This window comes from Micropterus salmoides, unplaced genomic scaffold, assembly GCF_014851395.1.
Source record: "Micropterus salmoides isolate LMB-PRFRI ecotype aquatic unplaced genomic scaffold, ASM1485139v1 Ms_hic_scaffold_15, whole genome shotgun sequence".
Lineage (NCBI taxonomy): Eukaryota > Metazoa > Chordata > Actinopteri > Centrarchiformes > Centrarchidae > Micropterus > Micropterus salmoides.
Window position 1 is genome coordinate 8,604,067 of NW_024040596.1, and position 144,179 is coordinate 8,748,245.

The 144,179-nt window shown below is 39.7% G+C and overlaps 5 protein-coding genes across 5 annotated transcripts; 4 read left to right on the top strand and 1 right to left on the bottom strand.

Moving 5' to 3' along the window:
• The first annotated feature begins 7,226 nt into the window (after positions 1 to 7,226).
• LOC119903907 (C-X-C chemokine receptor type 4-like) lies at positions 7,227 to 9,494 on the top strand. Its single transcript, XM_038720207.1, has 2 exons — positions 7,227 to 7,375; positions 7,852 to 9,494. The coding sequence occupies exons 1-2, from the start codon at positions 7,370 to 7,372 to the stop codon at positions 8,974 to 8,976; spliced, it is 1,131 nt and encodes a 376-aa protein (XP_038576135.1). The 5' UTR covers positions 7,227 to 7,369; the 3' UTR covers positions 8,977 to 9,494.
• A 2,916-nt stretch (positions 9,495 to 12,410) lies between these two features.
• On the top strand, positions 12,411 to 44,206 carry dars1 (aspartyl-tRNA synthetase 1). The gene is made up of 18 exons (XM_038720209.1): positions 12,411 to 12,566; positions 15,140 to 15,242; positions 18,596 to 18,625; positions 18,987 to 19,044; positions 20,743 to 20,835; positions 21,982 to 22,084; positions 27,049 to 27,151; positions 28,418 to 28,498; positions 31,185 to 31,244; positions 36,512 to 36,623; positions 38,128 to 38,262; positions 39,793 to 39,940; positions 41,361 to 41,507; positions 41,823 to 41,865; positions 42,428 to 42,508; positions 43,084 to 43,195; positions 43,375 to 43,446; positions 43,604 to 44,206. Exons 1-18 carry the CDS (start codon positions 12,544 to 12,546, stop codon positions 43,693 to 43,695), a joined length of 1,596 nt encoding a protein of 531 aa, XP_038576137.1. The 5' UTR covers positions 12,411 to 12,543; the 3' UTR covers positions 43,696 to 44,206.
• On the bottom strand, positions 43,884 to 49,283 carry LOC119903909 (protein lifeguard 3-like). Its single transcript, XM_038720210.1, has 11 exons — positions 48,991 to 49,283; positions 48,812 to 48,879; positions 48,583 to 48,647; positions 48,414 to 48,467; positions 48,210 to 48,260; positions 48,039 to 48,078; positions 47,790 to 47,827; positions 47,574 to 47,661; positions 47,115 to 47,210; positions 46,927 to 46,980; positions 43,884 to 44,888 (listed from the first exon to the last, which is right to left on the bottom strand). Exons 1-11 carry the CDS (start codon positions 49,262 to 49,264, stop codon positions 44,739 to 44,741), a joined length of 978 nt encoding a protein of 325 aa, XP_038576138.1. The 5' UTR covers positions 49,265 to 49,283; the 3' UTR covers positions 43,884 to 44,738.
• Positions 49,284 to 50,734: 1,451 nt separating this feature from the next.
• pnkd (PNKD metallo-beta-lactamase domain containing) lies at positions 50,735 to 56,965 on the top strand. Its single transcript, XM_038720212.1, has 9 exons — positions 50,735 to 50,919; positions 51,410 to 51,525; positions 51,851 to 51,963; positions 52,415 to 52,473; positions 52,744 to 52,836; positions 53,083 to 53,246; positions 53,548 to 53,634; positions 53,830 to 53,945; positions 55,460 to 56,965. The coding sequence occupies exons 1-9, from the start codon at positions 50,759 to 50,761 to the stop codon at positions 55,631 to 55,633; spliced, it is 1,083 nt and encodes a 360-aa protein (XP_038576140.1). The 5' UTR covers positions 50,735 to 50,758; the 3' UTR covers positions 55,634 to 56,965.
• An 897-nt stretch (positions 56,966 to 57,862) lies between these two features.
• gmppaa (GDP-mannose pyrophosphorylase Aa) lies at positions 57,863 to 67,484 on the top strand. Its single transcript, XM_038720211.1, is given in 13 exon segments — positions 57,863 to 58,018; positions 58,547 to 58,644; positions 59,345 to 59,448; positions 59,841 to 60,033; positions 60,147 to 60,206; positions 60,306 to 60,436; positions 63,206 to 63,340; positions 63,562 to 63,593; positions 63,596 to 63,658; positions 63,741 to 63,787; positions 63,942 to 64,034; positions 64,714 to 64,882; positions 65,309 to 67,484. Coding segments are annotated over 13 exon segments (1,266 nt in total). The 5' UTR covers positions 57,863 to 57,978; the 3' UTR covers positions 65,410 to 67,484.
• Positions 67,485 to 144,179: the final 76,695 nt, after the last annotated feature.

The window sequence follows — 144,179 nt, forward strand, 5'->3', positions numbered from 1 at the left end:
TCATCAACTGAGAGTTGTGTTGAGAGCAGAAAAACACACTTTTTGTGTGTGTGTAAAAAGACAGCGATGGTGTTTACTACCCACTGCCCTTTCCTGTGGGAAGAGCAAGAAAGAAAATATTTGTTTTCTGTTTGCTCCAGGCAGTCAATGTAGACGGTGTCATCTTTCAGACAAGGAGGCACCACAGGGGCGGTAAAGCGTCCCTTTGGCCTGGGCTGATAGATGTTCCTCCACTGGTGCTTTGTTCTGGTCTGGTGCTGGACACTTGCCTGGCTCACTCCAGACCAGAGCTTCATGTCACTCATCACAGGAAGCACCGTCCATCGACAGGGATGCTCATATACACAAATCCAGCTTGTCAGCTTTCCATCACAGTGTTTAAATAAGGAATGAAGCTTGTCCTCTTGTGCTGAGTGTTGCCATAAATCAGCGCTAAAAGCAAAGAGCCAAAGGACATTTTTACGCACAGCGCCTCTCTGGAAAGGTTAAATTGTTAGATTTACTTAATATATAATCTGACACTGAGAGGTAATGCTCAAATGTTGCTGGTTATCCTGGTGGTCCTCAGAAAAAGATGCTGAGTAACAGAATAAAATGAGCTTCTTTACCCCTTTCTGCCAAAGTATCCTTTGCAACAGTCTCTGATATCATGATGCAGGATTTCTAACTTTTAAAGACAAGCCACCACTTTCGCAGAATATAAAGTAAATTAAAGTACATTATTAAGACTCTCATCTCAATGGATTCCTGCAAGTGCAACCAATCATACATGTGGCTGATTTCCAATAATATTGCTGATGTTCAACAAAAAGTGTAAGAAAACTCTTGAGTGTAGAAGTAATGAGGCGGTCTGGCCCGGCAGCAGGTTTATTTCCTTTCTCCCTTCTTTTGGTCACTCGACTCTGGAAAGCTTATCTGCTGTCATCTGGCCTATTGTCCCTGTTATCTGAGGAGATCAGGGCTGAGCTGAACCTCTGTTCGCATTTGAGTCTCCTCCACCATCCATGCAGGCCAGATGGAGGACCTCCACCTGCAGAGAACCTGAAAGAACACTGGCTGTGATCATCTGTCGTATACAAATGCGGCAGAGGGATATCCCAGTGTCTGGAGAAAATAGTAACTCAGGGAACTCATTAAGAGAGTGAATTTCGTACTACTGTACTCTGATCTGAAAGCGATGACAGTAATATAATCTTGTTTCTTTGAGAAAACCCTGACAAGAACAGATTCTTAATTGAACTAATACAAATTAATATTCAAATCGTCTAAGTAGCCCAGTTTGCATTGCGTTTCGATAATTCAGACATGATAGATAAACCTCCATGAGGAGCTGGAGGCGGTTTTGTGTTTTAATACTGTTGCAAGGCAAAACCACAGTGGAGACGTTGGTGAAAAAGGAAAGGGAACCCCGGTTGCATTTATCATGGACTCATATAGAAAACACCCTTCCTATGCAACAACAAGCTGCATTTCTCAACCGGCCTAGTGGCTTTGCTTTGGATCTGTGCCACATGCGGATCTATATTTCTCCCCTAATTGCTCCAGGGCAGTGTCACCCATTTCAGTTTTTTATTGGTTCATGCCCTGTTGTCTAATTCTGCAGGGACTCCGTGTCAGGACAGGCAGCAGCAGGATTCAGGGTAATCAGCGTGACAATGTTCTGGAGTTTAAAAAACCCCCAAAATAGTCTCCTTCCAGTTGTTGCCCACCAACGTTGTCAGACTAATGTCTGAGGAGTAACCCTGCTAGTGTTCCAGTAAGAAAAAAAAGGGAAATAAATCACTTGTGCTATCCTGCTATGACCCCAAAATAACTTTGGCACTACCGTATTTCAGAATGATTAATATATTTTAAACTGACTCTGGACCCTCAGAAACAATGCCTCCATTAAAATCCACTAAGGTGGGTATTCCAGACTATTTCTTTAATTGAGTGGGAATAAATGTTTGTTCAGGTGATTTGAGGTGTCATTTTTTTAGTGCACAAAATGATTAAAAAGACTTTGTTCAGTGTAGCGTGCCAGGTTATTACTCTTTACAGACAAATTAGAAGTCAAATTCTCTCCAGAGAAGTAAACTCATGCAGCCAATATGTTATTACAATTCTAAATAAAGATATATATTTGTCATGGATAAAAAAAACACTGGAAAGCTAAATGATTATTGATTCAGACTATTATGTAAAGTAATATCAACGTAATTTCAGTTGAGCATGCAGGCTGCTCCTGCACACACCCCTCGCATTTCACATTGAATTCACTGGGGTAATGTGACCTTGACTGAGGGCAAGACAAGAGTATTTTAAAAGGGCCAGTAGCACATGCAGCAACACCACAGCAAAGTAGGAAGTTTAAGAGGGTGCCTTCCAAAGATAAGGAGCGAGCTTTGTCTTGAAAGTAGGTCTATTGTTCAAATTCAAGCTCTCTCTTCAAACACAAACATTTAAGCAAGCAGGCAAGCAAGCCGGATGCTTGTACAAATATTTTTTTCTTTCTGTGTGGAAATATAATCATTGATATTTGTCTGTGCCAAAGTTGGCCTTTGCACGTCACTCAGATCAGGACTCTCTCTGAGGTTATGGCCACTTCTTCTAAAGTCTTGTGATGCTGCATATTAGATTTTTCCAGTGTCATGTTTTGCTCACGTGAGGCTTGATGCATCTTGTCTTGACAGAAGACAAAACCTGAACAAAGGAATGAGGGATGAATCATGTCTCCTCGCCAGCCTTCTTCCCTGCACAGACTTCACACACCAGCCATGGAGAGATGGAAAAACAAAAGCACCTTGATGGAGCCCCAGACTGATAGATAGATAAAGAAGTTATGCGTTCCAGTGTGAAAAATGAACATAACTCACTGCACAAACATGCAGGGACATTCATATCATCTTAAGTTATTGAAAAACAACTAAAGTCACACTTCAGCTACCAACATTACGGAGGTCATAGCTCGTCATTATAATGCAAAACATTTCACAACATATGCCACAAACTGAATATGATAGTTACTACATATTGTTTATTTGACTCTGACAGTGTGAAAACATTGTGGGAGTTGCAGTATGAGATGGAATAAACAGTATTTTAAGTGGAGGATGTTTTTAGTCAAATCTAACAGCTAATGAAAAGGAGCACTACAAATATCGCAACAACGACAAAAAAACTTTTGTCCTACTGTTACACTCCTGTCTACAATGCTTTGGCAAACACACACAGTTCTTCTGTGCATGTATTGAGATGAAGTACATAACCCACACATTTCAGCACTCAGACAAGAGATTAAAAGTATTTGAGTTACCCAAAAAACCTTTTGTGCCTTTATGGGCGTCACCCAAAGTCAGCTTCAACAGAAAAGGCTGGAGCTGTTATTTTCCATGTGGTGATTTAAAGATGGGAAAAAACGAAGTGAAGGTGATATTTGAACAGAGGTATCATTATGAAAAATGATCTCGTGCCGACTTGCTGAGGGGGCCGGGATGAGTTGCAACTGGAGGGCTGGTGTTGACGGAACAGCGCTGCTCATTCTTCTCTTTATCTCACTGGCATTCTTCTGCCTCATTTCAATAGCCATTCTTCACTGAAGAGCCCCCTTTGCTGCCGTTCACACTTCTTGTAATTTGTATTCTAAGTAGCTCACAGAGCTTTTGTATTCCGTGCCGATAGCCATCTGAATCCTCACTCTGACAGTGGAGGCAGCAGATATCCTCCATGTACACACACAGACCCCTCAGATGATGAAAGGTAAATTGCAAAAGCAGAGTGATTGCAGTGCACTCATTATTCCCAATAAAAAGCTACAAGACCGGGTGCAAATGTTGCACTGAACTTTATTGGGGCAAACTGTGTTTGTTTTTAACTTTTAAAAAAATGCCAAGAAAACGTAGCTGACTTTGTGTCCCCCATCAATGTGTCTGCACTAAAGTTCCTGCATTTTAATGAGTCTTTGGCTTTGCAGCATTTCCCCAAAATCTCCACACATTCACTGAGTTTTGATAAATGCACTCATAGGACCTTCTTTAAATAATTTAGTAGATATTAAAATCACAACATTGCATAGTAGTATTTTCTGATTTAAGTGTTATGTGTATAGTGTAATTGTTATGTTTATGAATGCTGTATTGTTGGTGGCATTTGTTGTTGAGCTGACTTGTTTTGTAAACACGTGAAGCAAATGCCACATGGAAAAGTGACCCAGTACTATGCTACCAGATCATTTCAAAGGCTTCACAATTCCAAAAACATAACACTGAATTCAAAAAAACTACCTTGGGAAATTTGAGCAAAATGTGGAGCTCAACATGTGAACTCTTCAGAAGAAATCCTTCTGAAAAATCTCAAAAACAAATGTCAGTGGAATTCCCCAGTGTACCAAAAAGTGAAATGGGGAATGTAAAAAAACGAAACACCTTATGTAATTCAGCTCACAGATGAAATTCACGAGTTCTGCTTGCAGACAGATAACAAAGCAACTGTCTGCGTCTGAATAGCGTTGATAAGAGCATCGTACCAATATAGTGGCCATTCTATGAGCTGCAGAGTCCCCCTGTTCCTCTCCTCAGGACTCCAACTGCAGGGGGATCTGACGGGGACAAGCACAGGATTAGTCTAGAATCACTTTGATGAGCTCCAACATATGCTTATTACTTTCATTTAAATCCAGTGAAGTGTTTTTTGTGATTATTAGATTATTAATTAATTAATTAGTTAATTAATGTTCTGGTTTTATAGTTAGTAATAACTAAGCTTTGTTTTCTACTAAGCACTGATTGATGTGGTGTTTCAGCACCACATTTTCAACAGATTACTTATAAATCAAACTGTGGAAGTGTTTCCTTGGTTTTCTGCCGATGCTTCACTGTCCTTATTCTAAACGAAAGTGAAAAGGAAAATGCATAGTTTCTGTCACACCAGGGGATTTTAGTCTAGTCAGATTACAAGTGTTTGGAAAGCCTTCATGAAGTGGTTCACTGTACACAGAAATAGGCATTCATACAGTTAATAAAAAGGGAAAAATATATATATGTATGTGTACTTAAACTGTGGGAATAATAACTTACAGGTGGATGTTTGACAGGCTTATTACACAAGGATTGTTTCTGACACTGTGTGTCTGGTGTTAACTGTTAATTAGAGTGATGGCCTGTGGGTAGAAACTGTTCCTGTGTCTGCTTGTTTTGGCGTACAGTGCTCTGTAGCGTCTACATGTCGTGAGGGGAGAAGGTGGAACAGGCTGTGTGCCATTTCCTAACCCTGGACCTGTATAAGTCCTGAATCAAAGGCAGGTTGGCACCAATCATTTACGCTTGTAGTCTGTTCCAGTCCTGTTTGGTGGCCGATTCTAACCAGACAGTGATAGAGCTGCAGAGAACAGACTGGATTCTGCATTGGAGGTCATGTTTTTGGGCAACATAATGCTAGTCATTATATTTTCTGTGCTACGTGTAAGTCATATCGTACAGCCACAACACAAACAGCAGAAGGTTTCATGCCGTCTTTTAATAGTAGTAGGAGTTTTTTATGATTCAGCCAGGACTACAATCTTTTGCCAAACTTCCTCATTTTGATGAACACCCACATGTATACATTTTCGTAACAGCTCACTGGTGATGAACTCAACTATGAACTGTGGTGAGTTTGGGAATTTTTTTCAGACTATAATGTTTAAGACATTTACTGTACCTTTGAGACTGTGTTAGTTAACCTCAATCACACCTTAAAGAACTTCTGAAATTTTAGGAATATAAATGTTTTCAGTTTCATGTGCACATTGTGTGTGTTCTGTCTGTTAAATCCAAGAAAGAAAAACATTATCTGTCTCTCATATCATCAAGTGCTAATGCAAAATAGATGCATATAAAGGCAATTTAGAGAGGAGACAACATGCTGTTTTTGTTCTATGAAAAATGGGCTGATGTCCTGATGCTATTAAAATGTTTTGAGGTCATGCAGCTCTAAGAAGTCCCTCTTCAACACAAGGAGGAGACATCAAGGGAATCAGTGATGCAGATCGACTCATTGAATCAATGCTGCTGTCATATATCAAAGACGTGAAGTAGTATTTGCATGCCACAGGATATTCAGTTTCAAACAACTGTCAGCTACGTCTGAGTAGGAGGGCGGGGAGTTTCATGTGGCCTGGTCCTATATACCCTAACTGAAATTAGAGAGGGTTGGCAAAACTGTGAGAGAATGAATGCTCTGCACACTGAGACTCGGGAGCCGTTTGACAAAAATGCCACATTACAGGGCGTGTGTGTCTTTTCAAATCTACCGGGGGTCATTTAGCACTTGGGAGCGTAGACTTAACAGCACTTGAGAAGTGACAGGGCGTGCAGAAAGGTGAGGACAGATTTAGACCCCCGCTGATGAAAACTGTCATCAGACACAGTTAAAAAAGTGATTTCTAGAGACAAATATGAGACCGGGGAGAAGACCCCGAACGACCAATCTAGATGTCAGGTGATTCTTGCTTCATGCAGAATGAGCGGGGGGGGGGTGAACCGCGAGGCTGCTGAGCTGATGACATTTTATCAGGAAAGCATGTGTAACCCGAAAATTCCTCTAATTTTCCAATAACTTACCTCGACTGACATCTGTGGCACTTAATATAGCATGTTGGTTAGTGGTCTCATTGAACTGCAACATCATTCCTGTATTTCTGTAATAATGGGTTATATTTTTGGATTATAATATCACACTGATATAAATTGGATCTCTCATTATACTCCAATAAAATTCTGGTGTGATACTCAGCATGCTGTTTACATTTTCTTTGTCGGGTTGTTGTGTTCACTGACCACTGTATATTCATGAACGGTTTATGTATCAGGCTGTTCTTCCCCAAAAGGATAAGTGCAGTTCTTGTTTGTAAGGGCTTTACTTCCTATTGCACAGACAAAGCGTGGGGTAGTATACAGGAAGTATTATTTGATACAGAGGAGAGCAAAAATCACCAGAAATCTTTTAAAAATCTGTCTTCAGGATCATCTCAGCTTGATGTTATTAAATAATTGTCACCATGGCCAGAATAATGACATAGTCTACTGTCAACCAACCGTCCTCCTCCACTTTGTCCCTAGAGACTTGGTTCAACGTTTTTTTTTTCCTTTTTTTTAAACGTTACGTTTTTTAAACGACTCGGGGGCAAAAAAGTTTCACAAACTGACGCCCTTACCACAGGCAGAGTAGTTTGTTTTATACTCAACCCGTTTTTGGAGACAAGTGCGTCCTGCTGCTGCTCCTCCTCGGGGGAGGGGTCACCAGGACCGGCGGTATTTATTAAGTTAAGTTGCCCACGCTGAACTACTGATCCCCTCTGCTACACAGAAACACGCACTGCTCCTGACGCGAATTCTACCTACGAGTGGTAAACATGTCGGTGAGTTTGTTTATTTCTGTTTTTCAGTCTGTGCCAGTTAGGTCTGTTTTTGCTTGAGGCTGTTTAATGGCAATTCATGTAGATAATTTTAATTATTTTCCACCCGTGTTTACAGTATTAAGCTATAATTCTCTCTTAACTTACTAACTGAATTTCAAATAAACGCACTCAAAGGCAACATCAGCAACTTAGAGAAATGTAGGATTTAAACTTTTAGACAAAGACTAATTTTGCCGCACCACGGTGACTCACCTGTCAGCGTGCCTGAAGTAAGAGCTGCGACATAATCGCAGCGGTACGGGTTCGACTCCGACTCCGTGTCTTGTGCTGCATGTCAGCCCCTGTCTCATGTCTTTTTCTGCAGAGGTTATTATCCTATAATTAGAAAGAATTTTTTTTTGAGTGATGTGGTTGTTAAGAAAATTACTACCCAGCTCTCAACTGTTTCCTAACTTTTCAATTCCTTTATCCATCAGTACTACACTGATACCTGGGAATATGAGGACAACAGTACCTACAACATCTCAGAGGAATCTGGAGACTTTGAACCAGGAGATGGGCCATGTGAGAGTGCGCTCAGCAGTGACTTCAATAAGATCTTCATACCAACAGTTTATGGAATAATATTCATTCTGGGAATCGTTGGCAATGGATTAGTCGTTATTGTCATGGGCTACCAGAAAAAGGTCAAAACCATGACGGACAAGTACCGGGTCCATCTCTCCGTGGCCGACCTCCTGTTCGTCCTCACGCTGCCCTTCTGGGCTGTGGATGCGACCAGCACCTGGTACTTTGGAGGTTTTGTCTGTGTGTCTGTGCACATGATCTACACAGTCAACCTGTACAGCAGCGTATTGATCCTGGCCTTCATCAGTCTGGACAGATACTTGGCAGTTGTGCGGGCTACAAACAGCCAAGCCATGAGGAAGAAGCTTGCAAGTAGAGTGATCTATTTGGGTGTGTGGCTGCCTTCAGCTGTGCTGACTGTACCGGACCTGGTCTTTGCCAGGGTGCAAAGCATAAGTTCTTCAAACTACCTCTTCCTAGACGAAAGCATGGAGGCCGAAGACTCCAGGGCCATCTGCCAGCGCATCTACCCCCGCAACACCAGCGACATTTGGACTGTGGTTTTCCGCTTCCAGCACATCCTGGTGGGCTTCATACTGCCCGGTCTGGTCATCCTTGTCTGCTACTGCATCATCATCAACAAGCTGTCGCAGGGCTCCAAGGGCCAGGCACTGAAGAAGAAAGCTCTGAAGACCACGGTCATCCTCATCCTGTGTTTTTTCACCTGTTGGCTGCCCTACTGTGTTGGCATCTTCTTGGACAACCTCATAATGCTCAATGTGGTCTCTCGCTCTTGTGAATTGCAACAAGCTGTGGAGAAGTGGATTTCTATCACAGAGGCGCTGGCCTATTTTCACTGCTGCCTAAACCCCATCCTCTATGCTTTCCTGGGAGTTAAGTTTAAGAAATCAGCCAGGAGTGCACTGACAGCCGGCAGCAGATCAAGTCAGAAAGTGACTCTTATGACAAAAAAGCGAGGGCCAATTTCATCTGTGTCAACCGAGTCTGAGTCCTCAAGTGTTTTGTCAAGTTAACAAACAGTCAACCCCAGAGTCTGTGACTTGATCCTCTCAGGAGAGAAAAACTAAGCTTCAATTTCAAAGAACTTACTACATTTTGTACAGATGTTAAAAAAGAGTTTTTATACACTTTAATTTGTTTGCCTTGTTTACTGCAATTGTGTGTCCTGTGAGGGTATTTACTGCAATTTTTCATTTTTTATGTTCCTCAAAGCAGATTGTGTCCTTGGCAGTGCCTCATTTCCATTCATTAATCAAGGTCTATTTTCCCTGTTTTCCTCTTGTTGCTGTATCAGAGTTCACGCCTATAGTGTCCTCTTCTGTTTTCAGGAATGGTAGCTGTTATTGGAAATTGTACATAGTTTGTAGCATTTGTGTGTTCGCACTTAAGTTGTGTGATTATCTGAAAGCTATTATTTATTGCTGTCATTCACACTGGAAGTTTTGTAAAAGAAAAACTGCATGCTGCTTTTTTTTACCATGTGACGTGTGTTTTTTGATGTAAAAATAAAAAATTCAGTGCTTTCCCATCATGACTGTGTGGTGTGCATTTTGACCTAAAACCAGCTTCTCCTCCCCTCAGGGTGTGGGGGATGAGGTGTGTGTGTGTGTGTGTTGGAGGGAGGGGGCGGGGGGCTTCCTAACACAAATGTCTCCACCTGATCTGGCTAAAAAGCAGAAGGAGGACTGAGCAGACAGGCCCTGTAATTGCAAGAACATCTGTGCACTTTTACATCTTAAGCAGCCATGACACAAAAGCTACAATTCTCTGTTATAATTAGCAACCATATGGCTCTTTAACAAAGAAAATAGCATGTTAAGTTCTCCTATGACTTCTTTTCATTCTTTTCAGTTAGCAAGATATACTACCTCAATTATGTTTGGCTTGTAAACAAGTGTTATCCTCTCACTCACTTCACTGAGTCGGTCACTGGGTCAACTTGGCTATTTCCAAACACACAAAATAAAAAGTAATAGTATTCAGAAGTCAGGTTATATATTGTGAAGATGCAAATAGGCAGAGCACTTTATATCACTGGCAATAAATCTGTTGGAGTAATATAGTGACAATATCAGACATAAAAATGACAAGTTTGAAACACACATCAATCTTTCTGTGGGGTCTTATAACTGCAATACAGACAGAGTGATGTTCAAGTTGGAGACCAAAGGAACCTGGCAACAATAGATGTCAATGGGAATTAGGTCATCAAATGGCCGCTGTGCAATGCAGTGCTGGCATCCATTCAAGACTCCAGTGGAGATACATTTCCATTTCTTTACATGTAAAAAAAGGTGTGAAGTGCCCCCATCTCAGCCACAAGGTTAATGGGTATTTTGGGGCTCTGGCCTCTCACAGTGAAACAGGATGAAACAAAAGGTGCTTTTTTCAGTTGGAAATGTTCCCAGATGATTTTGAATTAGCATAAGAGCCGTGCTGCCGCAGCCTGTGCGGGGACCGACCTGTGATTAACACTTCAGTGTTCTTTTACCGGCAACAGAAAAGGGGCTAAACCTAAACACCACCCTAAATACATTTTAACAAGAAAATGGTTAAAATGCACAGATATAAAGACATCAACAAAATCTAAACTGTTGGCCTACAACATTGTTTGAACACTGTGACATCATTTGCTCAAAACTGATGAAGACAAAGATAAAGAAATTGGTTCACAAATGAGATGAAACATCATATGACAGTTCCTGAGAGTTCACCACATTTGTCTAATGGATTTTATTGATTTTTTTTGGCTGCCATGGATGTATTTTATACAATTTTCAAAATACTTCATCACCAAAATACTTCATCACCGTAACATAAATGGACAAGGCTTTTATCCAAATTGTCCACTTGAGTGCACAAACAGTACTTATGGCACCCTTGGGAATTAACCCTTAGGTGCAAGAAGGCGCCCTTTCATTCATAATTAAAGCTTATGGTCGATGTGTGTGATGAGAAAATATTCACTGTTCATCAAAACAGACCTCTAAATCCATAAACTGCCTCTTCTGTACTATCAACTTAAAGCTGTGTTTATTTTAGATAGACAAGGCCTTTCAAATATGGTAACAATCTCATGATACTAAAGTCACTATCTCTTGTGAAACATCAACATCACTTTCCTGTGCAATGTTTCAAAAATCCAACCTTCAATATATTAGTTAAAACAAACATGGAGTGTGTGTGCGTGTGTGTGTGTGTGTTGCAGTAATGAAGGGTTTCTTTATAGTTCCTTATAGGTTAAAGGCCAAAGCTGTTGAAATGCACAGGAAATTGTTTCCACTGGTGATTTGTTACCAGTGTGCATCCAAGTTTTAAACTGCAACTTGACACTATTGTCCACTCTGTGAAGGGACTCATTTGGGTTTCACTGTGGAGATATGTTAAACATATGGGTGACAGTATAAGTACCAAGTACCAGCAAGTGCACAGATTATTACAGAGGGCTACTACAAAAACTACGGATGAAAGGAAAACATATACCACAGGTTCCTTTTGGGCAGAGACCTGCTCCGCTAATGGTTACATTGTTTTGGTTGGAAAGTGAGCAGCAGGAAGGCTGTTTCCTGCATCAGGAGCTCTTGTGGTCAACAGCCTGAGAAAAGCTTTGATGACCCCCCGCTGTATTCAAACTGCCATCCCTCGCTGTGCATGGCCATTCCTGCAAAGGTCACTGGATACCTGGATGCACTTAGTGCACTCGACCAAAGGCGTGAAAGTAATTTCACGCAGAGCGTCACTTTTAATGTTCACATGAATACGTAAAAAGCCCACACATGGTGGTCATGTTGTAGTATCAGTGTTATTATCACTTTTTCATGTGGTTGTGTGCATGTAGTGATACATCAAGTATTTTAGAATGTATGTTTTCTTCATCATTTATTCCCCCAGTAATATTGTCATGCCTATAGTATAACATTTTAAAAAGTTTTAAGCATTCAGGGACCTTCAAATCAATATACTTTAGACTACATACTACAAAAAATGATTATGTACTAATATCATTTCTCATTTTGGTAAATGCGGTATGTATCTCTGTATTTTGTTATTAGAGAATCAGAAATACCCACAAAGACACAAATACACAGCCATAAGCTGCACGTCAGTCATTTATTATCTCTTATTATCACTGATAACAGTTTTCACCTTTGCTCTGATTCACATGCAGTTTGGACGCATGATTTGCTCTTTCTGGAAGCCATGTCCATTTTCTCATGTAGTTCACAAACTTCACTTGTCACACGTTTCAAACATGTAATTTAACGTTGATTGCTAAGCTATTTTGTAGCAGTATGTATAATCACGATCAAGCTAACCGTGAGTTAAAGCAATTTTCATTTAGTTGTTTATGTTATTTTGTCTAGATACCCCTTTGCAGGAAAGACAAACAAAAGTCAGCCGGAACTCCATTTCAGTCCTTCGTTTCTAGCCGGAACCCACAGCTTCCGGTGTTTGGTGCTCCGTCAAAACAGGTCCTTCTTTCCTTTACCCTTCCATGCAGTGAACAGCTGATGTGGTGCTTCTCTCTGTCAGACTGTCGTGAAACATTTTGTTGTCATTCTTCAAGAATATAGCTCGACATGATTAAAGAGGAACTCCAAGGGTAAGAAAGGAGTGAACGCTGTGCACGTGGGAGCTCACGTCTCACAGCACTTTAACCAGCGTATGCTAGCAGTAGGACGGATGGCAGCTAGCTAGTAGCATTACTTGAACATGCAGCAGATTGCATCATCTCACAGTTTAAGAAAGTACACCATCAAGGTTTACCCGTGTGAACAAAATGTTTACAGCAATGTGAATCTAAACACAAGATCAGCCCGCATGCTGGCTAACTTTTCTGCTGTCGTGATTTGAGCTCTTTCAGCACTAACGTTACGTTTCATGAAAGAGTCGCTCAGTTTACGATGGCACTTGCTTAATATGCGATTTGCATTTTGTAACTGTTAATATAAAGAAATATCAGCCCAAATTGCCAAGTATGATCAGCCCAAAGCTGGAATACGAATGAAATAATGCCAAATGCTGCGAAGCAGATTCACATCGATACAGAGTTGAAATCTGGCTCCTGACAGGTTGTGTTCATGCACCTTCCACTGCTGTCCTCCTGTCAGTGTCCCAAGTTATTGTAGAAAACACACTTAGTGAATAGAATAATAGAAATCCTGTTTGAGGGAATGCAATGCAATATACCAGCCCTGCACTAAATACTTAAAAGGTTTGGTTTAATTTTATTTAGTTATTTGTGTGTCACCTTAATTTTATAGTACTGGACAGCATTATATTAAATGTTGTTTCTAATATTCTGTCCACCGTGTTTAGAAACACGTTACAATATAATGCAATCTTATCAACATCACACGTAGTAGCTTTAGCAACAATTACCAGCGAACTGAATCAAACCCTATCAACAATTCCTTGTTTCACAAATGTAAGATTGCAGGGCTTCTGCATTCGATTGCATTTTCGTCCAAAGAGCTTCAGCTGTCATGGAAATTTGGTGTACTCTGGATGATCAGTATATGTTTTTATGTGCTACTGTTCTGTCCATTTATTTTCCTTATATGAATACACCTGTTGGGCAGGTGTCATTATGACGTCTGTTTTTCATTAAAGGTAGTGCACTGATCGGTTTCAGTTGCCAAATGTGATAAGCGGTTGGATGTTTAAGTGTTCATATAATCATTTGTCAGTGAGGAATTAAATTTGCAGTGTAAAGACTGGCAACCACAATGTTTGTTTACTGATTTGAGAACAGACTGCAGGTGTTTTGTGGACAGCTGTTCCAGACAGTCAGACTGATCTCACTTGCCTGAGGGGAAAAAACATTGCTGATCCAGTTTAACAAATTCAACTGGTTAGTGGAAGATAAATAAACAAACCAGCACTAGTTCATCTTTTATTAATCTATTCCACACTCTCTGTCTCGGTGTAGTCAAGGTTCATAACACAAGGTAGTAGTGGGCTACGCATATGTATGTTTTGGGTTGGTATGCCCAAATTTAATTCGGGTGTCATTCCGAAGTATGGGACCTTAGTGTAGCCTAAGATTCATGATGAAATCCTAAAAGTTTTTGTGCAGTGTTAGTTTCAAATTTCGCCTCAAGGGAATTGTAAAACCTGATCTGAAGTCCTCTCCTGGAAGACAAGGACATGGTTTTTGTTTAGGCTTTATTTCTATTTCTAGTAGGCCTTTGGTCTTTGTTATTTCCTGTGACTAAATAGGAGCAGCTCCCATATTGCCCCTAGGCTTCCTCCAGGTCTAGTAGACACCTGGTCCTTTGGATAAACCAAACAACACTCGCTCACCCACCTGCGCTCTTAGCACACTTTTATAACAGTGAATGCAAGTCTGGTTTGGAGAAGGACAAAGTTCAAAATTTCACAATTTCGTTATAAACAACATGTTGGCAAATTACTTCCTCAATAAGCCAAACACTGCCCTTATGTTGACCTGATTTAGGCCCGCATTAATCACTTTTAGTTAATTTTAAGTTAGGTTTAATTCACAAAGTATTAAAGTTGAGTTCTTATTATTGTCAAAATGAAATACAAAATATGAACTTGTGCTCTCACTGCCAACTGTTTATGGCCATGTATGACCGTTATCTAAGGTTTGTATTTGTTGGAACGTAGTTACATTCATAAATAAGTGTGATGTTTGTTCCTGCTGCCTTGTATGTTTTGGGACCTAATTGTAACATCTAGATAAGAATACAGTGCTGTCCTGTTGCTTCCACAAAACAAACATACTTTTATAGGCTCGCTGTCACACACTTCAGCACTGACACTGTGTTGTGCTGTGTAGTGTGGCAGTAACATTTAGCAAATAAAGACGCCTCTACTTTCAGATAAGACTAAATGTTATCATAATCTGATAATCTGTATTCTTCACAAATTCTATAATGGATTAGAAAGTGCTGCGGCGGCTTCTGTCTTCTTAAAGCCGTAGTGTTTATCTAACTAATCTTACTTTCTGACAAACTCCCATTCATAGAGGCTACAGTAGTTTTTGTTCGAAATAACAATGGGGTTAAAGGTAACTTAAAGCAGCACTAAAAGCTGGATGGCTCTGAATTAATTTTCCCAGGCAGCCAATAACTTCCTCATGGGATGCAGAGGACATAGGAGGTGGAAGTAAACTTAAATGTTTATGTTGTGTGTCTCTTCCTGTTTCAGGGCGACGGAGGAGGAGCAGCAGGCTCAGTCAAAGAAAGGCCTGAAGAAACAGCAGAAGGAAGCGGAGAAAGCTGCAAAGAAGGCTGAGAAGCAGGCCAAGCTGGTCAGTGTTTTGCTTTTTTCATGTTTGTTGTTTCACATCCGTCACCCCCCTCTTACAGCTGGTAAGGCTGTGACGTGCGGTCTTGCTGGGCATTGTGGGTCCAGGAGGGTTGGTTAGCCGCAGGGGGGGCAAGAGCGTCCATTGTTTAAGTATTCCTGTCATTTTGGCTTTGTTTACATCCACCCAAGCCAAGTGCTATTTTTTTCTACACCGAGTGCATGACGTACGTATAGCTCTTAATGTGTAGCTTGTGTAACCGCAAGTTAAGAGGGGCTTTAAACATTTTACAGAATAAAGGGCACACTCAATGCAGTGTTCTTGCACTTCAGAATGTCATGTTGACAGGTGTGACAAAAATCGTCAGACCTTTTTATGGGCAAAGTTTTACCAGATTTTTGGAAAGTTGTTAACAAAGTGATCAACATGGTGCAGGATGCAGAGAAAATGTCTCAAAACCTTTATCTTTAACAGACTCGATAGAGTAACCCCAACGATGTTTGCAAACTGAGTACTATGTTTCTTTATATCTAACAAAACCTGTGGATCAGTTGCCAGTACTAAAGTACTGCTCAGGGTACCCGCAGGGTCTTAAAATTATTAAAAAAGTTAAATTTCATATTCTAAAAATAAGGCCTTAAAAGTATTAAATTCCATTTACAAAGTGTTAAATTTCGTTTACAAAGGTCTTAAATTGTTTCTTGTCCTTTCATAGGATTAAATAAATGCCATGCATAAACAAATAACTTTTTGTCTGTGTGACTTTACAATTTACTCCGTTTGGTGTGACTTGGATGTTATAAAGCAGAACAGGTAATGGTCCGTGTTTGCTTTGCGCTCTGGACTGTGGAGTGATTGCGGTGCACGAGCTCTGGCAAGAAAACAAAACGTCTCTGAAGCTACTAACAAGCTAACATTAGTTAGTCGACTCAGAATGGGCAAGTGTCTGAGGTTCAGAAGGCCAGAGATACGGACAAGTTGAAGGCATAGAAGGCAGTGGCGCTGAGGTTAGAACAGCAAGCAGACCCACTGCAGGTTACTGATCAGTTAATATTACAACAGCAATGGAGAGACAGTTGTGTATGAGACGAGCACCGTGTCTGTGTGTCGTTGTTGCGCCACTGTTGTAGGGTAACGTTATGTGAATGGAAACATCCAACATGCTAACGCACTTTAAACTTAAACCACCCAGATGCGCCGATCACCGGGAAAAAACAAACTGCAGCCCAACTTCTTGTCCCTGCTGCTTTCAAGCCAGTACTAATCAATACTATATTTCAAGCAGCCTTTAGATGCAAAAACAGAACAGGATGAATAATCACTGAAGCAATTGGCATCTACATTGGCATATTATGTTGCATTACATTACCTTATCTAGCCAGGGTGTAACTAATTGTAAGAACTCAAACTGCACAATTTATTTTCTATTTTTGGTTTCACACCATAAGAGTTATTAATGTGACAAATAAAGTATTCATTTCACCCATAGGTTTCATTTACACTGGGGACGCTGGGGACTTGTTTCCATCACTTCTTTTTAAAGCATTTGTTAAATATGTTCTGAAAAATGGCTTGCAACAAATGAAATTCTTTGAGAAAGGTGTATTAAACAATGAGTGCAATGTAAATATAGAACATATGTGCATTGTCCAAAAAAAAGTAACTTAAGCTAAAAAAAAAAAAAGCTGCTGATTACTACATTATATTCTGTTTGAATTGTCACCTGAATTTTATGTCCCACTTTATGTAAATAAAGACTATTCTACCATAAATTGGTGCAGAAAATGTCTCCATAATGCAGGAAATTTAAGTATTTAATGCTCAAAATTTTCTAGGGGAAGACCCCCAAAAGCCCCATTTATATATTTCAGCATTGAATGTTTCATCAAAATAGTGTTAAAATATCTTCTTGTCTTGTTCTCGTGAACCCAATATTGGGAATCGTGCATGTGAGCTAAGTGTGTCATCACACCCCTAATCTGAACCCCACCACTTTTCAAGACAAAATGATGTCCTTGATTCATTTTATGTTATTGGAGTACAAACACATCCCAAAAAGCTATACTGTATTAATATGAATGTGAGTATTACAATAAAATGTTTTATTAAATTCAGGTAACTTCGTAAATAGCATTTTTCTCAGGCTTAAAATTCATACAGATTTTCCTTCATACGGCAGTGAAGTTGGCATTAAATTTCATCCTAGCTGGTATTAAAAAGTCTTAAATTTAACTTTGAGAGTACCCTGACTTCTGTACCTCCGCAGCAAAAATGCCACAAATGCAGTGCCACATGTTTTTTGTGTCTGACAAACATATCTGAAGTGACAGCAGGGAACTGGTTTTGGATATTTATGAGCTTTTATAAACTGCACAGATCAGATTTTTTTCTGTCCCAATACGGATGCCAATACCCCAACTCCTTCGGGTAATCCCTTTTAAAGCAAAATCTACTGCATATAAATGAGATCTGGATGCATTGATAGAAAATGTGTCATCTAGCTCGGCACTGGCTTATCCAAGACTAATTACAACGATGTGTGTCATGACTCAAGTGGCCTTTATAAGTGAAAGCAACGAAGTATCCCATCTTCCAGCTGAATTCACCCAGTCAGCATGTTTCATGAAAGAAGCAGGTGTTTAATACATTGGCTATAGCTGCCTGTAAGAGTGTTGCGAATGTTCACTGAGTGAGCGTTAGCTGTGTTATTTGCCCTAGTGCACTTTTTTTTTTGTGCCTGACACCTATCGCGCTAAGTGGCTCCGGTGTGGGTCAGTTGCTTCACAGCTGTAGCAGGTTCCACGTTCAGTTAATGATGAGCTGCAGTATCATCCATCATGTGACTGGATCACCATGTCAAGGATGGGCAATTCCAATTCACTCCACCGCCACCAGCCATTTCCACACACCAATATCAATTTGCATAGGAAATGGAATTGTAAGTTTGCCAAGTCTCGATCTCATTGCACTCGGGAGTCATTTGCCTAGAAGTCAGTGCAGAGATAAAGAATCCATCCACTTAGGCTGTTTCTATTACAAAGCAATATCTCCTGCTGCCATTACTCATTGTCTATGATGCTTTAGAGCAATGTGTAAAAGAGCTGCGTGTGCTGGGGATCTGAGGCCTGGCTCCACAACAGAGCTATGATTTATTAATTTTATTCCCATCTCTTGATAGCTCACGATGAAAACACAATTTATATGACTGTTGTAGCAAAACGTTTTAAGTTGCTCCATTTGAAGTGGAATGTTTTTGAAAATGTTTTATGTTTGAATTTAATAGATAGTCCTCTTGTTTTTATTTCCTGGCTATTTGCAATGCCCTTTAAACCCCCGTCGTACTCTTTGTGTTTCAGGCAGCCGAACAACAAAGCACAGAGGAAGATGTAAGTATCCCCTACGGATCTCAATACTCTAAGACCAGCTGCCTGCCTTTTCTGTCTGACTTTAATCTACCTCTGCTTTCACACCTTTGCAACAGTTTGTATGCAAATGCCTGCGTGCTGATGTCTGTTCTCTGTTCCGACAGTTATTCCTCCTTAGATCGTGATAAGCCTCATTATCTCTTCTGTCGGTCTGTTATCTCAGATGCAGTAGACAGACTGACGCTTATGAAGTCCAAGTGTTCGAGTTTTCTTTGAGAACAATAGGGAGTTGACGTGCATGCACTAAAAGAAGCGTGGCATTTTCTGTTACGATGAAATGACTGAACTTGACTTCTAAGATGTTGTGTTTGTATTGTTCCAGGACTTCGCCAAGGACCGATATGGTGTGTCGGCTATGGTCCAGTCCCAACAAAAACTGGGTTAGTATGAAAGCTACTATCTTCTATGATCAGCCAGCCAGGCCGCCAACCAAACTCACTGTCATTGCTGAAAACACAGAGACATAATAGAGAGAGATTTCTGCATCTTGAAGATTTGCAATGGAACACATTTCAAAGGGATAGAACTTTAATTTGACTATAAGTTTAATGACCATCTAGACACTGTCACTTTCTGAATATAGTGTAAATTTGTAGAATTAACTGTCTCAATTCATCACATTGGACTGATCACCCTCTTTTAGATGTTTTTTAGTATATTTGATTATTTGCCTGCTGTTGCTGCTCTCTTGCGTCTGCATTGTTGTCACAAAGAGTGAAAAACAGACACACGGAAGAAGATAACACGGCGTAGGCATTAAACACAAAGACTTCCTTTGGTTTGAGCAAACGTCTTGTTTTAATACAATTTCAAGGTACCAGGGTTGTGTGTTTTTGTTTTTTTCTTCTTTTCTGTCTGCTGCATTCTTCTCAATTTCCTGTCAATCATCTGACACTTACAAAGCCTGGAAGTCTACCCCAGAAAATAATCTCTTAAAAACTTGGCGCTTTACAAATGGCTGTGTCTTTTTGTTTGTTTAAAATAAATAAATAAGGCTGTTGTAAACTTGGCTAGAGTAGCAAGGTCGGTTCAAAATCAGGGTCGGGTGGCTGACCTGCACTCCTTCCTTCATCTTGTGTTAAAGACTCAACGACATTGTTGCCATCCTTTTAAGTAATTGACATAAAGGTCACACATGGGTCAGCCCCGTGTGGAGAAACGCAGGTTTAACGTGGATACTTTGGTGCAAAGGGTTAAAAGGCACATTTCACACTAACATCCACTTTCAAAGTGAGGAAATTAATGTGATGGAAAAAAAATGGCGTCCTGAAATGGAGAGCGTGCTGCAACTGTCAGATGATATGTTTTGATACAAGAGGACATCCTGATCCACGACGTCTCAGATTACCTTAGTCTGGCACTCAAAAGATACAGATAACGCGATTACAGCTGATAAACATCAAGAAAAATGCTTTTGGTCTGTTCTATCGTCACGTTTGCAGCAGCGATAATTGCAGTAACTAATACGGTGCGATAACTCCCTGATGAACCAGGTAGCATGCGGACCTGTCGAGGTCGTCCATCTGTCTGGATGCTCTTTCAGCTCCAGTGGCAGCAAACAAAGTGGGGGCCTCCCTCACCTGCATGTCAAGCCGAGCCATTGGGACAGAGGGTTGTGTGACTGGCTTTCATGTGGGTTGACGCAGAGTTCTCAGCCAAAAGGGCGGCTCTGTTTTCTCTGGTGCAGCCTCAGTGTCTGCTTCTTTGGCGCTTATAATAAAGAGACAGCATGCCTCTGAGTGACACAGGTGAAACTAGAGTCAATTTGTCATGTAGCTCACAGAGAATGGGCGAGTTGGACACCTTTTCAGCAGGCCTCCTAGTGTGTCTTATTTATTAGGCACGTCTGTAATTTGAGCATTTTATTTTGTGTACGTCTACACAAACACTGACACGCGAATGCATGCTTATTCACATTTCTGCCTTTGGGACTGTGCCTAGGGGGTGGATGGGGCGGGAACGGGTAGTCTTCTCTGCAGAGAGGTGGGGAAATAAAGACAGAGAGACAAGTCCTTTTGAAGTAATACATTTGTGTGTGTGTGTGTGTGTGTGTCTGTGTCTATGTCTGTGTGAGCCAGACAGGGCTTTGGTGCGGGTCCAAGACCTTACTCCTGAGAAAGCTGACCAGCTGATCTGGCTGCGTGCCCGAGTCCACACCAGCAGAGCCAAAGGTGAGATCACCCCCATCTTTGTTCACCCTTTTCAGCTTAGAGCGACTTTCCTTTGTGCGAAAGACACAAACAGCCAAGATTTAGACGACTTCTGCGCTAATCCTTGGTGTACCATCATGAAATGTCTAAAACTTCCACCCTTGGGCCAGTTCTCCACGTCTCTCCCTTCTCTTCAAGACCAAACTGACCACATGCTGGTTGACTTTGACTTCCCATGACCTAGATGACTGACATCACTGGGCAGCTTTTATCATACCCCTGTGTAAAGTGAGAATGTCCCCCATTTTCTACTGTATATGCCTCAGACACTTACAGAGCAGTCTTTTCCATCCCTTCCATGTTAAGCAGAGTGACAACCTGAGGGCGTTTTTGATACCATTGTCAGACTAGCATGTCACTGCCAACTGGGAGCTCAGATAACCTCTATTTGTTGGGTTCCAGCTACTTGGCAGCCACAAAGTTGCTCTGTTTGAATACAATGAACCTACTCAGCGTTCCCAGGTTATTACCCCTCTGTTTGAAACATCCCACCCATTTGCTGCTGTGCTAAACGTGCGATATTAAGGATATATCTTGTAGCCATTTCCTTTCACGATAACTTGTAGAGTGAAAGAGCCACTTCCCCTCCGCTCATGTCTACATTCTCTCTGCTCGCTGTAAGGATGTCCGCGTGAGCAGAATAACATCCTGATTTGGTCTGGGATATGGTGCATCTGTTGGTGGGATTTTGGCTTTTGCTATTATCCCCACCACCTACCCGCCTCTCTCACAGGCAGCAAACATCAAAGTTCTTGGGTGGTCTGACTGTCTACTGCCCTGAGATTTTGTTGGCTTACTTGTTTACACTCTTCCTTAGGTGTGTGTGTTTGTTAGGAAGGTAGCAATCACTCTTTTTCCACACAGTGCTCTTCAAAGAGAAGGTTGCGTTCACAAATATTTGACACTTTACCTGTAGATGACAAGGACGACCCTTACAGCTGTGGTGGGGGGTACCTTCTTCACCCGGAGTCACACGTAGACTTTGGACTAAAAGAACATCTGTTGCGTCAGAGAGCCCCAAGCATTTATTGTGAAAAGCATTTTAAGCTTGCATGAAAGAGATCTTAACAGACCGGCACTATCTGTTGTTGTTTGTTTTGTTTTTAGGGAAGCAATGCTTCTTGGTCCTGCGTCAACAGCAGTTCAACGTGCAGGCACTGGTCGCAGTGGGAGACCGTGCCAGCAAGCAGATGGTCAAGTTTGCCGCAAAGTGAGTACCGAGACTGCTCTTCCTGTCAGATTGAGCACAAACAATGGTGGGAAAATCCTGCGGGCCCTAATCATCCGCCAATCCATTTTCACACATTCTGAGCGAGGTGGAGGGTGGGGGAATCAATCATTTTTCACTTGACAACAAAAGCTGGCTGTTAACGGGGTGGGGATACAGCAGTGTTTTAATGGAGCGGTTCCTGTAGAGATGGCAGATACAGCAGCATGGATCAGAGGAGGAAGAAATACTTAAGAGCCAAGCATCATTAGTCATGTTTGCAGCCAAGATGTAGCCCATTACGTGTAGTCTATGAATGAACACGACTATGCGCAGACATGCACTTTAAGCTGAAATTTGATGCTCACAAGGGACCCTTTTTTGAGCGGGAGTTCTAAATTTGGATATTTATGACATAATTCATGTAATGTACTAAAAGATACATTCGTCAGGTTGTTGGAAGCATCTGTTTTTCAGTCCTATCATTGTTTGATGAATTCACTATGTTTGTAAATGGGGAAGACTCTAATTATCATGTATTACTTAACTGGAACCACCTCAGATATTGCTAAATTAGGCCAAGGACGACACCCACAACTGTAATCTGCCGCACCAAAACGGCAGTTAGTTATGACATTGGATAATAAAGAACTTAAGCAATGCAGAGATTGCAGCTTTAAAATAAGCCTCCTGTTAAGCAGCAGCTATCACAGCCTTACAAAGAGCTGCCACCGAGACTGAAGACCAGACAAACGTATGCTGTCTTACAAATCGTTTGAAAAAAGTCAGTTTTGTTAACACACACACAGCACGTCACAGAGAAAGCAGCGTCAAACATCCTTGGCATGTGTGTCAGGCTTCCTTACTTTGACCTCGCACTCAGCATTGAGGCCACTGAGGGTGGACCATAAGGCCAAACGGCAACCTAAATAATTCTGTAATGTTAAGAGGAAACATACACACATTCGATGCAGCCAGATCAATGTAAAAAACTGATGGAGTTTATGTACACACCTGCCTGAGTCGCATGTAAACAAGTCAGGGAGTAAATTTGCATTGAATGCCTACATGTGCATGAATCACCATTTTCCAAACATTGATTTTACTCATGTTTCATAAATGAGACCTTCGGAGTATGTTTATTTAGCTTTTCTAATGAGGCCGAGGTCACCGCTCTGACCCGAGTCTTGATCTGCTGACTGAACACACTGACGCCGCTGTTAGAAGTGGAAAATCCCCTGGCCCCGTGCCATAGTTCGTCCCAGCAGTCATTGAGATTCTGCTTCAACTTTCTGTTATTCAGCACTGCTTTGGAGCTTTAGATATTCCACTGAACATAGGCATAGAAAGGACTTGTGATTTCAAACTGCATGTCGTTTTAATATTGGAGAAACGTCCGCTGTATGCCACAGGATATTGTTTCTAGGACATCGCTCACATTTGAATATATTTTTGTCAACTGTCAGATGATTCCTTTTATGTGCATCAGTTTCTCAATCTGGTTCTGCAATGTTGTGGTTGGGCAGTTAGGTTGTTGCGTAATGCATTGCCACCTAACAACAGAGCAAGTGAAAGTAATGACACGGTTGCCAAGACAACACGGTCTTGCATCAAAACTCAAAAAAATGGCAAAGTCAAGCTGCACTGTAACGATTCACCAAGAGGGTTTCTGATCGTTGTTGCTGGGATCAAAATGTTAAGTGCTTTTTTAAAATATTTAAATCTTTAAGAGCAGGTGGCACCATCGGCTCCTGTGGCTTTGTGGCCCTCGTCTAGTTTCACACACTTTGGTGCGATGATTGACAAGCCGAGTAAGACCCTGGATTACAAGTAAATCCTCTCATCATCATGCGCGAGGGCAGTGATGACATTGCTAGGAGGGTCTCTTTTGACATATTGTATGTCTAAGTTGTCCTCCTCTGCACTCACAAAATTTAATTAAGTGATCTTCAGGCTCTGTGACTTAACACTTGACTCAAGTACCTTTGGAGTGCTGAGGGTAAAGCAAAAGGGAACTGTGGCTCATTTCGCTTCAGAAACTGGAAGAACAATAATCACGTCTGATTGTTTGTGTGTGTGTGTGAAGTTTGTAGGTTTAATTCGGTCCTGAGTCACCTGGTTCAGTTCAGGGCGTGTTAATGAATCACTGATTTGGATGTCACGTAGCATGCCCTGTGGTGTGTGTGTGAGACCCTGACTAGTCAGTGAGAGGTGCTGTACCACTGCATAAAAGATCAGCTGTATGTAGTTTAAAGCAGCTCTTCTCAAAGTGGGGTCCTTGGTGGGGTTCAAGGGGGTAAAAAGGATGGGGGATCTATAAGTAACATAATGTATGACTGTATTGGTCGTGGGTTTCATACACCTTCTGCAATAACACCTCTAAAGGCAAAAATCCTATCTGGTGGGGCGCCTTTCTAGTCTTTTCGTACACTCAAAGCGCTTTTATGCTACATCTACATTCACCATTCACACACATTCTGAGCCTAAGTGCTCAAAGAGAGACTGACATCAACAACAACAGCCACCAGGGGCAATTCGGGATTCAGTATCTTGCCCAAGGACATTTCGACACGCAGCCTGGAGGAGCCAGGGATTGAACGCCGACCTTCCAATTAACGGGCAACCCGCTCTACCTCCTGAACCACAGTCGCCCCAAAGCCAACAGCTTATTGATTTTACTCTGGCATCGAATTGGTACTCACCATTGGCCGATACTCAAAACCCAGCTATCGGGACTGAAAAAGTCGAAATGGTGCATCCCTAGAAATGACATGAACAGCAAAATCTCTTTGCGGAAACAGTGGCTCCCCGTACACTGGATGCAACAGGGACATCAAACGGTAGCAGGTGTCCTGCATGAGACAGGAAGGCCACAGTGGTCACCTCCAGTTTGTTCTGTAAAGAGCATGTTTCTGCAGCCTTGGTTACATCAGGACCTTTATTTTTGTCTGTTTTTGTTTGTTTGTTTGCCTCAGCAATAAACTGGTCAAATGTCTTGCAGGTTAATGCGAGTTTGTGTGAGACCTCTGAGGGTAATGTTTGGTAGTTGTTTGCAGTCTTAAAGGACTGAAAGCAGCACGATTGTTAAAAACAAACATGCGTGGGATCTTTTTACCGTTTCGAAATTGGAAAGCCTTGTCTAATCGGTTCCGTTTTCCAGTGATGCATTAGCAGTTGAAAGAATGGCCATATGTGCCAGAATCAAAAGATGCATTGCTGTGGTGTGCAGTCGTAATGCAACGGAAGAGAATATTGTGTACATAAATATTATTATTATTATTATTATCGATACATAAAAATTGACAATATAAAAATATAGAACAACAATTAACTATTGACAATAAATATGTGCACTGTGCCAGGTTTGCGCATGATATGAAATGAAATAATAAGATATGGCCAGATATTGTGGCCAGAGTTCAACTCTGTTTTTGGCCTAGATGACCTCTGTAACGTTGTTAGACACCGAACACACACTACATTTAACCCAGTTTGTAAGCATGGTCACAGAGCCGGTCAACGTGATGACCCATAATCGCAAAGAGCAAACTTTGTATTCCTGGGACATTGATTCAGTGCGAAATCAGTCTCTCTCCCTTTCTCATCTCCGTGTGAAATTGTCAACTCTCTGTCTTGAGTTAATCAGTTGTTTTCCCTCAGTGTGTGCTGAATGTGTTGTTGCCAGCCTCTGGGCCATGCAGTGGAGGTTATTAATGGGGGGGGGTTATTTATCTAACTGATCTCCTGCTAGAGGGGAAGGGCTATGGTGGCAGCTGTCGTAGGGCTGAAGGAACGGCAGTACCCCAGTGTTCAGTCCCTCATTACTTCTTTTTAATGAAGAGGAGTGAAGGCTTACAGCGGGGTTCCCATCTGGCCTTGCGCTGCATGACGATCAGTGTTGTTTCTCTATGATGTTGCTCTGGGTTTCAGTGAGGTACCTGTGTAGGAAGATGGCGCATTGTTTTGACAATCCATAGCGACAAAATTAAAAATGGGTTCCCTTTCACATGGCTGTAGTTTACTTTCAGTTGAGTGTGTCACGGGGGATTTCTTTCCCCTGCTCTCAGTATCAAACTGTTCACACAGTAGAGCTAGGTACTTCCCAGGAGCTCGCAAAAACGGTGTGAGCTGCGAACTTTGTGCAACATGTTTTCTCAAAGCTCAGCAATCTCTCTCTAACATGCCTGCTCTGCTTATTAACTCCTCCTCCATTGTGGCAGATATCAACATTTGAAAGGAATTGGAACTATGTGATTATGCACATTACAATAATGTATCCTGTCTCCTGCTGGTGCTGGTTTAATAGCGCACATGCCATTTGATAGACAGTTCGGTCAAGAAGGGCCGTTACGCTGCTCAAAATCACAGTTTGATGCCACCACAGGCAGAGATTTTCCAAAAGTGAAATGAGCTCCTGATAATGTGGTGACAGGAATCATTGTAGAGTCCCAGAATGTATTTTGCAGTGAGTAAAACTGTGGTGTAATAGTGTATTTTTGGGGCTATTACGTAACAGACAGCCACATTTGTCTAAAATAGGATGTGTGGAAACCGTGAAACATTTTCCACCCTGCAGGAACCTGTGGAGCCAAACGAAAGTCTGCATGTGTTTAGTAGAGAAAGGGGGGATAGCGGTTTTGTTATGAAGCCACAAGTTCTTCTCTCAATTTGCACCTTCCCCTCAAGTTAGATAATGTCATAGCCGCAGTCGTATTTTAGGATGTGTAGTGATTTGGAGAAGGGAGGAGAAAAAAAGAATCTTGTAGTCACCCCTACCACATAACTCAAAATCACTCAGCCATATCCCACACTTTGCACATCAAACTGTGAAAAATGGAAATGTTTGTATGCAAGCATCAGTCATAATGGAAATATTGTTCTCACGCAGTTAGCCTCCCACACAGATGAGTTTGTTTTCTAAGTGCTATCTGTTGTTTACACTCCACTCTCCCTACTGTCCCCACCAGTATCACCAAGGAGAGCATAGTAGACGTGGAGGCGTTGGTGAGGAAAGTGGAGCAGAAGATCGAGAGCTGTTCCCAGCAGGATGTGGAGCTGCACATCGAGAGGGTGGGCATAGTTTTCACTTTCAAACAAACACATAAGTAGACGTCTCCTCACGCAGGAAGTACACAGGTGTCATGCAAGTATGTAAAAACCCACACACAGTAATGCACTCAGCATTTAACACTTCATTGCAACTCTTTATTCAACACCGAGCATGATCATTAGTTACTCTAAAACCTCACGTGTGTTTGTGCTGTACTAGTTGCACTTGTAGTGGAGACACAAAACTTGAGGGGCGGGGACAAAATAGCAGGCGCAAAATCCAATATAATGCAGTCCAATGCAACACCACATGCTCTTTAAACACAACTTGAACATCAAGCCCAGAAGCTTGGACCTCCGAGTGGTCCAGCATACATAAATCCGATACATGACAATGACTACGTAGAGTATATTGTGTATGGAAGTAGCTAACGAGTGAGCCATCACGCTTCCTTCTCGACTCTGTTGAGAGATGAACATGCGCTGTACTAGCTTTTCAAAACATCAGGCTATTGACAGTCACAAGAAGGGAAGTGCTCTACTGGAAATATGTCTCAGTCAACCCTGGAACGTATATTTGACAGTGGAAGCCATCAGTTTAACCCTGCCGGGACTGGGAAGTACTTGGTATAGATGGCGGGAACATACTTTTATTTGTATGAGTGCGGTTACGATAGTTAAAGAACATAGTATTCGGACGCACCACATTGAGAAACACCCAACTTTCTGGACAAACTTTCCTGTGGGATTACAGGAGAGGGACGCTAAGGTTGTTGCATCTTACATTTGGAGCCATATTACCCTGGTGCGGTCAGGTTGTATATTTTAAATGTAAAACTGTAAATATTTCTGTTTGTAACTTCATTCATTTGCATTTCGTTAAAATGTATCTTTACCAAAAGCTAATAAAAGGTTTTAAATTGGCTGTCGAAAATGTCTGGCCCATCTAAATTTTCTGATTTTAAAATCCAGCCCTGGTAATTCTGATAATTTAATAGCCCTGTTGTACAGTAATGCAGGACTGTATTAGACTCTACAGGTTTTATGTTTGCATCCACCGCCTATACATGATTGTTTGCAGCACAGAAACCCAGTTGTTTTAACAAGTAGTCTATCACTCACATATAGATGAGGTTTTAACAGATGGGGCTTTCAGGGTCTTTCACTTTAACTTCTTAAGTCTGTATGTGGACTGCAGGTACTTTCCATTGTCTGAACATCTAATGGAAACATTGGTGATTTGTCACCCTTTGAATTTTAATGCTCTTTGTTTCTTTCCCCTCTCAGATTTTTGTCATCAGCCAGGCAGAGCCCCGTCTCCCCCTGCAGTTGGAAGATGCTGTCAGGCCTGATGGAGAGGGGGAAGAGGTGAGGAAAATGTAGGGATGGTTGAGAGGGTGTGGATAAGCACATTTCCACTGTGCCCACTAATGTGAAGTATCGCCTGACCTCATTTATTCTTTATGAAGCAATGTGCTGCATTTTAGTGGCATTAGGTAGGTGCTGAAGAATCTACTATGTGTTGTGTGAAAAAGAGAAAATCTAACCACCAGCAATTTAGGGGACTTCAGGGATGGATTAGCATGAACCTCTAAGTGTGGCACATTCTTAAAATGAAACTCTTTACTGTCAGGTGAAAAGAATCAGCATGTAATGCCGGTAAGACAGCTCTGTCTCAGTCAGAAAAAGAAAACAGCTGTAGACTGTGCTCCAGACCATGCTGTAATTTAAGAAATTCTTACATCAACTTGCCATTGTGAAACAGGAACTGGCTGTCGGTGTGCGTGAGAGTTTACTATCTAAGACTCATAACGTGCATGGATGGTTTTGGTCTGACTATACAACGGCAACAACATAATAAACTATTGAGCCTTAATTTATCTGTATAATTTATATTAAAAGTAAAAATGTAGTATAAATACTCACTGCATTGCATTTATTCATTTAGCTGATGCTTTTATCCAAAGCAACTTACAATTGCTATGTATGTCAGAGGTCACACGCCTCTGGAGCTACTAGGAGTTAAGTGTCTTGCTCAGGGACACACTTGGATGTGTCACAGTGGGAATTGAACCCAGGTCTCTCACACCAAAGGCATGTGTCTTATCCACTGCTTCATCGCCACCCCTCACTAATATACCCATGCGCAAACCAACTTTATCCTTCACACAGAGAGGTCGTCAGTAAGGAGAATAGTGTTTTTTGGCAGACTCAAAGATTGGGTAATTAAACCTGGTTGAATTAAACAAGATTAAGAACAGAATGACTCACGCTGACATCACATTCAGTGAGTAACATCACCTCATTTGACTCTTCATTTCGTGTGTGTGTGTGTGTGTGTGTGTGTGTGTGTGAGAGAGAGAGAGAGAGCCGGCAGCCATGGTTTAGGTACCCCTCTGAATTCCAATTAAGGAAATTTGTGCATCGGTGCTGAATCATTGTAGAAAATCGGGATGCATTTAAGAAGTAATTATTTTTCCCAACCACAGTTTAGGTGTTCATTATTGGTTATTAAACTCTGAGGCTGCTTTTTTGGGGGTGTGAATTGCTGGCTTAACAGCAAGCCAGATTATTACAGGTGTGATTGGTGTGTGATTGAATTCAAATTTGTTTTTTTTTCTTCAGAATTCAGCTTTGTGTATTTGGAACCAGTATGTATCATTGAAAATTGTATAACCATTCAATAACTATAAATCTGTGCAAATAGCTACTGCAGTAGGCTTTGTGTCTTGTGAAACAAGCAGACAACACTTACAGGTTTGGAGAACTAGCTGCAGCCTCTGATGTTGCCAGTGGAAGTATTGCGTCCCTTTTTAAACAGGTGGTTGGATGGTTTAGTAGCGTCCCTGCAGTTCTTGAGTGCAGCTTTATAAAGTTCAGTTTATCAGTCTGTCAATTTTTCTTTAGGAAAATTAAATGGCGCCATAATTCAGACTTACAATGGGACAACCATTGAAAATGTGTGGTCACTCTCCTTGGGTGACATGCTGAACTGATGTAATGTTAAATATTACTATAATACATTGAGAAGAAAATGACCTGATGAGAGAGCTTTTAAGCTGCATTTCAGAAAAAATACATATTTCTGTAAAGAATCTCTATTTGGTCACTTTCAAAGCTTTCCAGTAAGAGATTAAAGCTGGTGAATCAACATAATGTGTAATGAACAGCAATGAGATCGATCATATCCGGTATAAAATGTATAAATATATAATGTATCAACATATAATTGTATATCTGTATCATAAGCAAATCAATATATGGGTCTCGCCATACCAGAGACACCTAAGAGCCCGTCCATGTTCATCCAGTAAGGCAATCTCTGCAGCTGCAGCAGCATCCCAGGTGTTTTCTGTGGGGATTCACCATGTCAGTCACACACTAGTAGCAGCACCTGCCCTCCCAAGAGATACGGGCCTTAACAGCCCCGTCTATCTGACTGTCTGCCCGTCTAACCTTTTGTCCCTCTGCATGGGGCTATTTGGAGCAGGATGTGGCTACACAGGCTATTAGCTCAAACCTCAGCGGGTCCGTGGAGGAAGCCTGACATCCATGACCCTGGAAGCGGTGGTTCCTCCCGTGATGAAACATTTACCATTTCATTTTTTTTTTTTTTTCTTCTCTATTTTCTTTTTTATTGCCCTGTTGTCCGCTATTGCAGATGCCTTTTGTCACTGTTGACCCTGTAATGCTTGATTCAAGTAACAAAGCAGCAGTATTCTTTTACTTCTTGGTGTTAAAGGTGTGTGAGCGCAGTCATTGTAGAGTGCTCAGTGCTTTAGTTTCTTAAGGAAAAATAAATTATAGTTTATGCAGGCTAATTGCTTTGTTTTTAGAACTGTAAATAGCTGATTTGTGAAGAGATTTGTATACAAAAAATGACTAGAATTGTGTGTTTCCTTATGTTTTGTTCTTTGTGAGGTTCGAAGAGCCTCTAAAAAGCATTACCAGCAACAAATACTCACGTGAAAACAGAACGGCAGCTGAGCAGTCATGATGTTGAATATTTCAGAGGGTTTTTGTTGATGTGTTGATGTTTGTTGTTTGCCCTCAGGAAGGCAGAGCCACAGTCAACCAGGACACCAAGCTGGACAACAGGGTGATTGATCTCAGGGTAAGTTGTTTCCAAAGCTGAGGAAGAAAAACACTGAATGTGTGACAAAGCCTGCAGACTGTTTGTCTTTGTCTTTGAGGCTTGTGTAGTTGTCTGGCACAATGAAAAAATCTGTTTGTTTAGATGTTTGAGCACCCTGTTGAAGTTGGTCTTTTGTTGGCTAGTTGTTCACCTATTAATATTGGTAATTTTATTAATCCCTTCAAATTTACAAATCAATACAAAACAATTAGCAAAATCTTAACTCTTACAAAGCATTTGCTTTGCATGAAAGGGAAAACAGACCTTATAAACCACTGAGTATTTCAAAATGCAAAGCAAGCCACCACACCTCTAAAGTGAAAATGAGAGTCTGAGATTTAGTGGGACGATGCTATGAATCTTTCGCAGCGTGGGAGTAGTGCTAAACCTGTGCGAGGAGCAGTAGAGGCCGAGCCACAAAGTGTCTCATTGTTTTGATCTGTGCTTCCCACGTGTATGATGCAGCAGGCAGGAAGGCACTACCACCACAGCACAGAGCCGTGAAGCTCACAAGCTTCACAACAACACCTGTTTCTGTAACACTGTGTACTTTGAGCTCATGGACTCGTGTCTGTCATCAGATTTGCACTTTAGAGCCAGGCAAAACTATAAAGTGGTTCCCACACCAGCAGACAGACACTCCAAAACCCGCTCCAATGATAACTTAGTTCCTATGGAACTCCCCTTGTAACGTGACCATCCTTCCAACATAAGGTGCTTCACACTAAAACACAATGGCAACATTTACTTGCATTCATTTTAAATTTAAGTTTGTATAAGACAGCTGGACTCAGATAGAAGATTTGGATATCCTGATGAGTTAGTTGCCGTTGAGTAGGGCCTATGCAAAACCTGTATCTCAGCGTAAAACAAGGGTGTCACTTTGTGTTGAAAAGGGACATTAGGGCTCAGATTAGGGGCGTGAAGATACATTTGGATCATGAGACGTGATGATGCATGAGAACAAGACAAGAAGATTTTTTGCACCATTTAGATTCAATATTTGATGAAATACAGGTGAAACTCGAAAAATTAGCATATCTTGCAAAAGTTCATTTATTTCAGTAATTCAATTTAAAAGGCGAAACTAATATATAGACTCATTACATGCAAAGTGATATTAAATAAGATATTTCAAGCCTTTATTTGATATAATTTTGATGGTTATTGCATACAGCTTATGAAAACCCCAAATTCAAAATCTCAGAAAATTAGAATATTTCATGAAATCGATTTAAAAAAAAAAAAAAAAAGATTTTAAAATGGCAGCCCTCTGAAAAGTATAATCATGCATATGTACTCAGTACTTGGTTTGGGCCCCTTTTGCATGAATTACTGCCTCAATGCGGCGTGGCATGGATGCTATCAGCCTGTGGCACTGCTGAGGTGTTATGGAAGACCAGGATGCTTCAATAGCGGCCTTCATCTCTTCTGCATTGTTCGGTCTTTCATCTTTCTCTTGGCAATGCCCCATAGATTCTCTATGGGGTTCAGGTCAGGCCATTTTTCTGGCCAATCACAGTAATCCCATGGTCATTGAACCAGGTTTTGGTACTTTTGGCAGTGTGGGCAGGTGCCAAGTCCTGCTGGAAAATGAAGTCAGCATCTCCATAAAGCTCGTCTGCTGAAGGAAGCATAAAGTGCTCTAAAATGTCCTGGTAGACGGTGACTCTGGACTTGATAAAGCACAGTGGACCAACACCAGCAGATGACATGGCTCCCCAAACCAACACATACTGTGCAAACTTCAAGCATCAAGCAGGTGTTTTGGATTAATTAGCTGAGTGTGACACTTTGAGCTTACAATACTGAACCTTTTCACAATATTCAAATTTTCTGATATTTTGAATTTGGGGTTTTCATAAGCTGTAAGCCATAATCATCGAAATTATATCAAATAAAGGCTTGAAATATCTCACTTTGCATGTAAGTCTATATAATATATTAGTTTCACCTTTTAAGTTGAATTACTGAAATAAATGAACTTTTGCAAGATATGCTAATTTTTCGAGTTTCACCTGTATGTATGCGGGGGTCTAGGGGTCCTCCCCCAGAAGATTTTGAGCATTAAATTGGTAATTTCCTGCATTCTGGAGACATTTTCTGCTCCAATTTACAGTGGAAATATCTTTTTTTATATGAGGGAAAACTATATTGCATAGCATGTTTTCTTATAGTGCAAATCACCCTTTCTCAAAGCATTTTCATTTGTTAGTTAAGATTTCTTGGTGAAAGCTGTTTTTCAGAACATTTTTAACAAATGGTTTCAAAATGTGTTGGGGACAAAATCGGCCATTTCAAAATGTGGTAGGGAAATGTCCTTAGTATCCCCAGTGTAAATGACACTGTATGGCGTAATAGTACGTATGTAGCAGCATATAAGAAATATTGTACTACTTACAGTGTAAGTATCAGTCCAAGCTCAAATGTACCATACAGGTACATCTCATAAAATTAGAATATCGTGGGAAAGTCTCATTTCCTGGACACGTCTGTGCCAGGTGGCTCTTGATGCACCGACTCCAGCTCCCCCAAGTTGTTGATTTGCCTTGATTAAGACAGCGCTCCGCAAGTAAACGGCAGGCGCCCTATGGAGAGTAACCATGGCAACGGCTTCTGTGCACTACACAGCTGCAGCATATTTAACTTAAGTTAAAATTATAGGCTACATAACTTTACCTGATAGGCCTTCATCTAGTTTTGCGGGGATGCTCTGCCATGCGAAACAGTAATAGATTCTGGAAATTCACAGACAGCGAGGATCAGTCTTTCTTCCAATGATTTGTGCTCCGCGTCGCGTACACAAAGTTCAAGACAATTCCACATCGGCGGCGGGCGTGTGCATGAGGCGACCACTTCATCTCACTCTAACAGGACACTTGCTACTGAACATACACTGTTACTGCTGCTCCTTGATAAAAGAAGAGTTTCTGCTGATACCTGTTCAGAAAAAAAACAAGAAAACAGATTTATATACTATGTTAACCTGTTGCTCAGAAAGTGCCTGGCAGTGGAAAATAGCTTTGGTTTTATATTTTATTTGATGACATTAATGTTTAAGTTGAGATTTACAAGAAATATTTTATTGCTACTGTGTAAAGGGAATACTGCTGGTAAAAAGCACCTTATTTGTTTAAAGTGTTTTCAAACCACATGTTATTGTGTATATGTATATTAATCGCAATTTAAAAATTGTAATCCTTGCCCAGCACTGTTATAAATATATTGTTTGTGGATGGTGGAGTCAAAGATATTCAGTTTACCATCATCTAAGACAAAGATAAGCAATTAGTCACATTGCCAGAAAGTACAACTTAAACAGTGAATGAAATATAAAAATAGTTGCGGTTTAATGTTCTATCAAGTTGAAGCCTAGTTCACACTACACGATATTAAGCTCGATTTGTTGGTTGGCGAGCTCGTTGACCGTCAGGCTGTGACCGGGGGTTAATCAGTGATCGATCGGCGGTCACCAGTCGTTTTGTGTGAACTAGTCAAGACGCATCAAAACGGCTCCCCAACATATTTCTGACACATCGCTGACGCCAGCCAGATATCTGGCAAGCCAAATATCTGGAAGAGTCGGCCGACTCGACATCCACATCCAGCCAATAAGAACAGGCAGCTACTTTTTCACTGCAAAACACTTTTTACTCACCTCCAGCTCTCTCTGTAGCTCAGACGATCCCTGCTACATGCGTGCGCTAATCCATTCTTTCATTCTGTCTTTATAATTGGTATCTTTATAATAACAAACAACAGCTGTTTGGTGTGTAGGTTCGCATCATTTCCCGTTTCACATTTCCATTTTCTTGACAAAACGCGGTTTGGAGACCAGCGTCGGGTGACCGAGTCGTTGTCAGCTCGTGTAGTGCGTGACCCCTGTCACCGATCAGTCACGTAGCGTGAACACCACAAGGACTTAAAGATGGTAAGTTGTGTAGTGTGAACGGCCATCGATCTGCCGACGCTGAAAGTCTTGTAGTCTGCACGAGCCTTTAGATGCATGGTTTCAGCTCTAGTTAATTTTGTTGTCACACAAGGTGTGTGAAGTTCTCCCTTCAACACCTCCACGTGTTACTGACTTAACTTCAGACAAATGCAGAGAAGCTTGACCTGCAACACTCAAATATAATATAAGAAATGCCAAGGACATTGAATCAGCTGACTGAATTACTGAAAAGAATAAAGGTGATCACAGGAGGGAACCCAAGCTTATATGTAAGTTTTGAAACTTGTCTTGTGGTGGATTGTCACCACAGCCAGGTTTCAAGCTCGTGCTCTGTGCCACTGAGAGGTAAGTTGGGGTAATTTTATGAGGCCCCACACTTTAAGGACACCATCAGAAGAAGTGCCAGTTTGAAAACACACTAACCGCTACCTACCCATCCGCCTTCACACATGCTGGAAACACGAGGTGCTTTCTAACATTTGAATGTGGTCCCACACAGACTGGCTTCCTGGGTACACAGGGCACAGCCCAATGTGTAACACATGACACAGTCGTAGCATGGTTAATTTGATGCACTGCTACTGTATTTGTTAAACGTTTTGGTGTTTTTAAATATTTTAAGTGCTTTTGAAGCAGGAAAGTTTTTCTCCACTGCTTCTTTTTCTTTTTTCAATTTTTTGCAAAGTATCCAGATTGGAACTGAAGTAAACGTTTCGACCAGACAGCCCTGAAGCATTGTCTGCAGATTAATGAGCTTGCAAGTATTTAGACATTATCACCTTTCCATTTCTCCCTCCAGAAAAGTCCTATTCAGGACTTGACAGGTACTAGAGATGGGGGGGGGGAGAAATGAAACCTTTTAATGAATGCAGACCTGTGTCCTGTATTGGAAGGACCAGGGTCTGTCTTCATGAAGATGTATAATTTAGTGGAGTTGAAAGCCTGTAAAGCTCAATTGTAGAAATCTTGTGGTCATTTGACATGAGTCAGTCATTTTCAGGGAGTGTTCGTCTAACTGTTGCACTTTTCGAGTGAGGTTTGGTCTTAGGGCTTTTACAGTAATCTCCTGATTTAGTGTGAGCAGTCAATCTCCCCGCCCTGGTTTCAGTATTTACATTTATAATGATGTGCTTTAAAGTTCCGTGCCGAGTTTGAATGTATGTCCTTGCCCTTGCAGGAAAAGTTGCATGAACAGAAATTGGCAGTCTTGTTTTCACACATCGGTTTTATATTGAGTAATGACTCCCAATGAATCACGCTGAGTGTTGTGGTAATGCCTCTCTCCTCCCCAAAGACGACCACCAGCCAGGCCATCTTTCGCCTGCAGTCGGGAGTGTGCCAGCTCTTCAGAGACACCCTCACGAAAAAGGGCTTTGTGGAGATTCAGACCCCTAAAATCATATCAGGTAAAAACACACACTCTGGCCCGTTGATCCTGCCCCTTGGGAAAACTGAGACTAACATGCGTTGAATCGTTTTTGATGAGATGTTTCTGTAGAGGCAACTCTTGTTTCCAAAACACCGCCCACAGGTGTCCTCTGAGTCACCGTGTGACAGTTGTAAGGCTCACTTGATGACTTCCTTTATGCGCTGTCCATTTTTTGCTTTTTTCCAAATCAGGGACCAAACTTCAAAGTTTAGTCAAAGCTCACGAAACGGTTTGAGTCAATGACGCAAAACCCAAAACACAGTCAGGGACATCTATGTTCAAGCAAACAGCAAACAAGAAGGTGTTTGTGGTGAGTTTTATTGTTTTGGACCTATCAGGCCTTTTAACCTTGCCCATTAGGAGTTATGAGGCATCAACAAGCTCTCTTATCAGCTCCTCAACTCTTACATTTCTGCACAACGCCCTTCCAATTTGACAGGGGAAGCCTACCTTAAGCTTGCTCCCAAAAGGCTTTAACCCACTTCACTGAAACACTAGGAAAAAAAATTGTGTGCTTGTCTCTCTGGTCCTGGTATCTTTTTATTCCCTCAACATCAGCTGTGAGAGATGACTTGGTAGTCTACATGTATACAATTTACCTTGTGAAAAACTTTTCCACTCTTCAGCCTAAATAAAATCTTCTTTTAAAGCCTAGAGAAAATGCTCAGTAAGGTGTGCACTGTTTATAATAAAAGCTGTACATAATTAAACAGACACCTGATCAATTTGTATGAAGTTTGAGTCTGAATAGATGAACAAAGATTTTCTGTTTCTAAGTCTTGTACACAAATCTCCAGTCCTCAGCCTCCCACGTGCCTCTCAGATTTGAAATGAACTGTGGCGAAACTTTTAACACTCTCACTTCCTCTTTTCTTCAAGAGCCAATGATATCAATTTAGCCTGGCACTACTGTGTTCAAAACTGCCGCTCTTTTATTTTGGCGGCACCTGTAAATCAACACTGTGTACTTTTTTCAGAAACCGCATCTTCCTGCCTGCCAACACCCACAGTACATGCAGTGAACAGTTTGTGCCTCGCGAAACCCCCCCACCCTACTATTGACGACATGAGATAATGCCTTCTTGACGTCTGTGTAAATTGGGAACAGCAGATGTGTTATAGTCTCGCCTATCTTATATAACTTGGAGGCCTGTTTTTTTTTTTTTTTTTTTAAAACATGCCAGGCACCTTTTTAGTAAAGGAATTTTAAAAATGAATTACGTTTGTCATAGAAATATTCTTATTTTCTTATTTCTATAGGCTGGCTATTTAGAGTTCTACTAAAAGGTCTACTGAACAGATAATCTATAGCATCATTAGGTGGGGGTCTGAGTTTGTGAAGTGAGAAACGCCACTGAGTCACGCTCATTTGTCAAAAACAACCCCCCCCCCCCCCCGTGCAGTAAATGGTCATTTTTGTGCTGTGGGACAGTAAAAAAAAGCTCATGTCCTAACTGAAAGTTGTCTTTGTCCACCTCCAGCTGCCAGTGAAGGTGGAGCAAATGTCTTCACGGTGTCTTACTTTAAGACCAGCGCCTACCTGGCCCAGTCTCCCCAGCTCTACAAGCAGATGTGCATCTGTGCCGACTTTGACAAGGTCTTCTGTGTGGGTCCAGGTAAGAGTGCCTCCCATCTGTCCCCTCACGCATCTTTCGGTCACTTATGTCGAACGGCAAAACGAGCAGCCAGAGTGTCGTGAGAACTGTAGACCCTATTAACAGAGATGACATGTTTTAAAATGGCTCCAAATGCATTTAGATTGTTAAACGTTTACAGCCCTCCCTCTGTTGCTTTCACTCTGGGCAGAGCTGCTGTAGGGCTTAGTGGGTTAGCGACACAATGGGACTTATAAAAGACTTTATGGCGCTGTACTGACTTTAAGAGACCCCCCCCCAGCTCTTTAGGTTACCAAACACTGCCCCCGCCTGATGGAATACACACAGTTGGTAACAAAACAACATGCATAAATACAAAACATCCTATACACAGACCTTTTATAATTTTCTACTTGCATCTGATTTCATCTGACGTGATACACGATTCTCCTCCAAGATAAAAACAAAAAAAAAAAAAAAAAAAACATTTTGGAGAAGGATGCACATTCAGTATTCTACTTACTGGGCCGCCGAGGTCTTTGTTTACTTCTCTGTAGCTCCACCAGAGAAATCAAAGGGCTTAAGGTCATCACTGCTTCTGAGGAAACAATATACTCACCACTGTTGCCTTAGTTACGGTCGCACCAATTCAGCAAGTAAGGAGAACCAAGATCAACTCGCCTCTAAATCCCAGTGGCCAGAATTACTGTGTTTAAATGGAGCTTCCTCCGCCTGATATCGCTGCAGAGGTCCATCGGGCAGCCAATGCATGTAAACACAAGGCTGCTCCTAAGCACAGAGGAGCAGGTGTTGTGTTACTTTTGTTCGGAGTTTGTCTTGCTAGTTTGGGTAAATGTATGCAGTGGTCAGATGCATAAAAGTGTAGCTTCTAGACTAAAACTCTGTGTGCATACAAAGGCAGACATACGCCGATACAGATTCATGAAGCCCAAAGTACGCATTGGTTGTGTTTTTATAAATCTTAATCTCTGTGAAGTTGTGTGCATGTGCTCGTTCCTGGCCTCCACTCTGTTTAGCCACAAGTGGATGTAGAGATCCTCTGTATGTGTAAAGACCGCGCCGCCTGTTGCATAGAAAGAACAGAAAGACAGAATGAAAGAGGCAGCTCAGCTTTTCTCATTAGTAGAACTTTCCAACACTGACGGAGCAGCCACTCTCATATACAACCATAATGCATAGCGCTGGCTAAATACATGTAGCACTCATGTCATTCAGTCATCACACAAGTACAAGCTCCCCATAGGCATGCCTTAGAAAGGAAATACTTTTCAATGAAGCACAAAGTTGCTTATCAATACGTTGTTCAGAATTCAGGACATTTCATGAGACAATGCTGAATTTAGTGGCCAGATTGCTTACTTGACCCTTTTTATTGTACTTCTGGCCTTTGACCTGACCCAGTGCACTTTTTCTGTTTCAGCACTCTCTGGGTCAGATGACCATTTCACCACAATGTGTTGAAACCTCAACTTTTCCCTCTACTTCCATTTGCTCTGTTTAGATGTTGCTATTAAAACTATATCATTTCAGTTTTTAGGGCGGAGGACTCCAACACCCACCGTCACTTGACTGAGTTTGTGGGTCTGGATATTGAGATGGCTTTCAACTACCATTACCACGAAGTGATTGACTCCATCACTGACACCATGGTGCAGATCTTCAAGGGCCTCAGAGACAAGTAGGATCAGGATTTATACAGTAAAGCTCAAAGGAATAGGTCGAGTTAAAGCTCAAGCGTTGTTTTCCTACTCAACACAATAAGCACATTTTGACAGGATCAGTTCCTGAGGTGGAAATTCAGTGGATGGCCAAAAAAGGGTCAAAATATTTCAGCTGTTGAATCCTTATTAAGTGTTGTCATCCACTGCTGTCAGCTCTGTTGAAAGTGAGTGATTTCCACCCACTCCAACAAGAAACTGTTATGGTGTGGTTTTATCGCCTCCCGGTGGTGGAATCGGTCCTTCATATGTATAGAGCTGTTCAAGCAGAATGAATGGATTAAAAAAAAAAAGAAGAAAAAACTTGTACAACTATCCCTGTACAACAGTAGTTTTTGGCATTCACAGTTTGGTATGCCCGTAGTTGTTTTTGTTTTTATCTCACCATCGTGGCTGCACTGCTGAAGAACAGCACTGACTAAAAAATGACACCAACCAGGAGGTACAGTCTTAGCTGCTGCGCAAATCATGGATTTTAAAAACTAAGTCTTAGTGTCAGTTTATTCTAAAAGCTTGATTGCTGACCTCAAGCAGTACAGGGATGAGGCCTACTCCCTTTTGGTACAGCCAAGGTTGTAAAAGCCCTCTGTAGCCCTCCTACAATATATCCTCTTGTCAGTTTCGTCATTAAATATATACTATGATATAAAAGCTTCAGTGCTCAAACACCTTTAATTAATTTTTGCTCACATGATTCTGTAGTCACACCTGTAGATTCAACAACATTTCTAAAAATTAGAAAATGGGGCATTGGACAGACAAGGGAACAGCTGAATTTCTTTACCTCTTCATAAAAAAATAAACTTTGAATATTGAAATAAGTAAATGTCTTTGGGACGCACTGTTCCAGAGATGAGTCATACTTGGTTTCATGCCAAACTAGCTGCAGTATGTAGCCCTTGTAAACATCTTCATGGTTGGTCACTTTCAACTTGTGACCGCTGTTCCTCTTTCTTAGGCAGGTTGACTGGTTGGCTTTTGTTCTCATGACTTTCCAGACAGTTCCTCCTTGACGTAATAAATAATTTTGCATGTGCCATTCTTTGACTGATTTTTCCAGCACTTCAAGCAACAATAACTTGAGCTTGTGTGGAGCTCTTGTTGTCTAATGTTGCTTTGAAAACATATCAAAATACCTTTTACTACCTCCACTAGCTCTGCTTTACTTTGTTAAGAGAGCATTTATGGTAGCTAGCAAGGACAGTGTTTAAAATTCATGGCAGAAAAGTGTTAGAATGCTGAAATTTTATCTCACAAAGTTGCTGACCAGTGTGGGCTGTGACCCTTCTCAGGCTAACTACTAAAGGCAAATTTGTCTGGCAGTTGGCTCTGTGTGGGAAGGAATTCTGAAGTTAGCGTGTGCGTGTCTCTCTGAATCAGCTTCCAGACAGAGATCCAGACGGTGAACAAGCAGTTCCCCAGCGAGCCTTTCAAATTCCTGGAGCCCACTCTGAGGCTGGAGTACACTGAGGCCTTGGCCATGTTGCGTGAGGCCGGGGTGGAGATGGGTGACGAGGAGGATCTCAGGTCAGAATACATCACACTGTGTTTCCACATCCCACTCATTTTGTCAGATGATTTATTTTGATGAAAGCAGAAGTAGATATTTGACGTGAGTTTAAAGTGAGGAAGTGAAACAAATAACTCAGCAATATTTTAAGATTCAGGTAATTCTTGTCAGTGCTGTTCTATTGAACTGTTTACAGCACATGCATAGAAATGCATGTAAACCATTGTTGTCATGGTATTGTGCTATTCACATTTTGGCAAGCTACAGGTGAACAATGTGACACCATAAGATGTAGTTATGAGTTTTAAAGTGAATTCCTTTTTGTTTTGTAGTACACCCAATGAAAAGCTGCTTGGCCGTCTTGTCAAGGAGAAGGTATGTTTAAATGTTTCATTAATCTAACGTCAGAGTGTAAAAAATATGAATATTGCTTTATTGGACCCTTGACTGTAGAAAATTGTTAGCAGGTCAGAAAAAAACTCCCATGTGGATGTAAAGTATTAAAAAGCTATTATTTGATAGGTTGCAGCATTGAAATTAGCACTTATCAGCTGTCTGCCTTCATCATAATGCCCCCAAAAATGGTGGTCTAATTATCATAACACATGAGTCGCAGTCAGTATTTCCAGAATTTTCCTCTCAGAGTTTCTCAAGGTGGAGTTCAAAAATAATTTAGAGGACAGTTCATGTACAACTTCACATCATAGTTACAACAAATGAGTATTATTGAGTTAGTTGTGTAGAGCAGGACATGGTTGCAACCTACAACTATAACAAAAAGGTTGATTTTAAGTAATTCGTAATGTAACCCCTTTGTCACATTATATAATAAGAAGGGCAGATGTCTTTTCTGGATTCATCCACAGGCGTCTGGTGTATCCACAAAGTGTCTGTAAAAACAGCTACTGACTGTTTGCGTCGGCTCTTTTCTCCGCAGTATGATACTGACTTCTATGTGCTGGATAAGTACCCACTGGCTGTTAGGCCATTCTACACGATGCCTGATCCAAACAACCCTGTAAGTCTGTCACTTACTCATACACACATACAGTAATACACAGTTATTGGCAAAATAGTAAGAAATTTGCAATAACAAATGTTGTGTAAATTCTTGCCAACGGGTTTTGTGGTTGACCTGTGGTTAAACTTGCACTGAGCCAGAGAGCAGCTTTCTCAACACCAGACAAGCCAAAGACTCGTCAGCCTTCTGTCCTTTGCTGGACATACTGGGCTCCCTGCAGCGCAGTCATGAAGAATTTATTCAAGTACTAAACAATTTTTAGTATAAGTAACCTGCTAACAGTGTCACAGAAAAGCTGCTAATTGCTGTTTTTGTTGTTGAGTGTCTTGTACGTCAACCAGTTTAGGCAGACATATTCAGCTTTGTTTAATTGCTTTGCCATGTTTTCTGCTTTTTCTTTTTGAGTTACAGTACCACTGTAGTCCCGAGTTGATCCAGACTGCTACAGCACTGTCAACTTACAGTCCTTCTTTGAACTTTCCAAGTCTTTATGTTTTTGTATGTCTGGGCCCGTTCCCCTCCTTTCCTTAAGTGATTCTTGACGTCCTTGGTTTGCTTTTGTTTTTGTTCAGAAATACTCCAACTCATATGACATGTTCATGAGGGGAGAGGAGATCCTGTCTGGAGCTCAGAGAGTCCACGACGCTCAGCTGCTCACTGAAAGGGCCATCCATCACCAGATTGGTAAGAGTGGTTTACATCACACCTCTGTCTCCCTCTATTGGCAACCAGTTTGAATTACAACACCAGGAATTTTTTTGGATAGATTTTTAATTTGTTTTGTAAATGTTGGTGAAAGCAACAAAATTTGGCTAAAATTCATTTTCACAACTGAAGCTCTTTATTTTTTTATGATTCTACAGATCTGGAGAAGATCAAGGCATACATCGACTCCTTCCGGTACGGAGCTCCACCACATGGAGGTGGAGGCATTGGTAAGGAATATCTTTTTTAAGGGAACCCACAGAAGCATTTTTCTGTTTTTGTAAACACAGATGACCTGTTTTATGAATCTGAATATCCAGGTGTCTCATAGGTGTTTAATGGCATAAATAAACATTTGATGAGTGACTGAGCTGTCGTCTCTCCCAGGCTTGGAGAGAGTCTGCATGCTGTACCTGGGTCTCCACAACGTGCGTCAGACCTCCATGTTCCCACGTGACCCTAAGCGCCTGACGCCTTGAACCTTCAACCATACGGACAAAACCAAGTCATCACTGGAATAACAGACACATATCCTGGTGCTGGGAAGCAATACTAATCCACAATCCAGAAAGTGAGAGGGTATAGGAGCTAGTGCCACTCTATGACTCTAACGTGCCACTATGACTAACCATTGAAGCAGTTGCAACAGTATAGTATACTTTATTGATTGGGGTACAAAGTTGTCTTACAACATCAAATAGCAGTTACATAAAAGAGAGAGAGGAGTTGGCCAGTGATTTAAGGAAGTTGTCATAAAGCTGCACACAGTTAATCCATTTTTAATCAAGGAGTCGGTGTTTGTCCTTGTACTTTTCTACAGAGATGTTAAAAAACTACTTTAATACAGATCTGAGTCCCTCTTACGACCAGCACAGACTAAGGACTAATGATTGTGGTCTCCAGCAGTATGCTTGTAACTACAGGTGTTTTGTATGTAATTAGAGGACAAAACACAAATAATAAATAATAAAAAAACGTCTAAAACAAAAACGTGTGTGTGTGTGTGTGTGTGTGTGTGTGTGTGTGTGTGTGTGTTGCTTCTGAATTCAATAATGATGACTACTGATACAAGTAATACTTCACAGACTAATATGTTGTTTAAGCATGCACATTTTATATCCCTTCCAGTATAGTGTCGATGTTCTCTCCCATGGCTGCATATGAAGCACTTGTGATCTATTAAAACACGACTTGTTGAAACACAAAAGCAAGACAAAATATTAAATGACAACCATACAGAAGGCAAGGCTTCAGTTTCTCCCCTCATTCCCAGCTGGGTAAGTGAAAGACGTAATTCACTGCCGTGCTACATACAGTGCAAGAGTAGATCGATCAATAAGTAGGCCTACTCAAGTGTTACTGATATAAAAAAATAAACTTGTATATACTTACATTAATAGATAGGAATTTCACCATTGATAACTGGTAATGCAACTTCCTAAGTGACACACTTGTGTACATGTAGCATTATGTTTAAAACACAACATCCTGGTAGACAGCAAGCTGTGCTCTAACCATGGGCTTATTCAGTAGCAGCTCCACTGACTTGAAGGATGAAGAGGAAGATGTGAACGATGTCGATGTAGAGAGAGAGCGCTCCGTAGATGTACTCCTCTGGGCTGATGGCCAACTCTCGATTTCCAATAAGAAGCTGGGTATTGTATACTAAAAACTAACGCAGGGAAAGAGAAGACAGGACACGGTTCAGTCATCAAAAAAAAAAGGAACATGGGTCTGTCTGCTTCTGTTGTGAGTGCAGTATGGAGATGCAAACCTCTGTGAGTCTGTATTTGCAGTTTATTATATTTCCCATGCTGGCATATTAATATTTACTAATTAGTGCTACACACAAAGTACAGGTCTGATGGGAAGCACAAAGAACAGAGTCTGATGGCATTGTCATTAGTTTTAAAGGTATTTGGTCATAAACCAAAGAACTGGGTAAATTAAAATTTGACTGTGATGATGGCGCTAGATTTAAAGTCAGAATCACCAGAGTTATTACAAATCATCCTGAGCGGGACATAGATGTGTCGAAATTTCATGTCGAAATTTCATAGCAAAAGCTGTTAAGACATTTCACTCAGAACCACCACAAATGTGCACCTCTTGGTGAGGCTAAAAGTAATAGTCAAGGGACCAACAAGGACATTAAGAAACACCTCCTGGGAACCTTGAATGTCTGTTTAATTCAATTCAAATGAGCGTTATTGCCATAGCAAGTGTAAAACAGAAACATGTATAAACAGGAGAATTGTGATTTTGCTTTATACACAACATAATTATGAAAGCAACACTTTTGTTTTTGCCCCCATTCATTCATCATGAGCTGTATTCAAAGATCTAAGACTTTCTCTATGTACAAAAAGGCCTATTTCTCTCAAATATTGTTCACAAATCTGTCAAAATCTGTGTTAGAGAGCGCTTCTCCTTTGCCGAGATAATCCATCCACCTCATATCAAGATGCTGATCAGACAGCATGGGTATTGCACATTTGTGCCTTAGGCTGGCCACAATAAAAGGCCACTCGAAAATGTAAAGTTCCAACATACGGCGCAAAGCCACAGATATCGCAAGTTTTGAGGGAGCATGCAATTGGCATGATGACTGCAGGAATGCCCACCAAAGCTGTTGCCCGTGAATTGAATGATCACGTCTCTACCATAAACCATCTCCAAAAGCGTTTCAGAGAATTTGGCAGTACATCCAACCGGCCTCACAACCGCAGACCACGTGTAACCACAACAGCCCAGGACCTCCACGTCCAGCATCTTCACCTCCAAGATCGTCTGAAACCAGCCACCCGGACAGCTGCTGCAACAATCAGTTTGCATAACCAAAGAATTTCTGCACAGTAAACTGTCAGGAACCATCTCAGGGAAGCTCATCTGCATGCTCGTCGTATTCCTCAGGGTATCGACCTGATTGCAACTTTGCACATTGAATAGGAGTTGACCAACATTCCACAGGCCACAATCAACAACCTGATCAACTCTATGCGAAGAAGGATCAGCATCTTGATATGCCACACCTGTGAGGTGGATGGATTATCTCGGCAAAGGAGAAGTGCTCACTAACACAGATTTTGACAGATTTTTGAACAATATTTGAGAGAAATAGGCCTTTTTTGTAAATAGAGAAAGTTTTAGATCTTTGAGTTCAGCTCATGGTGAATGGGTGCAAAAACAACAACAATGATTAGTTGTGCCAATTCCTCTGTTGGATGTTGAGAGAATTTTAAATTTGACTGAAAACTGTTGGTGTCCCTTAATGGAAAAGTCATGAGATCACTAAAGAATAAAAAAGAAAGAAAGAAAATGAATGGGAAAATTGTCATGAAATTAACTGACAATCCCATTCAACACTTTCAATTTTGGGTATGGTCTTTCCATTTGCATCACTGTAAGACTAAAATATCAATTTACAAAAGATTATACTGCATAAATTGATAGGCAGATTGCTATAACATTTCCTGAGCACATTCATGGTCATATAATAGGGTTTTCATTTTTCTGATCTCATGGCCTTTCCTCTTGCACCAACATCAAGACACACCTGATGGGTCTGGGGCTCTAGAAATAGCAAATTCCCAGCTTGGTGTTAGGTCTAGGGAGCAATTGTGTATGACCATTATGCATCTTGTTATTCAGCAATAACCTTGCAATACCAGGATGAAATGCTCTCCTTAAATTTGTGAGCGCAGACTCACCAGAGTGTAAACAATGGCTCCAATTGCAGCGTAGAGCATATGCAGCCAAGGGACCTGTTGAGTGACATAAGAAAGGCCCCTGAATGTGAAATCAGCCACACAGATGCACCCTACTGAGCTGCTACTCCTCACACTGAGAAACAAGAGTAAAGAGAATGCATTAAAGAACTTGACCAAAGAGCCCTCACGTATTGGAAGGAGAGGACGACAGCTGTAACAATCCCAATGATCATAAGCAAAACGGCAGAAATAGAGAGAAGTCCCCCGCAGGAGGTGAAGTCCACCTGTGATGAGAAACAAGTCATTAACAGGATGAAAGTGAAGTTCATACACTTCAAGCCACATGAAAGAGAAATCAATTTGAAAGAGAATCAGAAGAGGGTAAAAAATAATATATATATATGTATAAATATGGGTTGGATGTGTCATGTTTCAGCCAAAAAAAATGTAGCTTATTCATCTTAAGTTGCATCAGACAGAGAAGTTGGATTCACATCTTATTGCAAAACGTTATAAATATTTAAAGGAACTCAGTGCCCCATTGTAATGCGAGACAAAGGCATTCTTTTACACTGACAACAAAGACATCCTCTGACAAGCCACAGGCTACCGAGCTACAGAGAGACACAGTTTACATCTCCATCTACCTTGGTTTGGAAGCAGAAGATTGTGACAGCTACACAAACTACTGCTGTTATTCCCATGGCGAGAAACACCGCTTTTGTTTCATAATAGCTGCGAAAGATACGCATAGTGATTAAAACAAAAACACATTAAACATCACAGGATTTAACACACCATTATCAAAATGTAATGTGTTTGTGTGTTGTGGTGTATTGCCCGAGCTGGAGGCAAACACTAACCTCGAAATTGTTCCGGCCATGAAAGACAAGGCAAGAGTCTGCAGGATTAAACATGAGAACAATGTGCCATGAACAACACAGGGGGATTAAACCTTTTCTGTTTATTTTTCTTTGTTTTGTTTTACTTTTACAGTCTTCAACTCAAGATATTATTTCACTATTCACAATATGTTCTCACTTATGCCATATGTATCTGCTGGACCATAACCAACATTGGCTTCTCACCTGCAACTAACAAACAATACTTACAAATATTCCCAGCAGCACCAGATTCCATGGGAAACGCCTCCTAAACACAAATTGCAATGAACATTTTAAAATCTATACAAACAGATGTTTCATTACTGGTTATGAATATTTTTTTAAAAAGCACATTAGCAGTATGCTATTTTTTAACTTCTTCAGACAGGCATTGCTTACCTCGGCTCTTTGCAGCAGATGAGAATGCAGTAAACTATAATATAAACCACACTATGGAGACATGAATCACTGTTGTTACTATATATAACAGCATGGCATGATTATAATAGCAGTGATGGTATTAGATAGTTGCACATTCTATTTATGTTTTTATTTAACTGCACTGAATGCATGTTTTTGTTTTGTTCCTAGAGTGTCACTCACAACGATGCCCAGTAGATGCCAGGGTATCTGATGACAAACAGCCTCACTGGGTCTCTATGAAAGCACAGGCATAAGGGATCATTCAGAAGTAGAGTGTTCCTCACCCTCCACATAGATATAGTAAGCAGTGAGACGGAATATTAGATTGGGATGAACAGGGGGCACTTACACAAATGTAAAGACAGCAACAACTGAAAAGGTGACGGCAAGCTGTGCTGTTAAAATTAAGTAAACCTGCCCACAAACACAAAACCAAGCAGTTCTGTTGAGCACACAAGAAAACATTTCAGTGGCTGTAGATGAGATAGGTCATTAGTCAGGATTGTCATTGGCACTCTGAACAACAAGAAACACACAGTAAAAGTCTGTGTGATGTGATCGATGGTGAAAATTCTTACCTTCCTAATGAAGGCATGCCGAATAGATGTGCTCTCCCACTGGGTTCTCAGAAAATCATCCATGTCTCCTGCAGAATTGGGAATAGTGAAGTGGTAATTTATACTTATTACACTCTGGGGCTAATCTAAATATAATGCAGGATGTGATTAACTAAAGTCCTGTTAAATTTCCTCAGAACCTTGGTCGGACGTGAGCACTCCAGCAGACAGAGTTGGTATTGTGGTGGGCACCCCGGATGGAGAGAAGCCAGGGGCTGCCCACATCCCGGCCTGCGGGTAGACACCCTCCTGGCCCCAGTAGCCAGGCGGCCCAGGGCACATGCCAGGTCCGGGACTGTAAGATGGAGGTGGTGGAAGAGGGGTGCCATTCTGTGGCTGGTATGGGTAGTTTCCATTCTTAGGATGGTGCAGTGCGTCCTCATAGGGTGGAGGATTATCAAGTTTAGACGTCATGATCTTGCCAGACCACCTTGAATAGAGCACCTTGTTGATCAGCTACAAGTGTAAAAAAATATCCCCACCCTCTAACTGCTTAGTTTGGTCAGTATGTTATTAAGAATTATTCAATTCATTATTATACACAATTAAAACCACCTTGTCACAAAGCAACGATCCAAAGTTCTGTTATTGTCTGCTGAGCTATGTCTGTGTAGGCTACTTGTAACAAACTTGTAAAACAAGAGAACAATGACAAAAATGATAGCCTAACCTGACTTTCAACATAACAAATTAACCTAGACAAAGAAAGAAAGAAAGAAATGTTAATTACCTTGTGGCTTTAGTTTAAGATGGGAACACTGTGCCCTTCAGTCCTTCTCTCCAGGGAGGTTTGCAGACTTGCACCACGGGAGGATGTCATCTTTGTAATAGGATATGTTCACTGAAACTCACACTGGTACTGATGTGTCTCAGAAAGCATGGAGACTCTGGTTGCTCATGATCCTATTCAAAATAATAAAAAACAGAATGTTGGGTGTATCTGTGTCCTGCAAACATTTATGGATGTTACTCCCAACGTTGAGTTGCTTTTTAAGCAGTTGTCCTGATAAAATATGTTTCCACAAGCATATTATATTTTTCTTCTAAGTTGACCAACATTTAATTAAAAAGGCCCACTATAAAAGCTACTGTATTTTGTCTCATTTTGAGGAGCTGTTAATGAATGTCCCACAAGGAACGTTAGGTGTCGCTAAATTATTTAGAAGTCGACTGAAACCTGGCTCGATTCCATTTTGACGCCATAGCTACGCAATTACTTAATCAAGGTGGAACGAATTTATAGCTATGGCACCGTCCCATGTGTATAGAAGTGTTATTGTATTTTATTTGTTACAATATTTTAATATAGGCCTGCATTTAATTAGGCTACATGTTAATTTCCGTGTGTAGCATGACTACATTGGCCTACTTTCCTTTCGTTATACAACCTTGTGTTGTACAATGATAGCCTAAATAAATTACCTTTATACCTCAATGAATGTGTTCATTTCTTAAATTAACGTTTAATGGAAATACGTTTAACCTAAAAATAATGTGTAAACCTAAGTTATACTTTCAATCATAGAAAAGCAATTTTCTTGACACAACGTCAAAAAATGTTTCTGGGACGAAATAAAAACAACGTTAGGTTATGTTAATGACTTTATTTTTCCCCACACGTTTCATGAAGCACAATCACAGCGGACTGGGATATGATGATATGAGAAAAACACACAACACATTTTAAATTTATTTATTTATATTTTCACAATTAACGCCACTTCTGATACAAACATTTTACGACTTCTCTCCTCCTCACAATCGTGATTGTGTTTGCTCAGTCCTAAACTCTCCTTTTCTTTGAAGTTACTGTTTGTTAAATTTGTATTCTGCAATAATAAAAAACTTTCACTTCTCTTCCGTGGTAGGCGTGTCCCTTAAGACGTCATTACGTTCCGCACAGAGGCTATGGCGCTTCTTCCTGACTGGATGATAACGCTGGTTGCCACCGTATCCTTCTTCTGTATATTCTGCATATGTGTTCGCTACAGACGCACAGGACAAGTGTTTTGGAGGAAAGTGTTGACCAAAATAATGGCCCGCACGGAGAAGCCGTTGTTCCGAATCGCGTAAGTGTTGTATAACCTTCCTTAAGAAAACAAGATTTTGTTATCGTGATTCTCGTTGGCGTAGCTTAGCAACATCTAGTTTGATGGGACGAGGCCGTCCAACCAAACTCTATTCAAATATGATCCAATTTTAAGATGCTTTGCTAGTAGACTTAAATTCTACCATTGAAATTTCAGTATAAAGCCTTTGCTAAACTGTTAATAGCCACTGTTTTATTCGGCATGCCTACGCGCCACAGATGACCAGTTTGGCAAATTGTTGTAAGAGGAGACGTTGTTGGAGGAGACGTAACGTTAGTATGTGACGTTATGTAGCTAGTTAACGCTAGTAAATTAATTCGGCCACCCTAAAATTGCAGATACGACTCATATACGCCTACTAGGCGTGACCACCCTCCCTGTCTTTTGAAAGATGTAACTACATGGTGTAGCAGTATCAACCCCAGCCACCAGGCACACTGTTTTCCTAACCTTCTGAAATGTTTCCCAGGTACACACTCTACACCAGGACCAGATTGGGCTACATGTACTACAAGAGGCAAATGAGGAAAGCCCGAGAACATTACCCAGCTGGACATTCCACAGCTCATCCCATGGAGTTCAATGGTATGCAGCAGTCTACATTTTACAGTTCACTACATTCATACAGTGTCGCTCATATGTTCCACGGTTATTGTGGGGAGATCCTGGCTGAGTGCCATCCACAAAAACAGAAAGCCCCGTTGATTGGGTCATAACATAATGCACAGTGCCACATGTTGTACAGGATATAGAGGTGTCATTACCATCAGGGCAGAGGTGCTATCATTTCAAGACACACTATGCACAATATACAGTATGTATATATTTTAGTACTACATGCCTGCTTCTACCATATTAAATGAAAATGTTTAATATTGTACTTAATTTGTAATTATCTGTCTGCCCACAGGTATCAAAATAATTCCCATCTCGGTACTGTCTGACAACTACAGCTATCTTGTAATTGACACGGCTTCCAGTGTTGCAGTTGCTGTAGACCCTGCAGACCCTCAAACAGTTCAGGTGAATGCCTCTTCTGTCAGTAAAAGATCTTTTCAGGGGCTTTTCATGCAGATGATGACAGAATTACTGTGCAATTAGCTTTTTCTGTCACAAGAAGAGATAGCTATTAGTAATTCTAGTGACATAATTCTTGACAGCAAGCCACTTTCATCAAGCCCACAAATCCAAAGTGGCTGTGTGACAATTGTGCCTTTCTCTTACTTAGTCAGGTATTGTAAATTGACTCCTCTGGTGTTTGATTGTTACTGCAGCCTTACAAGCAAATGTATTTCACTGCAGCTATTGATTGTCAACAGCTTTAGCTCAGCAGCATCACAAGTCCAATTACTAATGCCATACTGTGTCAAGAATCTGAAATGTTTTGCAGCTCAAAGGGCTTTTGAGTAAAAGGCTGCTGAAGTGTTGTTTTATATGCTGATTTAAGGTTTAAACAGCACTTGTAATTTTTCAGGCAGTCCTCGAGGAAGAAGGAGTGACGTTAGAAGCAATTCTCTGTACACACAAGCATTGGTGAGTTTTATAGTTTTAATCCATACATATTATTTTAATGTGTGGTTTATGTTTTAGATTTTATATAGGCTATAAAACATGAGGAAATGGGACTGAACATACCAAGTGTGACAAAAGATAACAAAAAACTGAACACTGTGTCAAGTGAACACTGTTTTCTCATGCACATTATTGCTGGTGTTCATATAACGTGTTTAATATCTAATCTTAAGGAAGCTCATACACTAATGTGAAATACACTTAAAAATCTGCTTTCTGTTCCATTTACAGGGATCACAGTGGGGGAAACAAAGGGTTGAAAAGGCTTCACAGTTCATGCAGAGTTTATGGAAATGCAGCTGACAACATTCCTGGCCTCACGCAGTAAGTCCCTGCTCGCACAGTATAGCACTGCTTCCCACAGAATCCGTGTGACTGTACTCTTGTCCTGTCTTCCTTCCTCTGTCAGCACTCGTAGCAGCTGACTTCACAGTAAATTATCATGGTATGATAAACATGGGGGGCGAGGGGGTCGTCTTAAGCTAGACGACATCAGACTAATGGAATTCAGTGTATTTTCTAAAATGATGATGAAATACATTTTATATTTATCTTCGTTTGTCTTCTCAGCCCTCTCTCACACAAGGACTCGGTAACAGTTGGCCATATGCATTTTAAGGCCCTCTTCACTCCTGGACACACAGTGGGCCACATGATCTACCTCTTAGATGGCCGGGGGGTTGGCGCCCCTTCCAGCCTCTTCTCTGGTGACCTGGTGTTCCTCTCAGGATGTGGTGAGTTGCAAGAGAACGGGATCCACAGAAATAATCAGATAGAACCAGAACACACTAAGGAATAGAAAGAAGAAAAGAATACAGAGCAACAGAGACCTCTGATGTGGAATCATTCTACACATAATGCAGGTCTTTGTACTCCCTAATGGGCCACTGAAAGACTGCAGTTGACCAATTAAAAAATTTAAGGTAGCAATGAAAAGGTCTAAAGTGTGAAGTCTGGACATCTAAATGTCGAGCCGATACCCTCTAAAATTTGCAGATACCCTGTGAAACCTGTTGTTGTTGTTGGTGGTTTCAGGGAGGATGTTTGAAGGCAGTGCCACAACAATGCTGTCATCTCTGGATACAGTCGCCTCCTTGAGTGATGATACTTTATTATGGCCAGGTACGAAAATCTTCACAGTTGTCAGTGACTCTGTGGCAGTGTTTGTGTGATGTGGATGTGGTGGCCAACAAATGCATTTGTTTACAGTCTTATTATGGGTTGTATGGGGGACTTACATAAAGTGTAAGCTTTTAAGTGTGCTTTAGTTTGGTTTGAGCATGACTTTTGTTTCTGTGTCCACTGGGTATCCCTCAGGTCATGAGTATGCAGAGGACAACCTGCTGTTTGCTGCTGAGGTTGAGCCACGCAACGCTGCCAGGGAAAACAAATATCAGTGGGTGCTGCACCAGCGAGGCCAGAAGCTGTGCACGGTGAGAATAATATATGGCCATTGTTATGCCGCTCTAGCACGCCATCCCAGAAAGTATTCATGTTGTCTAGCACCTGGGAGCAAGGGCTTATCACCTGGCCTACAGCGTACGTGTTGTCAGTGCCCCGGCGCTCACTCTCCGCTCACTCCCTCCTTTTCCAGCCTCTCACAGTTCGGTCTCATCTATGATATAGTCTGCAGCAGCGCAAAGGTTCTCTGTTGAGTGACGTGCCTCTCCAGAATTTAGATTATTTTTTTATCTGCCATCTACACAGCTTGTCACTACAGGCATTATAACACTCTTGTACCTCCCACTGAACTTCAAAACTCATTGACTATGTAGTTGTCTTTGCATTATGTGCATGTTTGCTAAATGAAATATGGCTCGTCTGATTCCTCTGAAATAATTTTTTGATCTTTTGGGTTGTCTTTTAAGATGAACATGATGTGCAGATCAGAGGTAAAGTTATCATGCAGAAAAACAAACTATTGTGAGAAAGTTGTATAAACTGATGTTTAATGTAATGGTGCAGCCGTCTTGTCGAATTTTTGGCCGTTTAGCAACAATACTAAAATGTCACCAGGGGATTTTGAATATTAGTGAGAGAAGCAAATTCAACATCTCATGGTGCACGTGCAGCTTGGATTGTCTTCAGAACCACTTAAACAAGGCCAGACTAAATGCTGTTGATATTTGAAGGCACCTTGAGTCTGCTGTTTGGTAATAAGCCTTTTTAACAGCAGGCATTTCGAGTTATAAGAGCAGGGAAGGCACAGGTGTTGCTAATACAATTGGCTCTTGGCTATTTAAGTGTCCCAGCAAGCCATGACAGCATGACAGTGAGCCAGCACACAATACCAGGACCCTGAAACTGAAGCAGCTAAATGGAAGTCAGCCATCATTAATTTTATTATTTACTCCGGTGATTACAGTGACATGTGTCATCCGCGAACAAGGCCTGTATTTTTTGATTGTTACCATGCTAAAATTAGATGAATTCTTGACAAATGATCAACTATAGTGGCTTATCTGGCTGGCTGTGATACTACCTCATATGTGGCTTTTTAACAGTGCTGCTTTTGCTCGATATCCATTAGCTACGTATTAGAATTTGCTTTCTGAAAGACGTGTTGCTCAAAGCGGTTTACATTGAACAGTATGATAGAAGAAATTCTTCTTGTATTAGCTGCTTTTAACTTCAGTGATCCAGGGTTTTATCATCTGGATTGACAATCAGTGTGGATTATGCTCAACTAAATGGTAAAAGCTAAGTTACTGGTTTACACTCGCGTGTCATGTGACCAGAGCGTAATCGCAGCCTTTATGATTAGAAAATCTTGTTTTATCATATCGCGATAATATCGCAAATGCAATTAATCGTTCAGCCCTACTTGTTACCCACAATTCTGTTCTGCAAATGAATGGCCGATATGTGAGTCATTGTGATCGCCAGAGAGGGACAACACTCATCAGTTGTGACGAGAGCTGCTCTTTGACGCTCACTTCCTTTTCAGAGTCCCTCCACTATCGGAGACGAGAGGCAGTACAATCCTTTCCTGCGCAGCCACTCTGCGGATCTTCATCTGGCCCTGGGCCTCCAGCAGTACCAGGACGAGGACTGGACTCAGTTCAGGGCTCGGGTGCTGGAGGAGCTGCGAAAACGCAAAGACCACTACAACAGGAGATAGAAGTGGTAACACTAAGACCAGAAGTTGGCTGAACACCGACGAACAGAGGAGGGTGCTCACCTGAACTGGAAGTGGTACTAAAACAGCAAACTGCAGTTGTAAAGTAACGATGAGCGCAGCTCTGAGGTACTGTATTAAAGGCCACGGCTGTTCAAAGAAACCAGTTTTGTAAATTTAAAGGGGCATTGAATAATTTATGACTTTTATCAACATGTATCAGAACCACTAGTCACAACTTCATTACTGCATGATATTAATCACAAAGCCTCTGACCTCTTCATATACTGTATATTATGCAAAAAAAAGTTTTGTTTATAAACAGAACAATGTGGCCTCTTTAACAGAGAGACATAAACTGTAAAATTTACTAGTAGGTGCAACCAGATTTCTGATTCTGGTGTGTGAAACACAGGTTGCTGACTAGTGTGCACACTACATGGGTTAATTTAGCATGTTAGGTACTGTGTTTTTTTTATTGCACAACCTGGTTTATTTTTAAGGCAAGTGATAGGCTGCATTGTTTTAGAAGCCATGAAGATCTTTGGTACGTTGGCTCTTATTTGGTATGCTGGTTTCACATTTACCGTGCTGCTGAAGAGTCATTAACCTCGCTGTGGAAGTTGAGATTTTTGGACTTGAGTATTTGATTGTGAAAGATAGATTTTGTTATTATTTTCAACTGTAATGGTACCATTCATTTACAAAATTACACACACACACTCTTTCTGTTGTTACTTTGTGTTAAAGTCAGCACAATGTATGGAAAAAATATTTTCACATAAATCTTTGTTTGCTGAATCCAACACCCAATTCAGTTTTACCTTAAAAGATGCATGTGATTGTACAGTGCCCCCCCCCCCAGTTTTAGTGGTTACTCTACACGAACATGAACAGCAACGTATGTGAAAGACTGGACTAGTAGTAGTACTTTGGAACCTATGAAACGTGACTGAAATTCTGTTGAGGAGATTCTTTCCTATGGTAGCCTATACAATTACCCATAACTGCCAACAGTTATAATGAAGATTATTAAACACACAGGGTGGGGTTGAACCAAGTAATATGTAGGCATACACTATGATTTGCAATCACTTTGACTTTAGTTTAAAATGTGTATTGTGAAAGATCTTTAATTTTCTTTCTATGTTTCTATTGTATGAGAATATAATGTGACGTTGACTGTGGCATCATAGTCTGCAAGGAATGTTTTTATAGCCAATTTAAAGCAAATTTGTACATATTTTTTTAATATATTGGAAGATTTGTTATACTGTGACAAGTCAATGGATGAACGTTATTCCAGTATAATAAAAACAGTCTTCTTCCCATGCACATTTGAATATGCTTTTCATAAAGGAAGCCTGAAATGGCGAGAATGCAAACGAATGAACCTTTTAACCTTTTGAGGCGATACAGCTCTCTTCAATTCCTCTGTTGCTCTTGCAGAAGGACTTAAACCAAAGCACCTTGTCCCCTGGTGCTTGTTGACTAAAATTTTATTCTGTTTGTTTGATGCTGTTTCGCATCATATTTGCATATGTTTGAGTTATGAATACCGCCACATGGGAGACTGTTTTACTGCAGGTTACGTTTTAATGAGGAAATATGAAAGCAAACTCCTTCATTAGAGCGGTGTACGTGTTATTTGTTGTCTTTATGAGTGTTCAAAACTGAGAGCAGAGTTATTTCTCCCCACTTCTGTAACTTCCCTCAACTCAAAAAAAGAGCAAAACCTACTTTGTGCACATGTAAAAGATACTCTATAAAAGCAAAGTGTTATTATGAACACCTGTGCTTTTCTTACCATAACATTTCAAAATGTCTGCTATGAAAAAAAAAAACTATTACAGATAAGTTTTTGTAAATAAAGCAACATAATAACCATGAATAATTATACAGGGATAGGACAAACATATGACTTGACAAGGTAACAAAATACTAAGTGCTCATTTTAAGTGATTTATTTCATTGTAGTCTTAAATTTAAAAAAAACAAAAAAAACATGTGATATGTATTTGCTTTATATTTTTGGATTTTATCACATATAATACACTTTCAGAGCATTTTCGTATGAGACCACATTCAGTAGCTATTGCATGTATATTTTCACATCTGCATTTGTAGAATCCTCTGATCTGCCAAGTGCACAACAGAGTCACCACTGAAACTACGCACACTGTTGATGGGATGAGTAGATGGACTCCGCTCCGCGTTTTCACTCTGACTTCCGCAAACGTCACGTGTAAGGAAGTGGATGCGGAAATATTCGTCGAACAGCAGGTAGTTTACAGCAGGTAGTTTTCAGCAGGACCCTGGCTGTTACAAATCACAGCTTGTCGGTCAAGATGTTGAAGGCTGTTATTTTAATTGGAGGCCCCCAGAAAGGTGAGAATAAATCTCTTTTCCCGTGTTCAGAGTCAGCTCTGCCTGGTTAAAGCGAAGCTGGGTGGCTAACGCTAACAAGCCCTCCGAGGCTGAACTTGTTTATATCACTGACGTGGCAGAATGAGAGGGCGCCACACAAACAAAACAAAACAAAACAAAACAGGAACATTTAGGACTTCATAGCTCAATATTTTTAACACTGACTGCCAACATGTAAATAAGTGTAAATCAGTTCGGTAGATATTCAGCCCGTCATGTAACGTTAGTAAACAGATATTAACTCAACTAAGTGGAGATTTCACAGGGATTATGTGCTGCCTTGTGTTTTAATTTGCTTCAATCCTATGTTGAAGTTATTTGTCTGTAAAGAAGGACATTTAAAATGCAACCTTTCTGAAAGAGGACAGGACATCACTTATAATAATAATATATTTAAATGTTCTGTTTCGATGCACACACTAGAAACGTGAGAAAACGTGTCCTGCAATGTAATCAGATTTGCATGTAATCCCCCATATTGCTTTGCAGGTACAAGGTTCAGGCCGCTCTCATTTGAAGTCCCCAAACCCTTGTTTCCAGTAGCTGGTGTGCCCATGCTGCAACATCACATTGAAGCATGTGCCAAGGTGAGTGACACTGCAGTGCTGGAGTCACTGAGCAGTGGATTATTAGCAAATGTAGTTGCGATTGTGGAAGCTAAAGTAGATTGTTTAAAGGTAACATCGTGAATATGTTATATATTCAAGTGGGCCTGGGCAACCAGATGGTTAATTGTGGTTTTAAACTATTCTTTATGGTCACATGACAGACACTTGCCAAACAGTTATAAATATAAGGTAGAACATTCAAAACAATTTTATCTCTTATAATCTTTTTTCAACAAATATGCATGAGTAAAATTAAGTAAGATCTTTTTCAGTCTGTTTTCCCTCAACAAAATTAACATCTTATAGAAAAATTAAGTGCTAATTTGTTCATGATTCAAATGAATTGAATCAAACGTTTATGGAACATTTGTAATATTTATCGAGGATAATTATATTGCTATAATTATTGTTATCATTTTATTGCCCAGCCCTATATTCAACTTACAGATTGTATCTAGTTAGTAAGAAGTTTTTTTGTGAACTTATGTTTTAAGTTTGGCCCCTTCATAGCATCACGTGAATCCTGAAGTTGAATCAGTCTGTATTAGCCTAACTGGGTGCTAAATAGTAAAGAGCTTGTTCTCCCAGTTGCCCACCTGGTTGGTGGTAGGTGGCTTGTGATTCAGAGAATAGCCTTTAATGAAATCAATCCAATAATGAACATCTTTTGTCTTTCAAGGTACCAAATATGAAGGAGATTTTGCTCATCGGCTTTTATCAACCAAATGAAGAACTGACCAGATTCCTGTTTAATGCACAGCAGGAGTTCAAAATTTCCATCAGGTAAACAACAGAGCTCAAAAACAGGTAAAACAACAGAGCTCCTAGGTACCTTACTAAACAAGTGCAGACATATCTATTACTTGCATATTGAACTGTATATATGTTATATGTACTGTTGAGGTATCACATTTCGTAAAAACATTTTTTACAGTACAAGGCCTTCTTTCTTCTCTTAATTACACATCATTGTGTAAAGAATAGACACCAGTTAAATATTCTCAGATGCTCTGAACTGTGATTTATTGTTTTTTGTTGAATGCGTTATTAACAGAAATACTAATATATTGCTTCTCTCAAGTTAGTGTTTTCTGTACAAGTGGCAGTACTTTTCCTGTTGTGGTGTACTACCACTGCTGAATCACTGCATTGTTCTTCCTGGCTCTGCGCCGCAGGTACTTGCAGGAGTATGCAGCCCTGGGCACTGGAGGGGGCATCTATCACTTTAGAGATCAGATTGTCTCTGGCAGTCCAGAGGCTTTTTTTGTTCTGAATGCTGACGTCTGCTCAGCTTTTCCTCTCGGAGAGATGCTCAACTTCCAGAAGGAACATGGAGAACCAAACAGCTTTGTTATCCTTGGGACAACGGTGAGATTTCATTAGTGACAGTTGTAGAACTTAGTCAAAGTAAAACTCCAAAAAGCTTTTCTTTCGATATCTAGCGTGTTTAATTTTTGCTTCTGCCATTTTTCTCTTATCAGTCAAACAGAAAGCAATCCATGAATTATGGCTGTATTGTTGAAAACGAGGAAACAAACGAGGTATTAAACCTTCCTACCATATTTCCCTAAATAGTCAATCATTACTATTTCATCTTGAAATCAAAGCTACTTGTCTTTTTTTTAAATATTTTTATTCAGGTCTTGCATTATGTGGAAAAGCCGAGCACATTTGTGAGCGACATCATAAACTGCGGTATATACCTCTTTAACCCAGACATCTTCCAACATATCGGCGCCGTCTTTCAGAAGAATCAGCAGGACATGTTGTTGTGAGTTGAAGCTCCCGTGAGGGATCTCTGTGTGGGAATGCATGTGAATACCATTTATTCCATTTCTTTTCATTTGTCTTTTTTCCTTCCATTCTCTTCCCTTCCATGATTTCTGTTTCCTCACACAATCATCAGATATCCATATGATGGGTAAGTTGGTACATTTAGGCTGCACGGTGCAGTAATAGGGTACTTAGTGTATGGTTTGAGCTGTAGATAGATAACTCATAATAAGGCTGAATGACATAGGGGGCTTTGTGAATGTTGCCTGTGCCCTCATTCGTTAGCTTTTTATTTACATTTACTGTTGATTTTTATTTGTTTATCTTTTTGCAATTTTTGTCCTTCAAACAGGCACTAATGGGGAACTCCAAGCTCTTTGCTTGTCAGAGATTAAAGGAATAGTTTTACATTTAAGGAAATATGCCTTTTCACAGGTTAAGTGTGTAAGTTGTAGTGGCATCTAGTGGTGAGGGTTGCAAGTTGCAAACATTGGCATAGTCACCACTCACCTCTATTTTCAAGTGCGTAGGAGAAGCCAACATGCTCTGTCGTCTCTTGTGCTAAACAACATTTGTTGATCTTCCATTTGTCCAAATTTGACTTCTCTTCTTACTTTCTTCTACCTTCTATTCCTACTACTTCTTCTTCTCCTTCATCTTCATACATATTCAACGTAGTTACAAAACTTGCATACAAACATAGTCATGTATTTTATATGCATTTCTGTCAGTAGATCCTCCTAAATGGTACACACTGGACCTTTAATGTCAGAGTGTTAGATGGAACGACTGATGCCACACTCATCCGTTTGGTATAATAGCCAGCAGGCAGTTAGCTTAGCTTAGCACAAACACTGGAAACAGGGGGAAATGGCTAGCCTTCATCTGTCCAGAAGTAACAAAATCCATCTACCAGGACCTCAATAGGTTTCTAATTAACCAAACAATTCATTGTTTTACATATGGGACTATTTCTTGGATGTCTGGCAACTGCTCAAATCCAAGAAACATCCAGCACTAACCTGTTCTCAGTTGTCACACACTTAGGTTTCTGTACACATTAAACAAATGAGGTATAAGATTAATTTGAGGTGCTGCTTGGCAGGTTGTTACCTTTGAGCAGAGACGGGCTAGCTGTTCCCCCTGTTTCCAGTCGTTGTACTACATTAAGCCTCCTGGCAGCTGGCTTTAGCTTCATATTTAAAGGACAAATGTGAGAGACGTATCAATCTTCTCATCCAACTCTCTGCTAGAAAGCAAATTTCCCAAAATGTGGAACTTTCCAGCATTCTCTTGAGATATCCATATCCGGGGGTTAAAAAAAGATCTCTGATGTTAAGTTTACTCTCTGTCCAGAAAAATGGATCCTATTGTAGCTTGCTCTCCCGAGTGTCAACACTGCATCCTGCATTTTGTAATGCTCTTTTCATCTTCTTAAGGGCAAGTAGAACTTAACTGGCCTCCTCATGTCTTTTTATATTCACTTTTATGTTGTCCCTGTTGGTTGTTTAGGTTAGCTAGCAAGAACTAATTGGATAGCTTGCAGTTGGTGAAACTTTGTGTTACATCGTATGAATTCTTGCTCTATTTGTTAGTTGCTATACTCTCAGCTTCGCTTTTCTTGGAAGTTAGACAAAGCTTCCTGTCTGATCACAGCCTAAATGTGCATGTGGGCAGACTGCACCCTGGTCACTCACAGAAGCCATAATAACACATGGGATCAAGTTATGGATTTGTCTCTATTTTTTGTTTTCACTTTTAGTGTTCTCAAATGTTCACTGTGGTATAAAATCTGGCACCCCGGGAGTCACATGAAATATATTACCAAAGGTCAAACCACACTATGCATAAACCTGCTAACATCATTAGCACATAAATCAAGCTGGGCACTGAATCAGCAAAATTTGTTGAGCACATCAGAGATACTTGATAGCAACGAGAAGGGTTATATTGCAAAGTCTCTCGGGGAAAAGTTTCCCTCTAACCACATCCCCTCCTTTTTGGTAAAACTTCGATTATGGGTGCAGTTCTTTTAAAATATTAATTTCATCAATATTTAGCACTCTGTTTCATCTTGGGGCTCTCACAATACACTACTGCCAGAGACCCTGATTAATATGGAACATGTAGACTCTTCTACTTAATTTTTTTTGATCACTACTAGGTAATCAGCTTTGGTTTCTACCCGGCACTGACACCATCAAAGTTAGTATCAGTGATGATGCTCTCATTTTATTCTAGGGGTGAGACTGTAGGGCAATAAATTCATGTTTTTCATTGGCTTTAATAAATACTTTGGAGGTAATGGTGCCACTGGGTGGATTTTGCGCATAACTGGATATTTTAGAAATATCAAAGACTATTTACGTACAAGCAGGGTAAAGAGACAGCAATGGGAACTCCTCCTCACTTCTTAACGTCTTGTCTTCTTTACTGGCACAGTTTCTAGTGCAAGATAATGATAGTACAGCATGTTCTGTACTTTTAAATTACTTATTAGTAAAAAGTTAAAGTTGATCACAAAAGACTTTAAAATGAGTATGCTTGGGCTAGCCTGCAACACAAGCCTCCGGATCCTGTCAGAATGCATTGCTATAGAGAGTGAACCCTAAATAAATTTTCAGTTTATAGTATGTTTTTCTGTTTAAATCCCAACTTTGACGTGATTTCATTCTAACTTTGTGCACAAGATTGTATTTTAAAGAAATGAGACCCCTGGCCCTGGTTTGTAACTTGATGCCATAAACTGATCATTTGTCTCTTGCAGAGAGGAGCCGACCAACGGCTGGCACCGCGCAGAGGCCATCAGGCTGGAGCAAGACATTTTCACTGCCCTGGCAGGACAGGGCAAACTCTACGTATATAAAACCCTCCGCTTCTGGAGCCAGATTAAATCCGCAGGGTGAGTGCATATGTCATAAACGCTGTCACATCCAAAAGGACATAAATTTGTCTTTGAGACAAGGCTGTAGCCAGTAAAAATGTTGGAGGAGAAAAGAAACATTGGACTGTCATAGATACAGACTAGCTTAAATAGTATTGTGCTTTGAACACCAAAACAGTGTGATGTTGATATCATTGATATTGGTGTCATCAGAAATGACCTTTGTAATCTTTTCCCAGGTCTGCTATTTATGCCAGTCGGTTGTACCTCAACCATATCACACAACTCATCCTGAAAGACTGGCTTCAAATAAGGAGGGAGGGCCCAAAATAAGTGGTAAGATTCATTAATCTTTTGTAGCTTTGTTCATTCCTTATATTGTAGACACGTTTATTCATACTTCCTCTCATTTCCCTAGGTAATGTCTATATCCATCCTACAGCCAATATTGACCCCACTGCTATGGTAAGTATTATTGTTATGCACTTAACACCGTAAGTGTATACAAGTGCACATGTGCCATTAACAGAATGCGCTGTTATGAAAAATCTGCAGCTGTTATTGGGGGGGAAGTCAAATACAGGTGTATCTAACTTTTCTTTTTCCAATCTCAACCAAGTTGGGTCCCAATGTTTCGATTGGCACTGGTGTGACTATTGGTGCTGGGGTCAGAGTTCGAGAATCCATCATCCTCCATGGTGCAACTCTACAGGTGAGCCCCTATGTTTCCATGCCATTTTTGACTGCCACATAAATAGGTGAACTAACTCTTAGATTTAAGGCTTTTGTTAAATCTGAGAAGCCGTTACCAAAAAGCTATTAACTTTACTGACAGTATAACCATCAAGTCTGGAATGAAGCTAGAACTCGGACTGAGGGAGTTGAAGGCAAATTTATCTGCCCATTTTACTGCAGGTGACATCTTAACATTTCATTAGGCATTATCCACATTTCAACTGTCTAGCATTTCAAATTCTCCTGAAGTTATCTTTAAGCTCTTCTGTCACACCAGAAATGTTGTTGCCTTTGCTTTTCACAAAGATGTCATTTTTAACAATTTGGAGGGTGCCATAATTGAATCCCATGTCTCCAGTGATGACTGCTTTCCTCCAAAATGAATTTAGACTGCGGGTGACTTATTGGCTTTCATTGCATATTGCCTGCAAGGAAAATTTGTTAGGTGAGCTATACTTCAAAATAAACACTGCCTGATTTTTAAAGTACTCTGATTTGACCATGCTCACTGAGTTTTTTTTGAATGCAGGAAAAATATTTAATATAGCCTATGTGGATACCTTAAACCCGTACAATTACAGTATCTGCTGATGAATGCATGAATATTTAAAAACTTTTAACTTAAGAGGTTTTCTTTCATGTTGTTATTCCTGTAGGATCACTGCTGTGTTTTGAACAGCATTGTGGGATGGGACAGCACCATTGGCAAGTGGGCAAGAGTAGAAGGGACCCCGAGTGACCCAAACCCCAATGATCCCTACGCAAAGATTGACAGCGAGACCCTGTTCAGAGATGGAAAACTCACGCCCTCAATTACTATTCTCGGTAAGCATGCTCTGACTGTAATTGAAACTTTCATTCCTCTGATTATTTTTGAATATTCTTTATGTGCAGCCTTACTGAATTATTCATCTGTCATCGTCTCTATCTGAAGCACTGAGTGCTCATTGTTTTGAAGTGTTTACACAGCACATCCCAGATATCACCTGTCAAAATAATACATTTGATACTAGAGGATCATTGTTATTTGATTTTCTATGACATTCAGTGATGTTTTTCTTTGCCTGTTCAGCTGTGGTGGAAATTGATGTTTAGGCTTTACGTTAGCTACATTTAGTTTTTTTTTGTAAAGTAAAATACATCACATCTGATATGTCAGGAATACGAGTTACAACTGAAATTTAATGTCTTGCGTCCTCTGTACTGTACTACACTGCACAGACTAAATGCAGCCTTGCTTTTTCTTCTCAGGTTGTAACGTGAACATCCCCTCCGAGGTGATTATACTCAACTCGATTGTCCTCCCACACAAAGACCTCAACCGCAGCTTCAAGAACCAAATTATTCTCTAGTTAATCTTCCTCACGCTTCTGTGCACTTACTGTCACCGGTGAGGGATGCAGCTGGACACATGCCGGCACTGCCTCTGAGTGTCAAAAATGAAGATATGGGACATTCATTAAATAGTTTTTAAAAGATTTAGAAGATAAATTTTATATATTTGTCCTCTAGCCTTTATGCATCATTTGGTGTCAGCAGCATTAGAGAGAGTCTAATCACGCATGTTGATTCACCTTGAAAAATGCTGTCATGCCGAAGGTTTATATTTGTTTTTTATTAACTTTACCGAACTGTAAAATTAGTGCAGACACCAGTATAATATATTTGGTTGGATATAATATAATGTAAAAAAAAAAAAAAAAAAGGTTTATAGACGACCACGCTCTGTTTGTCAAGGTCACCCATGACAAACTTGAGACTTGTTACTTCAGTGTGAGAAGAAGAATTATTAGAAAATAAAAATCATTGGCTACTGACTGTGGTTAATTTCTAGAGGTGATTACTTGTGTGTAGCCCTGATTAAAACTTTTTAGCATACTCATTGTTGATCTCAGAAATTGACTACAACCATAATAAATCAGCGTGCTTGAGATTTACATCGCAATCAGATAATGTTGCCTTTTAAAATGTGAACTTAGCAGGGGACCTTGAGATTCTGCCATATAAGCAGCAACAGTAGATACTTAAATTAGGCATTTGCAATCACTGGAGGAACTGTTCCAACTTATGGATACAGCACATTAACATTTACTTATTAAGCCCTCAAGCATTTGTGATCACTTGAGCACTTTTGTTCTAATTATTGCAAAGAGAATGTCTATTAAAGAAAGGTGTAAATTGTGAGACTGGAACTGCAGCATAATATGTTTTAAACAAGTCTCTTCACAAAGTACCCTCCAATGAGTGAATGCACATTTTCATCCATGGTAAGTTCATTTCAGATTTCATATGTAGACGCTTGTGCTTTTTGCTTGTTGTTGATTGAGGTGCCTTACTGCTCCAAAACCTCATGCCAGTCTAGGGCCCCCTCATTACAGTGTTTTTATCCTCTTTGTGGGATGTTCATCAGTTGCACTACAACCTTCATGCTCCGCACATGAAATGTGATCCTTAAAATCATTAGATCAAACAGGCTTCGTGCTCCCGTTATAGTGAAACTTAACATTTTTTATGCAGAGAACAGTAGGGCTTGTAGACCACTTGCTGACATGTCGATATCTTGTTTTTCTTCTGCCTCTCAGTGGGAAGCGTAGTCCGTGCTTGGGTCTGAGCAGGTCAGCGGAGGAAGCACAGGAAATAGGATTGGAATGTTAAAATAAGAAAATATCTAGGGCAGAGTGGCAAAAAAATAAAAATAAACATCAGAAGGGGAAAGGACAGCAAAGGTGACATGTGACAAAAGCTAGATTCAAATCCCTCCCATCCAGTCTTCATGAAAGGCAATTTAGCTTTAGGTGAGCTAGAAGACATGTCAGCTGTCAGAAAGTCTGTGTACTCAACTTTTTCAGTCAACTTCAAAAGCAGAGGTTTTAGCTTCCCTGCTCCTTCAGTTTTCGTGATGGCTTTTCTTTTCTTTGTGTTTTTTGGGAAGGTTGTTTTCATCAATGTCTTAATTGTAGGTTGGCTGTATGTTACATTCGTTGTTATCACCTGACAACATTTACAGGTCCACTGATACCATTATTAATTGATATTATAATGTGAAAATAGTACATATGAAAAACATTTTTTTATAGTAATCTGATGTTACGGGAATGGAAATGTCACACCTACTGTACACTGTGTCTCTAAAATAAACTTGTATGTGATGTCAGGTGGAAAAGGAGTCTAGGATGTCAAAGCATTGTCTGAATCCAGAGTGGACCACATAGGAGTTCAAACCCCCCATTTGTGCTGTTTTTCTTGACATTGCTGTTTCTTCTTTTAGTGTGTGTTTTTGTATGTGTGTGTACTGTGTTTGAAGATGGTTGCTAAGCATCTGCACAAAAAACACTGCCAGTTCTTTTCAGGCAAGGACAACACAATCAACTCTATAAAACGCTTTGGGGACGTTGGAGCAAAATTCAAATAAAAAACAAAATGCAGATTGTAGGGCCCCCTGTGATACCTGCACAACAGAACATACTCAGTCATCTCTTGCCTCTGATTTGCAGACTGGTTATTTGCACTCTACTCTGAGGGGTAAAATTGGACAGAACTAGTCAGTTTCACTGATGCTGAAAATGACATGTTGGATTAAATATCTTCTCTCACTAGATGAATTATATGTCTAACAAGGAAAATCACAGAGAACCAAGCCATCCTACAGGCAACTAAAGCAGGCAAATGTGATGAGTCTGTCTGGTCTGTGTGACAATGTGGATTCTTTGTGACCACAAAATTGTACACACATACACGTGAACGTTTTACACACAGACAAGTCATTGTTGTGCCAGGGGATGTGTTTAACACAGGGCAGTCAGTGCAGTACAACAGGTATTCTGAAATTGAAGCGTGAGGAAAGTCAAAGTGTCTCTCTTAGCCTTTGGAAAGCCTCCAGGGGCAGGGTGCATTGTGTTTTTAACAGGAATCTCTGTCGAGGACACATGTTAGAGCTTTGAGTTGACCAAAGGGCAATAGGATGTGACAGTACAACATTGTGTAACTAGAAGGGATTATGAGGGCACAAAGGTGCTTGTAAATTTTCACATTAGTGCCAGTTTAGTAAACTAGAGCTGCTGGCGGTGTCAGGGTGAAGTCCCACAGTGATGGAGAAACACACATCTGCATGGGAAAGTCAAAGCAAGCACACACATATCAGGTGAAACACTTCCATTTGGAGGTCACTACACTTTCATGCTGAATTTCCTAACTGTCATTTGGGCAAAATTATCTTTCCCAAATGTATGCTTTATACTGTAGAGAGTAGTATGTTGTAGCATATGTACGATCTTTAGATATTATCTTAATACACAGGTCTCTCATGCTTTGGCCTTCAGCTCTTCTAGTCTACATCACTTTGCCCCACTTTAGCTCTATCCCTCTTCTATTTGGCATTTTTCTAAAATGGCTCCAACCTCTGAAAAGATTGTGGTCTAAATTCCAGACTCTTTGAAAAAAAGTATCTTGTATGTAAATGTATTTGTAACACTAATCACTGTCACTGGGTGTGATTCTTCATGTGATGCAATAACTAATAGGGAATAACGTGTTTCTTTGTTTTTTCAACATCTGTATTCTTTTTGCTTCTGCGTCTTAAGACGTGCAAATCATTTCCAAGATAAGCCTAAATACCTGAGGCTTCCATTAAGTGGCTGTGGAGTTAGACTGTGATGAGAGCCTCCTTTAGTTCCTCTAAAGCAGGGGTTTTCAAAGTCTGAGAATGTGGGCCTCTCCTCAGACAAAGCTTAGAAAAAGGTGTCCCCTCACCCCCGCTTAGTTTACTTGCTTAGTTTTGCTCAGTTCCTGAATGCCTATAGGATCATGTTTGTTATTTGATCCCATAGAGACACCAAGATAGCCTAAGGCATGTATTAGATTCTGACAGATCCCTGATAAAGTGGGGGAAAAACAGTAAAATTCCCCAAAACAACTACCAAATCATACACATTTGGGCTATTCTATGTGATCTCCTCTTGATAAATAATCTAATATTTTTTCAGTTCCATTCACTGAAACTGTCTAAGCCCCCAAGAGGAAGCCTGTCCACTTCGAAAACCTCTGCTCTAAAGCAAGGCCACAGAAAACGGAAGTCCACTTTGCTTAGCATATACAATACAAGTCTCCTTCCCTTTGAGGTTCTTTTTGAAGTCTTTCCTCAAATATGAAGGAAAGGAGGCAAGGGACAAGAAGGAGAAGAGAAGGAGATCAAAGACTGTAATATTTCTCATACAAGGTAGGTATTCACACTCCCACTCTTCTGGACAGTATCTTTAAATATAACCGCTTCAGGATTCACACATAGCTGGTTTAACATGTACAATTATAGGGGAACCACCAATTCTACACATTAAAGTCTGTTTTCAAGTCTTGTGGGCTACCTGCTGTACATTTGAAGAAGTTGTATAAAGCCTTTTGTGGCTCCAGAGGGAGCTGCGTGAATTCTGTCTGGGGCTGAAGACTATAAGTTTGAAAGTTTAAATTATCTGTGGGTGTGGAGTTATATAAAGAAGTGAGTTTGCAAGACTCCTGTAGCCAGCTCCTCATCTCTGCTTGAGGCTAATGGCTCAGGGCAACATTAACTACTACTTGCATAACACACCCCAATGTCCGGCCAAGTTGCATAATGAGTAATGTAGCCACCAGGTTTTGACAAGGAAGAAGGATGCACGTAATAAAAAATAAAAAAACAGTCCGTTGTGAGTCAGACAGCATTATAGGAACGCAATGCAAAAACAGCCAGACAAACCGATGTCAGGGGTCCACATTTTTTCTACCTTGTAAGTTTAAATGCAGAGACGTTGATAATGAAGCATTTCCAGCTTTGCACAACCAACTGAAAGGTTAAAAACTCCAGTGGACAAATCAACGTCTGCTCATATTAAAGAAATAAAATAAAAACAGCTTCAGTGGTCATTGTTTCCTCCCAGCAAGTGTGTGTGTGTGTGTGTTATATGCAGGCCAGACTGACTATGGGCGAAAGTCCAGGGATGTTTCCGCCTGAGAGGACAGGTGGAGGGTTTGCGTGTCTGCACACTGAAAGGATGTTGCCTACCAGAAGTCTAAAGGACTGACAAATGAGCTGTCAAATACAAACTGACAACTCACACTGTTCAAATTCATACGGTAAAGAAAAATAGCATTTGGCTGTCATGCATCACCAGTGAATACTAATGTTTTGCTAAACCATGCTCTGAAACATCAAAGAGCGCCAGTTCCCAGGAGATGTAAAACACTGGCGTTTTTGTTCCTCACTCAGCAGATGTGCTGTGTTCCAGAAATATTAAGTCAGACTTTTTTGACTTTTGACTTTGATAAATGTGGTGTAATGCCTCTTAAAACAGAAACGTCAACCAGAAGACAAACTTGTCTCAGCCCTTGTGGTTTCAAGTTGCATTTGCACATTCTGTCCCGATATGTACATGTGTACATATGTATGTATGTGTAATCCTTAAAATACAAGATGACTTTCGCTATTGAACGGCATGACAAAAACCAAGTGTCAGTTACTGTATATGGTCTGTCTGCAAGTGTCTGGGGTTGGAAGGGCATTATTTTAGAGTGAGAACTTGCCATGGTCTTTCAATACAGTAAAACAAAGAAAGCAAAGTAATTCTCATATTTTTTATTTACTAGATGATGTATCTTTAAGTGTCTGATGTAAAACTGTCCTTGAACATGTCTGAATCAACAACTTAACACCCATCTGCTCATTTCAGCCACTGCAGGGCACACTGAGTCAAGGTTTGGCAAGATAAATACAGCACTGACACTTTTTTCTCAAATGTTGCCTTTTTGCAGTGATTCATACCTTCATAGCACTAAATACCAGCTTTAAAAAAAATAACCTATGACTATTTTCATCTGACTCTGAATGTAGCATTAATTAAAGCTCTTGAAACATAAAGTCATGAAGTTGCCATGCCGTATGATTAAAACCCACATTTTCCCATTTTGTACCTCGATTTGGGGTTTTGTGCCTTTCACTGTATGCTTTGGCAAGTTTAATGCTCAGGGGCTAAGCCAAATCAGAATCCCCACATTGAAAACAGTCTTAGTTCCACTTCTCAGCAGACTAAACTTTCATAAACTCAGCTGCTCTCTCTCTGGTCAAATAGCTCTTAGCACAGGATTTAACACAAACAATGTCTGAGAAACTAAGAGAATCGTTAAATATGGAGCAGCACAACTGCAAGAACATGAAATTGTGTAAACCTTTTTTTTTACCGCAATGCAAAATACTGTGACAAACTTGTATTGTAAGGCACAATGCACTGCAGTTTGTCACCTCTGCTCATTTGGAAACTTGTTTGGGGTGCTTAGAAATTTCATCCAGGGATTCATAAAAGAACAAACTAATCTAAGGTTCGATACTCCCTTCTACGAAAGGCCTGTACAGTAAATCAGAAAATCTAATAATGTAAATCAAATATTGGGTCATTCATCAGGACTTCAAGACATTTTTACACACACACACACACACATTTTAACGTGTCGGATTATACTAATTTCTTACAGTTACTACTGACATTGTTGTGTTATAAATGTCTGACTATGAAGGGCTTTGTAAGATGATGGTAATTTGTGCAAAATGGATAACCTTTGGTGAGATGTTTTATTTTCAACAATGCAATGGTGGTGTTTTAGGTTCTACCCAATCAGGGGCTGTAATTGCTGTGATTACAATATACTTATTAGGATTACGATCCCCTACATTGCTCATTTGTTACCGGATTACATAATCCAGAGTGATTTAGGGTCCATACTCTGGCAAATTCCAAGTCTTCATCTACTATGTCAATAGTAGTTTAATAATTTAAAACTCAATCACTAAAATTCAATCAGATGTGTTTCTGAAAATCCACACATCAGTCTGCAGTGGATTTCAGACACTTTTATGGGGTGGTCTGGCACAGTAGATAAGACATGTGCCTTTTGTGTGAAAGACCTGGGTTCAATTCCCACTGTGACATCACTAATGTGTCCCTGAGTGAGACACTTAATCCCTAGTTGCTCCAGAGTGTGACCTCTTACATATATAGCATATTGTAAGTCACTTAGGATAAAAAGCGACAGCTAAATGAGTAAATATTTCATTGTTGCCGTTTAATACCCATGTAGTTGAGTCCCACCCTCCCCTGATGTAAAACATTCGTAGCTGCTGAAACACGTTCGTGCAAGCAGTGTGTATGCCTGTCCAATTTCAAACAGTGGAGAATAAGACTAAACCAGTGGCTGATGAAGAGAGTCCAACATTTAGGAGCCCATGAAGCAGACTTTCCTGAGGAGGTGGTGGATAAAAGAGCCAAAATAGCAGTTATACCAGGACAAATTTTTCACAGAGATACCACTTAAATGCAGTGCTGGAAGACACATTGTACTCAAGTACTCACTGGTACGCAGTACCAGGACTTCAACATTTTACTCTTTGGCGTACCATGACTTTTTCTTGCGCACCGGCAATTCTCTGCCGGTATTCTTTTCTGCCCTCTCTATATCAGGTTCCCTGAATGATTCATAATGATCTGAAATAAACTGCATTACCCAGGGGGGCAATACATTACACTTACCTGTTCCTGTTCTCGCCTGCCTGTTTTTCTCTGTAGGCAGCGTTACATAAACCTTAGAAAGCCTGGATCTAAACGGGTGCAAAGAGTACACGAACACAGTAGTGTTGTAGTACTCGAGACTGGTCTTGGTCTCGTCTCGGACTTGACCGCATTTGTACTCAGTCTTGTCTCGGTCTCGGACATTGAGTACTCCGTATTTTATTTCAAGACCAGTCAAGACCATAACTTTGGGAATATCAATAAATTTCTTTTACATTGTCTGATTTATTTGTTAACATCCTAACTTTTATTGGATGTAAAATGTACTGCCTCAACTACAACCAATAACCCTAATTAAAATGTTGTTGTTTAATTGTTACCGTTAATGACTGTCACCCCTCCTTGCGATGCTTACGTTGATTTCAGCTCTTAGTGTTTGTATGTGGGTGTTTTAATGGGAATGTGGATCTTTCAGATCAATTTGAGAAGTACCTGTGATCTCGTTCCACATTTTATTGTGTGTCATGTAATGTGGGGTACTGGTCTTGGACTTGGTCTTGACTCGGTCTCGCCCTCCCTCGGTCTTGGCCTCGACTTGGTCTCAGCCCCTAAAAGTCTTGGTCTCGATAAACTTAGGTCGTGGTCTTGACTTGGTCTCGGTTCGGGCGGTCTTGACTACAAGACTAGAACAGAGTCACATAATGACACAACAGAGCTTCGATCCCACCCTACCAGGTGCTGATCGATTGTGTGACATACTAAAAGTACAGAGAAGAGAAGGTATCTAGGGAATTGCTAGAAATACAAGGAACTAAGGGCAACCTTATCGTGTGCCTTTTGTTGTTATGTTTTGTTTCTTTTTGCTGTACATGTAACATGTTGTCACTCTGGACTCTTCTCAAATATGGCATTATTGCACACCTATTAACTTTATCTACAATGTGTGTGGCATAATCCTGCTTATTCTCTCTTCCCTGGGCTCAGATGTGGGAGATTTCATCACAGATGTGTCCAGGTCCAATTTAAGTATTAGGCAGAAGTGAAACCTTCCTTGCGTAGATTCATCTAGTTGATGCCCCATGTCATCTTGCTGTCTTTACAGTATCAATGTCTATGCTACAATTTAAACAGATTTCTTTAATCAAGCTATGTCTTCATCTGTTCTAGAGTGTAAAAATAACTATTAAATGACTGACAACCTGTTGAAAAATAAACATTTCAGTAATTAATCACAAAGGACATTTCATATTAGGGTTTTTTTTGCAAGAGGGCAATGTATCTATTACAGTTTACTGCTTTTGTGCAGAGGTCCCCTGTGGTCCAAATTAGTCATTGGAGACTTCCCATCATGCAGACATGCAGGGCAGGCTATTTGCTGTCATGGACCAGAAACCACACGGCTGCATTTAGAGCTGGAAAACCAACAGGGTTCCAAAGTCTGCGCCTGCAATCAGGTTAAAAATACTCAAGTCGCCCACTTGAACTTGAATGATGTGAGCGTTCAACTATAGAGTAGCACACATCAAGCAGCAATGCAGTAAAAAAATAAGATAAAATGACACAACACACCAGAAGATGACAGCTTAATAAGTGGCTTACCCTAGAGACAAAAAGTCAATTTTTACATATCTAAGCTTTTCACTTCTTATCATTCTCTTCTTTTAATAAATAATTGTAAATCCAATGTTGTAGCCCTGCAGAAATGTAATTTAAGGGCATAGAGTATGGGTGGAAACCACTGATATGCAGCTTTGCTATCTCACAGCCTCGCCATAATAGGCTGGCTGCCTCAGTTTTGAAGTACGTCTTTAATATCCACATCCACCTGGTTGTGGGCACGTTTCAGTTTCAGATCTACAACGGCTTTGGCCATGACTGATTTCATCAGCAGCTCTTTGAATTGCTCGAGCTCCAGCTCAGCATGAAGCTTTTGCGTTGCCTCAAAGTCTTAAACCACTTCTGCTAACTCAGAGATGGGCAGAAGGAAAAAGTCACAGTGAACAGCCATCTCCTATTCTTTCTATCTCTAGTATAGGGAATGAGATTATAGTTAAATGTGTGTCTTCTCTTTTTATTAGCGTTGTCATCTGTTATTTCAGCATCTATCTGGCCTGACCCTAGAGAGATGACTTCTGGAAGAAAAAAAACTAAAAGTTCAGTTCAACAGTGTTTTCCGAAGTTTAAGAATACATATGGTCAGGAACAAAACAACTTAATAAGAAGGAAGCACATGGAAACAAAGAAGTAGTCCTAAGATGTCAAGGTTGACTACAAAACAGAACAGCTTTTGCAGATATGAGTCAAGGTCAGATAAAAAGGTTCAGGGTGTGATGAGAATGGAGAGAGGAACAGAGAGGAATATTTCACTTAACGACCTCTTTCTAATAAAAAAGAAGTCACAAACATTAGGCAGTTAATTGAAGTGATCTAAAGCTGAGAATATACTGTGTAGCCTATGTATCTTACAATTGATGCATTCCTAAGTAACTTAGCAGTGAAAGACAAAGACAATGCTGCCTTACAAGCAAACTGACAATAAGTTCTCATCTCATTTGGTTATGTGTGTTACGAACAAACTACTAGGGATTTGTATATATTTTTTAAACTTTTAGTTTTGATAAAGTTTGGTTAAATAGTATGTTTTTTTAAATCCAAAGCCTCATACAGCATTCATCCATGTGGAAACAATCCAAAGATTATAAGGCACGTACATCAACTTCATCAAATATGCTCAACTACTTCAAGTACCAGCTACATCCAGGCAAATAAATAAATAAATAACCTAACACAGCAGACAGAGCACAGTCAAGCAGAGAACGGCTTATTTAAATAAGTAAATGTACTCCTAGGCTAATTCTAGCAGTCTTTGAAGAAGGTTGCCCCCAGAAGTCAGAATAACACACTGCACACACTGAATTTCAAACATACTTCACCTAAGTGAAAGGTGAAGTTTGTGATTTTTATTTTTAATTTTTTTTTTTTTAAACACACACACCCACACACATTTACTGTTTTGTTTATTTATTTTCTTTTTAATATATTTTTTAAACACACACACACGCTTACTGTTTTGTTTATTTATTTTATTTTTAATATATTTTTAAATACACACACGCTTACTGTTTTATTTATTTATTTTAATTTAATTTTTAATATTTAAAAAAAAGTGTGGTGTGGATTGTTGTAGTATGTATGATGCTTTGGCAATATTGTTGTTAGACATTCATGCCAATAAAGCTAATTTGAATTGAATTGAATTGATTTTTCCCTTGTCACATTAACCCATCAATAGCCTACCCCTAATGTTTTTAGTTACACCTGTGCTTTTCCTGCCCTGACAAGTCAAATATTACTAAGGCCTATGACACACAGGTAAATAGTTTTAATATATTTTATACAGTAACACACCTGTCTGTGTGTCCTGCAAAAATAATTAAGCTTTTAACCAATTCATTATGGTTTAAGTAAGAAATAGCATTAGGCAGAAAAAGGGTAATACATAATAAGTTACTATTATAGAGAACATACTTGCATGCCAACATCTGGAGCTAATTGGCTAGCTTACTTATGTAGCCTACTTTAAATGATTTGCTATATGTATTGACATTCCAGCAGAAGTGTCTTATTCGCTGCTGTTCATTTTTGTCTGGCATGGCACTGTTTGTCTGGGACATCTGCAGTTTAAGGATTTGTTGCTCATTTAGTCATTATGGTGAAAATCCATACTGCATTCATGGAAAAGTTGATAAGGTAGTGGGGTCTTCTTCTGAAAATAATTTTTTTAACTCTCAGGAAGTGATGTCCAGACCATATATACATAGCTATTCTGCTCAGTCATTAACTTACTCCTATGTTCTTGATTTAAGTAAATGCAAACATAAACAGACTACATACTGAACATTATGTAGTGTGGCGTAGACCCCAATCCATAGAAAGAGTAGACTATCATGGAGGTACAGTCACACAGATGGTTATGAGTAACCACTGACAGTTGCTGGAGAGCAGAAGGGCCAAGCAGCCAAGCAGCCAAGTGAAGCCTTGATAATGTGGGGCTGGAAAGCTTCTTGATTTATGCAGTGGTGTCGATGGTCCAAATGTATCCTCCTGCAATATTTATTAGACATGCACAGCATCACTCTGAATTCTGAATGCAATTGTGGTGGGTGGACAGAACACTATGCATTGCATTGCATAATGCAGGGCTGTCATATACAAATAATGGAGGATGGCGGTGTGATTATTTGCATAATTTCCATAAGGTCATAATTTTGCACATTCTGTACATTTAAGATTAAAGCGTCTGATGAACACCCTGTCCTGGGGTGGGAATGGGTGGGGGGCTTTGCTTCTGCTGTGCTGGCAGCACCGTCAGACAGCTCCTGCATTAAAATAGACTTATGTATATTGATGTCTTGTCAAAGTATAGTTATGTTCACTAACACATCAGCTTCCCTTCTCTGAGTGAGCTGGTTTCTCAACTAGAATGGACTGCACATCGTTCAGTCAGAATAACATGTCCTGTGCCATTGCCTACCTACTATGTGTTACTACATATTTTGTTGGCTATACCATTATGTTAAAGTTTACAGCAAAAGATCTAAATACCAGTGTTTTCAACTACTTGCCATAGTTATTAAAATAGAAACTAAATCTCAACTAAAGTATACGGTGACTGTAAAACTGTTTCACCAGTCAGACTGACTTTTTGCAATAGATGAGGGTTGGTTTGCTACAGATTAGAGCAGGCAAATGTTACCACACTGTAACTTCCCAATAATTAGCTCAGGCTGAAGTTAATTTCCCAACATTGTCTCCTGTAAGCGACTCACGCAAATAGACACTCACTAGTTAGTAATGGGGCTTGTTTGTTAGCCATGTGTATCCAACTGTATATTTTCCAAGACTCCACATACTGTTACAACATTTCCTACTTTCTGAAGGTAAACTCAATTGAGATTGCTAAGTATCTATACAACCAATTAAATTATCTTGTTTTTAAATTTTTTTATCCCAAATTTGTAGATTTTCACCATTTAGTCAAGTTCTATACCAATATCTTGTTGGCTGTGGCTAAGGAACAGGGAGGGGCAATTACAGGTAGGAAGAAAATTTCATTTTTTATTGATGTGAACACCTGTTTCCTAAACTGGGACTCCTGTTCAGCATTACTATTGTCAAAGATGCAGTTTAAAGGATGCATTTCTCTGTCTCCAGTAGAGGGCACTGTGGGTATTCATTATGGACCGACATGTCATGTGTGTCTGCGTGTGCCTCCCCCCTACTGATTACAATGTTTGAGCAAAGCTGTTGTGTTTGGTTGACTTTGTGGCACAGTAAATAAGCTACAGGGTAGCATTAGAGGGTTTTTTCTCTCTTTACTTACTTCTACTGTTCCCTCTGCACCTGTAAGGACAGCAAAACTCAACAAAATTAAAATACATGACATTTCTTATTGATCTAACAAACCTTTCCTGCAGATTAGAAGCTTGGGATCCCACTGCTAGATGCAGATGCATGTCTAAGCCTAAAAGCAGGTGTTTATTTATTCCTTGATATATTCATGGGGACATTGAGTCTTATCACTGGAGTATTGATTCAGACATATAAACTTAAATATCTCATGACTCATGCTACTGCATTTTTCAGAGGATATGCAGCAATGTGCCCGCAAGCGTAGATACAAACAGCAGTATAGACCAAATGTGCAAAATTCTGTTTTGAATTGATACATCAGAGAACACGGATTATTTGAAATCTTGCAGGTGAGTCTCCACTCTACTACCACTTTCATCATCCCGTCTCTATAATGCTGTCTGTCTGAATGCGAGACGGGCAGAGTTATATTAATGGATCCTCCTTTGGATCCTTTGTGTATAGTCATTTCTGATTTATCTTTCTCTTTACCCACCTTTTTTCTTTCTACCTACACCCTCCCACCCCTTACTCTTCTCCTATTGCACATGAATACACACACACACTCTTATTTGTTATAATTGGTGTCCCTTCTAGTCTCCTTATCTGTCTTTTCCTATGTGTATAATCCTACCTGTGATTATAGAAATAGAGTTTTGCTCTCTAAATTAAATGCTTTTGCAGAGGCTTGTTGATAAAAAACTAAACAACAACAGCAAAACAAAAATAAAAATGTAATTCTGATGGGGATAGTCGTGCAGAATCTGTTCTGCTCCTGGCTGTACAACATTGCTTATTAAACACTCAAAATTATCGGCAGGCAGAAATAAGACATTGGATTTACTTGGCAACGTTCATTTAAATGAAATGGTTTATCTATGTGAGACCTTATTTGTGGGTAAACTGACATCACTGTTAAATCTTGAGAGAAAAATATTAATAAACATTAATATTTAATTATTTTTACATTAGGGCAGCCTCCTTAAATTGGTGGCAATATTACTTAGTTACGGTGTTTTATACAGACAATATTAAATAGTGTCACATATTACATTATACTGCCTTTTAATTTCTCACTGATTCACAATATGCAAATGTTTGAGTGCCTTAATTGCATTGCATGCCTTTTGGCCCCTGAGCCAGTATAGTTAATTGTGAGTACCTTTTTTTTTAATTATTCAAATCATTTCTCAGGAAAAAAAATATTTGCAGAGCTATAGATGACTCTGATGGCCCAGCTTTTTACGATGCTAGACATTTAAGACATCTGTCTTCACTTAAGTCAGCCTTATTGAACTCTCAAAGGGGAATCACAATGGCAAATTTACAAGAATAAGATATCTTTAAGATTGGTGTACTGATAGTTGTATTCGTTCACCACAGTACTCTGTGACACATGGCCTTGTAAGCTGCTGTGAGCTTCAGAAGCACTTTCCTCTCTCCATTCCCCTTGCAAGTGCCCCCACCAATCCAGTAGGAGTTTCTTGGCTAGTGCAGGATGTAAGCTCAGCGATGGGCTTGACCAGTTGTATGACCAGTGTATGTTGACACTCACAAGAAAGCCAGAGCTTAATGGTGGGTGCACCCTCCACCGAGAGATTCACACTTAGAAGATCTTAGCATCAGATAAATTCTTAGAAATTATCTTTTTAAAAGCTAATTGCTTATGCTGGCAGCCTTGTAATAACCCATACATTTTAACTGATTCATTGAAAGGGGTTTTAAATCTATCAGAAGCAAAACTGTATCGAGTAATTGTCACCAAGTGTAAAGACAAGATATGGCAACACTGACTAATATTTGTGTACATGAAAAACAGATTACAGCTGCAGTTATTATGATAAAAATACTTTTCAGTCTACTAGCCGTCAGGTGACTCATGCTTTTACCTGAAAACATTTTCAATAAATTCTTTACCAACGCATTCTGCAGTTGACAGTTAATGGCAGCCTACACTTGTTTAGTGTTTGACATAATTTCACTAGACAAAAAGGCCTTTGGGAGTCTGTCTCTTCAAGAAACAGAATTAATTGATTCAGCTGCACTTACATGTAGGGATGGGACAATTACCGATATAACTGTGTATATACATAAGCTACTGTATATAATGGGTCTTTCTCGGCACCTTTCTAGTGTTCTGACCACTCCCAAGTGCGTGTTACACCCCACTCACACACATTTATACACTGAGGCCATGCATGGTGCCAACTGCTCATCAGAAACAGAAACTAACATTCACACACCGTCACACACCGTCATCGGGGTTCAATGTCTTACTCAAGGACACTCTGACATGCAGACTGGAGGAGCCGGGGATCGAGCAACTGACCTTCTGATTACCTCCTGAGCCACAGATGCCCTTAGATTACTGCTTTATGTTTGATTATCTGTTGATTCATTTATCCAGTATTTATTTCTTATATTTCAGCAGTAACATTAACACAAGCTAGCTGCAACAAAAGGACAGAGCAGAGACATAAATAAAAGCTCATCTATTGTGACACTGATAGAATGACTGCAGACAAATAGTGATCAATAAAGCAACGTTATGCACAAGACATTACTGTGCTGCTGAAAATTCCACAATGGTGGATTGCCGCAACTGAACGAATGTAGCAAAAACTCTCTTTTTTTCTGTAAACATTTGACCTTGAGAATTTGAGGGGCAGCCTTGTAGCTTGTCTGCTTTTGTCTCCCATTGTTATTAATTTAAAGCGCAACAATAACAATAAAAACCCAACAGAATTCTTTCCTATAAGGCTTTGCTATAAGCAACTACTTGAGTTATAAAATATTTAATAATGATATATTGGACAATCTAAATTTTTTACATAAACATTTTTGATGAAATGACCTTACATTTCAGGGCTCATCAATAACGGTGGCTCGATGGCCCAGGGCGAGTAAAAAGTAACTAGCAATTCACCAAGTGCAAAAACATTAGTATTTAAAAAAACAACATCCTGCAGTTGCTTTGCACCTCATAGCGTGCAGCGTTGTCCAGTCCAGATTTGTAGTTATGCTGGTTGCAAAAAGAAGTCCTGTTCCATTAGAAATAATGGTAAAATGTTGCTACTTCTCAGCTGAATTATTACCTCAGTTAACACTTTCATAATGACTTTATGGTCTCAGTCGCTAGTTTCAAGTATTCTTCAACACAACATGATGTTCATTTAGTAAATTATGATCCTAGTTAAGGGGAAATAGACAGTCATGCAGCTTATGCTTTTGGGTGGGACTACCTTGTGATTGGCAGGTCGCTATCATGACGACCTGTCAATCAGGATGGAGGTGACTTGTATGCACTGCTCTGTGCACTTTTTTTTATTAAATGGCTGTTTTTTATTAAATGCAGGAGAGAGAGCATGTTTGATGTTTTGTTTTGTTTTAAAAGTAAATTAACCTTTTTATTTTTATAATTTTAACTGTGATTACATTTTAGTTTAGTTTTTTATATCCAGGATGTATTTAATAACTGATTAAACATTAACAGTATAACATAACTTAAGTCTTTGGTTTTGTTGTAACACTGATAAATAACTTTTGGAAGGAGGGCCAGTAAAAATTTTCTTCAGGCCAGTAAGTTTCAAACTGACTGGTGGGGCCAGTTGCAAAAAAGTTTACGTTGAGCCCTGCATTTTATTATTTGACTAAGATATGAACTCAGCGGGACAATTTACAGTTGACAGTGCTCTTTGATGTTCAAACTATGGTGATGTGTTTGGGTATGGGTAATGTTTTTTTAACTACCTCAAACATATCTTTTGTCTTTTCTGAAATTAAATTCCTTGTTATTTATCGGCTGACATATACACCAGTATATGAAATATTTTTCCGTATACAAAAGTGCTCACAGTGTTCTTTAAACAATGAAAATAGTAAACAGTGATGTCTTTAGCATTCAAAGGTTGCTTGTTCCTTGTAGGTGCGAAACATTTCTCTTAGTTTGTGAGCACTGCTCCAGTATATACTGTGAACTAAAAGTTGCTTCTTGTCATGTCATCTCCCCTGCTAAATTGAATTTATCTAATTCTGATCTAATTTAGAGTGATACCAGGCCATCAGCCACATTTACAGTATATATGGCCCCAGATCATGGGTGCTGTTTCATTGTGTGAAATATCAGACATCAGTCTTGATGGGATAAAATAAATGGACGGGCCTCTCCCCAGTAACCCTAGGACTCTGTAGTGAAGCCTGTATAGAATGGTAGGTAGAGGTGATAGGCAGACTCAGACATCTGAAATTCCCAGAGGTGAAGATTGATTTACAGTGCTCTGCAGTACACGTAAAACTAAGGCAACTTAACAAAAAAAGACTTAGGAAAATGACTCATGTAACATGTTTTTAGAAGCACAAAAAAAAATTGCACTCACGTCTAGACTGCGTAAGCCAGTACCATACCAAAGCAAGTTGAGCTGCACATTAACCTTAATACAAGAAAATCAGTTAACATTCTTCATTCTTCATCCTTGATTTACAAGGTCATTTTCCTCACAAAGTGACTCTAGAAAATGTCAGAGGTCCTAACACATTACTTAGGAAAGCATAAAAACAAACATTCCTACAAAAAGGAAAACTCTTCTCTTGGCTTGGCCCAGTGATGTCGTTCATGACCTCCCCAGTACCATAAAACAGGAAATGCTGGATGGGCCTCTCCCCAAACAATAGTCCTGCATGGTGGAAATGAATAAAGGTCAAAGATCAAAAAGGGTAAGTATTAACACAGAAAGAAACTAGTGATGGGCGGTCAAAGCCTCCTGAAGTTTTTGAAGCTTCTTTCTGATTGCATCAAAGAAAAACGCGGCACAGTGACATCTAGTGGTTTGCATAAATTATAGCAGCCATGAACCCGACACTGCAGAGAAACAATGCATACAACGCCTCGTTTATTTCAGTTTTAATACAATATGTATATTAAAAGCATAAGAATGTTGTGTGTTCATTTTGATCTTTGCATACTCATTAAAGTGCTGCAAAAAATATGTAGCCTACATGTTGCTACCTGCCAAAATGTGCAAATGATGTTTTAAAAAAAAGTTGTCATCTGCCATGACAGCAAACGGTATGAAGGCAGTCTAAGATACAATCGATACTTGTGATGACCAGTGGCATCATGCCCATTAACTTAGGGTGGGCACGACAGAATCAATGCCAAAACTTTGAATGAGTTAAATCTTTTACGCTTTAATTACTTGTTTAATGAAATGTAGGGGGTTGATTGATGTAGTTTTTATGATGCTTTGGCAATATTGTTGTTACACATTCATGCCAATAAAGGTAACTTGAACTGAATTGAATTAAATCCTTCCCGGTGTCTCAGTCATGTACAAAGACTGGGGCTTCATCAGTCACGTGGAAATGGCAATTTGATACAAGCTTCAACACACTGTTTCAAACCAGTGTGCTTTGTGAAAGTGAAATGAGCTTTTGCACCTCGATATCACACATCCCATCCCTCACTCATGGCTGTGTGTTTACTTTCACTTACTCATATTCTTCAATGTGAACTGAAACATAATGTTAACACAAACAACCCGGGAGTGATGCAATGTTGAAAAAGCAATGGTAAATTATAAAAGACATAAAATAATATGGTGGAATGTGTAAGATGAACCTGTAAGGGACAAATGGTGCGCAAAGGAAAGTTCTCACCCATTTTGTCACAGACTTTACAGTTAAAATACCGCAGTTAACTTCTTACTTAATACATTTTTTCAGACAGAAAAAAAGGTGGGATAAAGTCCCAGGGTTCTGAGCTAAAACTGACTTAAAATGTCACACTGAGAAATGCAACTCAGTGAGCATTTAAGACTAGTTCTGCAATAGCATGAGTCACATAAAACTAGGACCAGAGGCTTTGTTGAATCAACCTTTGTTGAATCAAGTACTGTTCAGCAATAGTGCTATCAGCTTCACAGCTTTAAAAAGTCTTCAGCTGGACAGAGAACATTGACAAAAACCCTGCACTTTGCCAAGAGCAGATATTCACTTAGTAGAGTACTGTACTAAACACTACAAGCATTACAATCATTGATTTGTGTGTGTGTGTGTGTGTGTGTGTGTGTGTGTGTGTGTGTGTGTGTGTGTGTGTGCGTGTGCGCGGGTGCATGCATGCGTGTTAAATTTCTTTGCTGCGCTATTATGAAGGCAGTGTGTTATAAGCAGAGGAGGTGAAAGCGTGGCACTCCAGAATCCTCTGGGAGCCATTAATGGCATCGCTGATGCAGTAAATAGATTCAATGTAGAAAATGATACCCTTGAATAATTAATTAGATGAGTTTTAAATCAACAGCAAACACTGACTAAACAAAGGGAGCAGGTAAAAGTCCTAGTGTTCTTTGAGAATGCTGTTAGAAGTTTGTGAAACTTAAAGATAATTGATGATAAGCTGAGGGTATGTGGTTAAACTTAATGAAACACCTTTAAAATCTATAATTTGTGTTTCTACTGCATTTGTTTCACATTAAAGGCCATAGCCATTTACCAAACTAAGCTCCATGTGCATTGAAAGTTACGTTTTGGAGTTATAAGAAATAAGCAAATTAAACATTGCTGAAAATCTAATCATTATCTAAACATTGTACATTGTAGTTTCCCAGACAACAAGAAAGGTTCAATCTTCCATTGCATATAACAGTCAAGTTAATATCCATAATATCCATCAAACATATCCACTGACATCATTTTCTGTGATACTGTTGAAAATATTGTTTAAACACATGGGTAAAGGAGCCCTCTTTTACAGAATCCTAAAGGAATACTGGTGTTTAAAAATCACCTCCCTCTTTCTTCCTTAACCTTTTCTAACATGCATCTTTAAGTTAGCTTGCATGTTAATCACTTGTCTTGCGCAATTAATCAACATCCCCCCCAAAAAAGGGTGAGTAAAAAAACAAACAGCTGGCTTCACTAAACCTAACTTTGGTCCATAGTCCCAGATAACCGAGAAAACAACTCTGGCTATCAGCTCATCTGGGTAAATCCCAAGTATTTCCATTCCATTGTGGGTGACTTTGCATTAAGCCGCCAAGTGTTTAAATGAATTGCCAATCTCATATACAGCATCAGACAGACAGACGAGAGGGGTGCATTTAAGAGAGATGAAACTATTGCTTTAAACAGGGAATTTCTGTATGCTTCAGTGGGGTAAAGAGTAAGCACAAAACTTGTAACAAGTGTGTTGGTTCAGTTCTCATAAGAACTTAAAAATCTGTAAAAACCACGGCCATATAGTCACTGTTAACACATTGTACTTTGTAGTGTTTATTGACTCCGTCCTGAGTTACACCTTGACTCAATGTCAGAATAGGCCTTTTCACAGCAGACATTTTGAGTTGTTATAGTAGGAAAAACACAGGTGTTACAAATAACATTAACAATGGCTAATGATGTCCCAGTAAGCCGTGACAGTAAGCCAACATGCACAATACCAGGACCCTGAAACTAAAGCAGCTAAATGTAATTCAGCCATGTTTATTTTATTATTTACACCTGTGATTTTCCTACTGTGATATGTAAAAATGTCCTCCTTATTGAATACCTATACAGTGTCTAATGAAGGTTTCTCTTCTGTGGCTAAGAGAGCTCAACGTGCTGTCACGGAAAACATTCACCAATTTGATCACACATACGTGACATAAAGAAATGTGCTGCGAATCCAGAAATCATAAGCAAATAAAGGAGCCCTAACTGTACAGAAAAAAACAATCCAAGTAGACAGCAAAGATACTCACAAGTCTTTGTCCAAGTCAAGTCTCAAGTCTTTGAGCAAGAGTCCAAGTCAAGTCTCAAGTCTTTGAGCAAGAGTCCAAGTCAAGTCTCAAGTCACTCGTGGTTATAGTGAGTGTTGTGTCACCTGCTGCGTTCAAACCAGGCTGCTTATAAAACAGAATAGCTAAAAGGAATTCTGTAACTGTAACCCACTTTTGTTAGGATTTGGTTTTGTGCTGTTGTTGTTCCTGTGTTTATTTGATATTGTCATTTTCTTAGTAACTGTCTTGTCTCTCATCTTAGTTCTTAGTCCTGTGCTTTAGTTCATGCTTAGTGTTTTCCTGATCTGTGTACTTCTGTGTTTTATCATTATGGTCTGTCTTAGTCCTTAGTCTTGTATCTGAATGTTTTAGTGTAGTCTTGTCTCCTGTTTGGTCCTGTCTCTGTCCGTGTCCTGATTTTGCTGTCTTTCCATGTTTTGTGTTTTACTTTGGTAGATCTGTCCTTGTGTGTTCCTGTGAACTTTACTTCTTGTTTTATTTTGGTAATCTTCTGTACCTGGTGTCCTTGTCTAGCTTTGTTTGATTACCTGATGTATCTCAGCTGTGCTTCCCTCCCTGCTTGTTTACCAGTGTGTGTTTGTATATATTGTCCTCAGTTGTCACGTCCTTGCATCGTCTGTGTCATCTATGTTGAGTGTTTTCCCATGCTCTGTGTTTTTGGATCTTTGGATGGTTCTTTGTTCCTTGTTTTTGGATTATGTTTCTATTGGAGTTACCTTTGTTTGGACTCTTGCCGCGAGCTCCCGTGGAAGCCTGTTTGAGTTAAGTTTTGAGTTAATAAATAACTTTGAACTGCATCCTGCTCTCGCCTCGCCTGAATCTGCATTTGGGTCCACACCTCAGCCCTCAGCCTTCACTCAGCTGACTTGTGGCAGTTTTTCACTTACAGAGCACAACCATGTAATGTGTAATGCAATTAATGACAGCTTTTAAACTACTGTAAGTCAACACATCCCCCAGACTCTCAAACCAGTGTAATGTTATAACTCAATAAAACTGTAATGTTGCATGACAACAAATAAGCCTGTAACCTGTTTTCCACTTACAGACCACAGCCATGTACACTCTCAGAAAAAAAAGTACATAATTGTACCTTTAGCGGTACAATGGCTTGTCACTGGGGCTGTACCCTCAAGGGTACAGCTTTTGTACCCTTGACAAACACTTGGAACATATGTTCCTTTTTGACCCTCAAAAAGGTACATATATGTACCTTGAGGTCCAATAATAAGCCCAATGGGGTACGATAGTGTAATTGTACCTTGGGGGGCAGAAATGGACTCCTATTGTACCCCTATTTCTGACAGTATAATGTGCAATGCCATCAATGACAGCTTATTAACTACTGTAAGTCAACACACCCTGCAGACTCTCAAACCAGTGTAAGGTTAACTAAATGAAACTGTAACGTTACATGATGTAATGTGCAATGCAATCAATGGCAGCTAATAAACTACTCTAAGTCACCCCCCCCCCCCCCCCAGACTCTCAAACCAGAGTAATGTTATAACTAACTGAAACTGTAACGTTACATGATCAACAATAAAACTGTAACCGCTGTTATTAACGTGATGGCAGCCAGCTAGACGTAAAAGATTACGACCACCACAAGTTTGGCAAGTAAACAAACGCTCATTCATCTTTTCATAACGAACCTCTCATAGGTCATAGCTAAAGCAAGAAGCAAGCTAACGTTAGATGGCCAATTCTGCGCTAAACATGTTTACTAACCTCAGGTTACTAACCTATTTTGCATTCAGCGCATCTTTTGTTTAGATATTGTTGTTTGAAGTTTTAAAGCCAAAGCTTATAATAAATGGCACAGCAGCTGCCGGGGTGATCACCTTGCTTGTTGTCCTCTTACGTGTGAGCATACTCAGCTGATACTACGTGTTACGTAGGTAGGTTATAGGTAAAGCAGGGAAGGGAACAACAGCAAAGCTTATCAGACGTTTCCTAAAAATAAATATTGTCCTGCACCTCGAGTCCGAGTCAAGTCTAGTCTTTTGAGGACGAGTCTCAAGTCAAGTCTGAAGTCACAGTGTGTGCGACTTAAGTCAGACTCGAGTCCGAGTCTCAAACTCGAGACCCATCTCTGGTAGAGAGAGAAACTCTTAAACACCTGTAGAAATCAAGTTTGTTGTACAAGCAGCTGTTACATTCGATTTCAACTTCAACAGGCACTGTAAACATATACAGGGAATGAGAAAACACAAACATTTGAAACAACATGTTTTCAACTATGCCATACGTTTTTAAATTGATATCCAGCTAATGATTTTAATTACTATTACTATTTATAACAGTAAAGAAGTCAAGTGAACATCTTCAATTTCAAGTTACATAAGTGCCACACAAGAAAAGGAAAATGTATAGCATGGTTGATAGTAATATAAAAGCTGAAACATGTAAAACTACTGTTTCTTTTAAGAATGTCTTAAAAGTTTTAGTTTATTCTTCAGCACTTTATAAAGCCTTGGGGATGAGTGGTAAGATATTGAAAACTCATTAGTATACACTTATTGAGTTAGTTTAATATATCTTTTTAGATTTAACTACGCAGATAACTACAATGTATCTAGACATATGATCCGTCTGTATTTGTTAGAATGAAGAAAGACAGTAAGACAGTCATTGACTTTTACCATCAAGCAGAGACAGTCCGTCCCCTTCGGAGATGTTGCTTTGTTCCTTCCCTCTGTTCATGATTCTCTGGAGAAAAGTTTTTTTTTCTTAAAAAGAAAAGAAAAGTAATCTTCCCAAAACCAGGTCCCAATGATCAAGGACAGGAGGGTCCAGTGGGGACTGGGGATTCAATGAAGAAAACGACATGACTGACTGACTGACTGATTCTTTTCTAACCAGCAGCTTGAGAAACAGTTGTAATCTTTGTGAGATGTCTTTCTTGAACATTGAATAGTGAGTAAGTGGTGGTATGTTTATTAATGACTTATGAGGATAATCAGTTTGACAATAGCCTGTGAAGCAGTCACATTTACTCACACAGTAGTATGTTTGGTGCTTTATGCTGTATGAATGTGGATAACAAGATGCTATTAGTGACAATTTAAAATAAACATTTACAAGAATATGGAATACATCTGATAAAGGTGCATAAATTATAATCAGTCTACACAAGTGAATTTATTAGTTTTTATGTTTTAGAGCTATCAGAATCAGAATTTTGGTATTTTGGTTGATCAGAGAGAAGAAAATGTCCACAAATTTAAGTTGTGTTTCACTTGTATTGGCAGCGTGTTGGGCATCTTGAATCATTAGTGTTACTACTGTTACTATTAGTGTCAAAATTTGCCTTACTTTAAAATGAATGTAATCCCAGAGGGTAATACCCGAGCATTGGTGGTTGGGCACAATCTTTATGTGCATGGAGTATTTCCTCTGGGATGCATGGAGTATTTCCTCTGGGTTTTTTTTTTCAGCAGTGGGCGGAAAGGGTTTCTAGGTGGTGATCTCAGCTTCAAAATCCTAACTAACAATTGAACTGGTACTGGAATGTAATCAAACCAACGATGCATCTCTCTCGCTCTTGTTTTGTATAATGGGATGCTCAAGCGGCCCACAGAGTGAATGGTGCCCCAAATGGCTGGTCCGACTATACTCTGCCCTGTTTGTCACTCTTGAGGAGAAAATGCTGTACTACATGGTTGTCATGACTTTGCCAGTGATTGACATCCTGTCACTGTTCCAGTTGCTCATCCTCAAAGTGAAGAGAGAGCGGACGACCATTCGTTGAGTTCAGTGGAGCGACAGCTCTGCAGAGTTGTGTAATTGTGAATCCTTGACATTTCATAAAATTCTGAAGCAGCGATCGCAATCGTTTTGGAGTGACGTGTTGTTGCATTTTACCCAAAGACAAGGTCAAAATTATAGCCAGACAATGCTGTATTTTTAGAAGTTGCAGGGCTACAACATTAATCTTTGCGGGCAATTGCACCCTGTCAAAGTATGTCCACTAAAGTGTTTGTTTTTTGCCACTGACAGGCACAGATTGTTATTATACAGTTAAAGTTTACATGTACTTAGTTTGAAGTCATTCAAAAAATTTTAACCACTCCATTCCAGATTTCGTGTGAGCAAATTTCAGTTTTGGCAAGTCTGTTAGGACATCTAATTTGTGTTTGACAAATGTAATTTTTAAACAATTGCTTCAACACAGTAATGAGATACCATGTTCATCTGTACAACTAATAGTATGTATAAACACCATGCAGCTGTCATACCGTCCAGGAAGGAGACGCTTTATGTCTTTGGCGTGAAAAGTGCAAATCAACCGCAGACCAAGAGCAAAGGACCTTGTAAAGCTGCTGGAGGAAACCGGTACAAATGTAACTATATCTACAGTAAAACAAGTCATACATCGATATAAGCTGAAAGGCTGCTCAGCAAGGAAGAAGCCGCTGCTCCAAAACCACTCTAAAAAGCCAGACTATGGTTTGCAACTGCACATGGGCATAGTCAACGGCATAGTCATGAGTTAAATTACACAGCTGATCTCGTTACCAGAGGACGGGGGGCCACCAAGCAAGAGTACTTCTTAAACAATGCATTGATGAATCGTTTAAATAATCTGTAGAAGCTTCGAGGACTAAAATCATCGTAAGCTGCAGCCCTAGTTTAATGAGTGTAATGAATTCCCACCACTCAAAGCACAAAAAACTGATGGATTTAACTGAAAACACTTGAATGAAAATGTAGAGATGTTATATATGGAACTTAAATCAGTAAAAGTGGACGTCACTGTAATTTACACCTGACGTACATCAATGCCAATTTCACCAAGGTTTTGTCACCTTAAATCAGCCATAGATGTGGGGTTTAAGATACAAAACTTAACAGTGGCCCCTAATTATCAAAAGATTCAATCAGTAATTAGTGAATTTTAACATTCTTATGATATTTTCACATTTAAACGCTGTCATTTCACATAATTTTTGTGGGGTCCTTTGTGACCTGTTACTAAGCAGCTTGGTATATTTGGACTTTGCATCTTGTTTTGCACTTCCAGTAATTTGTTTTCAGTCATTTCCTTTCCAGGAAAGTACATGGAGAGCAAATGCCTGATTATATTTTCAGTGTGTCTCTCTTTGCATATATTTATAGAAATTTAAGCTGAGTCTTGCGGGGGGCAATGTAATTCATCAAATCCATCATTTCATTACTGTGGACAGACATGAAAATATTAATTATCTGGGTGTTATAATTTTGCGAAACTAATTATATAGAAAGAACATGGTTTTTCAGTCTATTTGGGATGATAAGAGGTAAAGTCCTGGCTGCTACTGCTCAGCTAGTTCAGGGTAATTTTGGAGCATTATGGAGAAATTCAAATCGAGTGAGATTAAAAAATCATTATCACTTTTTAATGAACATCCATTGTCATTGTGTGATTTTAATATTTATACATTGCAGCAATAATAAACAAACACTAAGAAGATTACAGATTATTTTTCTCTATTTTGCTGCCTTGTCTAACAGACCATGTTATAGTGTATGTTCATAATCACTGATAGCTTGACATTACTGAATAAAGTATATAATGGAATGTAAAAAATGAAGCTGCACATCCTGTCTACGCACAGATATGCTTCTGATAACAAGAAAAAAGTGATAATCATGGTTGGTGAATGAATTGTAATGGCATGCACATGTGGCAGCAGGAGAGTTACAAATATTATTAAGAAATATTAATAATTGAAAGTTTTAAGTGTAATGATTTATCATAGACTTTGAACTTGTTTTAAAACACTGCTTTGGTCTAAGAGAAAGTCTGTCTCTAAACAGAATTGACAGGCCATCTAGATGTTAGTGGACTGCTCAGTTAGTGACAAAAGAGTTAAATCTGTGATGACACTGAGAGATAGCCTTGGGCTTTATCAGGAACAATTAGAGGGAGACTGTTTTTTTTTAACTCAATTGACAACTCTGAAATGAGTGCAGCAGAAAGTGTATTTTCACAAATCCAGGGTTAACATACCAAGATAAATTGCTCGAATTGTTAGTGAATTATTTAAGGCGCAATTTTTCAGTTTAAATATTGCTTGTTTTGAAGGAAACTGTAAAAGGTCATTAGGGAAGCCTTTGGGGAATTTCAAAGTAATTTCAACAAAACATTGTGCTATGGACATTTAAGTAATGTTGTAAAATTGCATTGCAATAATGGCCAGTGATGTAGGCAGCGTCCCTTTTCTGTTGCAAAAATTCAAGTTCAAATGCTTTAAGCAGAGCTTTATAGCAACAAAATGAAACAAACAAAGATATGTTAAAGCAATCTTTATCCTGACAATACTGTTACGGACATCCCAGCTTGAACACAGTTTCTGTTGAAATTTTTCTTTTTGTTCATTATTTTTTGGCCTGTGCGTCCACTGCAAAGATGATAGACTTGCTGAGAGACAGAGACCTGGAAAATAAATTGTAGGCGTGAGTTAAACTCTGAAGTATTAATTTAAGACGCTTATGATTAGCAGGTCTATATGTACAATATGTGAAGCTAATCCATGCAAAAGATGACAGTAAGACTCTTAAAAAATGTAGTAGAAGTCTTCTCTGTCTTCTTTACATTTGACACAAGTTGGTTAGCATCTCAACAGTGCACTTACCTTATCTCAACTTCAAAATGCAGCACCATCATAATGCAATAGTCTAAGAATGGCTCATCATCAGTAGAGTTGGTAAAGCGCTTTGCATTGTTAACTGATAGCATGTTAATGCAGGGTCTCAAACAATAAGTGCTTCCCACTAAAACATCTGTTTTTCCCATGTTTGCATAGTACTGCTACTGACTCTGTTTTTGATGCAGGAGTGCTGTCACTGTTACTGCTCCCATTTGTTGCTGCTGCTTGAGCTGACAATTTAACTTTCTGACTGGGCACTTATTCTGGCTATACCAACCACAGGAACCATACAGTGGAAAACTACTACTTCTGCTACTCTGCATTATATGACACTTCACCAGTGCAGCTCCAATACATCAGTGAAAAGACATCTGCCTTTGAGCTATATCACTTTAAAAGTTGAGTTTTCTTGTATGGGCCAATAAATGTTTTCCAGGACATTTTGACATTCACAGTAAGAAAATCACAGGTGTGAATAATAAAACTAAAGATGGATGAATTCCATTTAACTTTCACGTTTCTGGTATTGTGCATGTAGGCTCACCATAAATCTGTTATGGCTTTGATGTAATATTACAATATTATATGTTATGGTCAAAAATACATTTTAGACTGACTTTGCCTGCCAATCAAAAACACCAACCATGTAGGTGGTGAAGATAGCAGCGTGATTTTATTATAGATTCTTAACAAGCTGTAAAAACATTTTGTAAAACAATTTTTGTCAGTTATAAAGTCAGTGTTGTTAAATTGCAATAGCAGAGCCACTTTGTTCATGAGAAAATGCCACACAGAATAGATAAAAACATGTAATCATGGTAGTCATTAGTGCAGTGTCTATTGCCTGAGATTGTCAGAGTCAACTGACACTGACTGCAGTGTTTCTCCTGATTGTCCATAATGATCTTGGTTACTTGTTAGTAGCTGTATTGTGTGACATTGTACCCTGATTTTAGATCTAGTTACAACAGTAAATCTAATAAACATGGTCTATTATACAAGTGGTTCGTAGTACTTTCAGTATTATGTATGATGGAAGCACTGGGGGTGAACAGCATTTTGCTTTTGTACGTAATGTTGTCAGTGATTTTTATTTTGGTTCAAGTTCACCCTAAATAAAAGGCTGCCTTTGAGAAGTTATTTAACTACAGTGTGCAGTACACTGACCTAATTTGGGGGGCAGACACCTACTCTTTTGTGATGCTCTCATTCCCCTAGGAGTTGCCGTAACAAACACAGACACACACACACATGTAGACATTGGTAGCTTTTTTTTGATGCATTTTTAGTAGTCTATACTATTAAGCCAGAGTTATACTGTCATTGTTTTCAGGGAAGACAATTACAACACAAATTTGTTTTGCTGTAGTGCTTTCAAGCTAAAACTACATTTTGAATCCTCCCAAATGTATTGCTGCTGTGGCAGAGGAATTAAACTTAATTGTCGATCTGTGAACCTTTATCATGCCTCTTTATCAAGACCAGTGGGAACACGTTTCATTAGAAATTCCTCTCTCACAAAGATAAAAGAAAGCTTTTAATGGGAGCTTTCATTAACTTCCATTTTGCATGAACTTTGCTTTTATTTTTTTCTAATGGGCTACATAGATTTGAACTTGGCTTCCTGTTTGTGTGAGATGGATAGTTGATGAAAAAGGTTTTGTTATGGATAGCTATAATGTATTTGAATGGAAATGCCCCCCCTCTTTGTTTCCTGCCTCACCTAAGTTGCCTATAAAAGCCCGCAGATTCCATTTTACTTTTGTTAGATGATTATGAGCGGCACAACAACACATTCACTTTTCGGGGCCTGGGGTGAATCTGACCCAGTGTAACCCCCCAGCCCCAACCCACACCGAACCAGAGGAAAGCAGTTTGCAGCAGTTTGCCAGAAAGTCCTCTCTACATGGTCTGGTGCATGTCGTCGACAATGGAACCTCTCAAGTCCAGCAGTGCCTCTGGACCTTTGTTTTCATTGGGTGTATCAACTTTCTCGTCACTAGTGGGATTGTGTACTACTTTCAGTTCCCTCATATCACCAAGCTCGAAGAAAAGGTGGCGCCTGAGAAAACCTTCCCTGCCTTGACATTCTGTAATATAAATCCTCTTAGAAAGTCTACACTCACTGCCTGTGACATAGAACATCTAAGGGAGATCTGGCATATACCTGCAGAGCATATAGAGAACACAAGTCCTATGTATGAGCTGAATGGGGAAAGTTTCAAATACTTCATTGGGACCAAAGCAGAGATGCCATGCTGTGGCCAGTTTGACTGGAAGAGGTTATACGATCATTCAGCTCACCGCCTGTGGGACATGGTGCAGTCTTGTCGCTTTAAGAAGGCCGACTGCACGGCTGAAGACTTTGAGTCTGTGAGTAATTTTCTCGCTTGCCTTTGAACTTAATCCTTTCAGCAGAGGTTTTGGCCTTAAGGCTCTCACAGTTATGTGGGAGATATGAATAAACCAAGAAATATGCATATAAAAAAGTGTATTGAAGAATCAAAGACTTCCCCCCCTGATTTTTTTACCTGGTTTCAGAGTGTGATTGGTTTCATAGGAGATGGACAATTGAGTTATATAGTTCTTTAGTATAGAGGATGTGCACATTGCCTCATTTTGGACAAGATCACTGGGAACTATTTCATCTGTGAAGAAAGTAACTAGACATCAAAGCGAAAACCTTTTTCTGTTTGATGTCCGTGTCTTACTGTAGTATTTCTGCATCAATTCATTGTATTTTTGGCTAGTGGTCTCATACCTGAGTACTTGCCACATCCAATAAAATAGCATACATTTTCATGTTTGCTTGTTTACTCTAGTGTTTCAGAGTAAACTTGTTTAAAAGAACACTTTTTTTTCATGCATTCTTTGCTGAGATGTGCATGATAGTTATCAAACAGGCGCACCAGTCTGGGAGTGCAGTTGGCCTGTCATCTGTGGCACATCTTGCATGCAGTCACTGAAATGCCCCTCTATTCCAAAAGCATTTTCATTTTAGTAAAGACTGTGCATGTAGTGGGGGATAGGGGATTTGTATATTTATAAGTATACTAAAGGAAAGCTGTTATGGGGAGGAGAAATGTTTATTAATGCAATTTTACTCAGTATTCTTCTGATATCTCAACCCCAGAAGTATGAATACACCACATAAAATATACAGGGGGTTAGCCCTAAATTAGATTAAAAACAAAAAAAACCCCAGCAGCATTCAGTGTATTTGTTTAGAGCTAGAAGTTATTTCTTGAGAAACAACCCAGTCAGCTGAAGTGGATTTGAAGACCTTCTTGCTCTGAGGTAACAGTCCTCACCACTAAACCATTGTGTGAGTGGTCATTTGCAGTCTCTCTCTTTTAAACATTCATTTAAACCAATGACTTTTAATTGGCTGATACAGTATGTGTTGGATTTGCACCATGCCAGAGTTTCTTTCTAATTTAATATCCACATTCTACTCTGCCCATTAGTGTGCCACATGTTGTATTCTAAATAAATAAATATATTTAATACATGTTTTAGCTGTGATTTGTTTAGATATTTTGTTCACACATGCTTCAGACAATCAATGGACGAAAAGTAGCATATTACCAACTATTTGGCCTTTTCCTTTGTCATGAGTTTTTTTCTTTCCTTTATGAGTTGTCATGTCAACTCATAAAGGAACATACATTAATGGTCTCAGAAGAGTATTTAGTACACATAGGCCTACTCTGTATTCAAAACATCCCTCTTTTTTAAAAAATTAACTCTTTTTTTTGGTGTGTGTGTAAACTCCGGAAGTCATCTGATTCCTTGCCACAAGAGTTGGGTGGATTATTCTGTGGTATTTACAATCTCTATTTGATTAGAGATCTAAGAGCATCAAGGAAGATTAACTCTCCCCCTATGGTGTAAATAACCCCACCAATCTCTTCACATCCATGGCAGCAACTCACAAGGCATTACGTTTTGAAGACTTTATCGATAGCTCTTGTGTTTGGGGGTTTAATTAAAACTCTGCTCACTCAGAAGGCAGTGTCACTGCACTGAGATATCTTTCACACAAAAAAAGATCAGGCTTTATCATCATGTTTGTCACAACCTTGTGTTAATATCTGTTGAATTACAATGTTGGCAAATCATACTGATGACAGCCGTATCTTTGAAATATTGCACATCCCATAAACATGCCAGTGAGGAAGTAAAAACCTGGTTTCTAGCTTACTTTCCCAAATCTAGGAGAATAATGTGGATGAGATTTGAACAACACAGGACCAGCAGCAGATGGTCAAGACTAGCTTTCACATTTGATGTGCTGAGGGTGGTGGAAAACTTGAATTCACACTATCTGTAGCTCTGGGAGTAGAGGGCACATGGTGCTTGATACTTCCCGTATTACAATACATGTGGGAGTTTGCTCTTCTGACCTTGTGATCCATGAAAAGTGTAATTGACCCCTGGGTTGTTAATGTAAATAGCCATTCTATTTATCAATATAATCCCATAAATAATTCATGAAAATACTAGTGTTTTCTAATTAAAATGCTGAAGTTCTGTGTACATTCTTATCAGCAAATGACAAAGTAGGGTAATCTAAGAAGACAACAACATATAGAACATCATATTATGTAATGATACTTCTGCACGATACGACAGACCAATATTTGTAATCTGAACAATAAATCGCACAGCATTAGTGGAAGTAAATATTGCATTTGAATATTTTGTGCCTTGTTGCATTCTGTTCTTGGTGTTTACCTCAGGTACTGCTAATCACTTGGCTACAAAATGTTTGTAATGACGAATTGTAATTGTAATGACGAGGTGTGCAGATTTTATAAGCAAATATAATTATTTTATTCACAGTCAACAACAATAATTGCCATGAGGATTTGATCCCATTCCTAGGTCTAGGAAGCTGAATCACCCTTGTGAACACAGATCATCCATTGACTCACCTAAGAGCAGTGCTACCATCCATACTTACGACTCAACTGTTTACAAACCTTGATCTATACGGAAGTCTGGCAACCTCAAAATCTCTCTTAAAAGAGGAAGGAATCTGTGTGTGCGTGTAAATGCTCCGTATTTGTATAGCGCCTTTCTAGTCTTTTCGACCACTCAAAGCCATTTTACACTACATCACCAGTTAAACACATTCATACACTGAGCGTAAGTGCTCAAACAGAAACTGTCATTCACACACATTCATATACTGGCAGAACAGCCACCAGGGGCAATTCGGGGTTCAGTATCTTGCCCAAGGACACTTCGGGGGAGCTGGGGATTGAACCGCCGACCTTCCAATTAACAGCCAACCCACTCTATCTCCTCCTTTTTTTTCTGATTATGTCAGGAACCGTTCATCCAATCGACTTCAAATCGACCTCAATGGCGGGTGTGCTCTGCAGCAGCCAGGACGGGGAATGCTTGCGGGGGCAGAGCAGAGCTGCACACGCAAGCGGGGCTTATATGCTCCAGAGTGAATAAACTTTGAATAAACTATGGTACAGCGCGAGCGGCTCCGCTCTGCAACATTGACGACAGCGTAAGCTCGTGTGGACAGGGCTAATATGCTCCCATGTGGTAGTGAATTGTTGAAATTGAGTCATACGCAGGTTTGATGTAAGTTAGAAACGAATGTGTTGAAATGGTGAGTTTTATGAAGTTCTAAGGAAATGCTGAATATCCAGCAGTATCTCCGCCATTGTCATGATTTTTCAGTGTTATTAATATTGTGTTATTAAGGCTGCAGGCGAAACCAATACACGGACATTGTAAACAAAAACTGCGCTGCACTTTCAAAAGAGTGCAGGAAGGCGTTACTCGATATCTTGGAGTATGTCTGAAACTGATCTCTAGTTGACTTGGTAGTGAATCACTTTACAACGACTTCAATTTGGAATAATGATTGGTTTACCAACTCAGCGAGCTAGGGAGCTTGTATTGGGTGATGTAACGTCTATACCGTGTGACGGTGGAAATGTGTCCACCAGGCAATTTGGCAATACTGTTGGAGCTATCTCTAGCATTGTTTCCCCTACCATCACCTTAGAGGGACCCCTCAAACCCACTTTTGCTGGCATTTATGGTTGCACTTCTTTCTCCCTCTTTCCTCTGCTCGCAGTGACTTAAACCAGAGACGTTTTATAGAGGAGACACGCCACTCAATCCCATCCTGAGTACAACTCTATGTGGAAAGCCCGTAACAGCAAACATGGCGGTTGTCCCACCCCTCCTGCTAGAAAGCCAATCGTCTGCTTTTAACAGCCAAAGCGGGAAACATATTTCAGCCAATCGTGTGGAGCCACTGACTTAAGGGTCTGTTTTACTTCCAGTGCGCATGCGTGGTAGTAGTGATGCATGCGTAGTAGAAGTATAACCGGTAAACGTGTTTTAACCTTATTTTGGGGCAATGTTGTCAAACTTTTCCAGTGATTTTTATTAGATTTTACTGCTGATTCTATTCATGTAGTTTTTTATGTCCCGATGACCAGTAAAAGTGCAGTTCTGGCTCTCTCCCCATTCATTCAGATAGGAGACTGGTCTTGTTTGTCCGAAATAGCTGCCTGGAGGCGATGCCAAGATGGCTACCGAGTGGCATGACTTTGCTTAAACCAACACTGATTAAGAAAAAGTATCCATTATATGTATACATTACATGTTAAGCTATGAGTTGAGGAAAAGTCAGCTAGCTGCTAAGCTTATTTATGCTGTGTAAAATGCCATAGGCTTATGTTATAAATCCATCCATCCATCCATCCATCATCAACCACTTATCCTGCATACAGTGTCGCGGGATGTTATAAATCCATCATCCATCATCAACCACTTATCCTGCGTACAGGGTCACGGGATGTTATAAATCCATCCATCCATCCCTCCATCCATCGTCAACCGCTTATCCTACGTACAGGGTCACGGAATGTTATAAATCATCCTTATGATATTTAACAATGATGATAGGGATATCACAGTGACGATGAACAGGCACATGTGATGAATTAGTAGTATGGGCACTTTAAATACCCGCAGTGGCCTGCATAATGACACCACATCACTGACGTAATTGCTGACGTAATCTGCACTCTGCGCATGCGTTGGCGTCTGTAGCTACCTGTCGGAAGTCTTAAACCGGACTCTTATCCAGTTTTAATCCACTCTTTTTCGTTACATTTATTATATCCTTTTTATTTAACTTAAGTTTTTAACTTAAGTTTTACTTGAGTTAAGGATTGTAGTCATCCGACATGGATTTTAAGATAGATGACCGTAAAAATGCGATCAACGCTACTGACCATAACAAAGCTTCGGTGACTATGCTAGCTGAGATAACTCTGCCCCTTGAGGACTGCACACTCCTTAAGAAAGCGAACAAGAAGATTGCTGACCTTATGGAAGACATCCGACGACTTTCAGAGGAACTCAAAGAGAAAGATTCCCTGCTGACTGGCTTTATGGATGTGGCTTCAGTACAAGCCAAACAGATTGTTTCTCTTAGCGCAACCGCTAACATCCAGGACACCGTGTTATGGGACCCCTCTGGCCTTCCCAGGCTTTCCTCCTGCTCGACTCCAAAGCATCAGTCAACCTGGGCTGAAGTGGTGGTCCGTGGCTGCAAGAGAGGCTCGGATGGGGCTGCCTCTCCTCCGCAGATCGGCCTCTCCAACCGCTATGCAGCCCTGTCTGACGACACTCCGGTCCAACCAGTGGATGCACCTGCAGCTTCGAGTCTCCCTGATACGGTTCTCTTTCGGCGGACAGTGCCTGCAGACACTGTTGCATCTCCTCCACCGGCTACATCTCCTTCACCGGCTACATCTCCCGCGCTGGGCCGCCTTGTCTGCCCCTGGGCCTGATCGGCGGTCGTTATCCCGGTCAAAAACCTCCGCTTCCCGACGTAGGATCCTGAAGGAGGCTGTGCTCAGACGCTCCGGAGGCCGTCTCTACCCTGCACCGTCGGGTAGCCCTTCTCTCAGGTGTGTTACTGCTACTCCAACACAACACTCGGCAGCTCACACACTCCATCCTCAGTCCGCACGCAGTGTTGAAGCAGATTCTGCTCAGTCCTGCTCTGGAACCCCACAACCGGCATCTCCTCATCCTCTTTTCTCCCCAACCACACTAATAATTGGTGACTCCATAACCAGAAACATCCGTTTCTTTAACGCTACCACTCATGCTTTCCCGGTGCCACCACGGCTGACATTTTAAAAAAACTTCAGGACCTAATGTCATCGCTCCCGTCCTCATCGTTCATGTCGGAACAAATGACACAGCTCTTCAGCAGTCTGAGCTGACAAAATCAGATTTTAACCGTCTTTTTAACTTTTAAGCAGTCCGTTTTTATCTCTGGTCCCATTCCCACAGTTGGTCGCGGTGCTGGCCGCTTCAGTAGACTCCTTGGCCTCCACGACTGGCTCACTGCAGGGCTCACCATGTGTGTTATGTGGATAATTTTAATATTTTCTGGCAAAGAATGTCTCTTTTTAAGACAGACGGACTTCACCCAAACAAACGGGGCTCAGAAATGTTAGCTGCTCATATACAGCATGTGGTGCGGTCCACACATGACTTACGTGAATGACTAATCATTCAAGCAGCACACCTGGACACACCACTGGTCACTGAACAGATCTCTGCCTCACTGCCACTAACAACTGTCTCCACCTGCTGGCATGTAAAACTGTCTGCTCCCAGCACTGTCTAGACTACTATTCCTGTCATCATCACGCATAGACCAGAAATATTACTAATCTCTTAAGGATTAGGACAACTGCACCAACTCCAGCACCTAGAACAAACACATTTAAAATGGCTCTCTTCAATGTGAGATCTCTGTCAAGTAAGACTTTTATCTTAAATGATTTTATCTTGCCTGCAAATCTAGATTTTATGTTTTTAACCGAATCCTGGTTGCAAATGAATGACTATAGCCAGCTAGCTGAACTGTGTCCGCCTCAATATGATTGTTTTAGTCAACAAGTTTCAGTCTGGTTTTAGGAAGGACCACAGCACTGAGACTGCCCTGCTTAAAGTCACCAATGACCTTTTAATGTCTGCTGATGAAGGTATGTGCTCAGTCCTGGTACTCCTGGACCTTAGCGCTGTTTTTGACACCATTGATCACAACATCATGTTAGACAGACTGAGGCACTGGGTGGGGATCTCTGGTACTGCCCTAGAATGGTTTTCATCCTACCTGTCAAATAGGAAGTTTTGCGTGTCTGTAAACAACTATGTCTCTTCGTTCTGTCCAGTTAAATATGGTGTGCCTCAGGGGTCGGTCTTAGGACCCATTTTGTTTTCCTTGTATCTGCTTCCCCTTGGACATATTATCCATAAACATGGCATTTCTTTTCATATTTATGCTGATGACACACAAATATACTTACTTGAGTTCACTTAACAACTGTCTTTGTGAAGTTAAAAAATGGATGTCAAATAATTTCCTCCAACTGAACTCAGACAAAAGAGAAATCCTGGTCATCGGGTCCCAGCAGATGGCAAATCAAATACTGCCATCTGCTGGTTAAAAGTAAATCACATTAAGCCTGTGGCAAAGAACCTTGGTGTTTGGTTTGATAGTAATTTAAATTTCGAGCACACACCACAAAGCTTGTTCAATCATGTTTTTATCAACTAAGAAATATAGCAAAAATTCGATCTATGTTAACTTTTAAGGACACCGAGACCATTTTACATGCCTTCATCTCATCACGCCTGGATTATTGCAACAGCGTTTTCACCTGTTTAACCCAAAAATCTGTTGATCGACTCCAGACTGTCCAGAACTCAGCTGCCAGGCTTTTAACCAGAACAAAGAAATATGACCACATTACTCCTATTTTAGCTTCATTACACTGGCTCCCAGTATGTTTTAGAATTGACTTTAAAATTCTATTGATTACTTTTAAAGCTCTTCATGGCCTCTCGCCTTGTTATATTTCTGAACTTTTAGTCACATAGCCATACACACCAGCACGTACCTTGTGACGCAGTTGGCGAAATGGCACTTCTTCACAACTTCATTAAATGCCCTTACACAAGTCGCCAATACTATTCACAAATAGTTTTACATTTAAAATTTTGAAATTTTCGACTACTCCATGAACTGGTCTAAACTGATGAAAAACCTACCTTTCACAGTAGCAGAAAATAATATCTGATTCTTTGGTATCAATATTTCTACCAAGCTGTCAGAGCTATTTCTTCATTACTTAATCCCACTACCTACAACTATTGAAGAAGACTGAATCTGCTGAAACAACTTACCCTTGATTGGAAGAAGCAGAAACAATGTCCGTACTGACAAAAATGTATTAAATTTTTTTTTCTGTGAACCCAGTCCAACCCAAATCACGCTGGTTTAACATTCTATTTTACACATTTTACAACACATTTTACTGGAAAAATAAAAAACAAGAATAAGTCTATTCACATTGCAGAAACCCAAAGACCATGGTTGTTTATCAGCATCAAATTTCAGATTCTATCATCTCACAAGCCATCTACATAACGAAATGGCTACAAGAAAACCAAAAAAACAGCACCCGTTCCTGAATACTGAACACTGTGAATGTCAGCAAGTATTACTACAAGACCTCCAATGTCTTTCATAGTCGATTAAAAAAACGCTGTTGTTGTTCTAAAACCCGTTTATAGCCGTAACTCTGACAGCTTGGTCAAAACTCAGTCAAATCACAGGACATCCATGGATTCCTGATAAATTCACACCAGTATGGAATAATCCAGACTTTCAAATTAAAAATAAACATTCAACTGATTCAACTAAAAAGAATCAGTTATTACACATCTGGAACATTTATTTTGTAGACCATTTACTGATTCCACACAAAGTACTAAGACAAAGGAATGATATCAGTGGTAACAGCTTCCTGCAATACTCAAAATCTAAATACTGTCTGAAAGTAAAATCAACCTATCAAACAACACTTTGCTGCCACCTCCACTAATTTGACAACTCAAACAAATAACCGCTCACAAAAAATCCTTCTCAAAAAATACACAGACTTATGTTCTGTCAGAACAGACAACAGTTTTTCCCTTTCAATCCATGACTGGGAAAAAGACCTTGCTGTTACCACCACTTTCAACTATTAGGAACAAATGTGCAGCAACATCTTCACGAAATCTAACACTTTCACTAAAATACAACTTATAGTATAACATCCTACACAGAGCAGACTACACTCAACACACTGTACACTAAACACTACATACGATTTCTACCATACAACCTGGCTCTGCCCACCCATTCAAACGTTCTGGACAATTGTTATACTCAAACTCTCATCCACTCTAGGTTGCAGTATTCCAGCCTCCCCATCTGTACACCTTTTAGGAGACTGCCACAATTTTGACCGCCTTAACATTAGCTCTCAGTACCACAGTGGCTCCACCTACTATCTGAATACATTACAATGGTAAGACTGAAGGCTCTCCAGTACAAGACACTCCACTACTGTAGAAATATATACAGTGCAATATTCACTCACCCACTCACTAATTTACCATCACATACAATCATATAAAACAGAACCCTGCGTATGTGCGGCTTTATAAATCAGACAAAAAGAATGTTTCGCATGCATGTTTCTGTCTTTGTGCATACTCATAGTATGCTCATAGATACATAGATAGAATTCTCATAGAGTATTATAGTACTCGTGATCTTTCTGCATCTGGCCCCTGGGATTTTTCAACTGTAAGAAATATGTAACATTATAAATTGTTTTTTACTATATATTACATTACTTGAGACAAAGCACTCTATGCCGCTATGGGAAGAACAAACGTATTAGTGGCTCTGAGGTGCTATCTGTGGTGGTAAATTAATTCTTTATTACATTAACAACTATTTGACGGGAACATTTTTGGCACCGGGAAAATCTCTGACCCCTTGGGCACGTACTAACTGGGCAGTGGATTGAGACATGCACTTGATTTCGGAGTTGTTGAGAAAACAATTATCTTCTGTTATTATTCTGAACCACAAATATGCAAAGTGGCAAGTGCAATGTCAGGCTTTTACTATCATAGATTGTGGCTGTGTTGATAGTAAAATATTGTTACCCACAGAGACCTAACGCAGAGCTTCAGTGCAGGACATTGAACGGCTGATGAAGTAACACCACACATTATAGATGCCAGTTACTAGTTACCATACTAGGACTTCCATAGCACAATTTGTATTTTCTATTTTATGAATGTTACATTTTTTTTAAAAAGTGGACTGTATGACAAATGACATAGTATATTTACATTAATGTCACATTTTGCTGAAGCCTACATCAGTTCATAATGATTGGGACACTTGTCATTTGAATCAAGTTTTAACTACATTTATCTGTGGCTTTGTTATACATTATGTTTGTATCCTACCTGGAGATCCAGGCAGTAAGAAGTGCATGTCTTCTATGCAATGATATACAATAGCACTCAGTATACTCAAAGTATATTTCCTCCAATCCAAAGAGTTTCAATTGTTGAAAATGTAGGAGAAATCCATGTGTCCAACTTTACCCACAGGTAAATAGAGATGTAATGAATACATTTAAGATGTTGTCATGTAGGGTAAGCTTCACCTTATCCTGCTCGGCAAGTATCCATGGCAACTCTAATTCTGGTTCACTGGTGGTAATTGCTTCAAACCGATGCATACTTTTACCAAATTGACCTTTATCAAAACCTTGAGCCATATTAATCATTGGTTTAGTCTCCATTTAGGCTGTGTTGTGACTTTGTGGAGTCATATTGATTTATAAAGCCGTCTGCAGGGAGGCACCAGACAACAGTTTTTTAAATGGGACTGAATGGCGCCATTTCCTCCTGTATGTCAGGGTGAATAAATAAATAAACAAATTGGTAACCTCATAACAGACTTGCTACTATAAGGGGTCTGCTGTGTCTCTAAGTTATACAGGATCCATGGACTTCTAATGGTGGCAATTTGGCTTTTTCTGAGCCATTGTCAGCCCAGACGAAAATTGAGTCATCAGGGATTTAGGAAGAAAGTCAGAAACATAAGGTCTTAGCCAGCTATAATATGGTAGTAGGGCTGGGCAATAAAACAATAATGATAATTATTGCAGTATAAATTTTCTCAATAACAATATAATAAATGTTCAATATATCATCAATAAATATTTGCTTTAATTCATTTGAATCACAAACAAATTAACACCAAATTTTTCTATTAAAATATTTATTTTGTTGAAAAAAGAGGCCTGAAAAAAGATTAGCTAAACATATTTGTTGAAAAAGATAATAGTTTTGAATGTTCTAACTCAGATTTGTGAAGTGATCCACCGTTTGGCATCAAGTGTTTGTCACATTCTGACCATAAAGAAAAGTTTAACCACATAATTAACCATCTGGTTTCTTCAATTTTCACTCAGGAGCAAAAATCTGCCTTTAAACTTGAAAGAAATAATGATTTGACATATAATAATTATCGATATCAAATGATATGAAATGTTTTTATTGTGATAACCTTTTTGTCATATCGCCCAGCCCTATATGGTAGTCTCACACACTTACACTGGTTTTACAGAATTAAATCCTTGATCTTTTAGAAATGCAGAGAGTGAAAGAACAGTAGAAAAATTACATATTTGTTTTAATGATGTATGTCAGAGCAGCTCATTTTTCTATAGATTATCTTTCAATTCAGTGTGTATGACCGCGAAGCTCTTCACTCATTTATATTGATTTCAAATACTTTTATTTGTCTGGTGCATAATGACCTTTAGGTGTTCCTTCACAGCTTCACGCCTTATCATGTTACAAGTGTACCTTCTTTCTGTCTCTGACTGACTCATACACAAATAGTGTATAGACAGTTTGATAATTAAACGATTATATTAAGTTTTTTCATCTACGTACTCATCTAGTTTGTATGCTCTTCAAACTGTTAGATTCATTCAACACTTAACATGAACTTTGCGATTGGCCTCTAACTACAATGTTTAATTGCTTTACAAGAATCTTTTTCTTTTTTTTGCATTACACAGCTCATTGGATGTTCTAATTTAGTAATTTGGGTTTTTTGTAACGTGTTAAAAATGTTCTCAAAAACAGACCATCCAATATCCACTTCACGTCTCTGTGTATAATTATATTCAAATCCTGTTCTCTGATCGTTGACAACACATTATCCTCTACGTCAGTCCCACAAGCACCATTAGGGTGAGTGGCCCTGCTTCATTTGCCTGTCTTTTTTCCTCATCTTTAGCTGTGACCCCAAAGCTGTTTGCTAAGCAGAGGAATCGAGAAAGGATTCACTTAGATGAAATGACAGGCTAATAGCGTTTAATGAGCTGTTTTGGCATGATGTCATCCTCCCGAGCTTGTTTGCAGAGCAAGGCTATCTGACATTGAGTATCTGCAACCTCCAACTGCGTGACTGTGTATCTCTAGCATGCATCTGTGGCTTTGTGTGTGTGTGTGTGTGTGTGTGTGTGTGTGTGTGTGTGTGCGTATGCGTGTATCTTTATGCTTTTTTGTATGTGTGTGGCTATAATCAGAAAGGGACAGGATGACACAACTAATGGAGGGAGATGTACAGTAGGCAGACCTGGCAGTGCATAAGAGGCTTTCAGCTCCTTAGCCTTGAATCAGAAATTCAGGAAGAGTGATGATCTTACTAAAATCACTGTCAGCATATGAGGTTCAAATATGTTTCAAAGAGGAAAGACATGATTTAAGTGAGATAGTTACTAACCACAATGAGTAGTAGACCCACCCACACATGTCCCAGCAAGAGACTATATCACATTTCTTTTCACCGATTTTAACTTAATACCACTGTCAACAAAACTGGTGTTTAAATTTGGATATCTGCACCTATGTAAATCCATCTGTGCTCGGTTGTATGATATTTTTGACTGGCAGAGTCAGAGCAGTGTGGTTGAGAGGAAATAATTTATCCACTTTCACCCTTAACACAGGTACAGAGGTAGTCCTTGACTTTATAATATTTTCACTAATGACTGTGTCTTAAAAAATCTTTATAACCAAATTGTCGATTTTGCAAATGATCCAAGTGATTGGGGCTGAGCTCTGACAACAATATGGATGTCTGTAAGACAGGTGAGGGAACATTTGCTGTGGTGCAGAGATAACAATTTATTCTTCAGTGTTGACAAAACCAAATAGATTGTTATTGATTTGAGGGAGCACAATGTGAACCACTCACCAGTAACTGTTGATGATACAGCTGTTGAGTTTAAAATTCTTGCAAATACAGATCTCCAACTGGTCTTAAATCTCCGATTAAATTCTCAGCAAAGCTCAGCAAAGGCTTTACTTGCCCTGATGTCGTAAAATGTCCAGTATATCTGCAAAGCCTGTAGTTTGCTTTCCAAATGTTTTGATGAAACTCCTGTTATAATAACAGGCTTGCTTGCCTCATCCTATCCTGATATAGCTTTCATTAAACACAAAAACCTACCTAAAGCATCTGTAATAATTGTTGATTATTGTTGGAGGAATACCAAAGGTAAAGATGGGCAGATAAAGGGGTATGTTTAAGCATGCTGTTTTCAGCCGGATTCTGCACAGTAACAGTTAAACAGTGGGATAATGAGCCACAGTAAATAAACAGGAGTGGCTACACGCTGGTAAAGGTTTCTTTTTTAAGAAACCAGTTCAGTAACAATTTTATTCTGTAGGAAACATTAATGCTGATTTGGCTCAGTCCTAGAAAAAAAAAAAATAGTTACAGTAAATTGATATATAAATGGATTTCTCATCTACAGTAAACATTCACTGATTAAGCTTCAATGAACAATCTGTAGCGCATGGTATAAAGTAGGGCTGCAGCTAACGATGATTTTAGTATTCGAAGCTTCTATAGATTATATCAATGATTCATCGATGAGTTGTTTAAGAAGTAGCCTACTTTTGCTTGGTGGCCGTCTTTTTCCCTCGCTACTTTATCTCTCTTCCTCCACTTTGCGGCATCTTAATCACGTCGTGTTTCACAGCGTATGCGCGATGTGCGACAGTAATAAATATCCCTGTGAAACACTGTGCTGTATAGTTAAATGGATTAAATGAAGCATCATCGATGCATTTTAGTAATCAATTTAATCGATGAATCGTTTCAGCCCTAGTTTAAAGTGTATGGCGGAAGTGCATTTAAGGTGTGTCCAACTCCACTTCTGGTAGTTAAACGGCACAAAATATGGCCACAAAGTAAGGCCCTAATTAATAAATTAACCATAGGTGAGTTTTGTTCGTAATATTAATTAAAACTATAAGAGCGTTATCTTCCATTTCTTTAAAAGCCCAGGTACGCGTTCACGAGGTGCGTTTTTTATTTTGATGGCGGATGAAAGGCGCATTATAAACTGGTTTCTGTGCAACATCATCACCGAGATGCGCACGCAACCAGGGGGCAGAAAGCAGCACTCTGTCTTCGCGGCATTATCAGTTTATGTGGCATATCTAGCTGAAGTGTTGGGCAAATTACTCAGAAATGGTAATGAGTTACTTACTACTTATTACTCATTTAAAAAGTAACAATATTGCTTTACTCACTGGGTATTAAAAGTAAATAGTCAAGTTGCTTGTTAAGTTACAATTACCTTTAACCATCGCACCCCATCCTTAAAAGTGACTGCATTTTAGATATGAATCACCTTTACTGGAACAATAATTAACCTGAGGACTCAACAACCAGCCGAACTGAAACACTGCAGCCTCTCAGACCAGGAGATGCTGTATCATATAGGCTATTATCACGTATTCATAACAGCATCAATGAGTATGATTTTTACGAAGCACTATGTTTTTTAACGCCACTGTCTGAGATTTAAAAAATTAACATATCTCGACTTCAGAACTAACGTTACTGTTTTGCACATGCATTTATAAAAGAAGTGTTAAGTGCTTTTACAAAACGTTGATTAACGCCACTCACTCCTGCCTAGTGGATGCTTCACTGGCAATAGCAGCCGGAGATTCTTTCTACACATTACTGTGCTGCTTTAGCAGATGCTTCAATACAAAATTGTTAGCGGAAAACATTGTTCTTTTCTTCTTTGAGTGTCAAACAGCTAGGCCAAATGGTAGGACTCACTGTACCACAGTACAATTCTGGAAAGAATGCCTCTCTCTCTCGTTCTTCCATTAGCCTTTTGCCTAGCACCTGACTTGAACAACATTATGCTTTGCTAACCTGCAGCGCAGTTGTGCATGTTATATTAATATTCAAAATGAAACCTAAACAAATAAGATCCAACTCTGAAATGGCAGTAAATTATTAAGTCAACAAGAATTTACAAACAATGCATAATCTACATTGATTACAGTGGATGACTACAGTCTTCTGACTGGCAGCTACCAAAGCACTTTTACCCCCTGGCAGCCCTCGCTTCCAGTAGTGTTTATATACAAGAAACCCGTCTATAGAAAACACCAACTGATAAAAAAGGGGTGGAAAGGAGACGAGGGAAAAAGGGGGAGAGAGTGAGAGCTTGCAAGTATGGTCAGAAGTGTGGATGTGACATACAAACTTTCTTTGATCATGAAGCCTAATGTTACTCTACAGTTCTGTGGTTTATCAGTGAAGTGCATGAACTACAATGCAGATTGGAGTCTCTGTTAACAGTGGCAGACAGATAGATCCACATTATATACGCTCGTCTCTTCTCTGAAACGTCTGTATCCCCACTGGTGAACTGGTTGTATGTCACATCTCTCTCTCTTCCATGTGATTTCTTTATTATGTTGTATTGATGTGTTGAATGTTTTCTTTAATGATTTACTTTAATGAAGAGAAAGGGTGCTGTCAGTCATTTTAAACATTTCCATGCACACAGTAATGTCACAGCAATAGTGCAACATTTTAGTAGCAAAACTAGTTAGAAACTTGACAGCACAGAGGAAACAAGCTTCTAAACTACATTTTTAAACAGCTCTGATGAGCTCAGGATTGATCAGGAGGATGGCCCTAAAAAGATTCAGTATATGATCATGGATTGTGTGTGAGACCTTTTGGACATGTAGAAGAAAAACAGAACATTAATTAACATCATATCCTGACCGATCCTATCGGTGTGTTGGGAGATTTAAATAATCAATCAAATTCCTCTGCTGTGCTTCGTGCGTAAATGCGCACAGCGTCTCTCTTAATGGGGAGAAGTTTCAACCTATTTCACCCACCCACAAGCCAAATGCTATTAATGAGATTTTTAGCCCACCCCATACGTGGATATAACTCAATAGATCGTAGATCACTAGAACCCACCTTTGCAGGGCATCTTACTGTCTGAATAGTGCACCTTTTAAATAGCAGGAAAATACTGCACCATTGACTTTAGATGAGGTTTTTGTTGCTCAGTGGCTCAATCCCTTTCGACTGCCTCAAGATAACAATTTGCCAACTATGCACCTGACCACACCTTATTTTAAGACCAACACTCCCATGGTAGCAGAGAGAGGTGTAAGTATATTTGCTACCTACACATCATGAAAAAATGATGCGTAAACTAGCAGTAAGACTTGCACTGCGTTGTGTGGCGCTTTGCACTTGATGTAAGATAGGGCCCCAAGTGTACAACCACCCCGAGTAAACAGCCACCGTCAGTGTTACTGTAAAAAACAAATTATAATACAGTGTTTTATATTACCTTATCTGCTGGGATAATTCTGTTTGTCATGCAATTAAGGAAGTCTTGCATACCTAAATGTTACAGAAACGTATGCTCCCTGCTTGAAATTAATTTCCACGACCGCAGTGAACTTTGAATTTAATAAGCTATTATCACATAATCTGTATTATAGTTAAATGCAATAACTACTGCAGACTCACAAAAGGAAAGCCTAATGAGGTTTGCATGACTTATTGTCTGTCTTGCAGTCAGCTTCATTTACAGCCATGCTAAATTGATTTGGAAAATATTATTAAACCTACTGAACCGTCCTTTCTCTAATCATTACAGAGCAACCTCAACATTTATATTACTATATATACACACACACACACACACACACACACACACAGTGAAGCTGTTTCATTCTGCAACCCAAAGTAAACCTTTTCAGCCTCTCTCTCTCATCTCTGTGCAGCTGCATGCCCAGAATGTTAAACTGCTAAAGAATACCGCCTATTTCTAAGGCTTCCTCTCTCTTCCCTTGTGTTTAAACTGGAAAATCACCATACACCCACCTTTGGTTGATGTTTAAGTAGTGTTGAGCAGCTAAAAGGATACCGTTATAACAGCTTAAGCATGCTCAGCCATTATATTTTTTCCTGACCTTTCTCCATCAATATGAGCCCCCCAAAGAAGAATTTGATATATTAAGCTTATTTATTTTCAATTTGATTATTCTTGACATTCTGTCCTATAGCCTCTTGAGCTTGATATTTCATATTTTGTACTTTTGAACAAACACATGCAGAGTGTAAAAGACCAACTATGTTAAACTGTGCAATATTCATAGTATAAAATGTCTGTACTGCTCTGTCAAAACACAGACTCAGAAGTCAGAATCTGCAGTTACTGTGTACATGTGTAGTGGTGTTAACCTCTAGAGAGGTTGGTAACTTGGTATCAGATCACACTCCTGGTCGGATGATAGGCGTATTGTATTCTCTTGTTTTACTTGAACCAGACTGTGCGGTCATGTTGTGTTGATAATGGCAGATAAGACACAGGTTGGTTCAGTAATTCAAGGGGATGGACTCTAATTTACGCTCAAAGACACTAGCTGTGATTTGTTCCTCTTATCTATATGGATGGCAGTCTGCATGGTGAGCACTATAACTGGCGCTGCTGCCATCATTACCGCTGCTATGGAGACAGGAGGGCGGACAAGGTCTCATCCAAATCCATCAGTGAGTCTGAGTTATTCAGCCTTGCCCTGCTCTGGACAGGCTCATACGTAGAGTTCATACCAAGGGAGGGGCGAGGGGGCTGCTAAATCATTCTACATCAGACGGCAGCTTTAGAAAATCAATGCTTCTTCCTTTTTTTTCCTGCAGACAGAAGTGCATTGGGTGAGGAGAGGAAGATGCAGACTGGAGAAAGAAGAGTGTCTGTTTGTGTGTAAAGGGTGGATATCATCTTAATGTTAATGAAGATGAAAGGGTCACGGAGCCAGCGGCAGTAAGCAGGAGTGAAATAACCCTTATCAGCAAGGGCTACCGTGTAGAAATGCTACATGGGCATCGCCTTGAGCCACATGCTTCATTAAGCAAACCCAGTGCAGTCACAGTTACATGAGTGGGGTCACATTGAACCAATTCCGAACTATGACCTTGGAGCCACAGGAAAAAGCAAAGTTGTGTAGCTTAAAATACCCACCTAACCACATCCACTAACCAGCTAAGTGGATGAAATGGAATACTTATGACACAGACTAATTCACAAATAAACAAACTTGAAGAGCAGTAAAATAAGATGATGTGTCTGCATACCTGAGAATGTTGGTGAATCACTTTTGATCTTAAATTAGATGTACATTCCTGGCAATGCATCTGTAAATGGCTAAATAATCTTATATGAGAGTAGCATTCGCCAGCACCCTGTGCAAAGTGAATATTAAACATCACGACATATGAGACAAAATAAATGAAAACAAACAGAAGTGCAAAAACAGCAGTTGTGCACACGAACAGTGTTTGGGAGCAGGTCACCAGTGTAATATCAGCTCAAAATTGCATGGTGGAAGTTTAAAAGAAGTGGTTTGATTTGAAACAAGAAACCATAAAATATCTGTCGGCTGCCAGCTGCCAGGGACAGAAGGGGATTGAGGGCCAGGCAGTTCCCAAACAACTGAAAAGGAGCAGCACATTGGATCTGTAATAGGAGAGACTGGACTTACCGTCTCAAGGACAGTGAACTGTAAGCAGGAGAACATAGACATAGACTGTTATTTCTACGATCAGCTGTGAAGTAAACTATTTTAGTGTATTTCTTTTAACACTTTGCACAATCTAATATCAAGCAAATTAGCAATTAGTATGATTAAGACAATAGGAAAAGTTTCTGTTCAGCTTTGTCACAAACCGTCTTAAATATAATAATGACAAATCTTAAAAGCAGTAACATTATTAGAATTTTATTTGTATTTCCCAAACCTACTTACTTATGCATTATTTACTATAGAACGTTCTTTCAATATAAAACTTTTCAGTTTAATAATAATACCACATTTATGACAAAAATTAAACAAAATCAGAAAAGTTCTTCATTTGTGGTTATGGGTAAGTCAAGAGTGTTTTAAATTATTCAATTCAAAGGCATGATACCTGGGAAGAGAACAACTGTGTGTCCATAAGCAGCTAAATGTAAAATTTAATTTATGTTCAGCACAGGCTTCAAACTATAGGGATTGCATTATGTGTGCATTACAAGTTGTGCCATCCATTCCACAGTTACCAGTAACAGTTCTTACTTACAGAGCAATTTTCTGTTGGCTTGATGTCTTCCAAAAACAGGAAATAAGACAGATGAAGCCCAACTATTGGAAAAACTTTCCACTATTACCTATTCTCTGTGTCCTCTTTGTTATTAGTATCACATCGCTCACCTCGTCTGCCTCAGCTCAGCAGTAGATTTATATCCTTGGTTTGGTGCTCAGGCCTTCTCAGGTGAGTGAAGGTAGAGAGACTAGTACTAGAGGCAGTAAGCAAGAGAAATAATGGACTGGAAATGGTTTTCTGCATCAAATGATGAGTGATGGCTCGTATTCACTGGAGAGACAGGCCTCTACAGTGGCTTTCATGCTAATTGTTTTTGTTTTTTAGTTGAAATATTAGAAAAGCTGTAGACTAAAACAACAAAGGCATCAGTCTATATTTTTTGTGTGATACAATGTGTCTATGTGTGCACTACTTTAATCTAATACAAACATTTTGATCTAGAAGCTGCAGAGATCTATTGACCTGCCTGTTTTAAGAGATGGTCAGTTGACTGACTGAGAGTTTCACATGGAGCTACACTAATTAAACTTTTGTGAATGCCAACCTCACACAGATTCCCATGGGCGCTAATAGACTAACCACATGGACAAGCAGGACTTTTAGCAAGTACTGGATCATGTCAAATTTGGAAAATATCATTACAATGTTTGTGTGAATGTTCCTCTGTGAATGAACCAATACCACAGAATGTGGTATCCATATCTGAGCTGTGTTTCACATCAAGAGAAGTTGCTTTAATGCCTCTACTGTATACTATCTATTCACAAGACATTATTTTATTGTGGAAAAAATGCAATATTCGCATTCACTATTCGCTATGAAATGGCTGGAGTAGTGAGGGTGGTTGATTTGTATAAACCTCCAATTGGTGGGAGGGGGTTGGAAATACTTTATCTGAAGTTTTTTAAACATTTATTCAACCTTTATTTAAACTTTTATTTAACCAAGAGAAAGTCCATTTAGATATAATCTCTTTTCCAAGGGAGACCTAGCCAAGAAAGGCAGTTAAACAGCTGTTAAAAATTACATTGACATACATATGACAATACACTACATTAAAACATCTTCCAAGACACCTATATACACTTAAAGAATCCAGCATATGGGAAACAACTACACTCCTACTTGAGGACATCTGCAACCAGGGACTTGAACTCCCTAAATGGTACCAGCACCTCTAATTGGAGAATCTTTTTTAAGGCGTTCCATGTTAAGAGTGCACAATATGAAAAGGCAGTATTTCCTAACTTGGAAACCACCCTGGGGACTTCTAAAAGCAGTAGTCTGTTAGACCGTGACCCTATCCCCAACCCTACCGCTAACCTGTTAGACTGTCAGTAGTTACTAAACCGTGTTTTTCCGGAGCTATGAAAGTAACTGGGTAATTTGCCTAGGATAGCTTAATGATGCTGCATTATCTATGTGTACATTTAAAGCTAACTTACCATCCATCCATTTACCAATATACTTATAAAACGTTACCCTTTCAATAGCTGCCCCCTGTAGTATACCAAGATTCTCTAAAATCTGAGAGCGATTTCTAGTGAAAGTCATGAATTTTGTTTTCTGGGCATTTAAAAGTAATTTGAGCTTGTGCTGATCCTTTTTTCTTTCTTTTTTTTTTATTCCAGTACATAAAATCAAAAGAAGTCCTTTTCCAGCCAATTTGCATTAGAAATAGCATGCTTGCATACTGAGTCTTGAAATCCAGGGCCTTCTAAACCCTAAGGACTTGCATATACAGTGAATGCTTTAAAGTAGATAATGCATGTTACAAAGCCCTTCTCTGGTGACCTTATCACTTCTCTCAGATTTCTAAGCTTTTCTGAAAACAGCCCATCTGAACAGTAATATGTAATTATCTGAACAAGTCTCATCGTCATTTATTCAGAAGGACAGTTGCTGGGAGGTAAAGCACATGTTGAAACTTGATGGAATTGGCTATACTTTTATTGAAATTGCACAGAATGCTTTGTACAGATGCTTTTCCTATTATTTACCAATGCTGTCATATCCCACAATAGTGCCTACATACTGTATCTCTAAATGTGCTCCCATGTTAGTGGCACCATTGAGCACTGCAAGCAAATCACTTTAAAGGTGTGGTATGTGATTGGGACAGTGCTTCCCACAGAATGAGAGTGTACTGGCCTGGAAAATATTTTAATACGTTACCCTTTATAGTAGGTTATTTCTTATTTTACCATTGTAATGCTACTTAGCCTAATAATCTGCTTTATTTATTTTTTACTCACAAACTCCTTAAGTCTGCTCACCTTGCTTTTTCCATCAGTTCTCCTTTTCTTTTCTCTACACACAATCACACACACACTCTGACTGAACACACAGGCTTGTCCTGTCTCTCTCCGTTTCTCTCTTCCTGTTTCTGTCTGCTCTGTTGACTTTATTCATCAGACAGATATTTTATAAAGTTGCCCAAAAAAGACCTTGCAATTCCATTTTCACAACAGCAGGTGAGCCAGGTGTGGAGGAGGCTTGTTGGTAATGACATCGAAACCAACGTGGTACCATATTACATGAGCAACAACTATGTGTGTTCACAGTTCCTTTACCTGGTCTGTACTTGTAAAATATCTGTGTCCATGTAATATTAGAGACCTACAATGTTGGGAATTAAATTTAATTAAATGACATTAATAGTCATATTAACTGATATAATATTTGCCTCTGTTAGCATGTGAAATTAGCTTACAGACTCCACTGGCTGGTTTACAGGGATCTTAGGCAGGTACTCGTATCGCTCCCGTAAGAGAGCGTTTTTGCTTTCTGCTGGGTGTCTGGTCCTAGCAGGCCACGCGGGAAGACCGCTACACAAATAATTAGAATGCAGAATGTGGTTTGGCATTGTCTTGATGATTTAAGCAAGGCCGTCCCTGAAAAAGACATCATCTATTTGGCAACATATGTTGCTCTAAAACTTATCATTCAGTGTTAATGGTGCCTTCACAAATGTGCAGGTTACCGATGCCATGTGCGCTAATGCACCCCCATACCATCACAGATGATGTTTTTTACACTGTGCACTGATAAGCCAGATGGTCCCTGTTCTCTTTATACCGGAGGATTCGGGGTCCATAATTTCCAAACAAAATTTTAAATTTTGACTTGTTTTCCACTTCACATTAGTCCATCTTCAATGATAAAAGCTGTCTTTCTATTTTCATTTAAATAAATGTTCAATGTTTACTACATCATCACATTTTTTAAATTTACATTTTAAACAACATGCCAACTTTTTTGGAAACAAATATATTCAAATCACATAGTGGTCAACAAAAGGTCATTACAGACTCTGAGGAGAGCAGTCGTAGTACTATGGAGCGATCAACCCCTCCACAACCCCACACTACGCCGGCTGTATCTCACAATGGGGTACTCCCCTCTGTGTAGTCCTCAGAAGCCCAATATGCCAAATTGGGCTCACTACTAGGGGGATGGTTACATCCTGGGCCCTGTTTAGAGACGTGTCTATCCAAGATATACAGTATGCTTAGGGGCCAGTTGGGCTTCATCTTATACCTTTGCGAGGTTTTATGCCCTGGATTTCACTGCGCTTCCTTTAGTGCAAACTGTGTTGAGTGTGGGCTCTTGTGAGAGTTGTGATTTGTTGGCCTCTTGATTGGCAGTTGGTTTTCAAAGTAAGCTTGTCTGGCAATATGGAGTCAGGATATCCCCATAGTGAGATACTGAGCGAATGTTTGAAAGAGAACATTAGTGCTTTTTTTCAATTTTATCAGTAAAAAATATTTTAAACTGCTCGCATTGGTCGGATTATGCAGGCAAGTTAGTGTCAAAATTCTGAGCAACCAAGGTGGAAAAGTAAGTTGCTTGAGAATCATTAACTGCAGCATTGTAGGTCTTCATGTACTCAAAGTAAACATGAAGTAGCCAGGCCTTCCATTTGCACTCTGCTTTGCGTACCTCTCTCTTTAGGAAGCGAATATGGTTAAGTCACAGTGATACTTTTAAAGTATAATTTGTTTCTGGTTCTGACTGGGCAAACGAGTTCAGTGTTGTTAAACAGTTCACCAGTAACTCAGTGCTGATTTGAAAGTTAATCGGGGCCAGTGTAAGTTTAGGCTGCAGGGACTAATACAAATGAAAGACAATACTATGATGATCAGATACACAAGTTCCAAGCTATCGACCTTAAGGCCAACTAACAAGATCAAGAATATGGCCTTTATCATGTGCAGTGTAAGACAAAATGAAAAGACTAGGAGGTTAAGAAATTCTCTTGCGAGTGCATCACTAGGACAGCATATATGAATATCAAAATAACACAGACCTGGTCATAATTAGATAAAATCAGAGAGAGCAGATCTGAGAATTCAGAGATAAAAATGCTATTCGGTTTAGGTGGACTATAAATTAGGAGAAATAAAGTAGGCTGATCAGTACTCAACACAAAATATTAGGCTTTCGAGGGAGTAAAACTCCCCACAGAATACAGGCTTATAGAAGAAATTGTCTCTGTAAATAAGGCTACTCCCCAACTTGGCCAGACAGGTTTCTGAGAGTAGGCAAAGGCTGTGGGTGTTGCTTCATTCAAGGCACTGTATTCCTTTGCTTTTAACCATATTTTAGTCTTAAGATATAAATATCATTAGATGTAAAAAAAATCATTCCACAAAAAAATCTTTTTTTAAAGACCTTACATTTAAGAGGTTGGTTTTTACAAGTATGCTTGGGAGAGCAGATGGTAGAGCAGGGGTCAGCAAATAAGTCTGGCATCGGGCCAAATTATTTTTCAAGTCATTAGATGGTGGGCCAGAATATAGTCAAGTTATCATTTATTTTCTGCTGTTTACTGTGTACCTGTCAGCAATGCACAGGACTTCTGGTCAAAGGGTTGTACGTTTAGTCCCTTCTTACTGCGAGTATTGTTTTTCTCCCTTTTCAACAAATTGATTATTATTATTGAGATCATTTTACATGTTCACATTAAGCATGTACAGGAATGTGTACCCCCCCGACGATTGGTCCACACCATCCTATGCACGCTTATTTTCATATCTCCTGGCAGAGGAAATTCGACATAAAGTACCGCTGCAAAGACGTTCTTACACTTTTATTTTGTAGGCACAATCTCTTAAGAGGAAGTGATTATGTGAGTAACTTTTGATGTCGTGACAGAGATCATCGTTTCAGCACCAGCTGCTATAATGTTTTGTTGCTGGCAGGCACAGTAGAGTATGAAGGCATGTTGTTAAGAGGAGGATAGTACATGTCACTGTGAATAGGGAGAGAGATGTGTGGGGATTGCCTTTAGTGGTGGTGAGAGTGTCCGTGTCTGGGGAGGACAACAGAGGTCATTGCAGGATACGGTGGGCTGAGATGAGACAGGAAAGGAAGACGGAGGTTCCAGAGTGGGTGTGTGCTGTGTACGCAGTCATGCTGCGGTCTGCTGGCTAAATGTTAGCCAACAACATCTGCCTACTACGCTTGTTGGGATGGATCCCGCGTCAAGAGAGAAGCATGCTCCCAGAACAGGTTGAAATAACCGGTGAAGTCCATGTTGTGAGCTCTGTATGCTGACTGGAGCCAGGTGCAGGGTTGGGGTAGAGCTGAAATGATTGGCACCCTGACTGAGTAGGAATAGGGCCAGACTTTCCACTGTCCTCTAAGGTGTTAAACAGGAGGCACCCATGTGCACCAAAATACCTTTTATGGACGTTGGGAGTGAAGGCAAATGTTTTCCACTCTGTCCAGTAGGGATGTAACGGAACATGTAGTCATACCGAACCGTTTTGGTACAGGACTTTCGGAACGGTCCACATGTGCACTGAGTGCAGTCTTTAACGTCATTTATTAGGCTTGTTTTGTGTGTGGAACATACCAAGTTTCCACACGGACATATTAAGTGGCAAACCAAATCTCCGCCTTACGGCGCTACACAAGCAGCGACTTTAGCCCAGCCTCTGGCTAACTGGTGACTTCTCTGCACTGGCCGTCAGTGCAGAGAAGCCAGAGCTTGAAAACCTTCCCTTATCGTTAAGGTCTTCTGTTTGGGAACACTTCATTTTCCAGTGAAATACAACAACGGACAAAGACAAGTCGAAAACAGTAGGCCGACATTTCTCAGTAGTGATCGGGTATGTTTCTGGCAACACGTCAAACTTGCTAACTCACTAATGGTATTACATGAAGGAGAACGTCACTGCAACAGGGGAAAAAAACAAAAATGAGCACAGTGCAAACGCCTTTCGGCATTTAAACAGACTTTAGACTTCGGAAAAGTTTTTTTTTATCTGAGCAGCCCTTCAAGCTGGGATTGATAATGCTCATAGATGGAATAAAAGAATAAGAAGAATGCTGCACTAAAATCCACATTATTATGTATTTTTTATTATATTCTATTAGCTACTGTATATGTGGTATTGTTTTGAGAATTTTTTTTTTAGCGGAGAACTTGTTAGTAGTTTGCAGCAGTATTTTATTTCTTATTCTTTTTTATTTTATATAATTTATTTATTATGTGTAATTTGGAAGTTTGTTTAAAAAATTGTAAACTAATTTGGATGTTTACAAAAGTTCATAATAAACCAGCAGCAATTAAATTTTTCCCTTACTGTATCAAAAATAAACCAAACCATGACTTCAAAACCGAGGTACATACCGAACTGAGATTTTTGTGTACAGTTACACCCCTAATGTCCAGTGACTGAAGCACCAGGGAGACAGTGTGTGGTGGCATTTACGAAGCCGATGTTCCTGATTATGGAGTCGCCTCTCTTTAGAGTACAGCTATGGACAGGTGCCACGGGTCTGATTCCCATGACATCCTTGTGGTCTGTTGGCAGTGTTGGGTAGTTTAACTACATTTCTCAGTAGCGTGGTGGTAGCGTCGCTGTTTTCTGAATCAAATAGCTTTTCAGTAACGAAGATCTTTTATTGACCGAGTAGCTTCCACGCACGCTACATTTTCCCAAGCATTTCTGAAGGATCAGTAAGTGACGCCCCCGCCACACTTGTGCAGCCAGCAGAAGCGCTTCCTGTGACATAACCTACCGATCCTTGGGCTGATGTCTGTGACTTTGTTGCAAGGGAATAAAGACACGCGCGACTGAGTTTCCTTTCTATTGTGATAGTTATTATAACACGTCTTGAGAGAAGGATCAGGGTCCAGCCTGGACAGCTCTTCCTCAAGTGAGGAGGAAACTTTGATATGTAGTGGCAGAAACTTGTTTCCATGAGATGAGAGATCTTGAGGCCAGACAGGTAAGAATAGAGAGAGGAGTTTGTTGTGTAGGAGTAACGTTAGGAAACAAAGTCTTGGTAGCAGTAGCACCAGCATTTCCTACAAAAACTCGCCTCTCATAAGATTTCAGAGCAAGAATTGTCTTTGACCGAGTCACCGGGAGTCACTCATACCAATATTTTCTATGATGTTGTCAGACAGCCTGTCAGTGGCAAAAAGAAACGCTTTTTGTTGTTGTGATTTTGACATGATTTTATCGTGATAAAAACATTATCGATACGATAATTATCATGATATATGTCAAATCATTCTTTCTTTCAAGTTTAAAAGCAGACTTTTGCTCCCGAGTGAAAATTTAAGAAACCAGATGGTTAATTATGTGATTTAACTTATCTTTATGTCAGATCGTGACAAACACTTGATGCCAAACAGTGGATCACTTCACAAGTCTGAGGTAGAACATTCAAAACTATTATCTTTTTCAACAAATATGATTAGTTCATCTTTTTTCAGGCCTCTTTTTTTTAACAAAATAAATATTTATGCTAATTTGATTTCAAATCACATAGTGGTCAACAAAAGGTCATTACAGACTCTGAGGAGAGCAGTCGTAGTACTATGGAGCGATCAACTCCTCCACAACCCCACAACCCAACACCACGCTGGCAGTATCTAACAATGGGGTACTCCCCTCTGCGTAGTCCTCAGAAGCCCAATATGCCAAATTGGGCTCACTACTAGGGGGTGGCTACATCCTGGGCCCTGTTTAGAGACGTGTCTATCCAAGATATACAGTATGCTTAGGGGCCAGTTGGGCTTCATCTTATACCTTTGCGAGGTTTTATGCCCTGGATTTCACTGCGCTTCCTTTAGTGCAAACTGTGTTGAGTGTGGGCTCTTGTGAGAGTTGTGATTTGTTGGCCTCTTGATTGGCAGTTGGTTTTCAAAGTAAGCTTGTCTGGCAATATGGAGTCAGGATATCCCCATAGTGAGATACTGAGCGAATGTTTGAAAGAGAACATTAGTGCTTTTTTTCAATTTTATCAGTAAAAAATATTTTAAACTGCTCGCTTTGGTCGGATTATGCAGGCAAGTTAGTGTCAAAATTCTGAGCAACCAAGGTGGAAAAGTAAGTTGCTTGAGAATCATTAACTGCAGCATTGTAGGTCTTCATGTACTCAAAGTAAACATGAAGTAGCCAGGCCTTCCATTTGCACTCTGCTTTGCTTTGAAATCAATCAAAGCAAATATATATTGACGATATATTGAACATTTATTATATTGTTATTGAGGAAAATTATATTGTGATAATTATCATTATTGTTTTATTGCTCAGCATTGCCTATTAGTCATTTTGAAAATGTGTGAAAATAGGACCCAGGTTTAAAAATACCAAAATTACCCTTTAAATTCACCTCGGGGCACCTCTCTTAAAAAAGAGAAACCTGATTTAATTCATTAATAACTATAACCAAAATTACCATAAACAGGTAGTATAGAAGAGGTTAGTATAGAAGAGGTTGGTGATACATTCACTTTTATGTAACATCAATAAAACAGCTATATCCACAAGCATTTATTTAAAAGCTAAAGAAAAGCTAAACACACAAGATGAAATGTTCAGTCTTCTGCTGTGTCATGTTCTGATCCTGCCGATTGAGGATGCAGTCGCCCTGTCTGTTCAGAGTTAATGGGCCACGGGTCACTCACCCATAAATGAAAGCTGGGTCCACGGGGCTGAGTTCACACTTGGGTGTGAATTTCTAGAGGATTGTGGAAAACAATGGCTCAGGCAGGAGTTCAGTGGCTCAACAGTGGGCTTAACAGTGTTTAACAGTGGGCTGTTTATGTTTCATAACCATCACTGTGGATGGAGCCACTGTCAGTAGCTATATGCAGGTGGCTAACAAGGCGTGTGGTTTCAGGAAAGGGAAGGCCCCCTGGTGTGCAGGGGTCACGAAGGGCAAGAGCTCTCAAAATTCACACATCTGGACGCAAACACAACTTTCATACAACAGGATTTATATTTCATCCTTGTTGTATGAAAATTGTTGACGGACTGAACAATCAACCTGTTAAAAATGGACTTGTGTATCAGTTGATACCCCATGTAGAATTTTTTTTTCATGGTGGCCTGCCACGATTAAAACTGATGTTCTATCACAAAAGTTGTTTCAAAATGATCCCATCTAAAGCTTGATTTATACTCCTGTGTAGGGTCTATGTGTGTAGCTACGTCGTAGGCTACGCATGTAGCCAGGCATTTATACTTGTGCGTCGGCGTATCCGTCATTCTGCAATTATACCCCGAAACCCTAGTCGGCAGTAGCGCTACAGCGTTCACTGTGTTGACCTTTGCCGGCCGAGCAGGCAAACTTCCGGTTTAGCGCTCTGCTAATGTGAATGGGGGTGAAATTGTAAACGTGCGGCTGGTATAGCCTTTTCAAATGTTATCAACCGAGTGGATCACATTTTGATAGTGAAACAAGTCATTTCGCTCGGATTGTGACGGTCAAATATATTTATCCACCATGTTGCAGTCGCTGTTTTGGCTGCTACTAAAAGATACTACAAAGCACGGGGCACTTCCGGTCGGCTCAGAGGCATTGCGAGGCTACCCAGCCGACCAATCACAGTGCTTACGGTCCACGTCAACTTGACGTGTAGTTACATTTTTGAGGAGGTGCACGTCAGGCAACGCTGTAGCCTCTGCGCAGCCCCGTAGCTTACGCCGTCGATTTGACGCAGAGGTATAAAGTACACTTAATATTTAAATGATCCCACTTAGTAGTCTTACCTGTTGTGTGTTGAGAATCTTTAGAGAATCCATGACAGAATTAGTGGCCTCGTGACACTTGACTTATCTGTCTCAGCTATGGCAGCTGCAGGCTCTGCAATACAGGGGGGCCTCTGATCCTCTCAGGTCAGACTGCTATCTACTGAACTGAACAGGAAAGAGAGAAGGTAATTTGTCACTGATTAAATGTAATCAAAGTTAGCTACAAAAAACGTCACAAAACGTGCTCTGACTCACGGTCATGCTTCAAAATCTACATTGTGTATATAGAGTTGAAGGAAGCGAGGACAGTGGCTCTCTAGTCTCTCCTTCCAAGGCTTCCTGTTTTAAAGAATAATATCAACACATTGGAGCATCTTATGACACTGCTCTACCTGACACCTCTCCTCTGCAAGTCCTACGGCTGACTGAATAAATACACTGGCCATCACATATTTGTTACATATTGTCTATGACATGCTGTATGACTAGGTTGAGATGGTTAAAATTGCATGTGACAATAAAGAGCTGTGTTTTGTAAAATACTTTTCACTAGAGATGAACCGATTAATGGTTGGTTTTCAGCTTAGTCTGCCATAACCGGTGCTGATTTGTCCCACACATCCAAACCTGTGCCAGTCACATTACATGCTTGCTGTGCTGCACTGTGTGGTTCATGTCTTGCATTCATCGGCGCCGACTATGGTCACAGACAAACACACACACACACATATTACAAAACATGTCGTTAGCATGGAAGTTTTTCACCCTGAGTGAAAACACAACGCTCACAATTTGTAAATCCTGTAATGCCAAAATAAGCTGTGTTCCATGCAAATGTTACTATATTAACAGTTGCCACAGTATATTTAGCAGAGAGACGTTTTGTATTACGTTAGGAGGACATGGTAAATATTTTACAAGCATAGACCAGGTAAAGCAGCAGTGAACACACCTGTTGGTGCAGATGTCATTCTGTACCACGTTGGTCTCAATGGGATACGTCATTAACAACAAGTCTCCTCCACATGCTCACCTGCTGCTGTGAAAACTGAGTTGCGGAAACTGCTGATGAAGAAAATCAACAAAACAGACTACATGAAGAGAGAGATGCAGAGAGAGACATTGTAGCTGAAACGTGAAGTGAAAAGCAAGGTGAGCAGATTAAAGTTGTTTGTGAGTAAACACTTAAATAAGTTGGAGAATTCAGTAGAACTAAAATAGTGAAATAACTTACTAGAAATAGGATAATGTATTCTTAGGGTAAGGGTGGTAGTGGTAGTACCAATGTACATATCTTTTTGATGTTTGTGTGTTTGTCTTAGCTGCAGTGTGTCTGTTGAATTGTTTATTGGTGTGTTGTTTTTGTCTTTCTGTTATCTTAATGTCAATTTTTCTCGTCTTTTTGATTTGATTAGATTTTTTGTATTGTATGTTAGGAGCTACGGTGGCCCTGAGAGGCCAACGCACTGCAACTTAAGAAAACACATTCAAATTCATCACAACACAACACATTAAGACAACACAACACATTAAGACAAGACAACACATTTGGACAACACAACACATTAAGATAACACAACACATTTAGACAATACAATACATTAAGAAAATACAACACATTAACACAACACAACACATTTAGACAACACAACACATTAAGACAACACAACACATTTAGACAACACAACATTTAGTCTTAATGTCTTAATGTGTTGTGTTGTCTAAATGTGTTGTGTTGTGATGAATTTGAAAGTGTGTTGGCCTCTCTGGGCCACCTTAGGATCCCCTTGAAAACGAGACAGTTTATCTCAAGGGGTTCATCCTATTTAATAAACTTGTATCATCATTAAATAAAAGTTATAAAAATGTATTATATATTATAGTTCTTAGAAATAAAAAAAATTGGAATCGGCAGGTCTGACCTTTAAAAAAAAACGGAAATCAGAATCGGCCAGGAATGCAATCACTGCATTTCTGCTTTTCACAGGTAAATACCAGACTATATCTGTGATCTGTAAAAAGACTGTTAAGCCTTTTTACCAGGTTTTAACACTCTACTGTCAAAAGCATTGGCGGACTCCCTTCCCCTCAGCAAGTACTCTGCCATGTAATAACATTGTCAACAAGGTCAAAGTTCACATAACAAAAATGAAAAAGACAATGCAAAAGATCCCCAAAAATATATACAGACAAGAGTATGTATTAAGAAAATAACAAAATATATAATGAACGAATGATTTCTGCAGTTACACAGGCACAAGCCTTTACAGCTTACACTTTAATGTATATTAGACAGATGAAAAAATGCTGCTGAAAGCCGCCCAGTGTAGAGTGTGTTCAACTGTTTGTCCATGGGTTAGCACTTTACTCAGAAGACAACTTATTTTCATTTGTGAGTGAGCATTTAATACACTTTTATATGAGACAATCAAACGAAAAAGAAGGCAGACAGAGTCAGATAGACCTTGCCACTATTTATTGTCATTATTTGAAAATTTATTTGAAAAAGTGTACCTTAGTAGTCTCCAGTTATCTCACTGCTAGAGCGCGCGCCTAATGTTAAGTCAAAGGCTGAGCCCTTGACTTAATTAATCACTGACTAAGTGCTCCAACACTATTTTAGTGCAGCACCATAAGCACCACAATGTTGACTGACCAACAGGTGGTGCTGGGTCTGGCTAACATGCTACTAAATTCTAAAATGCTAATGGTGGATCCTCCAAGGTTAAGGACATTTCTTTTCATTTTACAACAAAGGGTAGCTTAAGTTATAGCCCCTTCATGCTACACACACATAGAACATATGTAGGCTGTGGCTAGGGATGGGCAAAAATATCATCACAATTTATTTCAGGCAGTATCACTGTTCATGATTTTATCACAGTTCATTTTAATGTTGACTTTTAAGACTATTTTGCAAGTAATTGGTTTATCGATGTTCCCTTCAGGCCAGTATATCAGAATTTTACTGACCCAGGGGAAAAAAGAGAAAAATAACGCTGTTACTTAATTAATCATATACATTGTAAAGATTCAGTCAAACAACAAAGAACTGATCCATTTTCTTCTTCTTGGCCATCTGAGACGGGTTCACGTTCTTCGACATGTCTCCTCCTTAGCCCTTCAGCCCCTTGATGCCGCCCATCTTCTTGACCATCTGGGCGAACTTGGTGTACTGAGTCAGCAGCTCCTGGACGTCTCTGGTGGCGATTTTTGATTTTCTTATGAAACAGAAAGCAGGGTGCTATTTGCTTCTGCATAATAACACAAGCTAGGGAGGGACTTGTTGCAAAAATTGATTGCCGTTTACAGTAATAGTGCTGAATGTGCGTTACGCCCCCACCCTCGTCACACAGACTCTGTGCAACCTGGTTCAGCTCTGTGTTTGTTAGCGTGTGTGTGTGGTGGCGGAGGAGGAACACTTGCTGAAGAGACGGAGCCCCAGGTTCACTGGTGTTGTGCCGAGTTGTCCGCACCTCGCGGGACTTTCGGATAATTTATCACCGTTGATGAACCACTCAAAGAATATTTTATCGTTTTTAAATAGCTACTTGAAACAGACCCGCGAGGAACCGCGACGTGCAAGTAGTTGTCGGCAGCACGGTATGCACGCAAAACTGCACAAGACCAGTGAATGAGACAGAGAGAGAGAGAAAAGGGTCTTCAAAAAGCCTCACTTTAGCTGGAAATTTACAGTGTAAGTTGAATGAGTAGGGACTGTAGCTCTGCAGCTTCTCAAGATTAAAGAGGAGCTACCGTGTGTAACCCCCCCCCCCCTTCGATATATATATATATATATACAATCCATTTTATTATATACCATATTTTAAAAAACAAAGGTTTACAAAGTGCTGAACAAGAAATAAAACATAAAAACACATATAAAACACAGAAACACATAAAACAACAAGACTACACAGCTCTCATCCTGGGTTAAAAACCAGGTAATACAAGCGGGATTCATAACATTCGAGGGTCGGGGCCAATTTGACCTGTGGAGGTAGCTCATTCCACAGTTGCTGCAGGGGCTGCTGCTGAAAAAGCATGGTCGCCCCTGGTTTTTAACCTGGTTTTTGGAGCGACCAGCCGAAGTTGGTCAGTAGACCTAAGTGACCGTGGGGGGGTGTAGACTTAGAGATGTAGTGAGGTGCCAACAAATTCAACAACAAACAATAATATATCTTTAAAATGTATTATAAAATTGACTGGGAGCCAGTGGAGCGAGGCCAGCACTGGTGTAATGTATTCATGCTTTCGAGTTTGGTTAAAAAGACGAGCGGTCAAGTTTTGTAAGCGTGAGAGAGAGGTTTGGTTAACACCAATGTAAAGTGCATTACAGTAATCCATACGAGTTGAGATAAAAGCATGAATCACATGTTCAAAGTGCTTACGAGATAAAACAGGTTTGATTTTAGATAAAAGCCTCAGGTGATAAAAACTGGATTTAACAACATTATTTATCTGTTAAAACCATTGTCTATTTTCACACCCAGATTTGTCACTACGGGTTTCGCATATTGTTGCAGGTAGCCCAGGTCAACAGAAAGGATATCACCGGCCCGACTGGGTCCGAACACAATGACCTCAGTTTTATCTTCATTTAGATGTAAAAAGTTAGAAGCCATCCAGGCCTTAATATCTTTTAAACACTCTAGTAGAGGTACGAGGGAGTTTTCACCTCTTTTGAGGGGCAGATATATTTGGGAGTCATCCGCATAGAAGTGGTAGGAGATGCCATGCTTTCTAATTATGCTTCCTAGGGAAAGAGAAGTGGTCCAAGAATTGAGCCCTGTGGAACACCACAAAGAAGGGGGGCAGTAGATGAACCAAAGTCCCCAAGCTTTACTGAAAAGCATTTCCCAGACAAATAGGACTTAAACCACTGCAAAGCAGTGTCACTGATACCAACACAGTGCTCTAGACTAGAGATAAGAACTGCGTGGTCTACGGTGTCAAATGTGGCGGTGAGGTCTAAAAGCACTAGTTTGGCAGAATTACCAGAGTCAGTGTTTAATAAGAGGTCATTAAAAACTTTTTTGGACATTTGGGCCAATTGTCTCCCAGGGTTCCTTAAAGAGGCGAGGGGGCACAGTGTCAGTGGGACAATATCAGGATTTTAGTTGGGTGACTATTTTAGTGAGATTTTAGAGTGACACTGGCTCAAACTGGTTGAGGACAGTTGAGCAAGTGCTAACTATGGAAGGGTCAAAAGCAGGGAATGCATTATGGGCTCTGATAGTGGCAACTTTGCCTAAAAAGAAGTTAAGATTTTTTTCTCAGACTTCAGGCAGGGGGATTGTGGAGAGTTTAATAAATAATCAATAGTTTTAAAAAGGACACGAGGTTTATTATCATTTTTGGGGATAATGTCAGAAAAATATGTAGTTTTTTCAGCTTTGGCAATTTTCTGATATTTTCTCAAGTTGTCTCTAAGGACTTCATATGATAACGTTGTGGATTTGTGCATTTTACATTGAATAAATTTGGGGCTACCCTAAATTCCTTTCTCCTCCCCAGAGAAGAAGGGGAGGGGTCAAAGTTGCTTTCTCTAAGTGCTAGCCCGACCATAAAACTGGCACCATTTTGATTCCCAAAGCTGATAACGCGGGGCCTGACTGTTAAACTGACAAAGGGACACGAACCAGCCATTGGCATTTCCCTGAACAGCCTATCAAAACTGCCCCCCCACACACACACACACACACACACACACACATGTTTACGTGGCAACCGACTTTGCTCTTTGTTTATTATCCCATCAAAGGGATACTCCTTGTCTCACCTAGGTGTGACAGAACCCAGGACAGCCAAACTTTGGATGACAAAGGACTGCAGTCTCCAAAGACTCAAAGCATTTAATTAAGTTTAATTAAATCTTTAGTTACTTGATTACGTTTATGTTAACTGTTGTTGCTATCTGTTATTAGTGCTGAAAAGAAAGTTACTTGTGCAGTGTTTTTATTTTCAGCAAGACACTCCTTCATCTAATGTGATCAATGCTTGTTCATAATACTCTCCTACAAAATTCCTTTAGAAATGAGGACAAAGGAATGTTTTACTATACTCATGTAACCTGAGCTCCCCCAAGTGGACGAAATGCCTAGAACAGTACAACCGTTCGACCATTGAGGTTCGATTGTGGAAAATATTTGATTATAATACACGCAAATAGATTTCTTTTTAGACATTAAGTTTAGAAAGGCAGTCCCTTGGGAAACCTGAGACGCCCCCTGGGGAACCACGCCCCAGGCAACAAAAGAGCAATACGCAACCTTGCGCTGTCTTCTCTTCGCTGTTGGCTCTCTTCCGCTCTGCTCGCTGGACTCTTTGGCACGCGTGTGGTGTGCCTCGCCAGGCAACGCCCTCAGACTCGCCAGCGAAACAGGCCTTTTGTTTCGCTTGAAGCTACATACATGAAGTACCGAGACATCGATCTGCCCCTCAGTTTGTTTTATTTTCTTTATTTCTTTTGTTTGTTAAAGTTATCAGTACGTTAAGTTACACTGGACTAATTCAGGAACGACCAAGTTCCATTTTAAGCCTTTTTCGTCGAGCCAACTTCACCGAGGTCAGACCAAGCCACGTGGTCTCGCCAGCTACAACGAAGGAAACCTGAAAACAGCCGAATTGCCAGACGGAGGAGGCCTTTTTGAATCAGACACGGAGAACCCCAGAGAATCCCTAGCAAAAAGCCAGGATCGGGCAGCTAGCGTGGGACCCGTGCAGTAAGCAAGCAGTAAGACCTAACACACGTTCTGTGATCAGATATGTCCATTTTAACTCCTAAAATCATGCTGTATGAGTCAAATGCTTCCCACAATCGAACCTCCGGGCTCATTGTTCAGCAAATGTTTATGTTCCCTGTATTCAACCATCTTTTTATCACCTTAGTTAGAGAATAAATTCACTGTAATATAATCAAGAGCTGTGTGTGTTGCCTATTTCTAGTTCCTGCCAAGAGAATTGACCCTTTAGATATGAGACTGACTGATTTAAGATAATTGAGCGATTATTAACTAACTGATCACTAGTAATAATTGTATAATTATTAAAACTACCTAGAGGTCTGGAGACTCTAGGATTATAACAACTCCGGTGGTGCCCTGAAACGAGGAACATTTTGATTTTATGAATATTAATTCATAATTGGGTATCAATTTAGGTCTGCTACAATATATATATATATCACACACACAACTGACAAAGGCAGTTGTATATTTATTATTGATAATTAGTTGTATGCACAGGCTTCAAAGTGCCGTCTATAGATTTGAAAATTGAATATATTAGATAAATATTGGTAGTGACCTAAAGGTGTTTTTTAATATTTTATTATCATATATCATGATATTAAAAAAATCTCTTTTACATAATGCAGTAACGTTTACTCAAACATTTAACTAACCTACTTTTTAATTTTGCACAACTACTTTTACTTGACGTTAATGTATTTAAGTGACAGTACTTTTACTTGAGTATAATATACTAGTTCTCTTTCCATCGCTGCACAGCCCACATATTGCATGACTACACCATTTCCTTCCCTTGCTGGTCAACTTGTCTAATTATCGGTCCCAGCTTTGCCCCAACCGTTGACCTCTGTCACTTTGATACATGTTTACATAAGTCAATTGTGAGGGAGTAAAGTGGATCAGAAACCCCCGCCTGTCACCACATACCTCCCATGATCATAGCCTTATTTACAGTCATCTCCCACAGCCCTTGATTGATGGCAGCCATCTCATTAACACCACAGTAGTCCAAGGTCTCCTAGCATGTCCGACCTGCACCTCTTCCCTCAGTCAGGCTGTTGCACTGCTATAAAAAGTCCCCTGTAAACCAACTGTACTCCAGAGAAACAGAAATGGACAATACCATAGCTAGTATTTTGCAACTTTAATATTGTTTCAGAAAGCAGGAAAGAAAGAAGAAGCAAGTGGGGAATGGGGCAAAAGAGAGAGGTTAGAGGGAAGTATGCTGGTAGGATGTGAATGATTTATTAGCATAGCTGGACACTTAATAATTACTTTACACACACACATAGATCACCTTTACAGTATTTCTGTCAGGCGACGGCGCAAGAATGGAAATCATATGTGATTGATACCAGGAAGCCTAGGCACAGCCCAGGGGAAAAGCAGTGCAAGGTCTTACTTATAAAAACATCAATCAGCGAGCATAGTCTGTGAAACCATGGGTTGTGAAACACCAGAGGTCCCCCACCCCCACTCTTCAAATGTGAACAAGACTTGCCTCAGAGGGAAGTAGGATTCCTTTGCTTGGTTAATGAAGACACTGATGACGTGCATGGCTGCTACATACAGAAGAAACATATCACAATGCTGTCATCATGCAAGACAGAGGTGCAAACAAACATGCACCACACGGTGGAGTTGGCCATATACAGCCGCTATCACTATCAGTGAATGCTACATTAATGCTACCATATAACAGGAGCAACCTGAAATAAAGTCAGAATGAAAATAATTGATCATTGGTTTTTAGATTAGTCTTCGTACTGTCGGAATGCTGTTGCTGCACCAAAACACATTTCATCCCTGTCGTTGGTGAGGAACCAGTATATTGGTCCTATTTCAAATGGGATTGGATTATAATAAATAAACCTGCAATGAGCCTAGATTCCTCCGCAGCACTAAAATCACATTTTATTCAGATTAAGCATACATACTGTACAAGAGGTAGGCCCACAAGCTAATTACTTTTGATACCCCACCGCATGAAACAGAAACCGGGAGTGCATAATTCAGGCTTTGATGTTGGAAACTTTATCAACAAAAAAGGGCAGTAAAATCCTAACATCATTTTGTATAAGTGGTTGGAATATAATAAAGAGTCTGTGGTTCTAAATGTGTTTTGGGATTGTGCGGGTTTACTGAGGTGATCTGTGAGAAATACTATGACATGAAAGTAAAAGTAAAAGTAAAAGAGTGAGCTCATATCATGGCTTGTCATCTGAGCGCAGAATTAACATGGGCGCTGCCTCAAGTCATGGAACCTTTGTGTTTCTCAGTATATCTGTTTTCTGGGCACTGTTCTGCTCATTATTTTTACCTTCAGAAAGGTCATTTGTCAAGCCTCTTTTAATTGGGTTATTTTTCACTGGACAAACACAGCCCTCTGGAGAGTATTTCATTTGAAATGGTGATAAGCACCTGATTGTTCATGTGCCTGTCACCTGCATGATGTTATAACATGGGGGCAGCGATGAACAAAGGGTTTGATAATGTGCTAATTAGCATTTTTGTGCTCCAAAGCAAATTAAATTGACATGTTTCTTTAGCAGAGAAAAATAAAGTCATGTTAGGGCCACATTATTGCCCACATGTTTCTTTATAAATGAACTCTGAATAACAAGCAGTGTTTTTTCCATTTGTAAGGACATTTGTGGAGTTATTTTTTAGTGGTTGTTTTTCAGTTTTTAGTTTTGGCCATTTCATTGGAGACTTCCTTGAAGGAAATGTGAAAGCACTTCAGTTTCCCCCTCCTTCCTATTTGCATAGCATTATGGTGCAGGTGCAGTGGCTAGGGAAGGGTCTGGAACCATGCTAATGAACAAGCTTGTTTTAATTAACTTCAAGTTAAAATGGCGTGAAATTGAAAATGATTATTGCCAAAGTAAACATGCCTAATTAGGATATAAGGGGTGTAAGTAAATTATTTGATAACTATTGTTTATTTGGAGCTGTGCATCACCTAGTTTGAGTTAGGAATTAATCTGCACAGCACCAACTGAATGCACTACGGCTGACAGTCTAATTTTCTATGAGTGGTGAAGAAATAATCAGTACGGCTGTTCAATAATTTAAAGCTCTTTTACAGTTTAGCTTACTAATACATATTTTGCTGCTAATGATTGTCGCATGTTGTTAAAGACAAGACCCGAGCAAGGAGAAGTGCCAGATTGGCCTGTGCTCCATTTGCCCAGATAGAAGAGACAAAATAATCAATAATATAAGTCAATTAAAAAGCATTGTTTATGAATTCTGTATTGTGCAGTTGTCAGTGCTCCTACAGTCACGATCAATAACAGAAACTGTTGTGAATTGTGTGTGTGTGTGTATGTCTCAGGATTTTATAATCGTACCTGAAAGACTTAATTTTAACAAGCTTTTTCAAAGTGAAGTTTTATTCTGAGCTTGTTGAAAACTCTCAATACCTGCACTAAACAATACTTATATTTCAATCAGTGCAGCTCGGCAGAACAGGTTGAGAGATTGGCACTGACAGGAAGGGATCTGCCACTGGGTGATGAATGAGCCTGTCAGATTAGGGACAATTTGATCATGTCCATTGACTTCAAGTTTAATTTAACTGATTGCATCATGAGCAGCCATGCATGTACAGACATATGCTTTCATTACGACTTGGACTGGCGTGTCCCTTGCTTCCTTATGATTTCCATTCTGACCTGTAATTTGTGTTGACATGACAGCAGTGGTGGAACGTAGCTTAAGTATATTCACTCAAGTACCGTACTTGTACTTTACTTAAGTATTTCCATTTTATGGTACTTTATACTTCTACTCCACTTCATATCACCAGGAAATATGGTACTTTTCACTCTACTACATATATCTGACCATCAGTAGTTCTTTTTCAAATAAGAAATATACACAGAAAACCTAAAATGATTTTCTAAATTGATATATTGTTAAGGGTTGATGTAGAGTAGCGTATAAAGTATGATAGTTAAAATTGGCTCCATGTTGACCATCCATCCATCCATCGTCAACCGCTTATCCTGCGTAACTGAAACACTTCTGATCAGGCAGAAATCTCGCCACAAATCCACACACATATTAACTTCAACAGCTCGTACGTAAGTGCTCAGAGTCTCAAACAGAGCAAGTTTGCGCCTCAGTTTTTAGATGTTTATGTTGCAAAACGTTTCGTTACAACTCATCACAACTGTCTGGACTCACAGCGCCGGTGTTGCATCAGCTGGGCGGAGTTGATTCGCTCTGCAAGTTTATCTTATCAGTTATAATTACATTTGTATTTCACTGCGTGAGAAAGTTAATGTGTGGCTTGACAGCATTTGAAAAATGTCAATTGCGTGAGTCTTGTGAGACAGCTTTTTACCTGACAAGAAGAATTTAACCTTGTAAGATCCCGTGGTACGAGATCTCGCCAGTGATTTTAATCTTGTCCAGAAAACATCATCTGCAAAGTCCATCTAGGCACATGTTGTGCTTTTACATGCATAAGACAATGACTCATTCCCAACTCAAAATTTTGTCAAACTAATTTTATTAAAAGCAGCCAGAGCTTGTTTTTTTTTTTTAGTTTTTTTTCTATAATTGTAGAAATAAATGTCCCCTGTAAAATTAAATTAACCGAGATTTTCCTACCATGGCTAACATTGACCATGTTAAATTCAAATGTTCTGCAGACCCTCATTCAATGCAACATTAAAAAACTGCTAAAAACAAATTGTTGAAAAACAGCGAACTGAAAAAAGCTAGGAAACAATATTGTAATGACTATTGTTAGTTAAACAAATTAGACATATACTCACCTCACCAGCATAAAGCTTTTAGGGAGAGATTGTAATTAATTGTAAGGAACCTATTATAATGCAGTAGAAGCTTAGATATTTACCTGAATACAGTATTAATAAAAATAGACACAATATGGCATGAAAGAAGTCAAATTTAACTGCCCAAAAAAACTTAAAATTAAAAGAAAGAACTAATGGCACCATTAAATAGTGATCCTTAATAACAGCAGCTGTTTCAGCTTGGCAGTCCGTCACTTGGCAGGAGTCACTTTCAGCTATACATGGCTTTTCACAGCTTAAAACTCCTATATAGTGGCTATACCTCACTGTAGTTGGCATGCTTAGGCATTCGAGCTTTCTGCACAAGCTCCTCGCCCACATAACATAGTCATGTGGACACTATACCATTTTAGTCTTTGTTAAATGACATGTTGATAAGTAGAAGCCATGGCGCAGTGAAACCGATTAGATTCTGTCAGTAATCTCATAATTGAGGCAGTGCTGTGGAAATTTTACTGAACTAATGCTACATGAACTTGTGTGGACCCAGCCTTGATTCAGTGAGCAGTAATTTAAATCCTTACTCTTCAGCCAACAACCATTTGCCTAATTTTATCTTATTAACTGTAATTAAAGATAAGAGGATCAATAAAAAGCAATACAACTGCACTGGCACTTTGCCTCACTCTGTCCACCAAAAATCACAGGCACAATTATTTTGGTCGATATTGAGATTATGCTTATTTAACATGATTACTCACTGACTTTGGAAACATAATGTGTTTATTGAACTTATAAATGAAATAAAAAAACAACATTCATTTTATTTTTTACAGTCCCTTTATTGTTTGGTCATAGACCACTTTGTGATTGAATATCAGAAGATTAATCAAATTGGTCATATTGGCTTGTGGAGACACCACCGTGTAAGAAATCTCGCACAATATAGTTGTTGTTCCCTGTCGGACCTTCTTGAAACAAAATTGTTTCGTCATCTTGGCTCAAGCTGAACTAAACATTCAACAGCCTGGCTGAAAGTTAGCTTTGGGTTTCTAGGAGAGCACACCACTGTAAAGGAAAGGGGTGTATTGGATTTATAACACAAGACCAAACGGGAGCATCATTACCAAATGGAATTATCTAACTCATCTTGTTTTTATAATTGGAAGCCAAAATTGTAATTGACAATAAGATTTGATTAATCATCCAGCCCTGTAGTGCTGGCAGGCTAGCCTGAGGCCATTCTTCTTAAGATTGGTGAAGAAGTATTTTCTGTGCTTTTGATCACCTATATATAATCAGTAGGTGGTCATGTATGAAACTATAATAGCATCCTATGATTGATCCATTGATACACTGTAAACAAAGCAAAGGTACATTCTGTCCTCGATTTCACATGCTATTTTTCAAGTATTTTAATACTGAAGTATTTTAAAATTTTTCGCTGCTGAGATGTCAATATGTTATGGTTAATACCATATTAATGTTTAAAAATCTGAAGATGGCTCCCAGCTCAGAAAGAGGGTGTAATAATGTTGACCTCGCCTTCCCAGTATGCCATTGTTTTCACATGAGGTCTGCAAGCTCTTCTTTTATTTCCTATGCTATTTAGGAACAGGCTGGAAAAGGATTTTATCAGTTCTCTTGTGCAGACGTGACCTGAAATGACCTCTTCTGCCATCTTTTTTTTTTTTTACATTGACACACTTCAGAGGTTTTGCCTTTCACAGTGTCAACTGGATACCACTGGGGCCCATCACTTGGGCTCCATTGACTTGTGATCAGCATTTGTCATATGAGATTTTGTAGACCAATTGATATACAAATAGGGCTTCAGCTAACGATGATTTTAGTATTCTAAGTTTCACACTACGTGACTCATCAGTGACAGGGACACACACACACTACATGAGCTGACAGCGACTCTGTCACCCGACGCTGTTCTCCAAACCACGTTTTGTCAAGAAAACACACGTGAAATGTGAAACGCGAAATGAGCGATCCTGCACAAAACAGCTGTTGTTTGTTATTATGAAGATGGCAATTATAAAGACAAAGAATCTGGGTGAAAGGATGGATTAGCACACAGGTAGTAGGGATTGTCTGAGCCACAGAGAGAGCTGGAGGGGAGTTAAAAGGTGCAGCTCCCCGACACCCAGTTAACTCCTGACTGTGAGGTTACAACTCACGGGCCAAAAAGGAGAACAACAAACGCACGTGTACATTTTCAGCGGAGGTCTGTGGCTTACTTTGGCTAGTCTTCAACTCAACAATCAATCATGATTTCAGTTAAATGCTAAAGTTGCTGTTACTGTTGCCTTGTCTGTGGTCTAATTTCTGTTCTGCCGTGCTGTTGCCGAGGTGACATGAGTTTCGTTTTACGGTGGACAGACGGTAGCATTAAAGAGTTGTTGTTTTCTTTGGCTTGAAATAATGACATACTTTGGACACTTTCTTCTTAGTCCCCAGCCATTTTCTCTCTTTTCCGTTACTTTGCAAACAGCTCCATTATAATTACGTCGTGTTCACAGCGTAAGCGCGATGTGCGACAGTAATAAATGTCCCTGCGAAACACTGTGCTGTAAAGTTACATGGATTAAACGAAGCGTCGATGCAAAGAATTTGTGTCGATGGATTTTATTAATCGATTGTATCGATTTAATTGATGAATTGTTTCAGCCCTATAGACATTTATGCCATATATTTATCAATAATGAGTTAATTAATGTTAGTTGCTTCCCTAGTTTAGATTCTATTACCTGTTCTGTGCTTAAGATCAAAACCCTTATAAACTTCTTGGGATAAAAAACAGTACTGTTTCTATCAAGAGACACTATCCAGAACTGTGAAAGGCAATGAATCACTTGAAATGGGTGGTAAAGGACCATATTAATATTTAGTTGAGTCCACAAAATAATACGCATCATGTTGCAACATAATGCAAAGTGGTGGTTTTTCAGGTTGTGCTAACCCAGCCATTTTCTGTAAAAATGTTGATCACTGTCTAGATAACTAAGTGGTTCTTGGTTATAGATTTTCTTTACAGTAAATCCTTATCAGCACTAACAACCTTGATTGGAGCGTTCCTTATCAACAAAAAAGAAGGAACAAGTAGGAGGACATAGCTCGGTGTGAAATGAGGTGCTAACATGAACTATTTAATCAGAAGAGGTTAGTGAACTTGTAGTTTTCACTTTAGTATGATTTGGGATATTGTTTTTTATAAAATATTTGTGAAGCTTGGCTGTCTCCATGTGTCAGCAAACATTGGTTTTCAATGTATAAAGCTGAAGCTTGTTCAGGCTTTTCTTTAAATACATAAATAATAAAATAATGACAAACTTCCCAGGGTCTCCCTAAAGTGTTATTTAGCCCCAGTGTAGAATAGCGTAATGTAATTGTGTTAAAATAATGTATCCTCAGAGGCTGGAATCTGTATTTGGAGGGAACTGTTTGCTAGAGGGAAGGCCGAATACATATTTTCCCCTTATCAGCACTCAAGCATTTTAGTGTAATTTGCTTGCATCAGGATGCATTAGTATAACCTTAAACTACGACCATGTGTGAACAGCAAAAAAATAGAGGCTTTTATCATAGAAAAAAAGCAAGCTGTAAAATACACAGCACTTAAAAGACAACAGAAGGCAAATTGTTACAATTGAAAAGCTGGATTAGACTCATATTAGTATGAACAATGTTCAATTTTACCAGAATTTTGCTGTGCAGAAAATATTTGTCCTGCTTGTCCTCTCTTCAATTGTTCACATGGCAGCTTGCCTGAAAAAACAGCCTGAACCTTTGCAGTTCCTTGGATGTATTTTGTCAACACAAGATGTATGTCTTTTTGGTGCATTCCAGTTAGTGACTAGTGAACAGTAGGCCGTTGTTGATGTTTTTATACACTCTCTAGAATTCTTGTACATCTGGGCTTCACAAATAAGCACATTACAATCTCCAGCTGCTAGGGAATGCAGCAATCATAACCAAGGCAATTGAAACATGCCATTGGGAGAGGACCAAAGAATATGTATACTTCAATTCAAACTAGATATGTGTGATTACAGAAAATACAGCTCAGGGACAGTCACTTTTTATTAGCTTCATGCAAAGCAGTTATTTCTGTTTGTTCTGTGAGTGGCTGTCTGTAGCAGTGTAATATGATGAAATACTCTGAAGTGGTTTATTTGGCTTTTGTCACAGTTGCAAAAAGTGCACAGTAAAAAATTAATATAGAGCCTTGTGGCAAAAGGAAAATCAACCCAAATCATATCCTAAACTACATTTTCAACATCTGACACCTGTATCTAAAGCACAGTTTAGCTGTCTTTGAGTTACCTGGTTTGGGAAACATTTGACATTTGTGCTCTTTAGTGGATTGGCTTAGAGAAAATTAATGAATGCTTTATATCCAATCTAAAGGTTGCATTTATAATTTACTGGAGTTAATTTGCAGTGTGCGGACATTTTTCCCTTATAAAAAACAGTGTGCCCACTGAGTCTAAAAATATTTAATATTCACAAAGTCTCCCCATGTTATCCTGAGCTGCAGTGATGGAAGAGAGTGTAATACTGTTCATTGAAGTTATCACTAAGTATTATCAACTTTCTTCCTGAAGGTAGAACTCTAGGTCGCGCTACAAATGTTTCTTACACTGCTAATTATCATAAAAAGCAAATAAGTGTTGTTTGTCAGGTCATTGTGAATGTAATCAGTTTGTCTGAGTCAATTCTTTCCAGTTAGCTGATGGGTTAATAGTCCACAAGCTTTCATTAGCTGCAGTGTTGTCACTGTAGTACACAAGAGGCACAGAAGCGCGCATGCAGAAAACCGACCCGAAGAAGCAGAATATTGGCTGTTCCAAGCAACAGAGAAAACAGGTGTGTGGTTATTTTTTATGCGAGGTTACAGCCCATTGAAAAATAGGCAGTAAAAAAGTGATTTATTGATGAGTGATTTCATTGAAAAACTACATGTAGCTCATTTAAGAAAACACAGATTTAATAATTAATTAATGGAAAGAATTCATTTACATGTATTTATACTAACAAATGTACATTATCACAATTTTTTTTGTAGCTCATTTAAGAAAACACAGATTTAATAATTAATTAATGGAAAGAATTCATTTACATGTATTTATACTAACAAATGTACATTATCACAATTTTACACACTTTTCTGGCATTCTAGATTTTTCTACTGACAGTGGCAATAGCAACTACTGCTTGCAGTCCATCCATCCATCGTCACCGCTTATCCTGTGTACAGGGTCGTGGGGGGCTGGAGCCAATCCCAGCTGACATTGGGCGAAAGGCGGGGTATACCCTGGACAGGTCGACAGTCCATCGCAGGGCCACACATAGACAAACCACTCACACTCACATCCACATCCACACCTAAGGACAATTTTAGAGACGCCGATTAACCTAGCCTGCATGTCTTTGGACAGTGGAAGCCAGAGAAACCGGAGAGAACCCACGCGGACACAGGGAGAAAATGCAAACTCCACACAGAAGGGCCGGGGCAACCGGGGTTTGAACCCACAACGTTCTTGCTGTGAGGAGACAGTGCTAACCACTGTACCACCACGCCCCTCCAACTACTGCTTGCAGCATTTATTTTAATTCCAAATGACAAAATAATCTTTGTTTCATCTGCATCTTTAGTTCACTGATTACATTAAGTAATTGTCTGTAATCTACGCACACGTATCATACATGTCTATTCTTACTATATAAATATCTAAGTGCTTAAGGCTTTGATAGCAGACTCTACGTAAGTGTGGACTTGGCCCAGATAAGGGAAGAACATACACTGTAGTGTCTATTTTTCCACAATTTGCAGTGTCCATCTTTCAAACACAAACTTAAAAACATGGTTCCACATCAGTTTGATTTTCTTTTAAAAGTAATAATAAATCCTCTGATTCCCAACTAAAGGAATCAGTCTGCCTCCTCTTAAACCTGACGCACTTACTGGTAGCTGCCACCAACTTGCACAATAATGGCTTGATTTTACATATCAATCAGTGAAGCATTGATGATAGAGCCTGTCAAACTGCTTATTAAAAACAGATTTTTATAGCCTTCATTTTCAGAAAAGAAAATTATTTTACTATTCACTATTTTATTAAAATATGGAGCTCTGACCAGATCTGATTTGATTGCTGTTCAAAAAGTTGAAGGAGTGCTCACAAATTGAGCTATGTGTAATTTTAAATTCACCAGAATAGAAAAAACAAGTAATTAGGGTGCACCAAAGAAGTGTAACTGCTTGTACAGCCCACTTGATTCCTCCTTTGGGGGATATGATCTCCAGCTCGAGAATGTCAGTACCTCTCGGCTCCAATCACTTCGATGTGTTCATCTCCTTTCCTGGTCCTTAAAAATGGTACATCATACACCTGAATGTTATTGTTGTGTGTGTGTGTGTGTCAAATTCTACACCCTCTCAATAACGCTCTAAACGGGTGAAACATTTTCTAGGCAATTAAGCACAGAGTGATGACACTCTAGGGTTTCAGGAGGTTGACCTGGGAGAAGTTCATTTTCTGCAATGCATTACTGTTTGAAAATCACTGGATGTTTTCAAAGCTCATCTCCATGAAGGGCAGATCTCTGTGGAAAATGCTCCATTTTAAAGGGAAGAAGACAGTACTGGCAAAGGCAGGAAGGAAAGCTACTCCAGTGTGAAGTAAATGGTGGCAGAGGGTGATTTGTAATGTTTAGTTTATTTTAACTGTCACAGAAGGCACTATTTAAATTCAAGAATTGATAATGAAAAAAGTGAACTTCAAATTAAATGGCACACTTGCTTTCAAAAGTTCTTTCATTTAATTGATGTGTGAATCTATTTACACCCTACCTCCTGACACACAGTACAGTGCGGCATTCTTGAATAGCAAAGGATAAACAAATAAGCTGGAGTGGCTTGATGTCAAACTCATCAGTTTATACAGATGAAGTGAGTATTATTACGTGGAGTAATAATTTCCTATAGTAGGGATAGCGTCTGCCGGAGCTGGTAGGGCCCTTCTAGTCAGTGCTTAGGAGTCGCAGCGTGTCACAGAAGTGTGCCAGATGCAGCTGTCAGCTCCACAAAGAATACACAAGACTATTTTTGACAGAAGCAGCAACACAGAGCAGATCAAACTGGGCAGGAAGTCAGACACAGAACAGCAGAGAGAATCTGGTAAATTTTCAAAATAAAACACCCTGTGCATATCATAAATCAACAATAAACACAGTTAAAACAGACAAAAAAAAAAGCCATTTATATACATAGCCTACTTAATCATAGAAAAAGCACAAAAAGCAAGCACTGATTACCAAATCAACAAAATCTAAACATGTCATGCCATACTCAGTTGACTTTCCAAGTAAAAAATATTTGAGCCTTTAGGAGGTGTGTCGTGTTTCTGTGCAAGCTCCAAGCTACTCGCGCTGTTTGTTTCCTCTGCTGTCAGTGTCACTGACTAGGCTGCATGACACGAAACAAGCTTTCATTGCATATGCTTTACGATTACTTAGCTTAACCAGCTTAACCATCTACTTATTGTTTGTTTGCAGTGCATTGTTTGCTGTCTGATCACATATGGGAGCCATTTGTTTGCTACTGCTAGCTTGCGCTAGCTAGTGATTTTAGTAGATAGCCTAGCCTATCAATGTGTATCTTTCTTGTAGCATAATCCTTTCAACCTTGATCCTGGTGTCTGCGTTTCAAAGCCATCTCCACCAACATTTTTCCTTGAGAGCTATGGGCCATTCTTAAAAACTAGATGTAACGTTAGTAAAAACAATCACTTTGCTTTATACTACAGTCAGGTTGTGACTGTGTGTGTGTGTCAGAAATGCTTCGATGACATGTATTTATTATACATGGGTATAAAACCGTAACTCCAGCACAAGAAACTGTAAGTTAACTTCACAAAGACAGAGTACCTTAACAATAGACCTTAAATCAATTTGAGCGTTCCAGAGGGCTTTTGGAAGATATGGCTAAAACAAACCAGTATTTTCTCCAATAAACTACAGAACTGACTCAAGATATTTGTCCACATGTTAAAGCAGATCTTTAATGTTCCAAAAATGACAATAACTCATTTACGACCAAAATCGAAGTTATGACCTTTTGCCTTTGCACGGCAGTAAAGTCAATATTTGTTCAGACATTTGCTCGTTTAATGCTGTTTTAAAGAGTCCATTCTTGTTATTATTTAGGACATTTTATTTTTATTTAGGTGTAGAATTTAAATAATTTTATTATTGGCATTTTCACTACTGGTTATACATAAGTAGTTTTCTGGTGTCATAAATGCTTTTTATTCTGACGTTTAGATATTGGGTGTACAGTGAACCCTGTACTTAATCTCAACCACAACACTGTATTCTTCTCATGTTCTCCTACTACTGTCTGCTAAAATGAATGAGCAAAAGTGTTGGCACCATCATTTCAGGAATACACTCTTTTGTACAGTGACGTTCACATTGTTGATCTCCTCAGTATCACACAAGCATAACGCAGCTTGTCTTTCTCCATTTTTTCATAATGACATTTTGAACACCCCCTTCCCCCACCCACCCAAACCGATTAGCACCGTGCAATAGCAGCTGCTGATGTGTTCAAATCAATGATTCCAGAAACACAGTGGGAAAACAAATCAATTATTGTTTGAACACAAGGCTCCAATGTCCAGGAATCAATAGATGAGATGTATTACATCGCAGACGCTCTGTAGCGCTCTGAGACTGATTTTTTTTTTTTTTTTTTCATTCGGACAGAAAAATCACATGAAGCTCTTTGTCATTTGTGAC

What these genes read in the sequence shown, in the direction of transcription:
- dars1 (XM_038720209.1), top strand. Translation starts at nt 12,544, where the DNA reads ATGATTAAAGAGGAACTCCAAGG. An exon ending in ACAGGGTGATTGATCTCAGG is followed by an intron (nt 31,245 to 36,511) that starts GTAAGTTGTTTC and finishes TCCTCCCCAAAG; the next exon opens with ACGACCACCAGCCAGGCCAT. An exon ending in TGCCTGATCCAAACAACCCT is followed by an intron (nt 42,509 to 43,083) that starts GTAAGTCTGTCA and finishes GTTTTTGTTCAG; the next exon opens with AAATACTCCAACTCATATGA.
- LOC119903909 (XM_038720210.1), bottom strand. Translation starts at nt 49,264, where the DNA reads ATGACGTCTAAACTTGATAATCCTCCACCCTATGAGGACGCACTGCAC. An exon ending in GTTGCTGTCTTTACATTTGT is followed by an intron (nt 48,468 to 48,582) that starts GTAAGTGCCCCC and finishes GTGCTTTCATAG; the next exon opens with AGACCCAGTGAGGCTGTTTG. An exon ending in GAGCCATTGTTTACACTCTG is followed by an intron (nt 44,889 to 46,926) that starts GTGAGTCTGCGC and finishes TCCCTGCGTTAG; the next exon opens with TTTTTAGTATACAATACCCA.
- pnkd (XM_038720212.1), top strand. Translation starts at nt 50,759, where the DNA reads ATGGCGCTTCTTCCTGACTGGATGATAACGCTGGTTGCCACCGTATCC. An exon ending in AACATTCCTGGCCTCACGCA is followed by an intron (nt 52,837 to 53,082) that starts GTAAGTCCCTGC and finishes TTGTCTTCTCAG; the next exon opens with CCCTCTCTCACACAAGGACT. An exon ending in GGTGTTCCTCTCAGGATGTG is followed by an intron (nt 53,247 to 53,547) that starts GTGAGTTGCAAG and finishes TGGTGGTTTCAG; the next exon opens with GGAGGATGTTTGAAGGCAGT.